The sequence below is a fragment of the Ptychodera flava genome, chromosome 9, assembly GCF_041260155.1.
Source record: "Ptychodera flava strain L36383 chromosome 9, AS_Pfla_20210202, whole genome shotgun sequence".
Lineage (NCBI taxonomy): Eukaryota > Metazoa > Hemichordata > Enteropneusta > Ptychoderidae > Ptychodera > Ptychodera flava.
The window spans coordinates 31964512-32097265 of NC_091936.1; the positions used below are offsets into that span (position 1 = coordinate 31964512).

The following is a 132754-nucleotide window of genomic DNA, read 5'->3' on the forward strand; positions in this document are numbered from 1 at the left end:
AATGATTGAAATATTCTTTGATGAAAGTTTGAGCAAAAGTTTAAGTCCTTCACTTTCTAGGCGCATACTACCTTCATGGTAAATTTTCTCGTTCATTGTCCTGAACCACATTGGAATGGTTTGAGGTTTTAGATAGCACTCTTTTATTGTTATGAGCAAGCGAACCAAGGGATTAACATTTTTTATGCAAGCGATGAGGGGAAGGTCTGTATTTTCAACGCAATGCATCTGAATGAAAAAAATAATAAACTTTACAAGCTGACCGTGTTTTCGAGCTGAATACAACTTTTGCGACATGTTTAATGAAGCATGGTTACCACAGTAGTGCAGATCAAGGTGAGAATTTGTATTGGGGAATTATGACAGGATAAAGACACTGTTAGTCTCTACTTATGTTGATTACAAAATAGTTATGATAATTCTGGAACCATAATTGTAACGGCAACAGCTGGAGGATTCTGGAGGAAGTCGTACTTTATTAACGAGGAGGTTGACAATTTAATGTGATCTGCTTTATTTAAAAAAATAACACGAGTTCGACAGTGCACATTTTGAAGTATCTGAGTAAACACATTAAAAATCCTTGTAAACCTGAGTAATGTCTTCTGATTTTTTACGATAGTTTGCTCATCGTGTTTTGAACGGAGTGTATTCATATAATTGCACATACTCGGTGTTGAAATACATTGTATTTCATCGATTTATCAAAGTTCCATTTTTCTGATAAAAAGACTGTTCAAGATGGGCAACCGTAGAAGGGGTTCATACAAATTGAAGTATTTTGTTTTGCTCTCGGTATAAACATATTGCAAGACAAAATTTGCTTTTTGATCTTTGGATTGCGATTGTAGACAAGGGAAGACCAGAAACTGATATCGTGATTTTTTGTGTTATCCACTCGAGAAGGTAGTTACCTGATTGCCGAAATACAGCAACAAAGTGCGTTCCAAGAGGATAAAAATGTTGGCTCCATCGTTTACGAAAACATCGTGATAGTAGTATAAATAACATTCACTGTCCTTGCAGAAATGCCTTCGTGTTCAATTACTTGACATACGCATCTATGTTACCCCATGTTTCACCAATGACTCGATGAATAATTAATCCGGCCGATCAACTTTGGAACGTGTGGACTTCAAGTGGGTTAATCCATGTTTATCTGACCAGAATGGCACTACCATCACAGTTTTGATAAACGACTGCTTCCTCTGATAAGATCCCTAGAGATATCGACGAGTCTACAACATCCTGTTTTGAGATGTAATATGTAAGATTAATGTCTTTGTGTACATATATAACTCCATTTGCAAACGAAAACATTACAAACAAACAAACAAACAAACAAACAAACAAATAAACAAACAAATAAAACGAGGCGGGTATCTTGCACGAAAATAAATGACATTTATAATTACTGAGTATTAATTATTTTCAGAGGATATGCTGGAACAATTACTAAACTATAATGGCGAAAACGTATTTTGTTTGTTTCTTGGAACTCCTAGTAAGTCTGATGAAACACTACTACTACTACTACTACTACTACTACTACTACTACTACTACTACAATATTGACAACCCTCGCTTGACTAATTATTTTGTACACATGTATTGCTTTACTTCGATTATTTAAGTAAACATCAACGGCAGGGTGAATAAATGAAAGAATGAATAGATTGATTGATGGATGGGTGAACGAAAGAGTGCATGAACGAATGAAAGAATGAATGAATGAATGAATGAATGAATGAATGAATGAATGAATGAATGAATGAATGAATAAATGAATGAATGAATGAATGAATGAATGAATATCGAGGGCAAGGACTTCGACCGAGTGTTACTGCACAAAAACTTACCAGTGAGGGCCATTGCTCGGCTCAACTCATCCCGTAGAATCTTCAAAACTTCTTTAACTCCTTCTTCTCCCTGTTAATCAAGAAATGGCATGACAGACCGAGAATGACCTAGTTGCATATAAAATAATTACCATTTCCACTGCACCCCCCTTTAGATAATGAACATGTTGATAGACAACTTTACTAACGCTCGCATTGTGCTAACAAGTTCTTTGCCTACCCCAGGAACATGTCTGCATGCGGCATGTTGGCTTCATACACAAGTTTTTCAATTCTCTATATCAAAGGCATTAGGCAGGCTTTTCCTCACAAGCTGTGGTGCCTCTAGTTGTAACGTTTCACAATTTTCGCATAATTTTTTATTGACTGTGTGACGATAGTTTCTTTCGTGAAAATAGTTGAGATTCACTGTATGCGTGTAATGTGCCGTGTTAACGTAATTATTAGTGTTGTTACACATATTCAACATAGCAGTGCTCATTGTAGACTGAAAGATCTGTTGCTCGAGGACCCTCCTACGCTCCCCTCCTCTCAGAGAGAGCGCCCTCCACCGACGGATCTTCCAGTCTATGCTCAACTCTGTGCACTAGTATTGATAATCTGCCGGACATTTTAACGTACTCTTTGGAACAGCACAAAAAAAAAATGGTTGAAACGCCGGGGACAGGGGATCCCATAGAAAGGTGCACGCATGGTATGTGCCTGAAAGATTAACTTTTTAAGGAAAAAGCCCTAAACATGGGTAGTAGATTTTTCATTTGAAAAAAAACCCTAAACATAGGTCGATTAAACTTAGAAAATGTCACCCTGCTTTCGTATAAAAGGCAGCTGATAGAGGACGATCTAGAAGTTCTGTCGTCGTCCTGGAAATTCAGACAGTGTTTTGTGAGATAGGCAGATGATAACGTGCAGGGTGGGGGATGCCCATGCTGTAAATGCAGAAATCGATGATGAGGAGTCCAGTATTGGACAGCAGATCGCAACTTACATGTATATTGTGTAACTTGAACATTTTCACAACAGATATATCGAAAAAAACAAACAAACTAGTAATTCAGAGTGGTATAACTTACGTTACAGGCTAATCCATAGAGGACCGGTCTTCCGATGAATACAGCCCTTGCACCCAATGCCAACGCTTTAAGCACATCAGTGCCAGTTCGTATACCGCCATCTACGTACACTTCCAGTTTGTCGCCGACTGCATCAACGATGTCTGACAGCAGGTCAATCTATCATTAAGACGACAAACAGGGAACGCTCCCTAAATGAGTCCGCTCGGGGGCACAATAAGTGGGTTGATTCAATGACACGACCAGAGTACCTTCCAGACCAAGGTCGTGACAGTTTTGTAGACGTGCAGAACAAAAGTATACAGATAAGCACAAGTCACTACTGTAGCATAGTCTGAGATTTAACCTGTCATCGTGGAGCTCTGAAACACCTAAAGATACCGGGTTGGGTTTTGCAGAGCCACAAAACGGCTAAATTTTGCTAGAGTTAAAATTATACTCGTTGGCTTAGTAAAGATATTTGCCCCCCCCCCCACAGGTGCGTGGAGTTGCCGTGACACGTACTTCTCTCAATGTATACTACACGACAACTCCACGCACGCACCTGTGCGTGGAAACTTGTGATAGCGTACAATTGCAAGTGTAGGGCCAAACAGCGATACGACTGCATGATGGTAGTGGCAAATGGAAAACATGTCCAGTAGCAATGCTATAAATGTTCAGATGTATAGCCACAACGCTGACAATTTCATTTCAAATCTTACCGATGCTGGCGTACCATCCAAGTTTCTGCCGCCGTGATTGGAAACGATAATGCCGTCTATCCTTCGTTTGGCCGCTAACACAGCATCCTCTACTGAAGTGATCCCCTTAAGGATGATTGGTAGTTTTGTTATGCTTCTAAGCCACGCAATGTCCTTCCAATCAACGCTGGGGTCCGTGTATTTCACATCATTTGGTATGCCTTCTAAAGAGCGCAATTTCTTGTCCTGGTGAAACATCACATGAATATTTTGAAAATGTTAAATAAGTATCATGATATGACGGGTCACCATATCAACTTCCAATTTGAAACATATCGAAATAGCTCATTTTTTCTGGTAAAAAAACACAGTTGTCCATAATTCAACAACTTATACCTAGATATATTAATTATATAATATTACTTTATCCGATATTTGGTATAAAAGTTAATTTTAGTGTAAACATTGTATCCCTGTTGAGTGCAGTATAAAATATTATAACCACATGCTATTATATTATATATTTATTATACCGCCACATGCTAATTCGGTGTTGCGATTTGCTGGATTACGTCACGTGACGAGAAAATAGATACGTCTAGGCACCCCCCCCCCTCTCCACTGACTCGACACAATTGACGTTTAAGGTTACTTGTCATTCCCTAGAGAAAAAGTCCTTGATCAAATTTGGAAAAGTGCCTGTCACGTGACCGTAGTGTCGTCTGCAGCTTTGAAACAATGGCGGGTGACTATAGAACGTGATTTGCGCCCGGGATGGTGCAACAATTTTTGAGATATGAGCTCCACAAACTTGACTACAGACGGATGGAGAGACTGACTGACACACACAGATTGGCAGAGTGATGACATTGGCCCCTAGTATGCCTCCGGCGCACGGGGGCCAAACGGAAAGTCGCCATCATACCTTGTGAACGAATTTCTCGAGATTTCCAACGCGGGAAATCGGAAGAATAGCATATCCACCGAGCCGCACCAACCGTCTCTTCACGCCTACAGCAGTACCATCCACTGTTACAACGATTGCTTTGAAGCCTGCCCTCTCAGTTCGCCCGACGAAATCTTCTACTGACTTACGATTTGGCCACAATGAAACAGACTGCCACTTGTTCGACAATGGCCGTTCGGCTTGGAGGTCTTCGAGTGAGTTATTCGACATATTACTCATAATCATGATCGTGTTCATCTCAGCGACAGCTGGAATGTTAAAAAGATCATGGGTGAAAGTGAGGTGGCACTTGATGAGTAGGGGACACACTCTCATTACTGTGAATGACAGATATGGACCACTTGCCTTTTGTAAAGTCAAGGTTCCAGCTTTTCTCTCCACATTTCGAAACTTTGAGCAAAGTTTTTTCTGTGTTGCATTTGGTGAGAGAGCCAGTAATTGTAAGTTTTGATTCATTTGCACTATTTTTTGTTTCAGTGTCAACTACGATTTCCTGTTCTACTCCCTCAACTGAGATACACAGTATTCAACTTGTCAATTCAGCCTGTACATGCATGGACTTAATTGTTATTGTTGACAACTGAATTCTGATCCAGACTAGAATGCACATTTAAGGCCTCCCTCAATACCCCCTTATGATCAAAACTTTTCAAATCCCCCCAAAACTATCAGAAGCCCGCATATTTGTAAAGGATGTACGCGCAGAAAAAATAAACACGTATTGCGCCGTTCCGCTCGCAGGTGTTCAACACTACCTGTTATTAGCAGTTTGTAAAGTAATATTCCTAAGGCAAGTTCTTAAATTGATTCATTTTTAAACGCATCGGTGAACTTTTTGGATTTATCGGTCTAAGCCAACTTGAGTTAATCCAACTCTGGCCAGGTTAATTGCTCCTGCCGAAGAGCACACAAAATGACGATCATGAGAGAGTAGGCAAATTGTGAATTCGGGCTAATTGCCATATTGTATAAACTGAGCATAGTGACCTACCAAAAATGTGTTTAAAAAGTACAAGACATATATGAATTAGATGCTACTCAAAATTGACAATACTGGAAGGTTAAAATATTCCATCAGATAAATGTTTTAATCTCTGAAATTTTGGGTGTAATAATGGCAACTTTAGTCACATATTTTTTCATTTAGTCTTCACTATTCAAAGTTTTACTTTTGTATTATTTTATGACAAGAATGTGAAAATTTAGAAATCAAGCATGTTGACCCCATCTTTTTTCTTTAACCCTTTCAGGCCTAAACCTCTATATATAGGGGTAGCTCTGGTATGTTACCAGAAAGTCAGGCCTGAAAGGGTTAATATTTGATTATTCTCATATGCCAGAATTCAAAAAGTCCTACTAGTTTTTCAAGTCTCCTTGTCTTCCATGCGTTACTCTCTGACCTGATCTTGTGTACAAGTATGTTTTTTTTTGTATTTAAGTTGTTTATTGGTAGCATTTTCTTTAGTTTTCTAATGAAAACTTTCACAACATGCTTTGTTATTCCCCCCAAGAGTATTCTGTACTTTTCACAATTTTTAACTGTAGATAAAGATGATTGGTGTCATATCTTTTCACTACCTTTCAAAGTTACAATAGAAACAAAATCACAAGAGTTCCAATGGAAGTTATATCAAAATATCCTGTTACAAACCGTATTTTGTTTCCAATGAATCCTCCCAGAGTTACCAGTAGCTTGTGTACTTTTTGTCAATAAGTTGACGAGACTATTCTTCATTTATTTGTAGAATGCGAATGTGTGCAATCTTTATGGAGAACCTTTTTTTCGCCTATGGGGCTCTGCACTTGATGCACTCCTACTCTTTCGATTGAACAAATTCTCTTAGGAGATACATCTTTTAACTCACTGTTGAATCACCTAATTCTTATCACTAAGAAGACTATTTACGACTGAAAGGTTAAAAATAGGCTCCCATCCTTTAATATTGTGAAAACAAATGTGCGAATCACGAAGAGAGTCGAAATGTATATTTCCAAAAGAAATAACTGTACTGAGAAATCGTTATTGAAGTGGTAAAATTTTGAAGCATAATGTTAATGATATCTGTAACTTGGAAAGTCTCTTCTCAAATTGTAATGCCATGACTTAGTTTTTTATTTCCAAACCTTTATTTATTTCCCTGTAAATGTATCAGCGTCCTTTTTTGATCGCTGTTTAAACATATTTCTCCCGAGATAAAAATTATAAAATGTAAAAAAAATTTTCTTTAGTAACAGTAACTTAGATTAAAATGAAGTACAGTGCTTAGTTATCTACAATTTTGTGTTAAAATTGAAATCCATTCGCTTCAATGTCTCTCTAATTTGTCTTTTTCCAGAGCTATCACTGTCATGAGCGTCATTTGACCCAAACTCTTTCTTCAACAACCTAGTACAGCAGAGTCAGAGCTATCTCTGTCACTGCTCAGGTATGCAGTGACAGTGACACTGCAGTAGCAGGGCGGTAGCTGATAGTGACACTTCCCGTAGGGATCACAGGGGTCTATTCTTCCTTGTTTGTGAGTGTCTGTGTTTGTTTGTGTGTAAGTGTTTGTGTTTGTTTTTATTTGTTATTTTTAATAAAATAACAGCGAGAAGCAGTTTGATTATATTTGTCAACAAAGAGCCGTTAATTATTTATTTATTTATTTGTTTGTTTGTTTATATTATTTCTGATGGTTAGGGTTAGGGTTAGGCTTAAGTTAGGGATAGGGTTAGGTTACGTTAGGGTTAGGGTTAGACTTAAGTCACTCCCTCTATATTACCAGACAGAGGGGTGATCCAAATGATCCAGCGATGACTGGTCCATATTCTATTAATTCAACCTATGGCCAGGTCCTATAGTCGCGTTGTTTGAACAAGACTATTTCAACATCTTCCGTACTTAGCAATGCCTGCATCTTAATAAATGTGTTTCCCTATACCCCCGACCCGGGAATAGGTGAGGCTAACCGGAAACATTAAACGATATTTTTACTAAATTTAGTATCACTTTATTATACTATACTCTGTTTTATTTAATTTTATCTGCTAATACCCAAAGAAAAGAAATGGCAGGATAACAAGAAATAAAAGTGTGTAGTGGTACTCGTGCAGGTTAGTTTTAAAAAGGCACCATTTAATTTTATTTGGCGAGAATTATTTATATATCGTTACAACCTAGAGAGGCTCGCCTGAGGTATAACCGATAGAAAATTTAGTATTTCAAATGAAATATACATTTTAGTGTTATGGTTTCATAGGCGCGTATACAGAGTCTGACCGACAGATATCTTTTCATGCGCTAGTTAAACCATTGTTCGGGCCTCCTTGAATATGTTAGGTACCGTTACGGTTGGTCGAGCTAATAAACCCATCGATGCAGACGATGGATTTTGAACCCCGTCAAGTGGTTTAATTTGAGAACGAACAAACCCTGAACAATCGCCTTAAGCATAGGCCTACGGTCAGTCCTTTCTCGTGTTTAAAGGGATATAGTCGTCGGAACTGCGCTCAAAGGTCGCATGGGACCCATATGACCAATGTAAACACTGTATCCAAGGTACGATGGTGATTGATATAAAGTTGAGACATGTCTGTCATGATCTACATCGTTGCAGCCATGATGATGTGGTGCATCTATACATCGTGCACGAAATACATTATTTGTAAACAAGAAACTTGCACAGGCGCAGTTCCCACAACTGTTTCCCTTTAAAATTGGGTTAAATCATCAAACACCGTAACTTTCTACCACACATAATATACTCTAAACAATAACGATGATAAAAGGGAATGTTTTCATAAAACTGCCCGATGCCTAGCAATTTAGCGTAAATCGGTTTCAACTTAGGCGAAATAAAATCGTTATACCGGAAGTATTCGTCGTGGCAGAACGATCATTCCGCTAATAGATCATGTGTGGAAAGGTTTGACCTTGCCTCCTCAGAAGATAAATCAAGTCATGATCTTGACCTTGTAAACAATATAGATGATGATACATCAGCAACACTCTGGGCATGTCACCCAACTGCATAAACGATGACTTTTCAATTCTGAGTAGAAGAAGACCATTAGAAATTTGACCTACAATATCAACTTGCACTCTGCTAGAATGGAGAAAACCTCGTCGTTCAAAATGGTCTAAATCTGGAAATTTCTAAATCGAGAGAGCATTGACCTCAAACGTCCGCTTATCTACCTTTGCAGGTTGCAATTTCGGCCTCGGGATGCGCCATGCCATGAAAGGCCGTCGGCGATATGCATATCGGCATAGTGATCCTCTCGCCGAGAACAGTAGTCGCAATATCTATGGCTGAAACATCTCTCAATACCCGCGGTTTTAACCAATATCTATAAAATATGAAAAGACCATATGATATTTTGTCACTTTACCAAGTATTTCGAACACTTTCAATACATATACTAAAGTAAGGAGATTGATTCAGGCTGTGATATAGCCGGTTTTGGCGGGAAAGTAAAAAGTGTCTTTGAATTTGATTGGTTAGAGATGAATCACGTCAGAAAGAATTGGAACTATGTGTAAACACAGGACGTTTGGAAGGAACTGTCTATCTTCATTGTCAAGGAATTAAGAAGTAGCGATTTCTGCTAAACGTTCCCAATAATATGATCAGAATTTTTCAAGCTTCCCCCCTATTATCATATAGCCGCATATTACAGGCTTTATCGACAAACTGAATATTGTGTGTTTCAGGTGCTGTTGGGAGACAGCAAAAACTGTATTTGATATATTGCTTAAAAATTTTGAAAAGAATTATTATCAGTTGCTGCTTCTGTCCCGTTACTTGGCCTATGTTTTTTTTTACGAAATGCCATACATGTTTAGAATTTTTCGAGATAAAATCATGAACTGTGACAAAATTGTTCTATATTTTGTGTAATTATTACAGTACTAACATTAGAACAATTGGATGACATTAAGATGTTACTCATTTTTCATTGAATTACCTACCAAACCTTGGAAATGTAAAAAGTAAAAGGGATTGCCCGGAACCAAAACAATTTCAGCCCTCCCCCATGGGTAGAGCAAAACTTTCAAGTCCCCCCTCTACTACCCCAAAATTTTCGATTCCTCGCTGAATTCCTCTAGCCTCTTCACATTTTGTGAACGCAGCCTTAGATGTATTTCATGCGTATGCCGTTTGGTTCTATAGTTAGAGAAGCTATAGCTATAGAGCAATGTGACGTGACCGGGGTTATGGTGATATTGTCGGTCACTTGGTAGCGTGTCGGGGCCGGCAAGGCTGATATTCCGATGTTGAAGGGGTGTAAGGAAGAAATACATCTAAGTCTAGACGAGGAAGCAGAGCACGAACACATTGTCCCAGGCTTCCAAATCTTTTGTGAGTTTCAAGGTTATTGGAATACTTCTTTTTAAAGAAAACAAGGCTTAATTATTAGCAATTTCGCAATGCATACAGTTCCTTGTTGGACCATCCCTACAAACTCTCTTATGGCCATCATCATCATCACGAGCGGTGACATGAGAAAGTGAAAGGGGTCAAACTTAAGGTCATTACACATGTCCTTGATTAACCCAAAACACAGTTTCCCCCGTCATGAGTGTCGGTGTCACGTTGTTGACCGCACGTAATGCCATAAAATTATTCACCTGTTATACTGGAAGACAGGAAACATGGGCCGGCTATGTTTGCTTGTTAAATATTTAAACATCTATGCCATTGCTATCCTTACTGATATAATTTCAGGTGACGACGAATCGACTTTCATGAGAATAAGCTTAGTACAGAACCTATTCAAACGTCATGACAGTTTTGCGTGGATTACCTGCGGTACGCTTTTCTGTTTTCTCTGAGCGTGATTTCTTCGTCAGCCCCTGAGCTGTAGTATGCCCACACTGGTAACGGCAGTATTTCCTTGGCCCGTGCCTCGAAATCATCGAGACAAACCAACCGCCTACTATCCGCCATATTGTCTCTATACGTCAGAGTGAACAGTTTAGGGGTGGACCACTTGGTTTCTGGGAGGGCTTGCGTGTACTTGTATTCTGTTTATTTGCAAGTCGTTTACAAATGCATTACTGCAAACTTTCTTAAACCTTAAAAAGCTAACTATACTTCAAGAGAGGGGGTCTTTTCCCTTTAAAAAACTCCGTTTAGCAATTTTCTATGAGGATTTTATAGAACAGCAAATTTCTTGGAATGCTTGATATCTGAAAACTAAAGTTGAAACATCAAGCAATCAGAAAAGAAAAGCATCTTCTGCAGAATATCTTTTTGATGTTCTTAAAAGCTATAAGCTATCCTAAAATCAAAACAGATAATTTTGTCACAACCTACAAGTTGAAGTATCTGAGTGTGAACATCTTTAGGAACCAGCAAAGTGAATTTCCAAAAAAGTATTTTACTGCTACCCATGAAAAATAAAGCTATAGAATTATAGGAAACTTAAAAGTGTCTCTGAATTCATCTCTGAGGGTTGTAACTTTGAAATAAAGTCAGTACGGTGATATGCATCTGCAAAGATGAACATAATGTAAATAATTACATGTTAAAGGCAAGTAACTCTAATGTTCACTGATTTGTTTCAATATTTTTGTTCGGTCTCACTACAGTTTGTTGTTTTACTCTCATTGTTGACATACCAAGAATTACAGTTATTGCATATATCCACTGAATTGTTATTGTGACGTGCATGATTGGATTTTAGTCCGAACTGAGATCCATTTGTACATGTTATTAATGCACTTTATATGTATACCTGTTGTGTTCACATGGCTGAATACCAGGCATTTCAGTAAACTCTGGAGAGTATATAGAACAAGAAATAGAAGCTGAACATTTCAATACTAAAAATAAACAGCATTAGTTTTAGATACTGTCACTTTTAAGAACATTGTATTTTACAAAAACGGTGGTTGAATGTTTTGTTTTTTATTGAAAAAAATGCATTGACTCTTTTGGACAAAAAAAATTGTTTCGACTGAACACGATTGGAACTAATTTTGGATGATTGGATGGTGAAGTATGTCGATCTTATCTACAAGTTTTATCGCATCTGCTTTTCTTTTTATGTTACACACTTGTTTTGATGAGTAATTTGCGATATTGCAACATTCAGCTATATGGCACCTAACACTTTTGAGTAATTTGCAAAATATGAAAATCCAATTATCCCAAATTAGTTCCAATCGTGTTCGAGGTAACCTTTAGAACACAAATTGCTTCAAGGATGGATGACAAAAATATTTCCATACCCATTTCCTCCAGCTCACCCCCTAAATCAAATGGTTCAACCCTTATGCGGTAAGGTCGAGGTCACTTGTCGGTCAAACCTATTGATACAACACAGTGTAGGATACCAGTCATGTAAACAACCGTTTACTCCCAAATGGAAGGCCATATCTATCTGATATCACTAATACATGCAATTTCGTTTGCACCTGGTTTGTCCGTAGGACAAACAGACTCTAATCTAATTACCGTTTTTAGCTCACGTGTTCACACGTGGGCTAATTTCATAGCGATGTCTGTCTATCTGTCTGTCCGTGTGTGTGTGTGTGTATGTATGTGTGTATGTTAGTGTGTGTTTCTGTGTGTCTGTCTGTCTGTTTACATGATAACTCAAAAACGCCTGAACAGATTCAAGTCAGATTTGGTACACACGTACCATATGCTACTTGCAAGAACTGATTAGATTTTTGGTAGTGTTGCTTGCATATTAATGAAGTTATGTAATATCATTTTTTTCCGTACAATGGTTTCTCTATGGAGACGGTAGTGACAGAATAGACATATATCAAGAAATACAGCACCAAATTGAGAACATTATAATGATACTGTGAGTGTCAATTATCTGCCCATTTGCATATTTAATGAACTTTTGTTATTAGTGACATAACTCTGAAATTACGGCACCGAAGTCAGTGTAATTTGGTACAGTTATTGATCTGATAAATATCTAATTGTACTGACAAGCATGACAAGTGTCAAGTTAAAAAATAGCTCATTTGCATATTTTATGAAGTTATGTAATTAGTCATATAACTCCGAAATAACTGCACCAAATGTGATGAAATCTGCTGCAGATACTGATCCGACAGATATCTCATTGTGGTATAAAGCATTAGATGTGTGGAGTTAATTAAGGGTTCATTTGCATATTTAATGAACTTTGTAATTAGTGATATTACTCAAAAATTACAGCATTACATTTGATAAAACTTGCTACAGATATTGATCTGATAAATATTTAATTGTACTGAGAAGCATTGGGCGTGTCAAGTTAATAATTAACTTATTTACATATTCAATAAAGTTTTGTAATTAGTGATTTAACTCTGAGAGTACTGTGCGAAAGTTGATGAAACCTGCTACATATAATGTTATAACAGATATCTGATTGTTCTTATTACCGCCTCACACGAGCGTCGATTATATTGGTATGAATTTGCTTTATTGACAGGAATATTGAAAAACATAATACAATAAATCCTCGTCAGAGATGCTTACTCTGGCAGTACACCGTATACACGGCTAGTCTTATCAGAAGTCTGTCTTCTACTCCGCTCTCAATTGAACTGCTGTCAGAATGTCTGTCTTTGTTCTTGTGTTTTGGTTAGTGATTATCCTGAGGTGTGCAAATGTTGCGTAACATCTTCTTGCTCGTTGTTTGTCAGTCACTTTAATATGAGACAGGTCAAAGGTACAATCGTTTTACACAACTTCATAACAGTCAAAGAGTATGTAGTAATTCATGTCATACTGTATTATTTCATGCGTCCAGTAGTTTCTGCTAAATGTCAATACATGTCGAGTCATCAGCAGTCAATTTAAATGCTTGATAACTAATTTTTTAATTTTGTCAAACTCAAAAGTCATTTCTTCCATTCAGGGGTCACATTAGTAGGTCAAGTTGTTCTGTTGAGTACTGTTGAGTCTGTTTACTGGATATCCAACATTCTGTGAAGCAAACTACTATTAATGAACCTGTCGTAAAACACGTGAGCACCTTCAGTTCATATCTGGTTGTTTAAGAACAATAATAATATATATATCTTTGTGAAATTAAATAACCATGAAAGAACTTCATATTATATTTTTCTCGTTGTTTGTTTTTAATCTCATAATTAACGTATGCAACATGATAGTAATTTGGGTCTTCTTATACCCTGCCTGATCGACATGTATGATACGTCAGACACTATTGGTAGGGCAGAGGCTTTTATAATGTAGCTGGTAATATCGTCCTCGTTCATGCATTTCCATGGCACTTTCTATTCTATACAATAAAGAGACAGTTCCTTACAGGTGCTGTCATTTATCGGCATTTGGTCCTGAAGTCGTGACGTGAATCGTCGGATGGTCTGACCCAGCGTCTGACGGGTAAAGTTTACATAACTACGCACACAGAGGTCTTATGCTTCGAGTGAATGATAATGTTGCGCTAGTAGTTTGGGGAATACGAGTATTTTGAGGTACTAGTCATGCGTCACCATTATGCTTTCAGTAACTGAAGCTAACGCACAAAGATGTTGGTTGTAAGTACCACTTTAGATCTTTATTACAAGATGGTAAACGTGACATTCCAAGTCTCGAATTCTCTCTTCGGTGTACATGCTTTACCAAATTATATACTGTTCTAAATTTACATAACTGAAAAATTATCATCATTATACTGTGGTCATCACATTGAAATTTCCGGCAGTCTTTGGCCTACCTTTGTGTAGTGTTTTATGTAGTTCAGGTGCCAAGTATGGGCTAGAGATAATGCTGGTGCATTTTGGATCTAATCAGAAACATGTTTGTCACGGGTGTGTAGTATCATTCTTGATATTCTAGGTATACCAAGTCCATGAACAAAACATTCGGAAACAATTAGAAAGTCGATAGCAATGTTGTTTTGGGGGATACCATGATTACATACAATATATTGTGTTTGATCAAACACGTTTCAACATCATGAACTCATCACTTTTAGCTACATTTACAGCCTTGTACCTACTGTTAGTAGCAAAGGTAAGATACAGTTGATATGACCTTTTTCTTTGAGCAGGTATACTCTGCAATTCTCACATTGCAATTCATAGATTCAAAAATGGAAGATGAAAAAAAGGACTCTCCATGCTACTTGCGTATTGAGAATCTGCCAGAAAAGTGACACAGAGAAGTTTAGATTACACTGGTGAGCGGTTCATCCATCGCCTTGAGACGGAATATCCTGGTTTTCATCATATGCAAGATATAAGCGGGTTGAATTCGAACAATCTTTGTTAATGAAAGTTGATGGAGTCAATCTTTTAGCGTGGTCTATCTTCTTCCAATTCTGTTCATGACATGAATGGTACACGGACAAACATCGACGGGCACAAATGGTCGCCCGGAACCTAAAAACTTCGTTCTCAAAGCAGTCTCCAAAAGCCTCGGAAAATACTCCATTTACAATCGGTCTATAGCTTCGACCATCGGTCCCGCTGACTTAGAAGATCTCTGGAGATATCACTGATTCTGCTACATCCTGAAAGAAGGAACAATGAGGGAATCTGCAATTTCGTGAAATGCACTCTATGCACAATGCTGATGTCTTCGATGAAATGATTGCTGAAGTGGAATCAAGAGTGCTTTCCTGACGTCATATCAGCTGATTCCACAATGTCCGACAATGGATGGCACTCCTTACGTCAGAGTTAGACGAATGACACATTTTGTATGTTCCGTGTGGTGTCAAGGCTCTGTCTGATCGCCGATCATAGTCTTTGTTTATCTAAATTTTATTTTTAACACACTCTCTCTCTCTCTCTCTCTCTCTCTCTCTCTCTCTCTCTCTCTCATGACGACAACGAAAGGGACGACATTTTTTTTCAAAATGCACAAACCTGTCAAAGCCATGGCTCTTCTCAATTCATCTCGCAGAATCTGAAGAACACTTTTCACTCCTTCTTCTCCCTGATAGTATTATCAAATTATAAAACAAAACTTTAAAAAATAAATTCGTTCTGTGTTTGAAGATCAATAGTAACATGATAATAACGACAAGCTCATTCGAAACGTTTGTGCAGTAAAACTCGCCTTTACCTTATCCTCCTTCGGCGAGACTGATCTTTTGAGTATAATGTTTGTACTTAGAACATACTTAGTCTAACAATAACAGACTTATATCACGGTCCCTCTATCAAAGGGACCGTGCTTATATGCTACCTGCCAATCTTTGTCAAACGATGTGACGATCCAAAGAGATCATCTTTCATAGTCTATTTACGGTAGAATGCACCGCGGGGAGAGATATCGATTTTCGTACTCTCCAATCCAACACTTTTCTGGTCTACCACTTGTGGAAGCATGAGATAAAGCTCTTGCATTGAGAAAAACGTTTCACGGTCTCACTTTGCGAAAATCATAAATGTTATTTTTCCCCAAGCGGGGCGGCTATTTTGAATTTCAAATACCCGTTAATGTTGGGCGCGTCAATGGTTTCATTTTTAGCGTAAAATTGGAAATACACTGAACATCCACTTACTTGTTCAATGAATAAAACATTGCCGAACATCGGAACATTTACAAAAAGTGCAAAATTATAGGCATCATTTTAAATTATCATGGCGGTTATAATAAAGAGACATCCATATCAAGACAAAGCTCTGGACGACGCGTATGTTACCTTGGCCTTTAGGGGCTACTCTGTAATATAAACGTGATCTGATACACTTTCTTGGGAAACTGTTTTAAGAGAGTGATGCAACGCATCAACAATTCTTTAGTTTGAGTTTCTGTGCAATTAATTGATCTAAACAAATAATATATTAAAACCTGGCACTAATTAAGCTTACAAGACGATCGCTCTAAATCGGGAGATTTAACGAAAATTGTAAAATAATGATGATAAATAAATGGGAGATAAACTAAACAAGGCACGGAACTATGGGATTGCAGCTCGCGTCCTTTGACATAAAATTGCCACTCCATACTGTGCGGTAGGCGATCATCAGAACCAAGCATTTTACTCTTTCGACTCTTCACAAAATTGTCATTCGCCCAGCAGACGAGCTTTCAAATATTGTGCTACCGGTCATCCCCACTGTATATAATAATGTATTCATTTGATGGGCGCTTTTTCAGTATATATGCCCCAAATGAAAGAGCATAAACAGAAAAACTTACATCACATGCTAGGCCATAGAGTACAGGTCTACCGATGAATACAGCCCTTGCACCCAGTGCCAAAGCTTTCAAAACGTCAGTACCAGTTCGTATACCGCCATCGACGTATACTTCCAGTTTGTCTCCGACTGCATCAACTATGTCCGATAACACATCAATCTGCAAAACACACGTCATCATAGGTAAGGAAGTGATTTGACATCTCTCCATGGACCCAAAACACTATGCATAGGGGAAGTGGACTACAATCTTAATTATTGTGTTTCAACAGGACCAGAAACGACTTGTATGGGTTGCATACCAGAAAGGGATGTGCGTACTATAAATGTGTAAATACATATTGTGCAGCATAAATATGTAGTGTGCAGCAAACTTCAAAGAAAAAAGGAACTTATAGCCATCATCACCGCACCGGTCAGACAAAACACAGTCTATCTGCTTAGGTGGGTAAAAATAAGGTTACAAACATGTACAGCTGTGTAAACACATTGCGTGACTTCCAATTGTATTTAACAACGCCAAAAATTCATTTTTTTTGCATAAAAGTGACAATTTGCAGAGACAGAAAGAGACAAAGAGACTAAGTTAATGTTGACTTTACCGTCGCTGGTACATCATCTAATTGCCTGCCACCGTGGTTGGATACTAATATTCCTTGAACATTGTGTTCTGCAGCCAGTAGAGCGTCCTCTACAGTTACGATACCCTTAAGGATGACCGGCAATGTTGTCATTGTTTTGATCCATGTAATGTCTTCCCATGTCGAGCCGGCGGAAGAAGTTATGAGCTCAGCTGGGAAGCCTTCTCCGATCTGCAAGTCCTGAAGGCAGAGGATACAACACTGAATTTGGCAAACTTTCTTGTCATTTTTGTTGAAGTTGTCAATGTTGTTATCCTTGCCATGGGCTTTGATGCTTTCCGTAATGTGTACATCATTTTAACACTGAACACTCATTTAACCCTTGAGCGCCGAGGTCAATTGTTTCATATTTTAACTAAAGTTTTGATAAAGTTTGGAGCCAATAAAATTTGATGTCAATTTTGTCCAAAATTATTAAAAGACTCAAAGAAAAATTCATAAAATTTGGTAAAATGTTGCACCGAAATTTTGGTGCGAAAAATTACAGCACTCAAAGGGTTAATACTTTTACTGACTACAGGTGTATAAAACTGATCAACAAAAAACGGTTATGTTTATTACATGCCTCGTATATGGAACGTCGCGCGCTCCATAGGATTCAATGGTAACTCGTCGATAACTTCGAGGGCTGCATTAGTTATCCTTTGACTGAAAGTGAAATTCAACTTGCCAAAATTTGGATTTAAAAATGTTCAAATGACAGGCGGTTTTCAGAAAAATATGCATGAAAAATCGATATGCTGCATAACAGTGATTGAAATATATTAATGCACAACTTAACGATAATTTTTTTAACGTAACGTATACTGAACTAAACTAACATGGTGAGGGGCATATGCATGTCATTTGCAAGTAAACCCAAAAACTTGTAGTGAAAACTATGAAAGAGAGGCATGTAAAAACATTAAAGCCCAAACAAGGGACTATTGCCCTCAATAGGGAGGAGACCGATTGCTCTCCTGACGTTTTGCGAATGATCACCTACTCTCGAACACAAAATCCCTTGTTTGGGCTATGATAAGTAATATCTAACTTGTAGGAGGAAGGCAGCACACAATTATTGAGTCCGTAGATCGGTAGATTTGGTGTAAGAGTCTGACTTAGTATTCTTTACGTTTCCTTTGGTAAAGTATGATAAAAAGATTAATTTTGGTCATGCATTATCGTAGGACTTGTCATATTAAAATTTGAACAAAAGCACTATATGAGCACAAAGTAATAGACATATATACACAATGATGACGCAATCTCCACTTGGATTGAACCCGTCGCTTCCAAGGGTACAGATGGATGAGTATTTTGTAGAACTTGACAACAAACATTTCGGTTCCGTTATACAAACTAACTGATGGTATCAGGCACTTCTTGACCGGGTGAATGAAATATTTGGTACTCTCCTCTAACACCATGAACTATAATTAGCTTCGATTGATTGACTATACATGGTTGAATATTTTGTATTGGCGAAAGAATGTACACGAAAATTTATGAAACTGCTTTAGTAGGTTCACATAAACATTCATGTACCAAATGACCTTGTCATAGGTTTCATTGACTTGAACCTATCAACGAAAGCACTGGAGGCTTTTATTTTGATGCATTTATAGATTTGTGTTCTAATCTCCGAAACTGCACTTAATTTCTATATCCCTTGCATCGCTGGTCTTTAGTATATTCGGCATACCTTTCCGATGTACTTATTAAGATTCCTAGACTTCTGTAGAGTACGAAAGAAGGTCTGTCTGTCATCTTTAATAAGCCGTCTCTTCATGCCTAACACAGGAAGGTCGACACTGAGAACAATCGCTTTGAAGCCTGCCCTTTCAGCTCGTCTTATCATGTCTTTTGTGACCTCACGATCACGCCAGGTATACACAAGCTGCCATTTGATGGACGTTTGTCGCAGGCAGCGATGTCCTCTATTGATTTACTGGAGGCAGCACTAATTATCATGGCAGTGTTCATTTCTGCTGCAGCTGTAAAAACAAGACACAAAAAGGAAAACTGCCAAAGGGATTGCGATCTTTATACAGTCTGGAATATTTTGTGTTAATGTTCACCTAACCCTGAACTGCAATAAGCTAGTCGTGCACTGGGTTCGAAAGCGACTGAAACGTCAACTCGCCCTAAGCTAGACAAAGAGTTCAAGGTCGTTTAAATTCGCTTCAATCTAAAACTCTTTAGGGAAGAAAGACTTTACCTTAAAAGCCCGTCTATTGGTGTCATTTACCTTTACATGTTGCAATTTCAGCCTCGGGATGTGCCAATATATGAAGGGCTGTCGGCGATATGCAAATTGGCATACCTATCCTCTGGCCAAGGATATCAGTCACCATATCTATGGTTGAAACGTCTCTCAATACCCGTGGTTTCAACCAAATTCTATAAAATATGAAGAAATGTCGTGCCATGTGTGACAAAAGTTGAAGTGATGTGTTTGCGATAATAAGAGGCAATAACGTGTGTATGAGAATATTGTGGTTTAAATCACGCATCATTTTCTCGCTTGCTGGTTTTCAACAAGGTCACAATTTAACATAGCTACATGGTATTGCAAGGAATGGGTGCAAATAAATGATCACTGTCAAATATATAGCTATAAGGAGAGAGATATGTGCCTGAAATATTCAATGGTGCTCCAAAGGTATAAATTTAAGACTGCATATTTCATTGTCCACCTTTGGTAATAAAAGAACATATGACAGTATGGCAAAGTATGCAGCCTACTTAGTGCAGAAATTGTTGTAGGTAATTAGGTTAGGTTCCAAATGAAGATGAAACATTAGACCAGTCGTTTCGGCGTTGGATACCCATGCTTGTTCGAAAAATCAAGGAAAAAGGGATCTCTTATACATCATTCCTAAGGCGTAGCTTTTCCTAAAGCCTTTCTGTGAAAGAATGAAAATGCCTTATCAGTTACTCCAACTCACAAAAGTTAAATAAGTCAAATATAGAGATCAGCGTTCCATCCTAGAATACGACCCCACCACCTCTATAGTATCCAAATCAAAGTGGTTTGTTCTGGCTGTTTAATCTAATAAGTACAACCGCCGGGACGTGCATACAGTAGATATCTATTTATAATTATTGAAATGGTATTCGGAGGGGTTAGGAAGGAATGTGATATTTAGGAAGGAATGTGATGATGTAAAGACCCCTTTGAAACCTAGTGAATAATTTTCTTAGATATACAGCCAAGCAAGTGCTAAATTGAAATTGTCTCCCTATCGCCCCAGATTTCTTAAATAAGAAGATGTGGTTTGCTCTAATGTTCACCCATATTAACAATATTATAAGGTGACCTTTTTGTCAGTGGAAAATGCTAGATAAAGGTCTTTCAAATTTTGTCGAACAGGAATGTGTACCTAGCTATCCTGTGAATGCTACTGGCAGGTCAGTCGTGCTTGAAAAATGACAGCATAGGGTGGCTGTTGCATCTACACCACTACTTTCACGACTGATATAATTCACGATAACGACGAGCGGGCCTCAAGGAGAATAGTAGGCCTATAGAGTAGCCCTGCATGTACTCCCCGTTTACTCTACTCGTACTGTACTTACGTGTAACTTGCACGCTTTCTGTGGTTGGATAAGTCATTTAAAAAAAACTTTCAGACTGACACTCGGGACAAATTAGATCAAATATGAGCAAGTATCTCTAAACCTCAGTTTCGCGAGTTTACGATATGCTTACAACAAGGAGGTACGATAGGTTAACAACGCGATGTTTCGGAAACCTACCTGCGGTATGCTTTTCTGTTTTCTCTGAGCGTGTTTTCTTCGTCAGCCCCTGTGCTGCAGTAGACCCACACTGGTGTCGGCAGTATTTCCCTGGCTCTTGCCTCGAAATCGTCGAGACACACTAAAGGCTTGCCGCCCGCCATTGTCAAAATGGTTCTATTCGTCACTCCAAGCGGTGACACGAGAAGGTAACTGCAAGGTCAAACAAGTATGTCACATGATGTTGGTACAATGTAGTACCGCTTACTGTAATGTATGGAACGCTAAATCTGTACGACAGCATTACGTGCGATAAATGTGGCCTTTTTTGATCAGATTTTACCCTACCGCCTGATGGCTCAGATGTAGGTGTTGTTTTTGCATAGAAAGAAGTACACGTTTAAGATGTAATATTTATTTTGCCGAGATTAAATATCTTGCAAAGCAGCATTCACAATTACCTGTGGAGGGACAATAAAATATCTGTAATTTTTTCAAATGCCTCCCCTAACAAACTCAAATCGCGTTTAAATTCCACCTCCACACTTGCTATAATTTTGAGATCCCCTCAAAATAAAACTGGCCTGACTGTGTAGTGGACAGATCTTTTACGTGTGTTTTTCGCTTCTTGGGAAGGACGGCCCTGTTTTGAAATATTTTCTCATCTCCTAAAAACAGAAAATACAGTGATTGCATTAAAAGGTTTTGGAACATGTTGACTTCGTCCATCTGACAGAAAAACTGTTGTAATTAGTGTAATTATATAAAAGGGACATTTGCTGTACATTTTGGCTAATCTATTAGCACGTTTTGTTCCGTGTATAAACAAACGGCAGTTTCTTGTTCTACTCCCTACAGTATGCTAAAATAACAAATATTCTGTTTACCAAATACTCTGTATATATGTAAGCCAGCCCTAATCATTGTTTTTGATAACAAATGAATTCTAATCCGGACTTGGATTCAATTTTCAATAACACTGCTGACTGTACACATGCATATGGCTGTGTTGATGTGCTAAAAGTTGGACCTGTCATCACGCTTCAGGGAGTAGAACAAGAAACTGTAGTATATACAAAAACAAGACCATCAAAAATTCGTCAAAAGTTACAGTGGCTATAAGGCTATAAATGGAGTGATGTCACTCTTGGGTCATGTAAATTACCTATTCTTGCCCTAAATTTGACTTGTTACCGAAAAAAACGCCAGTCAGTGTGTTTACACCGTTCCATTTGTGTCCTAATAAAAGTAACCAGTGTGACTTCCACTGTTCAGGTGCCAATGCGTGGAAGGAGAAGTTTTTCAGTATGGTTATCAAGAGCTGCCATTAAGTCTCATGACTTTTTGCTTTCCTGTCTCTACTAGAGAATACTGCAAAGTTGTGCATGGGCTGTTTCATAAATCCCAAATATTGTGAATCGGAGCAAGTGGTTCACTTTTATCTTCGAAATGATCTTTAAAGTCAAAATTAATGTTTCTGTTGACACATGGAACAAAGCAGCTGTAGAAGTTCTATGTGATCTAGGTTTGATGCCTTTGAGCGTGAGAAAGATGCAGTTCTTGAGAGATGCAATCACTTGTCGGGATAATTGGATAGTGAACAATGGCGGTTTAATCTGCATATGTAACTAATATGCTTTAAATAAGCAATGCACTTGATTTTTACGAGGAATTTACAATATTGCAACATTCAGCTATATGGCACCCAACACTGAAAAATAAAAAGATCCAATTTTCCCAAATGAGTTACAATCATGTTATTTGTAGTTGTTGTGCAATATTCAGATGGACTGAGCATCTCATGAGAATCACTTTGATCGCTATCCATGGGCGTTTACTTTGTCAGACACCCTCCCTCAAAACAAATATCTACTTCAAATAATTAGTTTTGAGCCATCGTTTTTCAGGGAATCAAGAGTTTTGAAGTATTTGGTCAAACATGTGGGCGCTCGTCAAGCTTCTATATTTCAACGTTTGTTTTATGTGATTGAATTTTCCAGGGTACAATTCAATGCTAAATTCGGGATCTTACCCAGCGTCTGACGGGTAAAGTTTACATAACTACGCACACCAGGTCTTATGGTAAGATTGCATGATAATATTGCGCTCGAAGTTTGGAGAATACGAGTACTTTGAGGTACCACTCTGGACTGTCATGCTTTCAGTCACTGAAGCTGACGCACCAAGATGTTGGTTGTAAGCACCACTTTAGATCTTTATTACAAGATGGCAAACGTGGTATTCCAAGTCTCGAATTCAGTCTTCGGTGTACATTCTTTACCAAGTTATATACTTTACATTACTGAAAAATTATCATCATTTTACTGTGGCCATCACATTGAAATTTCCGGCAGTCTTTGGCCTAGCTTTGTGTAGTGTGTTGTGTAGTTCAGGTGCGAAGCATGGGCTAGAGATAATGCTGGTGCATTTGGATCTAACAGAAATATGCTCGTCACTTGTGGGTAGCATCATTCTTGGTATTCTCGACGTACCAAGTCCATGAACAAACCAGTCGGAAACAATTATAGAAAGTCAATAGCAGTGTTGTTTTGGGGATACCATGATTACATTACAATAATTTGTGCTTTGTCAAACACTTTATATCACTTTAAGCTACATTTACTACCTTGTATCTACTGTTATGTAGGTTAGTAGAAAAGTATGATATAGTTGATATGACGTTTTTTGTTGAGCAGGTGTAGTTTGCAATCCTCACATTGCAATTCATGTCTACACATAGATTGAAAAATAGAAGATGAAAAAAAGACTCCATTCTACTTGCGTATTGAGGATCAGCCAGAAAAGTGATATTTAGAAGTTTAGATTACACTGGTGAGTGGTTCATCCACCGCCTTGAGAGGGAATATCCTGGTTTTCATCATATGCAGAGGGTTTCATTCAGCTATCATTGTTAATGAAAGTTAATTGAATCAATCGTTTGGCGTGTCGTTTATTCTTCCAAGTCGATCTGCTTATGACGTGAATTGTACACGGACAAACATCGACAGGTCGTTCTTAAACCAGTCTCCAAAGGCCTTGGGCAATACTCGACTTAGAAAGAATGGGTCTACAGCTTCGACCATCGGTCCCGCTGACTTAGAAGATCCCTTGAAATATCACTTATTCTGCTACATCCTGAAAGAAGGAACAATGAGGGAATCTGCAATTTCGTGAAATGCACTTTATGCAGGGCAATTCTTATATTTTGGTTAAGTGATTGCTGAAGTGGAATCAAGAGTGTTTGCCTGAGGTCACACTAGCTTACTCCACAATGTCCGATAATGGATTGCAGTGTAAGACGAATGACACAGTTTGTATGTTCCGTGTGGTGTCAAGGCTCCGCCTCATCGCCAATCATAGAGTATTTGTTTATCTAAAATAGTATCTTAAACACCTCTCTCTCTCTCTCCAACGACGACGAAAAAGACGACATTGTTTTTTGAAAAGCACAAACCTGTCAAAGCCATGGCTCTGCTTAATTCATCTCGTAGAATCTGAAGAACAGTTTTCACTCCTTCTTCTCCCTGATAGCAAGTTGTTAAATTATAAAACAAAAGTTTAAAAAGAAATTCGTTCACTAAAACATGGCAGTAATGACAATATGACAATCTCATTCGAAACGCTTGTCCCGTAAACCTTGCCTTTACCTTATCCTCCTTCGGCGATACTGATCTTTTGAGTATAATGTTTGTACTTAGAACATACTTACAATAACAGACTTATATAACAGTCCCTCTATCAAAGCGACCGTGCTGATATGCTACTTGCGAATCTTTGTCAAACGATGTGACGATCCAAAGAGATCATCTTTCATAGTCTATTTACGGTAGAATGCGCCGCGGCGAGAGATATCGATTTTCGTACTCTCAAATCCAACACTTTCTGGTCTACCACTTGTGGAAGCATGTAATAAAGCTCTTGGATTGAGATAAACGTTTCACCGTCTCATTTTTCCGAAATCAAAAATGTATTTGAATTTCAAACACCCGTTAATGTTGGGCGCGTCAATGGTTTCATTTTTAGACTAAAATTTGAAATATACTAAACATCCGCTCACCTGTTCAATGAAAAAACATTACCGAACATCGGAACATTCAGAAAAAGTGCAAACTTATAGGCATCACTTTAAATTATCATGGCGGTTACAATAAAGAGATATCCATAACAAGACAAAGCTCTGGACGACGCGTACATTACCCTGGCCTTTAGGAGCTACTCTGTAATGTAAACGTGATCTGACACACTTTCTCGGGAAACTCTTTTCAGAGAGTGATGCAACGCATCAACAATTCTTTAGTTTGAGTTTCTGTGCAGTTAATTTAACCAAACAAACGATAATATATTAAAACCTGGCAGAAATTAAGATTATAAGACCGATCGCTCTAAATCGGGAGATTTTAACGAAAATTGTAAAATAATAATGATAAAGAAATGGGAGATAAACCAAACAAGGCCCGGAATTATGTCACGGGAATGCAGTTCGTGTCCTTTGACATAACATTGCCATTCCATGCTGTGCGGTAGGCGATCATCCGAACCAAGCATTTTACCCTCTCGACTCTTCACAAAATTATCATTCGCCCAGCAGACGAGCTTTCAAATATTGTGCTACCGGTCATCCCCTTTGTATATAATAATGTATTCATTTGATGGGCGCTTTTTAAGTATATATGCCCCAAAATGAACGAGTTAAAACAGAAGACTTACATCACATGCCAGGCCATAGAATACAGGTCTACCGAGAATACAGCCCTTGCACCCAGAGCCAAAGCTTTCAAAACGTCAGTACCAGTTCGTATACCGCCATCGACGTATACTTCCAGTTTGTCTCCGACTGCGTCAACGATGTCTGATAACACATCAATCTGCAAAACACGTCATCATAGGTAAGGAAGTGATTTCAAATCTCTCCTTGGACCCAAAACACCATGCATAGGGAAAGTGGGCTACACTCTAAATAATTGGCTTTTAAAAGGGCCAAAACATGATTGGTATATAGGTTTCATACCCGAAAGGGATGTGCTTAGTATAAATGTGTAAATGTGTATTGTGCAACATAAATATGTATTTTGCAGCACTCTTCGATGACTCTGGGACTGTTAAGAGCCAAAGCTTTCAAAACGTCAGTACAAGTTCGTATACCGCCATCGACGTATACTTCCAGTTTGTCTCCGACTGCATCAACGATGTCTGATAACACATCAATCTGCAAAACACATCATCATAGGTAAGGAAGTGATTTCAAATCTCTCCTTGGACCCAAAACACCATGCATAGGGGAAGTGGGCTACACTCTAAATAATTGGCTTTTAAAAGGGCCAAAACATGATTGGTATATAGGTTTCATACCCGAAAGGGATGTGCTTAGTATAAATGTGTAAATGTGTATTGTGCAACATAAATATGTATTTTGCAGCACTCTTCGATGACTCCGGGACTGTTAAGAACCTTAAATGCCACCAACTTATAGCCATCATCACCTAAGCGGTTATACAAAACAGTCTATCTGTGTGTAAATAGCAAACATGTGCAGCTGTGTAAACATATTGCGAGACTTCCAGTTGTAACGCCCTTTCATCAAAGTGACTGAAAGAGACGAAGAGACTTGAAGTTAGGGTATTGTAGATTTTACCGTTGCTTGTACACCATCTAATTGTCTGCCACCGTGGTTCGATACAATTATTCCCTGTACGTTGTGTTCTGCGGCGAGCACAGCGTCCTCTACAGTCACTATGCCTTTTAGGATGACAGGCAATGTTGTCATTGTTTTGATCCATGTAATGTCTTCCCATGTCGAGCCGGCGGAAGAAGTCATGAGCTCAGCTGGGAAGCCTTCTCCGATCAGCAAGTCCTGTAGGCAGACGAAAAAAAACTGAATTTGGCAAACTTTCTTGTCATTTTTGTTGAAGTTGTCAATGTTGTTATCCTTGCCATGGGCTTTGATGCTTTCCGTAATCTGTGCATCCTTTTAACAACTGAACAATCATTTAACCTTTAGAGCGTGGAAGTCAATTTTTTTCACCTTTACAAATTTTACCCTAGTCAATTTTATTTTCAGATTTTTACTGAAATTTTGTGATAAGATTTGCAGCCAATAAAATATGATGTCCATTTTTTCTTAAATTATTAAAAGACTCACAGAAAAATTCATAAAAATTGGTAAAATGTTGCACTAAAATTTTGAGCGAAAAATTACAGCACTCGAAGGGTTAATGTATTTACACACTGGAAAATATTCAAGAAAACTGACAGGACTGGGATTTAAAAATGTTCAAATCACAGGCGGTTTGTAGAACATTATGCATGAAAAATCGATAAACTGCGCATAAAAGTGAATGAAATATATCAATACGCCATTCTACGATGAAATCGTTTTGTATTTTTCAATTTAACTTACACTGAACTAAAAATGGGAGAAAAGAATATGATAGTCATTTGCAAACAAACCAAAATATTTGTAGTGAAAACTATGTAAGGGAGGCATGTAACAAAAAGCGTTATACATGTATTCCAAACAAGGGACTATGTACCCTCGAGGCAGGAGACCAATTGCTCTCCCGATGTTGGGCAAATGGTCACATACCTTAGGGCACGCAGTTTCTTGTTTTAGCTATATGTCATATCTAACTTGTAGGAGTGAGACAGTGCAGAATAATTGAGTTATAATATTGTCTATTTGGCCGTAAAGGTCCGACTTCGTATTCTTTACGTTTCCTTTGGTAAAGTATAATAAAAAGGTTAATTTTGGTCATCTTTGTTGCATGCATTACCGTAGGACTTGTCACACTCTTAGGTCTCTTTCAAAGTTTGCACAAAAGCGTTATGTGAGCACAGATTAATGGACATATATAGACGATGGTGACACAATCTCCAATAGATTGACCCAGTCGCTTCCAAGGGTATAGTGAGGCACGTATTTTGTAGAACTTGACAACTGACGTTTTTGTTGATTATGTCAGACAAACTACCTTATTATATCATGCACTGCTTCGATGGGTGAATGAAAGATTAAGTACAGTATATAACTCTTCTATCACTTAACGAAAGATAATGAGCTTTGGTTGATGACTATACATCGTTGAATATTTTGAATTAGCGAAAGATGTACACGAACATTTATGGAAACTACTTTAACATTCGCGTGCCAACAGACCTTGCAATACGTTGGTGGCTTTCATATTATTGATGCAATTTTGTATTGTGTTCTTATCCCCGAAACTGCAGCTAATTTCTAAATCTCTTGCATGCCTTGTGTGTTATATATTGGAGATACCTTTCCGATGTACTTATAAAGATTCCTAGACTGCTGTAGAGTACGCAAGATGGTCTGTCTGCCATCTTTTAAAAGCCGTCTCTTCACACCTAGAACCGGAAGATCAACACTGAGAACAATCGCTTTGAAGCCCGCCTTCTCAGCTCGTCTTATCATATCTTTTGGACCCCACGATCACGCCAGGTATACACAAGCTGCCATTTGATGGACGTTTGTCGCAGGGCAGCGATGTCCTCTATTGATTTACTGGAGGCAGCACTCATTATCATGGCAGTGTTCATTTCTGCTGCAGCTGAAAAAAAAAAAACAAGCCACCAAAAGAAAACCGTCAAAGGGATTGTGATCTATATACAGCCTGGGATATTTTGTGTTAAATGTTCTCCTAACCCTGTAATATTTTTTGTTGAATGTTGTCCTAACCCTGAACTGCCCTCCGCTATCGTGCAACGAATTTCGAAAGAGACCGAAATGTCAACTCGCCCTAGGCTGGACAAAGAGTTCAAGGTCGTTTAAATTCGGCTAAATTTAAAACCCTTTCGGCAAGAAAGAATTTACCTTGAAAGCCCGCTATTGCAGCTATTTACCTTTACATGTTGCAATTTCGGCCTCGGGATGTGCCAAGTTATGGAGAGCTGTCGGTGATATGCAAATTGGCATACCTATCCTCTGGCCAAGGATATCAGTCACCATATCTATGGTTGAAACATCTCTCAATACCCGTGGTTTCAACCAAAGTCTATAAAATATGAAGAGACAACGTGCCAAGTGTGACAAACGTTGAAGTGATGTGTATGCCATAATAAGGGCCAATAACACGTGTATTAGAATATCATGATTTAAGTCACGTATCATTTTCTCTCTTCTTGGTTTTCAACAAGGTCACAATTTAACATAAGCTACATGGTATTGTAAGGAGCGACTGTAAATAAAAAATCATGGTCAAATATATAGCCATAGGTAGAGAAATATGTGCATAAAATATTCAATGGCAATGCTGCTCCAAAGTTCTAAATTTAAAACTGCATATTTCATTGTCTACCTTTGGTAATATCAGAACATGTCACAGTGTGGCAAAGTATGTAGCCTATTTAGTGTAGAAATTGTAGGTAATTAGATTAGGTTCCAGATGAAGATGAAACATTAGATCTGTCTTTTTGACGTTGGGTACCCATTGTTGTCCCAAAACCAAGGAAAATGGGATCTTTGTTCATCATTTTTGTCTGTAAAAACAAGCAAAAGGCGTAGTTTTTCCAAAGACTGTCCGTGAAAGAATTAAAATACTTATCAGTTACTTCAACCTCGCAAACCGAATACAGACCAGCCTTTCACCCTAGAATACGACCCTACCACCTGGTTGGTTCTGGCTGTTTAATCTGATGTGTACAACCCCTGGGACGTGCAGACAGTAGATACTGCAGTGGTTGGGGATAGGGTCAAGTTATAGAATGTCGGATAGGGGATCACATTTTAGACAGGTGGAGGGCGAGGGTCAATTGTACAGAATAGGTGTGCGTGGAAATCCCTGGTCTATCCCCAGTAATTACTGAAGGCTCCCTTATAACTATTTTCACGACTGATATAATTCACGATAACGACGAGCGGGCCTCAAGGAGAATAGTAGGACTATAGAGTAGCCCTGCATGTACTCCCATTTACTCTATTCGTACTGTACTTATGTGTAACGTTCCCCGGGGGCACTTACTATGAGAAGTGGCAGGGTTGTGCGGCCGCAAGTAAATATACCGGGGCCATTTTAGACGAAAAATCTCGTTATGTTAGGACCCCATTTTAGACCTTTATAAGCTCTGGCCAAGGTCAAAAGTCATAGTGTCAAAATTTGCAAAACGTGATCGGAGCCATTTTGGTATAATTCCAAAATCCAATTTCTGGCAAACACATCCATTTGTTACCACCCTAATCAAATCAAGTACATTGATATCAATAATCGAGAGTACAATAACACAGCTTTACCTATTTTTGTATTGGAAAACAATTATTCATACTTTCCTCATAGATTCCCATGTATACTGGATGAACATTTTCAGTGAAATACCATAATCAGATTTCTTGTACACATAATATGCACCTTTAACCATCATATTGTAATCAAGTACACTTATGTTTGTTATTGAACGTCTGTATATGCACAAGTATACCAAGTTTTTCATTGGAAAAAATTATTCACAATTTTATCATTGACACCCATGTATAGTGGATGAACATTTTTGGTTATATTCTAAGGTCAAACTTTTTGTCCGCATGCCAGTTGTAACAACCCTATTTCATTTGTACATTGATGTAAATTATCAAATATCTATAAATGCATAGATATAGTTTTGCATTGAAAAAGTACTACATAGATTTATGAATTTTATGAATAAAGATTTTATTTTAATTTATGAATATAGATTTTATGAATTTATATATGTATGAGAAAATATATGTATACCATGTATAGTGAATCAACATTATCAACAGCTCAATTTTAATTAAATCCAAATATCAAAATTTTGTACACACACGCTTGCGCAAAAATATTGCGATCCACCAGTATTTCTATCCAACCCCTTTGAGGGGTAATTTCAAAATTATAGCAAGTCAGAAGGGGAAATCTGAGCATTAACACCTTTTGAGTTTGTAGGGAAGGTCATTTGAAAAAAACCTAAGCTCTTTTGGGGGATTCTATCGCTCTATACCCCGAGGTGTTTGTGTGTGCAGTTTTACTCAAGCAATGTTGGGGGGGGGGGGTCATAAAATTTTTGTCATCTTGAAAGGGGGGGGTTTCATTAATTTTTTGGTACAATGGGTAGGGGGGTTCACTTATTTGACTGATGCGCAGGAAGAATTTGCCGGCCCACCCCCGGCCATAAAAACTCAACGCTGCCTTAGGTAAGTCATTTTACAACTTCCATACCGACACTCGGGGCAAAGTACAACATCAAATATGTCCAAAGAATTCTAAACCTAAGCTTCGTGAGTTTACGATATGTTAACATCAAGGGGTACGATAGGTTAACAACGCGATATTTGGTTAACCTACCTGCGGTAAGCTTTTCTGTTTTCTCTGAGCGTGTTTTCTTCTTCAGCTCCTGAGCTGCAGTATGTCCACACTGGTGTAGGCAGTATTTCCTTGGCTCTTGCCTCGAAATCATCGAGACACACTAACTGCTTAGCGCCCGCCATTGTGAAATGGTTCTATTCGTTACTCCAAGCGGTGACACGAGAAGGTAACTGGGTCAAACAAGTATGTCACGTTGGCACAATGTAGAACAGCCTAGTGTAATATGTGTGACTTCTTTTTCATAAAATATTTACCATACGGCCTGCAGGCTAAAACGTATATACGTTTAAGACGTAAGGCACCCGTTATTATTTACGGTCTAAGGTCGGAGGGGGAGGGGTCACTCAAAAAACCGAAAACTACAGGAGGGAGGTTGCTCAAAATATGGAGAGAAAGGGGGGTGTTACTAAATTTTTGGTGCAAAATAAATTGAAACACCTTAGATTGCACCATTGAACACATGAATTTTCCAAACTTTTCGATCCGAGAGGAGAGAAGGGGTTGCTCTCCCCTTTAGGTGTTCTAACAGTTTTACTTAGTAAAGAAACAAATTAAAACACCTCTCAGATTACACCACACTCCACCATTGCACACATCAAAGGGGACACCCCTTTTGACACTTCCACTCACCCTCTTTCGTGTCCCCCCGTACTTTCGAATTCTGCTCAGTCAGATATCCTTGTGAAAACCCTGTCATGATACTCATCCAAATTCAGCAATGCTATATTGTTGGACACTGGTTATAGCGTGAACTTTATATCTATATCTACATTTTGTTGTGACTTTGAATTTTATTTTGTTGGTTTCACCTTTTTCAACTGTTATGAGATAACAGATGATAATCTAGCATAGTAGGCCTACACCAGAATTTGAAAGGTCTTTATTATTGCTGTATTTTTGTAAATTTTTCAAATCACTGTATTGATACATAATTTTTATAAGTAGTGGGATCGGTCAAAATTTCTGTGTGAGAGAGGTGGTTTTTCAAATTCATCATGGTTGGTAGGGGGGGGGGGTTACTCGAAATTACGGAGTTTCCGATGAAATTCCTCCGACCGACCTCCAGGCGGTAAATGATGACGGCCGGCTCCCCAACATTGATTTTGCTGAAATTAGATATCTTGCAAGGCATCATTCTCAAACACCTTGGTAAGAATACAACAAAACCTAGATTTTTTCAAATGACTCTCCCAACAATCTTAATTCACGTTCATCAAATGCCCCCATCAGACTTGCTGTAATTTTGAAATCCCTTCAAAATAAAACTAACCTAGAAACAAATGTCAGAGATTACCTGTATGTAAATGAAGACATTGGGATTTCTTTTGTGTTTTTTTGCTAATTTGCATATCATTTTGTAAAAATACGGGGTTTATTTTATGTACAACATGGAATACGACAATACACATTTAATAAGATATATTTACAACGCGATGTTTCGGTAACCTATCTGCGGTACGCTTTTCTGTTCTCTCTGAGCGTGTTTTCTTCGTCGGCCCCTGAGCTGTAGTATGCCAACACTGGTGTTGACAGTATATCCTTGGCTCTTGCCTCGAAATCATCGAGACACACTAACTGCTTGCCGCCCGCCATGGTACAATGGTTCTATGCGTCACTCCAAGCGGTGACACGAGAAGGTATTAGCTGCATTCACAAACACCTCTGGAGGGGGCGGGAGATTTCAGATTTCCTCATAGACTACAATGTATAGTGAATAAACATTTCCAGTGAAATTCCAAAATCAAATTTCTTGCACAGACATGCATTTGCTACCACCTTAGTCTAATCAAGTTCATTAAATAAGTATAATACTTATGTATCGTCATTTGATAATAATTATCAAATGACGATACATACCCAGATTTAGCTAGTTTTGTATCGTAAAAAAATATTCACAGTTTCTTCATAGACTACATTGTATAGTGGATAAACATTTTCGACGAAACATATGCACATGTAACCACCCTCTTCTAATCAAGTACAATTATGCCAATTAATCAGGGTCCAAATATTGCAAGTTTTAAATTGGAAAAAAATATTCACAGTTTTGTTATAATAATAATAATAATAATAATAATAATAATAATAATATTTATTTCTTATAGAGCGCATTACATTTGAAAAATCTCAATGCGCTTTACACAACACTAAAAAAGAGGTAAATTATAAATAAAAATTAGGAGAAACACCAATAAAATGCAAGGAGATAAAATTTTAAAAAATGTCTAGGAATAAAATGAGCTAAAAAGATAAGTTTTTAAATGACTTCTAAAATTGTTATAAGAATTAGCAAGCCTTATCACAAATGGTAAAGCATTCCACAAATGGGGAGCACATACAGAAAAGGCTCTATTGCCATAAAAAGCCGTGTTGCAAACAGGCTGATGCAAAATGATCGCACACTAGACTGGGACCTAAGGACGGTGTACGGCGACCAGTACGACGTACTGTAAGCATTTCTGCTAGATAGTCAGGGGCTTGGCCTGTAAGATTTTTATAAGTGAAACAAAGAATTTTAAAATCAATTCGTTTCTGGACTGGAAGCCAATGTAAATTTTGCAGTACTGGTGTTATGTGGTCCCTTTTCTTCTTTCTGCTAACAAGCGAGCGGCCGAATTTTGATTGGTTATAGATTACCAATGTACAGTGGATCAACGTTTCCGGCGATATTCCAAAATTATGCATATGTAACTACCCTCTTCTAATGAAGTACAATTATGTTTATTATTCAGGGTCCATATGCTCCAATATTGGTAGCTTAAATTGAGAAATAATTATTTACAGTTTGTCATAGACTCCTGTGTATAATTCCAAATTAAATTTCTTGTCCGCATGTGCAGTTGTAAACACCCCATGCTAATCAAAAACAGTTGTATCAGTTATCAAACTTATATAGATGGAACAGATTAGTTAATTTTAGATTGGAAAATATTTAGCTAGTTTTGTATCGTAAAAAAATCATAGCTTCCTCATAGACTACAATGTATAGTGAATCAACATTATCGATGAAATCCACAAATCAATTTTTTGTACACACATGCACTTTTCACATTTACACGAGTACATTTACATGAATTATCACACACATATAAATGTAGAGATACAGCTTGCTTTTATGGGGAAAATGTAATTGGTTTGCCCAATAGAATCCCATGTGTTATGATTGATATTTTTGGACGAAGCACAATATTGGCCACATTTTGCCTTACTTGAGGGGGAGGGGACTTCAGATATATCAAGTCAGAAGAGGGACTTGGACACATTGCGAGTTTGTTAGGGGGTATTTGAAAAATCCGAGAACTTGTACTTTCCGAATCTTCCCCTCCAGAGATGTTTGTGAATGCAGCCTTACTGGATCAAACATGATACTGGGTCACCATGAGACTGGTTAAGGACGTTTGTAAAATATAGTACGGCTCAACAATGGCATTTATAATGGCCTACTTTAATATGTGGAATGCCAAATCCGCTTGATAGCATTGCGTGCAATAAATATCACTTCCTTTGCATCAGATTTTACCGTATGGCTTAAAGGCTGAGATGAAGGTGTTGGTTCGTGTGTCTAAGAAGTAATATTGATTTTTCTAAAATTAAATAACTTGCTAGGCGACATTCACAAGCATCTGGGGGAATACAGGTGGGGAATAAAGATGTATAAAGAGAGGGTCTTACAAGCTGTTTTCAGTACTCTTATCAACAGCTGTTATTTAGCCTCACAACTTTAAGCTCAAGCGTTTGGATTCCTGAATGCTGCAAACGTTGCAAATTGGCTTTTTCATAAATCCCCAGTATTGTGCATTGGAACAAGCGGTTAGCTCTAATCTGCGTACTGCTCTATGAAGTCAAAATTCATGTTTCTGTTGACAAAAAAGGCTGGAGGAGTTCCACGTGATCTGGATCGATATATCTATTTGACTGTGAAAAGTACTCGTTTTGTGACTTTTTAAAGAGGCAAACCAACAAATATTTCATATCAAACAGAGACAGTTTCGTTTCGAGTCCCTCTTTAATTTCCAGAATCTATTCACATGCTCCCCAACATTCCCTTGATATTTTCCAATCCTCAATGCTCCCTCCCTTCGAATGGTGTTTGTGAATGCAGACTAATGAACTTAAATGATTGTGTGGTCATTGTTTTCTGGTAATCATATACATTATATAACCTTAACTCAAAACGTTTACGATATCATCGTGATAAGGGGCTACCTACACACTTACATAGTGTGCGACATGTACTATACGTAGATATCTTGGTGAGGGGCTCATACAATTCCCCCAGCTGCGTTGTCCTTTAGAATTAATCTGTGCTGAATATTGTTCTTTATGTTGATCATTACAATTGACAAAAAGGCAATTACAATTGCTATATAAAGTGGTGATAAATTGACAGCAGTCAAAAAATGTATTTTTATTTAAAAAATTCAGTATTTTTATTCAGCTATTTACATACATATTTGTATACTTAATGACCTCTGGAATTAATCTGTGGTGAATATTGTTCATGCTGTTGATAATAACACTTTCAATGAAGTTGCAAACATGTGGCAAAGGTTCAAATTTACACATAATTGTAATATAATATAATGAAACACGTGAGCATTTTCACTTCTGTTCAGCAGCTGTTTTGCTCTCATTAAAGTAAATAGATTACACAATGCACAGTACGTAAAATGACAATGTTCAGCTGGCTGACTGAGAACCGACTTGAAACGTATTGTGTGAAGTTTAAACATAAACGGCAAGTCATGAACCGATTGTGCTGACACAGAAAAGTACTTTCGAGTTTTGCATTACAAGTATATTATGAACAGATTAAAATTGGACAATCATTGGCAATAAAAGAAAATTTGTTGGAGTTGGTGGCACAGTCAATCCTTTGGCGTGGTTGATACATCGATAATTCAGAGTGTGACATAAAGTATACGTCATGTACACAAACCGGTTTTCGTCTGACATGAATGCAAGTCTCCAAACAACAATAGTGAAATCACGATCATAGCTTCGACCATTGGTCCGCCTTACTAAGTAGATCCCTGGATATATCACTTATTCGGCTACATCCTGAAATAGGGAATATTGAGGAAACTTGCAGCTTCGTGAAATTCATTTTATAATGGGGAATGCCCTGTGTTTATCGATTCTTTGCAATTGAATTGAGTTTGTATGTGTCACAATACCGAACGATACAACTATTACTACTACTAAAACTACTACTACTACTACTACTACTACTACTACTACTACTACTACTATTACTACTACTACTACTACTACACTCTCTCTCCCCTCCCCTCCCCTCCCCTCCCCTCCCCGAGGATCCTTGAGGCTCTATTTGAGACTGTCGCTACACAAACCTGTCAAAGCCATGGCTCTGCTCAACTCATCTCCTAGGATTTGAAGAACAGTTTTCACACCTTCTTCTCCCTAAAATAACATTATAAAAATGAATCTGCAATTACTCATTTATTTCGCTCGACGTTTGAAGATCACTGCATGTAGAGTATGATAATTATGTAACACATTAAAGGTACGAAGACTAACCGTCATTTGATCACGGCAAATCTTTGACAAAAATATGGCGATTATCTTAGCTCCTTTTTCACAGTCTATCCAAAAAGGAAATACGTATCATTTGATATAATGCAGTAGAATGTTATTCATTTTAAGAGTGAAATGAAAAAAACGTTGAATAAATAGTATGTAGAAATATGCAGGTGGGAAACACGACAGAACATTTACGAACACTGCAAGACGATTGCTTCTGACAATATTTAGAGATATTTATCAGAAGTCTACAAAGGTTCAAAAGAATAATGTGGGATTTGAAACGGTTAAACCTGTTCCCTCTAAATATCAAACATCAGAGAATCAAGTTGTGGATGCAGTTACTAAGGAAACGAGAGTTGAAATGACCAAATGTATCAAAGGAAATCGTATCATCCCACAACTCTGAACAACATTACACTAGTCTTGGGAGGCTACTATGTGATGTTAATGTAATCTGAGTTACCCTCTCGGGGAAAAGTATTTCAAAGAATGGTGAAACCTCTCAACATCTTCTTAGGGAGCCGTCATTATTTATGGCCTGGGGGGGGTCGGAGGAATCTGAGGGGGGTTCACTCAAAAAATCGAAAGCTACAAGGGGGGGGGGGTTGCTCAAAAGTGGAGAACAAGAAAGGGGGGCTACTCAATTTTGTTGACATGTATTGAAACATTTAGTGGAGTTACGAATTAATACAACAATAATAGTAAAGATATGTATATTCATACCCGGTATTTGTGTGTACACACACACACACACACACACACACACACACACATAATATATATATATATATATATATATATATATATATATATATATATATATATATATATATATCATAATACAGGTGGTTTCAAGTAGAAACTAAAATCTCATTACACTATGTGTTTCACGTTATTGTGATCTTCAGACGAGAATGATCAGCTATTCGACGTGGCAAGCCTTATGTTAGAGGCTAGTACTGAGTACATTTTTCAGTATTTCCTGATTAAAGATTGATATACTTGCCTGATCATTAATGAGAAACGTCTGCTTTCTATATTCTACATTGTATAGGTTACCGATAGGGGAAAATGTGTAAAGCAAGCTTATTCTGATGCTATAAAGTTTAAAACCATTTGAATGCCTTGACAACAAACCCATCTTTTATTGCAGGAAAATAATAATAAATAATAAATGTTAAATAAATGTATGTCTGTCGCTATTTTCTCGGTTTCAAAAATTATAGTTGAAATCAGTGAACTGAAATATAAGTTTTGGAATACTGTCTCAGATTTATTTTCCTTTGAGTTTTTTATACGAAAAAAATACTCCCCAAGTGCCACCAAATAACACCATTTTAATCTCTATTTTTCAAAAGCTCCAATGGCAGGAGGGGGGACACCCCCCTCCTGACCTCCCCCGCGACCGCTTATGCGGTCTCTTGTGGTGCTTTCGCACCACATCTTCCCCCTCTTGAAAAAAAAATCCTACAGAATAACTGCATGTCACCAGAGCACTGGATACAGACCTGTACATCAGCCCCTGCCACAGTAATTGGAACCTCCTTCCGACAAAGACCTATACCACAGGGTTTAATCAGGGTCTGTACAGGGCCTGTCGTAGCAGCAATCCATTTTATTGTATAGATATTTAACTTTCCCAATTTTTTTTTGGGGGGAGAGGGGGGTCACTCAAATTTTCTGTAGCAGAGAGGGGGGTTACTCAAATACGTCATGGTTGGCAGGGGGGGGGTTACTGGAAATTTTGGAGTTTCGAAAGCAATTCCTCCGACCCCCCCCCCCCAGGCCGTAAATGATGACGGCTCCCTTAGTTTGAATTTCTGCGCAGTAAATTTATAAATGGAAATGATCGTTGATCCATCCGACACCAATCAAGGTCACTTGACAAACTTCTGTGTCACGAGACTCTGATATAAAATAATGAAAATACCCTAAAGAGACAAGATCTTAGGTAAGCCCAATGATTAAATAAGGGAGTTTTGGTGTCTCTTGACAGACTTTCATCCCCGCCGCCACCACCACTACACCACCACCACCACCAGCATGTTTAGATTTGCATATTTAATGAACTTTCCTAATTAGGGAGATATATCTGGATTAACTCGACCAAAGATGACAAAACTTGCTACATATTGTTATGAAATACTGCACACAAAATCGCCCTCGGAGCCCGTTGGTGCGGATGGGTCCCTACTTTGGATTTGCAGGTGGTTGAGAAAATAGGCAATATCCGTGATTTTCAGATAAAGCGTTCCCGCGTATGTCAGTCACCAAATTAGGGGAAGGGTTTTAGTCACATGTCCATGGTAACTATAGGCAACCCATCCCCCGGCTGGGCCACACTCTTCAGGTAGCCGTCCTGCAGTGAGCAGTGCATCTCTGTACTCTCCTGATCTAACCTCATGGCTACCGCTATTTTCTCCTATTTTGCGTTAAATCCTATATCTTGCTATTCTTAGTAGGCCTCCGTGAGGCTGAGGTGCCAGATTTACAGGTACTGGTACACTAAGTTAGTTTTCCTGGTTATCTTTGTGGTTGGTTTCGTCTGAGTCGAGGCGTGTGTTCAGTAGCCTCTGTAGACCCGGTTTCCTACGTGCTTGTTCTGTTCATGCACAAGTCGAACACCTCGGTGACGGACGTCATTCAGAGGCCCGTTCACTTTATCACACTACATATTTCTGAGAGAATTGTCCTCACGTGTTTTAGCAGGTTTTGACTTTCATGGTATTTCTGGTAATTCAGAGTTTCGTTACAATATATTGAAGATTGAAGATGCTATGATACATCATTCTTGAATGACATTAAGCATTTTTACTTCAGTAAGTCCCTAAATTGCATGTTTAGTGAACTTTCTTAATAAGGGATATCTACCTGGATTTACTCGATCAAAGCTGACAAAGCATGCTATATACATTGATGACATCAAGTTAAAACAATATTGAACGTCATTTCGCATTTTAATTTCAGCTAATTTATAATTTGCATATCTAATGAGCTTTCACAGTTTGGAATATATAGCTTGAAGGACTCGACGAAAGGCAATGACACTTGCTATACATAGTGAAGATACAATGACAGAAGTCAAAGTGATTTAGTATCTTTATTTCATTTCAGCTAATTACATATTTGTTTACTTAATGACTTTTAGAATTAATGTGTGGTGACTATTAATCATGATGTTGATCATAATACTTTCTATGAAGTTGCAATCATGTGGCCAAAGTTTGATTTTACACACAACTGCAACATATCATGAAACACGTGAGCATTTTCACTTTTTATCTGGTTTTCTAAAGGGAATTCAGGCCTTTGTTTTTCTTGAGACTGTGACTTCAACCAAAATTAATGATTTAGGAGAGATCAGCGAATTTGATTGAATAAGCTGACTTCAAACATGATGTGCTTGCATTTTGATGATATCTACGATAACAAGCAAGTAAATACAGCGTTGATTAAATAACCTCCATAATGAAATTTTAATTCAACCATGCAGGTGATATAGCGAGCAGAAGGCTACAAATATTATGGTACCGTCATCCCGTTGAATATATTTAGACGTTATTTTGAAACTCATGTTCTAAGAACTTAAACCCCAATATGAATTAATGTAGAACAGGAAGACTTACATTGCTTGTCAGTCCATAGACTACAGGCCTACCGATGAATACAGCCCTTGCACCAAGTGCCAATGCTTTCAAAACGTCAGTACCAGTTCGTATACCACCGTCTACGTATACTTCCAGTCTGTCCCCGACTGCATCAACGATGTCCGATAACACATCAATCTGCAAAATTTATCACTCTCGTCGCGTTCCGGCTCTCTTGACTCTAAAACCCATGCAAAGGGGTAACTTCGCTAGCAAAAGGCGTTTCTTTGGGCAAAGACCCTCCCTCGAATTGTCGACATTTTAAACAAAGCCGTGCGGCCCGGACGGTGGAAAGGGGAAGGGGAGTTCAACCACAGGGTATCGCGAGCAATATTCGTCTAGAACTTATGAATACGATCAATAAATTTCATGAATTCAAGTAAACTTTTTTCATTATACAAGCCTTACCAGTGTCTAGTGTGTGCCTAGTACTTTACCCTAGCTATCTCTGTGTAGTATTTCAAAGGAAACAGCCCATATTTGTTAATTGCCCTCCCTTATCCCCTTCATTAACTTGTTCTGCTGATCAACAACGTAGGGGCTTATCGCCCTGACAAAATAACTCGTTAGCAGCTCATAATGTAGTAGACGGACTACCTTATGAGCAGCTAACCAGTTATTTGGTGAGGACGATAAGCCCCCACGTTGGCAATTCACAGATGTGAACTGTTTTTTTGAAATACTATACGGAGATAGCTAGGGTAAAGTAATTGGCACACACTAGACACAGGTAAGGGCATACATGACATTTATTGATCATATTCATAACTTCTAGACGAATATTGATGGAGATACCCTGAGGTTCAACTGTATTTTTAGATTTCTACAGAGCCGGAAAACGACTTCCATGTTCGAGCTAGACAAGAAATAAAGGTGCTCGATATAATTGTGCATGTAAATGGGTATAGTATGACATAGTTCAAAAGAACTACAAAGACGATTTAAGACCTGAGATTTAACTACTTACAGCAACCATTAACGGACCGGTTCAACAGAGTGCCTCCTGTTTACTCATGTTTGGGAGCCGTCATTATTGATGGCCTTGGGGGTCACTCAAAAAATTGAAAGCTACAAGGGGTTGCTCAAAATATGGAGAGAAAGAAGGGGGGGTTACTCAATTTTTGGTGCAAAATGAATTTAAACACCTCTCAGATTGCACCATTTCACATGTCAATTTCTCAAAATTTGCGATGCGAGAGGGGGGACATCCCCCTCTCGCACTATATCCCCCCTTGGGGTGTTCTAACAGTTTTACTTTTAAAGAGACAAATTGAAAAACACCTCACATATTGCACCATTGTACTCATCAATTTCTCAATTTTTTCCATGCAAGAGAGGGTACAACTTGTCTTCCGCGTGTTCTCTTTGCTCAGGCTGTACTGCCCTGTCAGATATCTTAGTGAAAACCCTGCCTTATTACCCATTCAAAGTAAACAATACATTAAAATATTGGCCGACGAGCGGGAGATAAAAAACTTGTTAAAAGGCAGAGGATAAAAACTGCAACACGTTAAAACAAACACAGTAAAATACTGATCGACCAGCGGGAAATAAAACACTTGCAAATCGCAGAGACTATAAAACTGTGTTTTTAGTCTCAAAACTAAAAGAATAATGTTTCAGTTTACACATACATACATACATACATACAGAGAGAGAGAGAGAGAGAGAGAGAGAGAGAGAGAGAGAGAGAGAGAGAGAGAGGTAATTTTGCTTTTTCTTAGTGAAATTCGAGCAATGTTGATTTTACCGACGCTGGTACACCATCTAATTGTCTGCCACCGTGGTTCGATACGACTATTCCTTGAACCTTGTGTTCTGCGGCCAGTAGTGCGTCCTCTACAGTCATGATACCCTTTAGGATGACCGGCAATCTTGTCATTGTTTTGACCCATGCTATGTATTTCCAGGTCGAAGCAAGGCAAGAGGTTTCAAGTTCAGGCGGAAAGTGTTCTCCGATCCTCAGGTCCTTTTGGTAGAGGAAACAAAACTGATTATGTGTGTCTGGTCGTGACTGTCGAGAGTTTCAATATATTTTTAGCTTGGCAATATGTGCTTTGGTACGTTTCGTAATGTCTATATTTAACACTGAACTATCATTCAATAAATGTACACAGTGAAAAGACAAATATGTAAAATATTAAAAGTGACATTCCTACATTATTGTTACATGTAATTGATGAACATAGTCTTGTAGTTATGCAATCTTGTTCCATGGAGAACACAGGCCAGCATATTTCAGTTTAAGGATTGTAGGTATATTCCCGCCTATCTATTTGTTCTTGAAGTTTTCTATGGTAATGCTTAGGCAAAAAAGGTAATAATATATATATATATATATATATATATATATATATATATATATATATATATATATATAAACAGATTACTTCAAGTACAAAGTAATGTAATATATTACTTCAGTTTCATGCATCCTGCAATATATATATATATATATTATATATATATATATATATATATATATATATATATATATATATATATATATATATATATATATATATATATATATATATATATATAAACATTACTTCAAGTACAAAGTAATGAAATATATTACTTCAGTTTCATGCATCCTGCAAAATATATATATATATATATATTATATATATATATATATATATATATATATATATATATATATATATATATATATATATATATATATATAGAAATTAACTTTTTTCCATGTAGTCCCGGCCCATTGGGCTACCGTAGCCCAGTGACAATGGCTGGTAGCCCATGCATATTTTAGTTGAGGGATTTTTTTCATTAACCAGACAAGAAAATGTTATTTTTCAAGATTTTGCCAATGAAGTGAATGTGTTAGTCATTTGATGTAAATACCTGCACACCCTCAATACCCAAAGGAAACTGGTATAATTGACAACAGTGACACTCAAAAGTTTGGTGACCTATCATTGTATTGACAACCCGTCAATACAATGAGTTGTACGCAAATTTGAGGAATAAATAGGAATAAATATTTATTGCTTCAATAACATAGGCCACCAGCCTTTCGTTACACAAACTATAAAAGGAAATACATAAGTCTTTTGAAGGGGCAAAGATTAAAACACTATCAGTAACAATTACAAATCTACCGAAAAAGAAAACTACAAAAAGACAGACACACTCGCCGTACAATACTTATATCACTTACACTTGTGGTCTCTCTGACAACTTTCTCTTGTGTATACCATGGTGAATATATTTGGCAAGGCCAAAAATCACATGCTTATCCCTATTTTTCATGAGTTCAATAAATTTTACAAAGGATACATTCTCAGTGTAATATACAGGCAGATAATGTTGTCTTAATGCTTGAGTAAAGTCACATATCAACAAAAATGATATTCATCATCTACAGATCTCTTCTTGCAAAATCTACATAATCTCAACTGTCTTTCTATTTTTAGTTCTTCCTCTTACAATTTCTAGTTTGCTTTCTACTGCACATCTGATTCTGGCGACTGCTGATATGAGGTGTCTTTCTGGTAAAATGTCAATATACCTTTCTGGTTCTAACAAATGTTTAAAAGTAATATAATTATAAAGTGAAGTTTCCTTATGAATGTTTGTATGCCACGTTTGCATCGAAACTTCAGCGACTCTTGATACAAATAAAGACAAAAAATAATCAGGATTTCCAACTTCCTGAGCCAACCACGCATAATGAAAACCAAAGTTTTGCAGTAGAATGCGTACTTGACTTGCCCAAGAAATTTTCCCACTATCATCTAAATGTTTAAGCATTTTATAGGCTCTGAAAGGGAGTCTGTAGTTTTCCATTTGAATCAGTTTTAACCAATACTTGATACACTTCTTAACACTTATAACAAATACCGGTAGTCTGCCACATTCTCCTAAAACTGCATTTCTGGATGTATTTAATCGTACGCAAAGAATATTTTTACAAGCTTTTTGTTGAACTCTTTCAACATTGTCATAAAGCTTATAACCCCAAATTTCAGCTCCATACGTCAAAATAGGAGTAACCATAGCGTCAAATAATTTGAAATACAATGATAACGGCAGCTTTTTGATTTTATAATAAAACCTTTGTAGTACGGCTAGATTTTTACTCGCTTGTTGGGCCAAGGTCTTTATTGCCTTACCCCAACTACCCCTACAAGAAAATAACAAACCAAGATATTTGTAAAAGCTTACAGCAGAGATCCGCTTTCCGTTAAAATACCATCTCTCTTTTCTAGCAAGTTTTCCACCTCGTTTAAAAACAACAATCTTTGTTTTGTCTAGGTTCACCTTTAGTTTCCACTTCTCACAATAATTTGAAAGCACATTGATAAGATTTTGTAAACCGTTTACCGTATTTGAAAACAAAATAATGTCGTCCGCAAACAAAAGTAAAAAAAGATCATACAAATAATCTATTTGCACCTCTGTATACCCTGCATTCATTATACACGACTGTAATTCACTAATAAATAAAACAAATAATAAGGGGCTAAGCATGCATCCTTGTCTGACGCCAATATTACAATTGAAAAAATCTGAATACTGGTTTTGAACTCTTACACAAGATTGTACATCCTTGTAAATGCTCTTAATCATGTTTAACATTTTACCACCAACTCCAGACATAGACAGTTTTTCAAATAATTTCTTGTGCTCTACACTGTCAAACGCCTTTTGAAAATCAACAAAAAGACAATAAAAAGGCAATTTCTTCCTGGACAAGTGTTTTTGAATGAGTGCGTTTAAAACAAACATGTTATCTATTGTACTGTATTTCTTACGAAAACCAGCTGTTCTTCTGGGATCTTATTGGTTGCTTCTGCCCAACAATAAAGCCTCTTATTTAAAATACCCGTAAAAATTTTACTGAAGACACTAAGCAATGTAATACCTCTATAATTTTCTGGATTTCCCGTATCTCCTTTCTGTAAAGTGGCAAAATAATTCCTTTCCCCAGCCTGAAGGGAAAAACACCAGTATCATAAATTCTATTGAAAAGCTTATTTAAAATGGGTAACAATATATCTTGAGCTGATTTGAAAAATTCTCCAATAAGATAGTCTTCCCCAGCTGCTTTATTTTTCTTCAAATTTGAATGCTTTCTAGGATTTCAGTATCTGTAATTGGTGCATTTAAAGTGTCCTCTTCAATGTAAACCTGTCCTAAATCTGCCGAATAAATTTCCTGAACATTTGCCTCCTCGTGATTTACGTTTAACAGGGAAGAAAAGTACATACCCCAGGATTGAATGTCAATGGCATTTGCAGGATTCCCTTTGTATTTTAACCCACTAAGAATTTTCCACATTTCATTTACATTTTTTGTCGAGTGCAGTCTATTATTTTGCAAATTGGTGAAATGTGTCGACTTTTCTCTGCACATTTTTGTGTATTCGTTTCTGACCTTTGAATATTCATCGTAGTCAGCTGGATCACCAGATATTCTAAATCTGTTCAAGCACTGGAATTTCAGATGTCTTTTCTGCCTGCATTCTTGATCAAACCATGTTGCTTGTGTGCGCTGTGCAATACCATTTTCTGCTTTGAAAGGCATGAACATATGTGCATTTTTGCCCGCTTCTTCAAGCAGAGCAGATAAATTTTTCACCACTACATTTACATCAGAATCAACCAACATAAGCAAATCATGTAGCTTATCTTTCACGTATTGCGTTGATAAAAAATCACGATATAAACTTTTTGATTCTTCTTTCCATTGTGTAAGTACCTCTAGCAATACGTGCATTCTCAAAAGGTGAAGCAGGATCACCCGATGTGTTACACTTTAAAATACATGTCAGTGGGAAATGATCAGATCCATCCATTGTTGGTATTTCAAAATGTGAAATATGGCGATACAAGTCAGTAGATACACATACATAATCAACAGTACTTCTGCCTCTATTGGCTATACACGTAAAATCCCCTTCCTCGTCACCAGTTACTCTTCCATTTAGAAAATGTAAACTTAAAGAACAACACATGGAGATCAAAGACATTCCGAAATTATTTACCACTGGATCTTTAGAATTTCTCGGTGTTGAAATGATCGTTTGGGTAGCTGTCCGCCAACTCTCCAATTACAGTATTTTCATCCTCAATGATAAAATCTTCTAAATTTCCACATCGAGCATTGAAATCTCCCATAACCATCAAATTACATCCTTCACGGTCTGCTTGAATTTGAATCAATTTGTCTTCTAGATTTTCAATACCGTTACTATAATTTACGGAATTATAAAAGGATGACCCCTCTGGCGCAATATAGTGACACAAAGTAAAATGTCTCTTTCAACACCCCAAAACTCTTTTTTCATTTTAAGAACTATACAATTTTCTATATCCTTATTGATTCTTTTGACTCCCATTTTATATTTCGATTTCACAAATAATAACACACCACCGCTAAAGCGTCCTCTCTGAGTTGACCTTCTTGCACCACAACTAAACGCAATATAACCAGGAAAAATATTACTAAATTCCAACTCATCTTTAGCCCAAGTTTCCAATAACCCAAAAATGTCAAACTTACTACAGATTCATGGAAATGAGGTTGTCCTATTTTTGATTTTAGCCCGTGGATGTTCCAACATGAAATTTTTATAGGAGAAACACATAATATTTTCTGGCCTCGGCCACACCTCTATACTCGTCTTTGGTCGCCAACTACCTGGTTTAATTTCTCATCAACTGTGTACGCAAGAGAGTGACCATTTCTGTAAACAATCAGTCTGTCAAATCTCACAAAAGCTTTACTTGACTCATCTTCTTCCATTATTTCTCTGCGTTTCGCGAAAAGTTTTTTCCTGATGTTTCTTATCCTTGGAGAGAAATCTTCATCAACCGTTATATTTGTCCCTTTCAACTTCTTTCCGTTTTTCAGGATAAGGTTTTTATCTTTCCACGATTGAAAACTGACGATTATAGGTTTTGATCCTTTGGTGGTTGGAGCATTTGAAATTCTATGCGCTCTTTCAATTTTTACATCCTTTTCTATTCCCATCGTGTCTTTGATAATGTCTTTCACTTTACTTTCCGTTGTATCCCAGTTTTCTTTATTTTCTTGATTTACACCATAGAAACAACAAGTTATTTCTCCGTGAACGGTTTTCTAGGTCGTCTTTCTCTCTTTTCATCTCTTGGACCTCATTTTCAAACTGCTGCACTTTATGATGCAAGACATTTAACTCTTTTTGCAAATCCTCGTTTTCCTTTTCCAGACGCTCGTTTCTTTGTTTCAAACTGCTTACCTCCGAATGAAGCGCATTCAGTTCGCAATTTAAAGCACTAAATTGGTCATCCATTGACGTAGTCAGCTCACCAATGGTTTTGTCAACCCCTTCCAGCTTATTGTTCATTTCTTTCCTCATTTCTTGAAGCTGGTTGAGTATCTCATTTCCAACACTCATTTCTAAATGTGTTCCAGGAACACATACGCAATTTTGATAGCCGTCATTGCAACGACCACGATCCTCTCAGCACGACTGTAGCTGGGCTAAAAACCGACCATGGGCTTTCTGTAGTTGGGAGGAGGCATAGTTTCCGTGTGACCGCATTTAGCTCATCCCAAAGAGTTGGTCAAGACATGGCATGCCTAGTACTGACTGAATTTTATGTCCCAGGCTTTGGTACTATGGTAGTCCGTGTGGGCTACCATTTCATAGACTTTGTTAGTCCAGTGAAAAGTTGGTAGTCTGTGTGTATTTCTGTGTTATAAACCTTCACAACAACAACTTCGGGTCAGCTCACTGATGATCTGTGCTTTGTCAGATAAATGTTTTGCTACTGTTTATCAGATTATGATAGACAATTAGCACTGGAGAATTTGTTAAGGCGAAAGATGGCCATACCAAAATTTATGGAGCTCATGAGGCAGCATGACTCACATATTCTTGCATACAGGCACGTGTTTATAGACCTTGCAATAGATTTCTTCGACGAAAGCACTCAGTGCATTTTTATAATTGAAGCACTTTTGCATTTTGTTTCCAAAGTTCTGAATTGCTGCTAATGAATACGTCATTGACACAACTGATCCGAGCATTGTCGATACTTTTCCGATATACTTATAAAACGATTGGAACTAATTTGGGATAATTGGATGGTGAAGTAATGTCTATTTAACCTACAAATGTTATCTCATTTGCTTTTCTTTTCATATTACACACTTGTTTTTCTGAGTAATTTGCAATATTGAAACATTCAGCTACATGGTACCTAACACTTTTGAGAAATTTGCAAAATATGAAAATCCAATTATCCCAAATTAGTTCCAATGGTGTTTTATATACGATATACCTGGCATACAGGCAAGTGCAATAAATTTCTTTGACGTTGATCGATCGACGAAAGCACTAAGTACGTTTCTAAGATTGAAGCACTTTTGCATTTTTTTTAAAGTTCTAAATTGCTACTGATAACTACGTCATTTACACAACTGATCTCAGCAGTGTCGATACCTTTCCGATATACTTATCAAGATTTCCAAAGCTCTGTAGAGTAATGATCATGGCCAGTCCACCAAGTTTTGTAAGCCGTCTCTTAATACCAAAGACGGGAACGTCAACACTGATAACAATTGCTTTGAAGCCTGCCCTCTCAGCTCGTGCTATCATATCCTTTGTGACCTCACGATCACTCCAGGTGTAAACGTTCTGCCATTTGATTGACTTTGGTCGAAGTGTAGCGATTTCCTCTAAAGATTTACTGGAGAAAGCACTCATTATCATGGCAGTGCCCATTTCTGCTGCAGCTGTAAAAAACAACACCAAAAGAAAACTCTAAAATGGATTGCGATCTTATAGCCTTGAATATTTTGTGTTTATGTTCTCCGCTCCTAACCAGCAACTACCATTGTATCCGAAGGATTCCGAAGGTAAGTGAAAAGTCAAGTCGCCCCAGCTGTACTTAAATACAGCTAGGGCCTTTGAAATTTGATTCATTCTAAAGCTCGTTAGGCAAGAAAGAGTTTACCTTAAAAGTCCGTCCATATATTGATGTTATTTACCTTTACAGGTTGCAATTTCGGCCTCGGGATGCGCCAAGCCATGAAGGGCCGTCGGCGAGATGCAAATCGGCATAGCTATCCTCTCACCGAGGACATTAGTCGCCATATCGATGACTGAAACATCTCTCAATACCCGTGGTTTCAACCAATATCTGTAATATATGAAGAAGCGACGACGACGTGCTAAGTGTTACACAAGTTGAAGTGATATGTATGCCTGTATCAGGTTAATGATGTGTATGGGAATATGGTGGTTTAATTCACGCATTTTCTCGCGTCTTAATTTTCAATGTGCAGTCACATACTAACGCAACCACATATGTGTTGCAAGGAGTGGGTACATAAATGATCTCGATCAAATGCATCACCATAGATAGAAAAATATGTGCATTTAATATTCAATGGCCATAAAGCTCTAAAGTGATAATCTACAGGTACCTTATATTTCATGGTCTACCGTTGGTAATAAAGTGGATGTGATAGCGTGGCAAAGTATGTAGCCCATTTCGTGCAGAAATGACAGGGAATTTGGTTAGATTAGGATCCAGATGAAGATACAACATTAGATCTGTCATTCCGGCGTTGAATACCCATGCTTTTTCCCAAAATCAAGGACAGGGGGATTATGTTCACCATTGTTGTCCGTGGAAACGAGAAACGGGGGAATTTTTTCAAAAGCTTGTCCGTTAAAGGATGGAAATACCATTCAGTTACTCCAAACTCAAAAAAAAAATCAACTGACCGAATTACAGATCAGTGTTTCACTCTAGAGTACGACCCTTCAGCCCCTAAATATCGTATAGTCAAATTGGTTTGTTCTGGCTGTTTAATCTGCTGTGTACAACCACAGGGACGTGCAAGTTGTGGACTCCAATTTATAATTACGGAAATGGTATGCTGAGAGGGCTGAGATAGACTGACGACAGTCGTTTGCGCCAGTTTCGTCACCACAGCGTCACTGGATGTGGTCGAGTCAAGGACTATGTCTGGGCGTAGGTTGTGCTTGAAAAAGACAGAATAGGCCGGCTGTTTACACATTAAGTATGTAATAAACATCATACCACTGTTATCATGACACATTATTCAAGATAACGAGTGGCATGCACTCACGGTCATTGCATAGGGAACAGTTGTCATGTCCGTTGCAAGGGTTGGGTAGGTGTGCCTTGATCTCAGTGCAGGTTTCTTTTTGCTATCTTTTTTATTTTTATAAGTACCGGGAAATACTGGTCACGACATTCAAATGAAAATTATTGGGGTTTTTTGCCGTTTCAAAAATTTATTCCAAAATTGATGAATTAGCCAGAAACCACATAAATACAATAGCGGCTTAACAGAATTGGGCTCCAATATACAAAATTTCTAATTGCATTGCAATGTACATATGTAAATTACGATTTAAACTATGATTCATTTATTAATTTAGCAAATGAACTGGATATAAATATATATCTGACATCATCCTGTATTATAGAAAATAATATTTCTCAAGTTACAACGTATAGGGAGAAATAAATGTTTTGTTGTTTCGGGAGGGCGCTGTTTATATATATAGACGTGTATTAAAGTGATGTACAGGAAGTGATAGGCTCAGTTTACGCGCTTCCACCAGACACGCAGGACACATTTCACTTTCCTCAAAAGTCCACTTTTGGATTTGTTCGCTTCGCTTCATATTTTGATTTGTTCGCGGCAGAAAATGGACACAGCCGACCATTCATCACGAGGTAACGATGCAGCGTTGGATATTCAGAGAATTATCCAAGCAAATAACAACCAGCTTTTAGTGTCCATAAATCAGCTCGTGACTGACAAAATGTCCGCGATGAAACAAGACCTCCAGTCTTCACAAGATGTGGCGAGCCGGGAGCAAATGGCAGAGATAAAGAAAATCAAGTTCGTAGAGGTCCCACACTTCAAGAGAAGAGCTAATGAAGACCAGTATATTATTATTATTATTATAAACTTTATTTCGGACTCATTGTCCATATAACAACAAAAGAAAATCTGGTGATAATTATACACAGCTTGGTTAAGTTATACAAAAAGAAGCTTATTCCATAACTTTATCATTTCAGAGTTTAAATATAATGAGTCATACACACATCGTACAATATCATTACTGCTTCTTAGAAGTCTTTGCTTTAAACCATAAATTTGCCTTCGCAGCAAGGCATCAAAGTTATTGATTCTGTTAGATATAAACATAGAGCTTGCACTACTACGTTTATCATAACCCAATAAAAGACGAGCAGCATTATATAAGCAACTTTCAATTTCCTCATAATATAACAGAATATTTCATCCAAATTGGACCGCCATACAATTGATAACAATATGTTTTGAAAAGAACACTCTTGACTTCAAAGGTACATCGAGAAAATTTTCTCATAAGCATATTAGCTGATATATAAAAGCATCTCATCTGTCGCTCGATATCGTCATCATCACGAAAGTGATCGTTGAGAACAAAACCCAAATGTGTCTTCTTTGTGACAAATACTAATTTAACTCCATTGAGATACACAGAAGGAATGTGACGAATCATAGAAGAATCGCATCTCACACACATACATTTGGTCTTTTTGCTATTAAATAAAATATCATGAGTATCACCATAGTCACTACAAATATTGACTAACTTCTGAGTTCCCTTGACAGAAGGACTAATCAGACAAATATCATCAGCATACATTAAATGATTGACGAAAAGTCCTCCAATGTTACAACCTGTTTTGGAATTAGACAGCATAAAGCTCAAATGATCAATATAGATATTAAAAAGCTTCGGTGACAAGATCCCACCTTGCTTTACACCATTGGAGACAGTAAAACCACTGGAGGTACATGCACCCCAGCGAATAAAAGTCTGTTGAGTTCGATACCATCTCAGGAGAAATCTGACAAAATACACTGGTACTTTGCGATCAATCAACTTTTTGAAGAGAACCCAATGGTTGACTCTGTCAAATGCCTTGGAGGCGTCCATGAAAGTGACAATGACATTACTACCATGCTTTCTATAGTAGTTGATTACTTCTTTAAGTACAAAGACACACATATCGGTCGAGTGACCAGATTTGAAACCAAACTGGTAATGTGACGTTTCAAGAGAACATTCAATATTTCTAAGTAAAATTAATTCCATAAGCTTAGAAGCAACAGTCGAAACTGCAATCGGACGATAGTTACTTTTGTCATTGATATTGTGTTTTTTGTCCTTTAAAGTATAAGCACAACTGCAAGGTATTGGACACCTTAGGCGACTTTAAGACAAGTTTCGAGCTAAAGAACTTCGAGGACGCCAAAGTGAAACTTGCTAAAGGTATAGACATCATCAACCATAGACAAAAACTGATTCCGTTAGCTGACAGTTCAGTTGGTTGGGGGAACTGCAATCAAATACCAGTCACATGAGTTAGCCGAAGACAGTGAAGACGAGAAAAGAATCTGGAAGGCAGAAATTAGAGCAAGCCGAAAACTGAAAGATAAGAAAAACAAGAAAGCCCGCTTCGCTCAGAAAGCAGACAATTCCAGCCAGCAGATGGACACATCCAGTACGAAACGTGCCGCAGCATCCGGGGCAAGTCCGACAAGGCCTGGGGCAAATTATTTCAATGAGGTCGGGAATAGGCAATATTACAATGCTTATGACTAGGCATCTGTACTTTGTGATCTGTCGCAAGGGGTCATGGGACAGTTAGGTCACACCACAGAGTAACATCATAGACAGTCTATGGTACTCTGTGGTCACACTAACACAGGCTGCCAGGGACGAGTTAATATTTTGGCAGTCTAACATAGGTAAGTTAAACGGCATGCCACTGTGGAACTGTTCCAAAGCAGAATCTGTGATATACTCTGATGCCTCCCAGAATGCATATGGGGGTTATATTGTTGAAAATGACATCATACCACATGGCAATTCCTTGGGATAAACAGGAATCAGAACAGAGTTCGACTTGGAGAGAGTTAGAAGCAATGTATAAAGTGTTACTATCTACAGCCAAATTTGTACATGGTAAATCTGTCAAGTGATTCACAGACAACCAGAATGTCGTCAGCATTGCGACTAAAGGAAGCATGAAACCTGAGTTACAGACGATACCACTAGCAACATTTACAATTTGCATTCAATTTGCAATATCAATAAAACCAGAGTGGATCCTCAATCGGTCAATGAGCGAGCAGATCATATAAGTAAGCTTGTGGACACTGATGATTGGTCCATAAATGTGCATTACTTTAAACAATTGAGTAAGCAATGGGGTCCATTCAGCGTGGATAGATTTGCATCGTCTTATAATGCCAGGTGCATGACATTTAATTCACGTTTTTGGTGCCCGAATTCAACTGCTACGGATGCTTTTACCCACGATTGGGGTTCAGTGGTTAACTGGTTGTTACCACCTACGTATCTGATAGGGAGAACCATTAGACACATGCAATTCTGTGCAGCCAAAGGAGCACTGGTACTCCCTTTGTGGAGATTTGCCTATTTCTGGCCCTTGATTTCTCCAGATGAGGTTCACCAAGCAACGTTTATACATGATTGGTTAGATTTGCCTAACAAGGATGCGCTGCTTTTCTTGCCGGGTAAGGGCAGAAATTCAGTTTTTGGTGGCAGACCACTAAATGTTGGAGTCTTGGCATTATGGATAGACTTTAGTATTCCACCTCGTAGGTCCAATGAGGACTTCAGCACAGCGTACATATCTAGACGCTTGAATTATACCCTATAGTGGCAGGCTCTAGTGACCAAGTATGAGAAATGATGGTCCATAGAAGCCTAGAATAAGATTTTCTGTCTTGCCATGTGGTTTGGCTTAGTAGTATATCAACAATTTTAAGAAACATTAATCATTAGCGTTCATTGCAGATGCTGAAATGTTCGAGGTCGAAATCTGAAAAGAGCTTGGTAATTTCAAAGATCCGGAGCTTCAACAACTGGTGAAACATCTTCACTTTGTTGTGAGACTCTGCATTGTTTCAAGTCGAATGTGTAAACGACGCGACATTCGAATGGACATTGTCCACTGCATTAATTCCTTCGTCGGGAAAGGTTACCGATTCTGAATGTAGGACGTCCATTACCCCAATTATTTAATGACAGGACTACATGGAAAGCAACGGAATACTGGATATCGCCGATGAATTTGATGTCTGTTACCAAGGTCCTTTGTGGAGTGACAGTGCTGTTCCCGATCTCGACAATGATGTCAGCAACTGTGATCGTAGCGTGAACATGACTAAGGCTATGAGTCCTTGAATCTTTCAGGGACCAATTGAGGTGTCCTTGAATCTTTCGAGGACTATCCTAATGTGACCGTGAAGTTTCAAAGACCGCCAAGACGAGTCCTTGAAACATTCAGGGACCACCCTGATATGTCCCTGGATCTTTTAGAGACCACTCTGATGTGACCTTGAAACTTTCAGGGACCACCCGGATGAGTCCTTGAAACTTTCAGGGACCAACCTGAGGTGTCCCTGAATCTTTCAAGGACTATCCTAATGTGACCTTGAAACTTTCAGGGACCACCCACATGAGTCCTTGAAACTTTCGGGGCCACCCTGATGTGTCCCTTAATCTTTTTAAGGGACCACTTAGATATGACCCCTAAACATTGTTTTAAGGACTGGCCTAGAGAGGCACTTTGAAATAGTAAAGAACCAATCAGATATGATCCCGAAACCTTCAAATGCATCCAGGTCCTCTAAACAATACAGCAATCATCAAGTTTTGACATTTAATCTTGACATTTTCAAGAATGTGTATCAATGAGATGAAATATCCTTATAAAATTGTCAAAAAGGATAAATTTACAATTTTTGAAAAGCAGATGGCTTTAAATACTACAATTTTTTTTGATACTACTTTAATATTTAATTCGATAATTACAGTTTTGATAATTTCACTAGAAAAATTGATAATAACTAAATGCTTTTAGTAAACCCTCTCTTAGAGAGCATATTCTGTGACTTTTACTGTTCATCTTATAATCACAAAATAGTCCCAATTGTGTTTAACGTAGTCAACACTGGAATTTAATGTGAAACTCTGAGAAATATCATCCGATTTCGCTAACTTAACTGTCGCCGAATGGGGAGACGTTCGAATCTTGCACTGGCTTTGTTTAAAAATGGAATGTTTGCTCAAGCAACGCGCATAGTGTGCCTTGGCGTAATACGGCAACTTATTAAACAAATGTGAGAGCTTCTTTTCCCATAGCGTTACACAGAACGTGGCTCGAGGTATGCGATCAGTATAAATATTTCCTTGCCATTTCAAAGTTGCTACAGTGTTCCACATCCTCTGATGTCACGTTTACATGTTGATATACCACATGATTTTAAAATGCTTAGTTGATCACTTTGAATTATGTTAAACGAACATAAGACTACAGTGTCGCCCCTTTAATGGAGTCATTTTTTAGCTTCATCATCGGTGTCAAGAGATGGAAATGATACTTTCCCTTAGCCTTTGTCGCCTTTACAAAATGTACCGCAGTAAACATTTTCAGAGTTTTGCTAAAATTGTGATAAGAAACAGTAGCCAATGAAATTTTACGTCCATTTGGTCCAAAATTACCAAAATATTACAGACAAATTCATAAAAAATTGGTAAAATGCAGCACTCAAATTTTGGTGGCAAAAATGACAGCACCCAAAGGGCGTTCAGTTATTATGGCCGGGGTGGGCCGGCAAATTCTTCCTGCGCATCAGTCAAAATAAGTGAACCCCCCATCCATTGCACCAAAAATTAATGAACCCCCCTTTTAAGATGACAAAAATTTCATGATCCCCCACATTGCCTGAGTAAAGCTGCACACACATACACATCTGGAGGGGGGGGGCGATACAATCCGAAAAAAAGATTCTCAGATTTTTTCAAATGAGTCTATGAGAAAACTATGAATAATTTTTTCAAATATAACAATAGGTAAATCTGTGTATTTATGTACTCTCTATTATTAATATTAATGTACTTGATTAGACTAGGGTGGTTACAAATGGATATGTGTGCAAGAAATTGGATTTTAGAATTTCACCGAAACATTGAATCACCAGACAATTAGTAGTCTATGAGGAAACTATGAATAAATTTTTCCAATTCAAAACTATCTAAATCTGTGTATTTATGGACGTTTGATAATTCATTTTAAAGTACTTAGTTAGATTAGGATGGTTAAAGGTTGATATGTGTGCAAGAAATTGGATTTTGGAATTTCACCAAAATGTTGATTCACTATACATGGGAGTCTATGAGAAAACTATTTTACAATGCTATACTAAATTAATTTGTGCTTTTATAGGTTTTTGATAATTGATACAAATGTACTTGATTCAAATGGGGTATTTGAAAGTTCAGAATGATGTTGACCACAACTATGATAATGGAATTTCACCTAAAAGTATAATTTCACTTTTCATGGACTAGTAGTCTACAGGTAACTGGTAAATAATTTCCCTAACAAAACTTGCTATAGCCGTAATATGTAAGTAATATGAATTGTCCATTGCCCTCAGTGAGCTCGATTTACAATAAGACAAGCTTCAGCGTTGCCTAGTAAAAGGCGGAGCCTCCTTTTAAAAGGCGCGAAGCTATGGCGGCGTTCATTGTATAAGTATAATAGACACCAAACAGGCAACACATAGGCACACGCTCCAGAAAATGCCACATTTTAGTTTTTTCCGGCCGCAAAAACGCAGACAGACTGCCAAGCGAACGAGCTCTGGGGTTATATTCGAATTCTAACGCGACTGGCAGAGAGATTTTTTTAGGAAATTCGAGCATTGGTGGTGGGGGATCAATGACTGTTGGTGATTTGAACCGACTGTCAATCAAACGCTTGTATAAACTCTGTTTGCAGGATTAGCAAAATGTGACAAAAGGTTGAGATGAGTTTGTGTAATTTATGTTATAGAAATCAAACATTGTACTGGCCATGTGTTTGACTGGGAGGAGAACTCCACTAATGCGAAAAACTGGGACTGAAAATTGCGGCTTTAATTAAGATGTTCATGTGACAGATAATTATACTTTTGTTCGGATTTACAGTTAAATGACTTCAGAGAATGAAAGCATGCAGCAACTCATTTTCACCTCTCAGAATATTTCTGATCACTGAAAATGCTTTTAAACGGGACGGATATTTATGGACCGTCGATAATAAAAGCTGACACACGACAAACGTAATTTTTTCGTTTAGGGGGAGGGGGTAAAAGCTCATTTCGTTTTGTGTGCGTCAAAATCGCATAAGGATTTTCTATCGTTTTCGAGGTGCGACTTTGCAGCGAGAACGCAAACTCCCTTCGCGTTCATCGAGAACAGAATGACCACAAAATACCACAGTCCCCTGGTCTATTCCTCTCTGCGTCTTTGCGCCCCATAGACGTGTGTACATATGCCTGAGAAAAACCGGTTTTTCTCAGGCATGTACACACGTCCATGGGGCGCATAGACGCAGAGCGGAATAGACCACAGCGGACTGTGCAAAATACGGAGACAGAAAAGACAATGAAAAGACATGAATGTGAAATATAAACTTGTATGCTTTTTCAACTTGAAGCATGTATGTGAAACATTTACTACGTGGGAAATACATTAAAATGTTCTGTCTTAAAAAGTGAAACGCGTAAAGTTGAGGTTATTAATTAATGTGCCCTTCCGGTATTTTTTCATGGGCGAGCAGATCGGAGAGGTGCGTGTGGGTTTGTCATAAACGGCATCATAATACGAAATATATTTCGCATAAGAACTTCGTTTTGAGGGGGGAGGGAGGGTGTTTCAAGTAAAACGAAGGAATTACGTTTCTTGTGCGTCAGCTTTTATTATCGACGGCCCCTTATGAAAATTAAGTGACACCCCCCCCCCCCTCTGAGCTGTTTGAAAAATACATGATCCCCCCTTTGCAGTTTTCAAATCTCAGGTGACACCCCCCTGGATTTTGCCGGCCTAGCCTACCCCGGCCGTAATAAGTGAACGCTCCCTAACGTTTATATTTAGGTTGTGCGCGTCCAAAACTCGTGTTACCGCTGATTTAAAATCTCCCGTCATACTTGGTCCGTACATCTAGGTCAATGACCGTTGATGCATCATTGACCTCGCCTGACTGATTACAATAGAATGGCATTGCTATAATAGGCATGCTCCTCTGTTATGCAAAGTCACTAGTTGCAGTGCAACGGAAGTGCGTGCGACGCCACTGTTTGGAGTGTGCGCTGCGATATCACAGCTATGTCTTTTAGGCATACGCGACAGCGCGGTTTAGGGGATGTATGGTTCTTACCAAGGAATATGCTTTTGTTGAGCAAAGACGGCGAGTTAGATATTCAGATAGAAGGTGATAATTTAATGCTCCAAATCCCCCTTATGTGTAACAGATAATTTTTACCCTAGCTGTAATATCGCCTGTATCGCAGTGGTACTCAATTGTGACGAGCGTAAAGTTGGCGTCATCCTCATCCCCAGCCTCAGGTGACCTTTCTAGCGTCCCCTCTAGCTTAAGCTGAAAATGACGCTACTCAGCGTCAGCTTCAGCGTCGTATCTGAAGATTGCCGAAGTTACGCTGCCTGATGACGGATAAATGATAAAATTCGCCCAAAACATTAAAAAATAACAACACCATTCTTTCACAACTTTCTTATGAATCGTTATATTTTACCGGAAAATTATCTCATAAAGACTAGTTTTTTTGGTAGTGTTCATAATTTCAGTCCATGATCCGTGGGTGTGTTTGTTGGTTGGTGTCCTGTCAACTCTTGCAATTAAAAGCAGCAGAAAACTGATGCAAAAAGGACATCCATGATCCAAAATCAGTAAAAATGGACACCATCAGATGCAGTATTAAAGCCCTAATTATTTAGAGAATATATAAAGTAATGAACTTGTATAACTATGACTTAAGGCCTGAAAATTAGACGTATCCATATAGCATTCGAACTTAGGACTAGGAATGTTGTGTTGTAACTACATCGTGAGAAACTGATATTAAGAGGAAAGGTTGCTAAATATTATGAATTACAAACGCCACGGTGTTTTGATTAATATTGAAAGTGATATTAAACTTGGAGCACATTTTTTCAGTTGTTTTTACACTTATCATTCCACCACACACAGTCGGGAATGATCGAATCTGATGCCGGTAAAGCTGACGCTGTAGTGTCATCCTCATCCTCATTAGTCGCGTGAACCTGAGGCTGAGGGTGAGGATGACGCCAACTTTGCATTGCGGACGCACATAGGCGATTTTTCTGTTGTTGCTAGGGCGTGTCTATTCCAGATTCTGTCGTCGCTAAGGCGAGACGACGGGCGCCACCGAGCAAAAGCTGATCGACAGGGCGACACATCAGGTAAGCTGAGCTCTCTAAATTTCATGACCGTTAAATTAGATAAATATGTTTTAAGTACGTTGGCTCCAGTAGCTTGATGTCCGACAGTTGTTTTGATGGCTTTTCCCCAAACATTTGACATTTTTTTCGAAATCGGCAAAACTTTCAATGTCAATTGTGGGTGGGTTGTGACATATCCGGCAGAAACTTGCGAAATTAAAACCGTCGTTTGAGAAGTTAACATTTCCGTCTCATGGGTTTAATTTGTAAAGTTTTAGTAAATCTATTATCCTAATACTCATTATTTAATGTGCTGGAGCAAATTCGGACTTGGGAAGATCAGATGGCATTCTGAGAGCGATTTATTTTCAGCTATGTACAAACCGGAAGTGAAAACAAAGCAGTCAAGGAGGCCGTACAACATGTCTGGTAATCGATTGCAATAGACATCAAATCAGGTCCAATCATCAATATCATTCAAGGTAACTATGAAATTTACCAGGTCCAAGGAATATATAGAAAATGACAAAGGCAATGGGGTCTCTTGAACCACAAAATAGTGGTGGTACTAGGTGTCCGGAATGGGTAAGCGTACCCTGCCAGCTAGCTGCACCCGTCAAGATTGGCCCAAAGCGACAAATCCGTTGCTATTTGGTGAATTCAACAAATTACTTTTGTGAGTCGAAGTTTAGTATGCTGTCACTCATCATTTGACTAAGTTAACAGACAGGTCATATTTGATACAACATCTCCGTATCTACCGTAGAAGTTCTTAAGGTAGCGGTAAAGGCTAGAGCATCAGTTATAAACTTCAATAAAACTATTAAAACATAAAAGTAGTCAACATTCTCTGTGGAATAAAAAAAACTAGACATTTGGGGTCATAGGCATTGCAGAGTTATAGCCCGTTGAAACTTGTGAAAAACTGACCAAATAAGAGGAAGTTGGGGAGTCCTTAGTGTATTAAACTATGGTGGAGGTCCCCTAGCTTTAAAAAAATGTTTGAAAAGGGAAAGTCATTTTTTACTGTTTTTCAGGAAAGTTTGACAAGGCAGTGCTTGCATTCAGAATGCGTGACTGCTATTGTAAATGCATTTTTAGCTTCTTTTAGTGTCAAAGAGGTGTTAAAAGTGAGATTAACCAAAAAGACTGCTCTGTGACTTCAAAAGAGGGGTGCAAATATGGCTTGTTTTCAACATTTTTGACAGAATAACAGTTTTCCTACATAATTTTATACCAATTTAATCCAACCTTTGAAATGAGATATGGACATGGAATTTTAACAGCCTATTAACAAGGTTACACATAAGATTTGTATGGCACAATTTTCCTGTATTTGAAGTACTTTTTGAAAAATCACATTTTGAAATTTGAAAGAATTTTTAATAATTTTTTGATATGTAAACCCATGTAAAATCATAAAAACAAATTTTATTTACAAATCCTGCCGTACAAATCTTACAATTAATAGTGTCAACATATTTATAACTAATTTGGTAATATTAATACTATCCAATTATTATTATGTAAAAAAAATATGAAAAATTAAATTTTAATATTGATTGGTGTCATATTTCAAAATCATGGCTACAAATATACAATTTTTATATTCTTTGGAGAAAGTATTAACTAAGGGAGTTATCCTGAAAATTTGAACTAAATATCTTGATTCTAACACTTGAAACTTGACATTAACTCTGAGAAAAGAATTGGTGCAAAAATAGCCTTTACCGCTACCTTAATTAATTTTACTAATCTACTTTCTGAGAATCCTTGCCTCACTAACTTTTGAGCTAATAGGCTGTGTCTAACTCGAAAGTCTTCATATGAATTGCATGCTCTACTGTATCTCAGGAGTTGTGAAATATACACACCATAAGCTGGAGATGATGGTACATTGCTTGACAAAAAGGGAAAGTTTATGATTTCAAAATTGAAATCGTCTCTTTTGTCATACAGCTTAGTATATAGTGTATTTTGTCTAATTTCAAAAAATACGTCTAGGTATGATGCCGAGTCCACACTTTCAGTTGTTTCTTTTATTTCTAAATCATCTGGCTAGATGTGGTGTAGATAATTGGATATACCAGGATTGTTTAAACTAATGAGATCATCAATATATCTGTGGGTGTTGTTAAATCGCTTGGCAACTAAAATAATATTGCAGGGTTTAACGGAACGGTTATTTTGCAGAACATCTCTTTCGGATGAGCGGAAAATCTTCTTCCGTATATGACAGTTTCTTTAGTTTCCGTTGCAACATTCTGTGTAGAGAAATAATATTTCTTCCCTTTTCACAAAAAAAATACACAGATCTGATGGTCCTTTGTACAAGCTCTCTGTTTGATATGCTAAAAGCTGCATTCTAAAATATAAAAGCATCTGTTTATGTGTAGGATAAAAATACTTGTGTCAATAATATGTACATACATAAAACTCGTAAGCCTCAAGCCACCGGAGTAAATGACTAGGTGTTGGAACAGCTGATGGTGTGAGAGCTCTATGTGATCTATGCAGTGACAGTTAGACATGTATCTTATGACTAAATAACGGTAGGCTAGTAGACCTGACTGTATTGTGCTCAGGGATATTAGCTGTGAAAAGTCTAGTACAACCGGCAGTATAACCACTAAGTAGACAGTAGACCTGACTGTATTGTGCTCAGGGAAAGTTGCTGAGAAAAGTCTAGTACACCCGGCAGGATAACCACTAAGTAGGCAGATGACCTAGCTGGCTAACAGTATAGTGTATCTTGGCCTTGAATACAGGAATACTGCTAGGTAGTATGAGAAGTGACTTAAACAGATGCATGGATGTTGTATATTATTGATACACATTAGAAAGAGAAAGTAGAGCAGTAGATAACGAACAATATCATTATATTAGGAAATCACTAAATAGCAGTGAGTACTATGACAGAACCCCATGGCAAATACCGCCAGTACGGAGCGCTTGCACTCACAGGCCATGGGGTTCTGTTATTATTAGTAACATATGTTCTATCTTTTATTTGCATCATTTATCGAGAGAATAGACGATTAGTCTTGCGTACTACTTGTCTGTCAAACGCTTCAGAGCGACCCTGCGGAGTTATATAACATTGATATAACTGTAATGAGGCATCGAATCAGATTTCACTTTTCATTGGTCAACGCCGCCACACCCTCCATTTTGATTGGCTAAACTATTGTTTACTTGTTTATCAAGGATGACGTAAGATGAACGTCGTCGGAGGGCTTGAACTCTGCTTGCGTTCTACTCACACATACGTAGCAACATGCCATAGATAACCAAACGAAGAGAACTTTGAACGTGGAATGCTTTTGATTTTTTCACATTTTGAGCGTGAAATTCTTCTAAATGATCGATACAGTTCGGAGATTTTTACGGAAAATTAAGAGTAAGACACGGCAAACGTCTCTTGTCGAACGATCAAATTTCAGTGTTCACCGTGGCACACAAGCGCTCACTCAGTATCTGTTATCAAAAGCGTGTAGGACACACAAGCACAGAATAAACTGCATGCAAAAGTGACTTTCTATTGTAAACAGGGAATGTCCGGTGAGAAAACTACTGGCAAAAACGTCTCTGAAAGTGTTAACTGTTTAATTGGCTCCGCTATGCCCACAGTTATGTGTGTTTCGATGTATAATGGCCGCCGTGGTACGGCACTGTGTATCCATGGATGATGAAAAGGACGTCGCCCGTTGTCAATGGTTTTGCTTCGCCGACAAACAAACTGCTCTTACGGATACTAAAATCATCCTCACACTATAATAAGTACACGCAATTTACTTTGTCGTAGTTTTTAATTTCTGATGTCATGCATTTTACTATAACGAGCATCGAACAAAAGTGAAATGAAATCTTGTTGATGGCATTTTTTGTGTTACAAACAAAAATAGTTCCGGTTCAAAATTGGTAAATACTCATTAACATAAAGGAATGGCATAATGTTTTTGGTATTGCACTGCAGTGCGAATACCGGTATTACGCGCGCGCTTCGATGCAAGTAAACTGTGGTACATATGTAACAATAACAAGTACCTATGAAGTGGATAGGGTATTTAGGGGAAGGTATGCTCATTTACATAGTTATATTACATGTATAGCAAGAAAATAATTGATTCAGTTGATACTAATGTAATTTACCACGTTAATATGCATGTACATGTACATTAAGAAGACCCAAGGTGTTTTGTTTTAATTGGATATATACTTAAAAATGTTATTCATACTTCCCATTTAATGTATTGCCATTACATTTGTTTTCTACTTTCAGATCACGGAACATCTATATAGTGAAAGAACTGACACAGCAAGTGCAAGAAGAATGTTTTGCTTTTTTAAATTTAATTTTGCAATAAAATGTTAACCTTAACAGTATTCCTGACTGTCCTGCAATTTTATTTAGTTGTGGCAATATGGAAGCTTGGAATAAGTGTTGTATTTGTTTCAAAAATTGTCTTGGTGTGGTACCCTTAGATAAATCACAAAATGCATGACACAGAAATATTTTATTCTATCTGAAATGAATACCAAGATGACTAAACCAAAGTCTCAGCAGTCCTGCAATCATTTTTGAAGGCGATATATGTCTGAATGTATGCTTAGACATAAAAGCAAATAATACCTGAAATATACAGTAAAGCCCCATTAGCTGTATATTTTCTACACATGCACTTTGCAATGCTCACCAAAATATATTATCTGATTTTCAAAGATAGCTTTTGCATTCCCTGTCATTACTTGAATCCATATTAGGAAGCCAAAAATTATTGCATTGTTAAAAATCTAAGTTGTACCTTCTTCACCAAATTTGAAAACTTTTTTATCACATTTAGGGAAGAACTTTGGCTTTAGTTACTTTTGATTGTAAATCATATGTAAAAATAATCCTCAAATACAGCTAATGTGCCTTAAAACAAAACACCTTTTTCCTAAAAAACGTATGTCGGTTGTGTTTTACAATGACGTAGGCTTACTTTGTTAAAGAATGGAAAGAATCATTTATAACAAGTTACAAAATGGATACGCAGCATGATTTCTGAACAAAAAGGCAATGATGATGAAAAATGAAATTAAAAAAAACGACAGAGATGGCAAAGGTCATCGGTAGAGGGCAGCTTTGTTTACTCGCTAGGTCATTGTTGATGGTGTTGTGGGCACATTTTAAGTTAACATTTCCGTCTCACGGCTTTAATACAAAAACCGAACACGTAGTCTGAAAGCTTAGTATCTGCGTTATCGATCACTGGCCAAATCTAACTTGGGGACGACAAGGTGACCGAGTAAAACGCTAAAATTTAGGGCGGTGTGAGTAATTTTGGGGGTAGGAACGCACGCGACGACTTTGTTTTTCACCATATTTTTTCACAAAATTATGGAAGACCGGTCACGACATGCGACATGCGAGTTTTTTTAACTTTGAACTGCGACCTGGGAGTTCTTAAACTTCGACATGCGAGTTCTTAAACTGCGACATGCGAGTTGCAAAACTAATATGGCGTTTGCATACATGTCATTTCGTTCTCCTCCTAACGATGGATTACAGAGGTAGAGACGAACTTATTTCTGCATACTTCTACAATGAATACACCGTGGGAGAAATAGCGGCCACGTTAGGACTCAGACATGTATGGAAGACCGGTCACGACCTGCGACATACGACCAGCGTCTTTAAACTGTGATCTGCGACCTAACCCTAACCCTAACCCTACCCTAACCCTAACCCCTAACGCTAACTAACCCTAAGTTAAGCCGTTACAATTTTCCCCTCTCTTGGCCTAACCTCCAGGGTTGAGAGCGAAGTAAGGCTTTTTACCAGAAAAAAACCTAACCTCTAACCCTAACCTTAACCCCTACCCTAACCCTAACCCCTAACCCTAACCCTAACAGCAGATCGCAGTTTTAAAAACTCGCATGTCGCATGTCGTGACCGGTCTTCCATACAAAATTGACAATTTTGTGTCAAAAGTCTGTACCGCCCTATAGGTTGCGTTGATATCTTCCATAGTATTTAGTTTTTACGGCACACGGAACACGGGTAGACAGACCCTAAGCGAAAAATCTCCATGGTTTCAATTGCAAAATGCGGCGATATAAATTTGAATTTTTGTTCGTTCCATACCACAGTCGCTCGAGAGCTATTCAGCACTGGGACTATTCGCCCCATAGACGAGTATACAGAAGCGAGAAATACCCCAAGTCAGGAAATGAAAGGCTATTTCGTATAGGGATTGTGCCACCATGTCCACCTTCGACGTTCGATTTTACCGTAAAAAGTAGCAAGTTCATCTATCATGTAACCGTCGACCGTTCCCTATCATTCTCAAAATTCATACCTGGTACTTGATTTGCTTCACAAACGCTCGTTTCGTGTGATTTTCGGCCGAATTCGACGGACACGTCGCTAAAACATAAGCGTGAGCAACATTCCGGTCACCTTACAGTGGACGTTGGGCACCTCCACTTTACTGACGTTAGCGCCGCGTACCCATGAGGGGTGACTGGAAGGTTGTTCATGCCTTATGTTTTGGCGACGTGTCTTCTGAACTGGGCCGAAAATCACACGAAAATTCATACCTGATTCTTCATCTGCTTACAAAATGCTCATTTCCTCTGATTTTCGGCCGAGTTCGAGAGACACCTGGCCAAAACATAAGCGTGAGCAACATTCCAGTCATCCCTTATGGGTAGGCGGCGCCAAAGTCAGTAAAGTGGAGGTACCCAAGAGGTGACCGGAATGTTGCTCACCCCCAGGTTTTGGCAAGGTGTCCGTCGAATTCGACCGAAAATCACACGAAACAAGCGTTTTCGAATCAGATAAAGTATCAGGTATGAACTTTTAGAATGATAGGGAGCGATCGACGGTTGCATGATAGATGAACTTGCTAATTTTCACAGTGAAATCGGACACGGAATGTTACATGGCGCGGTTTTTATAGCCATTCTGTTTCCTGACTTGGGGTATTTCTCGCTTCTGTATACTCGTCTATGGGGCGAATAGTCCCAGAGCTGAATAATCGATCAATCTTTATTATACTCAACTCACACTAGCAGAGAGTGTGGTATGGTACATTCCAAAATTGGACAAAGTACAAAACTGAACACTTTCGAGAGGACAACAAAGTATCCAAGTTGTACAATAAGCAAACTGTTTAACAGTGGGAAGGCTACTGGAGGGTCAGCACAAATCAGTGTTCTTCAAGAATATAGCAAGATCTAGAAAATTATACTCCATAACCCTTTTAAGGGCCGTTTCTTTTTGTGTGACACCGAAAAAGTGGAGCAATCTATTCCACTTTCCTGTAACAATAAAACTCGTTCAGTGATAAACTTTTTACATGAGAATAATAATGAAACTCATCATCTATTTCGTTGCTATCACATCTAAGACAAAGTCTATCTTTCAAAGGCAATTTTGGCTTACTTTTCCTACCCAATTCAATATTTAAACTATGATCACTCAATCTAAATTTCGATAAAGCTCTGCGAAGAGTAAAATTTGACAATTATTTAAGTATTTTTCAAAATAAAATCCGGTCTTGAAAGTTCTATATGTACGCAATTTATTACCACCTCCATTTTTTCTTGTATCGTTTGACATATTCTCTCTCCAAGAATTCAAATACTCGCTGATATCTTCCTTTTTAATTTCTTGTTTAACTGGGCATATGATGTCACTCTTAAGGAGTTGAAGACATTCATATGATTGTAACTTCCCAAATTACAAAGAATAAAATTTGCCCAAGGGGAATTTATATCTATGTTTTCTTGAAGTGCCTGTTTCAGAATATGATTTCCTGGTAAACTATTTAACCTACACCAATATTTAATGACAGACATATAAAGATTGATCTTTAATGGAAATCTGCCTAATTCTGCTCTTATCCCTTCAAGTGGAGTACGTTTACTCACTCCCAAGATAAATCTGTAATAAGACATACACAGACCTTCAAGGCAATTATCAGTACTTGTAATTTCTGTTGCCCAGATTTCTGAAGCATAAGATAAAATTGGGACAATTAACGTATCAAAAATTTTCAAACAAAGCTTTGGGCTCAACATCTTTTCACTTAAAATTGACTTTTTGATACTGAATAAAGCTTTCATTGCTTTATTTTTAAGAGTAAACTGATTTTGCTTGAATTTTCCATTTGGTGTAAAAACTATACCTACATATGTATACTGATTTACAGCTTCAATTACATTTTTCTCATAATAAAATGACTTCTTTATTAAACGGTTGCCTTTTGAAAACCATTGTTTTTGTTTTTTTAGTGTTTACTGAAAGACCCCAACTTTTACTAAAAGAATGTAACTTATTCAAACAATTCTGTAAACCTTCTGCAGATTTGACATTAAAACGAAATCGTCAGCATATAAAATACAATTTAATTTAAGATCACCCATATCAACAGGAAAGTCAGAAATGTCACCAAATATATCTGGAAGATCGTTAAGAAATATATTGAACAATGTAGGTGAAAGATTACAACCTTGTTTCACCCCCGTGAAGAAAGAAACCCATCCGAAATTTTGCTTGACGTTTTCACTTTATACTGAGTATTATCATACATGGACTTAACAACATTATAGAAATTACCCGTTATTCCTAATCTCTGCATTTTTAAAAATAAACCCTTTCTCCAAACAGAATCAAAGGCCTTTTTGAAATCAACAAATGCCACATAAAGATGATTTGATGAATTTTTAGTCCCTTTTTGCATGTTTTATTGATTGCAGTCTTTAATAGAAACACACAATCAGAAGTACGTCTGTTCTTTCTAAAACCAAACTGGCAAGGTGAGAAAAGATTTTTATCTTCAAGATAGTTGATGAGACGCTTATTCAAAATTGATGTGAACAACTTTGATAGACAACTAGAAAGAGCTATCGCTCTGTAATTACTTGGGTCAAACTTATCCCCAGATTTGTGAAGCGGAACCAATAATGTAGATTTCCAGATTTCTGGAAAATGACCAGTATCTAAAATGTGATTAAACAACTTCAGTAAGCTACTAATGCAAAGACCATCACTAGCTTTAATCATTTCATTAGTATAGAATCCTCACCTGGTGCTTTTTATTTTTCAGACATTTAATAGCTACTATTAACTCTGATTGTTTAATTGGGATATTAAGAAATATATTCAATCTCCTTATTTTTTCATGTCTGTTAATTCTTTAGATACTAATTTTTCTACTTCAGCTGACAAGGCATTATCCTCTGCACTATATAATGACTTAAATAAGTGACCCAATCTTTACACTGAATGGACTCATCAATAGAGGTACCTGGTTTCTTCCTGAGATTTTTTAGAATATCCCAATACTCATTTGAATTATTCTTGTGTGTAAGTTCTAGTTTGTCAATTAATGATTTTGCATACATTTTTTTGCTAAGTTTCAATTGCTTTCTATATTTTTTCCTTAAACTGAAATAATTGTATCTAGCAATAGCTAGATACAATAGCTAGAATAGATAGAATAGCTCTCGAGCGACTGTGTTCCATACCCCCCACGTAGAGAAGTTCGATTTGGTGCGTACCGACTATGTGCGTCGCCACCGTTACACTCGTGTACTTGTGGCGTATATGGAATGCCGCTCACACGAACGTTCGATATACGCCAGAAGTACCGCTGCGATATCACAGCTGGTTTACCCCTGTCCATCATTTACATGAGAATAGATTCAAAAACTCCCACCTAGTGTGTGCGATTGACAACACGATGTTTCGGGAACCTACCTGCGGTACGCTTTTCTGTTTTCTCTGAGCGTGTTTTCTTCGTCAGCTCCTGAGCTGTAGTATTCCCACACTGGTGTTGGCAGCGTGTCCTTGGCTCTTGCCATGAAATCATCGAGACACACTAACTGTTTGCCGTCCGCCATGGTAAAATGGTTCTATTCGTCACTCCAAGTGGTGACACGAGAAGGTATTACTGGGTCAAACAAGTATTGTCAAAGTGTTTTTAGAGAACATAGGATCATGTTCATCATAAAAGAAGTGCGAAGTTTGGGATTTTACGATCTACAAGAGGGCCGAAAATAGCCGATAGTGAATCATGCAATGCTGGCGAACTGATGTTCTTGGCGAACCTGCAGTGACTGCAATGGTTCTACTCCGGAATAAAAAGGACGCGATGCGTTCTGCACACTCAGTACGCCCAAATAAGGCCAAAGTAATTAAATTCTTTGTTTTGCGTCCCCACCCGCTTAGGTTTTTAAGGTTTTCATGAAAAACACACACAGTATATTTGAATAGGAAATTTTAGGACATGACCGCTTAGTTTTTCTGAACTAAAATTTTGTGACAATTTTTTGTCTGCTGCAATCAAATTACATTGTGTTAATTTTCTTGTGTGTGTTTTTCAGCCGCTTAGACGCGTACCTTTTCCCTTTAAGAGTGGACGCAAAACAAAGAATTTAATTACTTTGGCCTAATCACGTGATGCCGGTACAAACAAGCCCACACGTGTACTAACGCGTATGGAAATACACGTACGTCTAAGCGCGTTTGCGCACATGGCTTTGTTTGTACCGTGGTCGATTCGAATTCCGGGTTTGGCCTATTAATCTTATCGATGACGTTCTCCGATCGGTGATTGGCTAATCGTGGAAATAATATTATGGTATAGCGTCACTAATTTTGGTAATGACGGGGAATGAATATACTACGGCTCAAAAGTAACATTCATAATCGCTTAATATATGGAACGCCAAATCCGCCTGATAGCATTGCGTGTGTGACTTCCTTTGCATAAGATTTTACCATACAGCTCACAGGCTGAGATGTAGGAGTTGTTTTTGTGTATAAATAAGTGCACTTTTAAGACGTAATATTGATTTTGCCAAAATTAAATATCTTGCACGGCAGCATTCACAAACAACCCTAGGGGAATTAAAAAGTTCTCCGATTTTATCAAATTCCTTCCCTAACAATCTCAACTCGCGTTCAAGTGCCTCTTCTGACTTACTGTAATTTTGATATCCTACCTCAAAATAATACAGTGGCCTGATTTGGAATGGGCAGATTTTTTCGCTATGTGTGAAGGAGAGGGCTGTTTTGTCATACTCTCTCATAGGAAAACTTCATCTTGTAAAACCAAAAAAGCGGTCTCATAAAAAAATTGGAAACAGGATGACTTCCCTCATCTGCCAGGAAAAGTGAACATAATTAATAACATAATGTATAAATGGGACATAAGCTAAACCTTTTGGTCAATTTTTAGCAAGTTCGGTTCTTTGTGTCAACTGCAGTTTCTTTTTCTACTCCCCACCGTGACAGCATACCGGATTAACAAATATTCTGTTTGGCAAAATACCCTGTTTATGTGTAAGGACCACTATCACTGTTATTGTAACAAATGAATTCTAGTCCTGACCTGAATTAAATGTCAAATAATAACAATGCTGATTGTACACATATGGCTGTGTTGAAAAGCAAAAAACATGACTTTTAATGACGCTTCAGGGAGAAGAACAAGAAACTGCAGTAGTTACTAAAAACAAAACCATCAAAATATTGGTCAAAATTTGCCCCGGGCCTAGGTATGGAGTCAGGTCACTATTGGGTAATGTAAATAGAGTAAAGTTACTCTGTGATCATGTCAATTCTCACCAAAAAATCATGGAAATCTGACTTTTTACTGAAAGGCCAGTCAGAGTATGTAGGCCTATACCGTTCCATTTGTATTCTATTTAAAGTGACCCAGTGTGACTTTCACTGTTTCAGTGCCAATGTATAAAGAGGGGGTCTTACAAGTTTTTTTCAGTACGGTTATCAACAGCTGCTAGTTAGTCTCACAACTTTAAAGCGCAGTGGTCGTCGCGCTGCGCGTGCGTGACTTTTTTGTTGATAAACATAAATTTTTGTAATGATAAGTCTTGTCAACTTCAATAGGAGTGAGATTGGAGCAGTCCCCCACTTTGTTAAGGCCATTGTAAGACTCAACATCATGCAATAGTAAAATATTAAGATCGGAAACGAACTTCAGTGGTGTATTTCTATCTATAAACTCGTGTAGAGCTACGAACATTGGGACACTACACTCAGCACATTATGTCGCTGAGTTTACTACAGGCAGACACAGTGAACAAAAAGGTTTGATCGCGCGCGATCACGCTGGTTGTACACAATGCTATGTACAGTACAGTGAAAATACATAACTAAAATGATCATATATATGTAGACTAGCAACAAGCACAACGCCTACTACAAAAATTACACTCAAGACCATGATCGGCAAGCCAGAGCAGGACACGGGAGATGTTGTTGGGAGACGGTCACCGCGTTGACGTACACGGATATAGTAGAGAGAATCCGGTCCCACAACGTACCGGCCCGCGACGACTTGGCCCACAACCAACTGTTGATCACCATGTCTTACTTCTCCTAGTATTACGTGGCAAGAAATAGTAAAATGACAGGAAACAATAGACAAAACGAGCGGGTTACCGCGGCATTTGCGAGGAAAATTGCACGGCTACACCGTGCATCTACGTATCGAGAGATCCTGTGCCACGGTCCTGTGCCCGGTCATGGCAGTGATCCAACCGCCAGCTTGTGCAGGCCTACCGGTGCTGGGCAAACTTCGTTGTTGTACCTCCTGATTGCCGGGTAGGTCTGAATCCTCTTTCAAGAGAGATAACCCCCACATAACAAGAAGACCTATGAAAGGTCCTTCGCTTGACTTGATACCTGTACTCGGAATTCTCGTTTGCACCCCAAAACGGGGTAAACTTTGTAGTTGAGTTGGTTCTCCAGCCGAGTGTAGCGCGCCATATACCCGGTTTGACACGGACGTTCATACAGACCACGGAACGGAACAGATGCAGAGATGCTTCTTGCTGCAGCGGGCATTGCTCTGCGAGCTGTAGATTTCTGTAGTTTGGGTTGTTGTCTTTGTACTCCTGTCGGGCCTCTTGAAATGAAAGCTCTCGTCCTTGCTAGCGATGTCGAAAACTAGAGCCCGGTCGTTGATAGTCTGTTGGCGTATACATGCGTACATGGGTACGTCTAGCTCTATGGCTCGAGCGATAACAGTAGCCGAGCCCCATTCAACTGATTTAAGAAAATCATGAGCAAATGTGATCTCAATCCAGCGTGCAATTATTGTTCAATATTTAGCAGATATTTAATTTATATTAATTGACCTTTTATAGCGTGTTACATTTGGTTAGTTGGTATGCTTGAGACAGATCAGCCGCCATTTTAACAAGCGGCAATATCGCAAACATTACAGTCAACCCGTAACATGTGCGGCGTTCTTGGATTTGTTTACAACAGAGGGGGACCCCCTCAGGAGGATGCGCACGCGCGACGACCACTGCGCTTTAAGCTAACACGTTTGGTTTCCTGTCTCTCCGTGCTAGAAAATATTGCAAAATTGAATTGGCTTTTTCATAAATCCCAAGTATTGTGAATTGCAACAAGCGGCTCAATGTAATCTTCGTACTGTTCTATGAAGCCAAAATTAATGTTTCTGCTGACACATAGAACAAAGAGGCTGGAGCAGTTCCATGTGATCCGGGTCGATATCTGTGGGTGTGAGAAAGTAATTGTCTGTTTGTGAATGTGCTCTTAACAATAAATACACAGCAGAGAATTTTTTTCCAAACAAGTTATTTTTTGTGACTTTTTAAAGAGACAAACCAACAAATACTTAATATCAAATAAAATCCCTTCAAATGCTCCCTCAACATAACCTTGACATTTTTAAATTATCCCGTCAATTCTCCCTTCCCTCAAGAGGTGTTTGTGAATGCAGTCTAATGAACTTAAAATTATAATGTGGTCGTTATATTTTGGTAATCGTATGCATCATAACCTTACAAACTCAAAACATTTACGATCTCATCTAGATGACGGGGCTTCTTACACACGTACACACGTAGACATCTTGGTGAGGGGTTCATACAATCCCTCTAGCTGCATTGTCTCCACTCTTGCACGGTCATTTCACTTTCACTGATACAGATGGAGTTCCTCAGCGATGCCATCACTTGTCGGCATGTGGTCTTGTAGTAGTAATGCAATATTCAGATGGACCAAGTGTCTCACGGGAATCACTTTGTTCGCTGAGGGCGTTTACTCGGTCAGAGACCTTGGGGTTCTCTCAAAACAAATATCTACTCCAAATTACCTATTGTTATCTATCATTTTAGGAAATTAAGAGTTTTGTCATAAGTATTTGGTCGAACAAGTGGGGTTTTGGCAAGTTCCTGTATTTCAAAGAATATCGTAAGAAGAGTTTGTCTGTGGTACACTTTAATATGCTTAATCATGGACCAGTGCCCTTCCACCTGGACTTCTCACACTGACATACACACACTGGAACATAAGCCATATTAACAAACGAAAGGTATACTTTGATTTCATGATGCATTGTTTTAATTGAAGTTATATGAAAAAGACTGAAATTTCTACTTGTCCGAACGTTTTTTGAATGGACAATGTCACTCTCTTTTCAAATTATTTCGATATAACCCAGCTTTGTATTTTGAATTATGAATTGTTTGTATTTAGTATAAGTTAGATTCTTTTTTATTTTACGCGGAAACTTGCTTGTCATGTAGTGCATTATAAGACATATGTACAGTTGACATATTAAGCCTGTTACACAATTACGTAGTCATAAATAGCTGTGTGTACTGGGAAGCACATTTACTATACATGGTGGTTTGTCAAACACTTTACATCTTCAAACTTTTGTCTCTTTTAAGTTGTCAATGTCTTTTCAGAATTGAATAGTTCACAACTACTTGTTTTGTTGTGTCTATAGGACAGGTACTGTTATAAGGGTTTTTTCTGTTTAGCAGGTGTATTGCTCTCATGGTCGATACGAAAATGATGATTTTCAGCTGGCTGGCTGACTTAGAACCCACTGGAAATGTGTTGTGCGAAGTTTAAATATAACTGGTGAGTGATGCATCGATTGTGCCGAGATGAAAAAAGTACATTTGACTTTGCATTATAATTATGATATGAACAGATTAACATTGGGCAATTATTGGTAATGAAAATATATGTTGGCGCTGATGACACAGTCAATCCTTTGCCGTGGCTGATACACCGATAAATGAGTACGACACGAAGTACACGGCAGGTACACACATCGGTTGGCACAAATATTCGTCTGAGATGATGAAAGTCCCGAATCAGCGATAGTCAAATCACGATCATAACTTCGACAATTGGTCTCTCTTACTCAGAAGATCCCTGGATATATCACTTATTCGGCTACATCCTGAAATAGGGAATAATGAGGGAATCCACAGCTTCTTGAAATTCGTTTTATGAAGGACAATTCGGATGACCTGTATTTATCGATTCTTTGCAGTTGAATTGAGTTTGTATGTATGCGTCATACTACCTGCAGACGACTCAATTGCATCTCCTTATGGTTGGCCCTCTTGTGGTAAGGGTAACACGAATGATAAGTTTAAGTATTTTATTTGTTTGTTCGTCTCCATTCTTTGCCTCATTGCCGACCATGCTGTTTAACTGACATTTCAATACGTCAAAGACCCTTGTGTACACACACACACACTCACTCTCTCTCTCTCTCTCTCTCTCTCTCTCTCTCTCTCTCTCTCTCTCTCTCTCTCTCTCTCTCTCTCGCACACACGCTCTCCGAGGCTCTCTCTGTGAGAAGCACAAACCTGTCAAAGCCATGGCTCTGCTCAACTCATCTCGTAGGATTTGAAGAACAGCTTTCACGCCTTCTTCTCCCTGATGACATTACAAAAAATAAATCTAGAATTACTCATTTATTTCGCTTGGTGCTTGAAGATCACTAAGTGTACAATATGATGGTTATGTCATGGGTTAAAAATACTAGGAGTAATATACTTATTTAATTACTGCAAATCTTTGACAAAAAAAGATATGTCAATTGATGTAGCCCCTTTTATCTAAAAAGGAAATATGTATCATTTTAGATAATCCAGTAGAACATTACTCATTTTGATGACAATGAAAAACATGTTAAATAAGTAGAAATCGGCAGGTGCAAAAACAGGACAGAACATTCACGAACAGGGCAAAAGATGTTATTTTAAATGATCGAGACCATTGCTTCCGACGATATAAAGAGATATTTTTAAAAAGCCGAAAAACGTTCAATAGAATTTAGTCACATTTTAAAGTATTTAATCTGTTGCCTCTGCTTAATATAAGAGAATCAAGTCATGGGTGCAGTTACTAAGGAAATGAGGGTTGACTCAATTAAAGACAATCTAATCATCCTACAACTCTGCACTACTTTACCCACATCTTTGGAGCCTACTATGTAATGAAATGTAATCTGAGTTACCATCTCATGGAAAACTTTTTACAGAGTGATGAAACCTCTCAACAACTTCTTAGTTTGGGTTTCTGCGCAGTACATTTACAAATGCAAATGATCACTGATAGAAATCTGACACCGATTAAGGTCACTTGACCAGCTCCTCTATGTCGTGAGGTTGTTATATAAAATAATGAAAATACCCTAAAGATACAAGATCTTAGATAAACCAAAGGTGAACTGGAACTATGTAAAGGAATGGTTCTACTCCGGAATAAAAAGGACGCGATGAAAATGTGTTCTGCAGACTCAATACGTCCAAGAGGTAACGTGGTGACGGTACAAACCAACCCACATGTGTGCAATCACGTATGAAAATACACGCACTTCTATGCGCGTTTGCGCATGTGGGTTTGTTGTACCGTGATCCATTCGAATTCCAGGTTTAACCTATTACGCTGTCTTGTGATAAAAGGGACCTGAACGCCCCTAACACCACCGTCACTAACACGCATGCTTTTCTTAACGGACTGAAGGACTGTGTTTTTCGCAGGACTATGACTGCTACGATTAAGGAGAGATCGGTGACTTCGGATTGAATTAGTCGACTTCAAACATGCTGTGCTTGAATTTGGATTATAAATAAGATAAGAAAGAATTATTTACAGTGTTTGAACAATTTTTCTCCATAATGAATTTTTAGCCTATCATACAGGAGATATGTCGAGCACAATACTAGTATTCAAATATTATGGTACTGTCAACCATTGAATATATTAAGCTATTATTTTAAGCTACTTTTTAAAGCTACCCCTAAATGATTTAGTTTAGAATAGAAATACTTACATTACATGCCAGGCCATAGAGAACAGGTCTACCGATGAAAACAGCCCTTGCACCCAGTGCCAAAGCTTTCAAAACGTCAGTACCAGTTCTTATACCACTGTCTACGTATACTTCCAGTTTGTCTCCGACTGCATCAACGATGTCTGATAACACATCAATCTGCAAAATTTATCATCTTAGGGAAGCGAGTAGCATATAATCTCGTCGATTTCCGGCTCCCTTGATTCAAAAAGCAATGCAAAGGGGCAACTTCGCTAGACAAGGGCGTTTCATAGGGCAGAGACCCCCTCGAAACGTTGACATGACCAAGCAGTGTGGACCGGACGATGGAATAGCGGAAGGAGTCCCACTGTAATTCGGGGTTTCTACAGAGCTGGAAAACGACTTCCACGTTCTAGCTCGACCAGAAAGAAAGATGCGGGATATAATGGTGTTTCTAACTTGGTTTGTATAGAATAGTTCAAAGGAAATAAAAAGACGATTTAGATTTGCAACCTCCATCAACGGAACTGCAGTTCGAAGAACGCCTCATGTCTATTCAGAGGAGAAGAATGCATGATACAAACACGTAGAACAGGATAACCATAAAAACACTCCCAATTGTGTCGTGATGACGTTCGCAACTCAATTTTCAATAGCTGTTTGATTGTGAAGTTCACGTTATATTGATTTTACCGACGCCGGTACACCATCTAATTGTCTGCCACCGTGGTTGGATACGACTATTCCTTGAACCTTGTGTTCTGCAGCCAGTAGAGCGTCCTCTACAGTCATGATACCCTTTAGGATGACCGGCAATCTTGTCACAGTCTGACCCATGCTATGTCTTTCCAGGTCGAGGTAAGGCAAGGCGTTGCAAGTTCAGGCGGAACGTCTTCTCCGATGCCCAGGTCCTTTTGACAGAGGAAACAAAACTGATATGGGACACAGTGTCTGGTCGTGACCGTCGAAGGTTTCAATATATTTTTAGCTTGGCAATATGTGCTTTGGTACTTTCCGTAATGTATATATTTAACACTGAACTATCATTCAATAAATGTACACAGTGAAAAAGCCAAACCTGTAAATATTAGAAAGTGACATTCGTACAGTACTGTTACATGAATTTTACATGTTACATGTTACATAACACCTACACATTATAGTGAGAACACCACTACTTGATTGATCCTGCGCTGTTTCAAACTAGGCATATCTATCTATCTATCTATCTATCTATCTATCTATCTATCTATCTATCTATCTATCTATCTATCTATCTATCTATCTATCTATCTATCTATCTATCTATCTATCTATCTATCTATCTATCTATCTATCTATCTATCTATCTATCTATCTATCTATCTATCTATCTATCTATCTAATTATATATGTCATAGACCTTCGCAACAACCATTTTTGTTCGGTTTGACTGGCTCAGTGATATTCTGTGCATTGCCAGGTAAAATAAAACATTTTGAGCAACTGTTTTTCAACTATGATAATAAATGAGCATTATTGGAATAACAATTAATTACTTGAGAATTTGTATCAGCAAAAGATGGCCATACCAAAATTTGTGGAACTGCTGTGGCAGCACAAATTCTAGCAGACAGAAACGTGTTCAAAGACCTTGCAATAGATTTGTTTGACGTAGATCTATCGACGAAAGCATTAAGTGCATTTTCATGAGTGATTCACTTTTGCATTTTTTCCTGCAGTTCTAAATTGATGCTGATAACTAAGTCATTTACACGACTGATCTGAGCATTGTCGATACCTTTCCGATATACTTATCAAGATTTCCAAATTTCTGTAGAGTACGCATCATGGCCTGTCCGCCAAGTTTTGTAGGCCTTCTCTTCATACCCAGGACAGGAACGTCAACACTGATAACAATCGCTTTGAAGCCTGCCCTCTCAGCTCGTGCTATCATATCCTTTGTGACCTCACGATCACGCCAGGTGTAAACGTTCTGCCATTTGATTGACTTTGGTCGAACGGCGGCGATTTCCTCTAAAGATTTACCGGAGAAAGCACCCATTATCATGGCAGTGCTCATTTCTGCTGCAGCTGTAAAAAAGCGACACCGAAGGAGAACTGTCAATTAAGCAGCCGCCTGAAACAGCTTGGAATATTTTGTGTTCGTGCTCTGCCAAACCGAAACTTTCTTCTGGTATCGTGCACCAGACTTCGACCTGTGGTGGACATTTTAAAATTGCAAAGAAAACTTGCGATGCCATCGAGATTCGTTTATAGTTGTAAGTATTCAGTGAAGGGGCTCATAAGTGTTAAAAATTATAAAATACCCAAGGTAACAGAAAAACCTGTCGACTTACCGCTCCCGCTGGCACTGCTTACCTTTACACGTAGCAATCTCTGCATCAGGATGTGCTGTTCCGTGGAGAATTGACGGTGATAGGCAAATTGGTGCATCTATTTTCTCCCCAAGGACAGTTGTTGACATGTCTCGTACGGAAACATCTCTCAGTACCCGTGGTTTGAGCCAGTATCTGTGAATCATACAGATTATACAATATACAAACAAAGGAACAAAAACACACAAACAAAGAAAACAAACAATAAATAAACACACAATCAAACATGAACTCACAATGTATTTATTTATCTTTTAGAATCATAATTAATTCTCTTTGGATTTGGGTGGTGTTGTCATTAATAACTCTCAAATCCTCAGTAGTAAATGAGACGTCTCTGTTTCAGCAACAGTTGTCTGCCTTGGCAACGTAACATCGCTATCCATTTTTGAACGGTTTCAAGGGACCCATTGGACGAGTGCCAGAATACGCCTCGCGTCCTCTACATGTAGTGCCACAGACTATCCAGAAGCGCTTCGACGTCCAAGATAGCATTCTACACTAAACTTGTGGTATAAATCGGAAGAAAAACCGTTGACATTGTACAACAACGGTCGGTACTTGGCCATTTGATGCCCCAGTCACGAATGTAAGATGTATAATAATAAAGATCACGAGAATACTGAAATGAATGCATTCAGAATAACCTTATGATATTAAAGGTATACTGTCACCTGTTCCAATTTTGCTACAGTTACCATGGAAAGAGAAAATCTAACCAATCACATATTTAAGCGGGTGGCCGCTTTTTAAAAATAGCGCCCTCACATGGGCATTTTGATATCAAGGAACGCCCCTTTGACCATATATGGGCATATTTAGATTACAGGTGACTGTATACCTTTAAATGTATGCATTCAGATGCATGCATTTACGTATGTAAATATGTATATCTGTGTACGTGCATGTATGTCAGGTAAATTTATAGTTTACTATCTGCCATCGGGATGTAGTCAGCGAGAGGTCGCAAGGTTGAGATATTGGTGACATGTCAAAATGAATGACCTTAAGTTTGTAACATGTGTTAGTTTTAGTTTTTCTCAGTGTTAACTTTTCTCGACATAGAATCATATTGAAGTGGTTTGGCAAAACAACTGGAAGTTTCCACCATGTCAACAGGAGTGTTTCAATATTTTACCCGATATGAGAGAGCTGATCTGATAAAAGGGACCTTTCCTCAAAGTTCCCGGTCCTCCTTCCCATTGTTTATGAACACAACCGTTAAATGGTGGGATGAAGGTGAAGTGGTTTATTTTTTTGGTTTTTCATACTGCAAGGGGGTGGGGGACTGGACCCATACAACATTTCAAACTTTTACCTCGGATATCCTATTTTCTTGACCTCGATTTTGTCATTGACCCTTTAAAGTAACCCTTTTGTGCCCCCTGACCTTCGATTCTCAGTGCGACCACTCAACAGACTTTCATGCATGTACGTTTCAAAAGCAGCATTCCATAAGTGCTAGACTCCTACCTTTGAAAAGCTCTCCTATTCTCGTTCACTGTGACTTCATCGTCAGCTCCAGCACTGATCAACACCCAGGCCCGAAGAGGCAATAGCTCCCTCGCCTGTGCTTCGTAATCGTCAAGACAAAGTAACTTCCCAGCTGTCGCCATTTTCTATTTTAGGGGAACGAGCAAAAGTTATGGTGGGTGTGAGGGGTCAGGGCTTTTAAGGACATTTTTGGATTATTGGTTATTGGATATTCTGCAACCACCTCACCTTTAAAGATTGCAGGACCCCTGTTGTTTCAGAGAAAAGTCATTAAGGCTGTTCGCTGATTATTTAACCAGGATTTTGATGACCTATTCTCCTTAGGACAAGTATAAATATATACTGTTTACAAGAAACAACAAATAAATAAATAAATAAATAAAATCAATACATAAATAAATAAATAAATAAGCAATCCCTTCATATAGTCGGCCGAGCAATATGCCTTGATTTTAAAGTACCGGTAAGTAATTTATGCAAGTCAATTCGGATTGTTCAGCGTCTCTGCTGCACCTTTATAAAATGCACCTTTATGAAATGCAGTGACGGCATGAACACAGCTTTCTAAAAGGCGATCAAAGTTATGCCGCATATTAAATGTTGTTTTCTATAAGTGAAGCAGTTTCATTCAAATTGTATGGACGTCCATTCTAGATCAGGGAAACTGTTCCAAGCTTCTGCCACAACTTCACAACCTAGTCTTTTCATGCTCGGCGCGTTCTTTCTCATCAAGACCACCCCCCGGCTGTGAACTCTGCCCGCTCGCTTTTGGTTAACGTGGTCATGTGGCCACTGTTTATTGTCGATACAGTCAAATCGTTTCAAATCACCATATATGCGTCAAGAAGAACCAGATAACAATACACACTGAAGGTCTTTTAATTGGTTATTTTAACGAAAAGCAGTCAACTTGCTGTATCTTTTGAAGAGTTAAGCACTCAAATGCTTAGCACATGGCATCCCGCCTAACCCTTGTAGTGCTACCGGTAATAACGCATGGGTGTATGCGAGGGTCTACAAGATGTCCTTACTTCGGTACGTGCGTTTTTACACTCCCGAAACTCAAACGTACCTAATGAATTTTCAAGCGACTTTGTGACGGTGACACAAGGTCGCTATGACATTCAAGAGCACTCGCCAGCTGTGCATTTACGTCAGATGTTTATCTCTATCTATATAGCTTTAATATATGATTGATTGTCAGCATATCAACAACGATGAAAACTTGATAACGAAATGTGGCAGGGGCATATTTGTATGAGAATGCGTTTTGTGTATTTTTACATAAATAGTACTATTGCCAAGGTATCGTGCAGGGTAGGTATGTAACTAGTCGCCATGCATATACCTGATATAAGCAAATGTGGGACCAGCGTGACCCTGATAACCACGGCTAAAATGGATCAAAACTTCAAAGTGCATATCAAATTTTTCTTTATTAACTTGATGTCGAGTTTTGTGAACTAACCCATTTTCGATAACACTGTTGCCATATGGTAGCCCCATGATGACGTACATGTCATAAGAGGAGAACGTACAGTTAAGGAACTTTGAGTTAGTACGCTGGCGTAGGCCGGGGGAATCAGGGGTGTTCTACCATGTAAAACATGACTCCCCCATTCCAAGTCTGAAAGCTTTAATTACATGTATGACCTACAAGAACCTCTTCATCCCATAGCCTTCAATGTTCACCCCATGTTTATACCCCTTTGTTTGTACCACTATCTCCTGCTGTTCCTTGGCAATTTGACCCTGTTCTTCATGTTTACGACTAAATAGGTCTTACTGTTACCCTATGTACTGCTCTTTATAATTAAGGCTGCGTTCACAAATAATAGTGAGGGGGGCTGGAGGAATCGCGATTGAAATCTTATTTTTTCAGATCCCCTCAATACACTCAAACAAATTCGAATCGCCCCATCAATATGATCAAAATTTATCAAGTCCCCCAGTGATGTTCGATACTTCCTTGTTTCGGCGTAAACAAAAATATGTTATAGAAATGTTTTCGACACTCTGTAGAGTCATATTCCTAAACAAGTTCTTAAACTGATTAATTTGTAAATGCATCAGTGGATCTTTTGGATTTATCAGTGTTTGCCAACTTGAGTTAATCAAAACCTGGTCGGGTCAATTGAACCCACTGAAGAGCACCCAAAATGACGATCATGAGAGGGTATGCAAAATGTGAACTCCTGGCTACATTATGCCAAATAATCAAAAAACTGAGCATGATGACCTGTCAAAGAAATATTTTAAACAAGTACAAGACATAGGGCCTATATTTCCTAGGTGCTACTTGTAAAACTTTTACAAAAAGTCATCGTTGACAATATAAGACTGAAATATTCCATCAAATAAAATTTTAATCGCTGAAATGTTGGGTGTAAGAATGAAAAATTTAGTGAAATAAAAAATTTCATTTATTCACAAATGTTTTTTATTTACATTAGAATCTTTACTGTTCAAACATTTGGTGTTAATTGTACAATGAGAATGTGATAATTTGAACTTGAAATGAATGGTTTTATACAAGCTTATTGATTTCAAGTGATTTTCGTGAAAAACAGTGACCTTCATCATACGTTTGGAGAAATCAAGCATGGTGACGCAATCTTTTTTTCTCTAATATTTGATTATTCTAATATACCAGAAATCAAAAATTCATAATGCAAAAGTCTAACATAAGCTACATTTCCTTGATCATACAAACAATATTACAGACATGAAATTTCGACTTTTCAGTATTTTTGATGTTTGTAATAACTCCTATATCTTGTTTTACATCTTATCATGTTGAAATATTCAGTTTTCAGCCTATTAACATAATCAACATGTGTGTTACGTACTGCACTTATTTTGCTGTCAGTTACCTTTCATATACATTGAAGTGTCAATATACCATAAGATGGCTGCATATTAATACTCAGGCTGTGTAAAGAAGTTAAAGCATTGCTACATGATTTAAAAAATGAACTACAAAAAATGATGTTGATACACAATACAATGTTGAAAAAATCAAGATCGTTATTATACCTACTGATTACTCACGTCTTTGCTGCACTCTATAGAATGTATTCATTGTAAACTCACAGATAGACATGTCGGAATAGAATTAAACTGTACCATTACATTCAAGGAGATGCACTGTTTTTGTGTACCATAGTCAACACTATTTTGTGAACAGTGATACACTATTGCCCCTTTTGGCCATTGTGTATTGGTAACTGTAAGTCGCCTGGACTTCCAGGTGTTGCTCTCTGGCCTGATCTTGTGTACAAGTATGTTTCACTGTCATGAGCGTCGTATGACCCAAACCTTTCTTCAACTACAAAACTAGAGCTATCTCAGTCACTGCTTGTATGCATTGACAATGACACTGTCCGTAGGCAGTAGCTGTAATCACTGTGATAATTTAGACAAATTGAATATTTTTGTTAGGTTTATACAACTGCGTTCTTGAGCTTGCCATCAAATCCTGCGTATGTGTACTGTGCATTAATCATATTGACGAATGACTTTCACTTTGAACTCTAATTCAATTATCGCTAATAGTGTTTACATTTACAGGCCTTTTTTGGACAAACTAAATATTGTGTGTTTAAACATGCTGTAAGTAAACAGCAAGAAACTCTTTTTGATACATTGCATAGAAATATTGAAAAAAAATATAAATAAATCCAACGTCTGCCTAACAAGGCCTTCTTGTTGTTTTTGTAATACGAAAAATCAAGGCATTTATACACTTTTAAATGTTTTGAATTAAAGTTATGACACGCGACGAAATAGGTCTAAATTTTGTTTAATTATTAATAACATTAAAATCATGGGATGACATTAATTTTTCATTGAATTATATGCCTTAATATGGAATCTGAACAAGAAAAAAATAGGAAACAAAAATATTTTCAAGTCCCCTGCTTACACGCAGAGCAAAAGTTTCAAGTCCACCTCCATTACACACAGAATTTTTAAATCCCCCCCCCCCCGAATTCCTCGAGCCACCTAACCAGTATTTGTGAATGCTACCTAGCCCATGTAGGGCACACACTCTGTATAAATATATGTATACCCCTTGCACTCAAATGTGTTGTGGAAGTGACATTTTGGGGTGAAATTCCAGTGACATATCTGCTGTACATGCATCAACTTCTAACCACCCATATGTAGCCGAGTATATTCATATTTAAGCAAGCGTATACAAATGCAGAGATATTGTATTGGAAAATACATTTTTATTAGCTTTCTCCATAGACGGCCATACATAGTGAACTAACAAAATTTCAATATATACAGATATACACATACAATGCATGTATTTGTTACTGTGCCATTTTCATTGAACATATCTATATATTAGAGCTACGAGATGTAATTTATGTACTTTGGGACGACTATTACAATTGCCTGCATACGATCATTTACATTCAGTGGAAAACAAATTGAAAATTTGCATTAATTGGAACTTTGTTAAATATAAGGTGTGTCTCTGCCGTAAGTTTGCAAATATGATCCTCCCCAAAGGGCAGGTTTGCAAACAATGACTGTCAAGGTATTGCTCCCGGCACACCCAACATAATAACCGAAAGCACTATTGTTTATTAACCTCTTATATACTGATCCTGTATCACATTACTTGTAGAAGGAGATAACTTCGTGATCTGACTTCAAATTTCATAGCTTCGATAGTAGATCACTCCTGCTGACTAAAAGAGACCTGGAGATATCACTCAGTCGGCTACAACCTGCAATTAAACGACAAAAACACGATAGGTAAGCTAAAAGGTAACGCACGGCTGCTCACAATCTGTGCATAACGTTCTTATTATCTCAGGATTTGGTGTGTATTGTGCCATAACGGCGTTCCCATAACCAGTTTGCAGTGACTAGGTTTCTTAACCTGTAAAGCTATAATGTTGTCTGTGCGGTATAGCGGCCATCCTGTATATCGACGGTTGGTTCAACTGTTTCAGTCAAACCTCATTGTGATAGCTCTGTCATAAGAACACAACACTGCTAATTGTGGCTACTCTGCTGACATACACGCGAACATGAAACAAGGATACTCGAGTCAAATTCGAAACTTGGACGAAATGTGCATCCCTTTAATACTGACTTGCAGAATAATTGGATAGTTACACGAGGGTACATACTTCAACAAACAAACTGTACATGATATTGTTATGAACAACATATTAAATGTGGTAACTTTGCTCAATGTCGAGAAGCAGTCTACGAGCATTAAAACTATAAATTGATAAAATACACCGTGTTGCATCCCCGTTGTGAGGCAATTTAAAAGATTGGATACCATGTGTACCTTTAAACCAGTATACACCGCCTTTCTGAAATGTCTAATTCACATTGAATAGGAGTGATAATCATTATAGGTAGCCCTTATTTGAAAGCATTAATTTATTTAATTAATTAATTATCGACTTTCACTTTTAACGAGCGCCCGAGTTACTCAAGGAGTCATTTTCATCCGAGCTCGATACATTAAAATCAGCCACTTCGTCACATGTGAGGCAACAATAATTACATAGGAATAAACCAACCCGATAACAGGCGTGTGTTTTGTCTGATAAATTCTTTATAGTATTCAAGGCATATATCAAACCATTTGGCAATGAATTTTAGAGTTAGTTACACGGTTACGAAAACCCAGCTGGCCCATACTCACAGCTGACTTTGGAATATACAAATCTTACCGGGGAACAGAGCGCATTTGATAGCAATGGACGTTACTTTGAAAAACGAACAACATTGACAGATTGAGCAATGGTGCTTTGTCCTTTTTTTTTTACGATAGCTAATGCACTTCACATACCCGTTAATGCCATTGCTCGGATAAACTCTTCTCGCAGAATTCGGAGTACAGCTTTTACACCCTCTTCTCCCTGTGGATGAGAAAAGAAATCTTATATATTTTAAAGCTGCTGTAAGACTGCCAAGGTAGTATGACCTTTAACAGTGAGTTCCATCCTGGAATGGGTGTGGCGCGCCATTAGTGCAATTAATTTTCTGACACAGGGCCCCCAAAAGGAGTGTTTTGTGATCTGATCTCATCGAAATACTTATTCTGTGGAACTCCCAACTACGGATTGAGACACAAATCTTTTGAGTTTGCCCTGCTGTCTGCAGAGGTTATACTGGACTAGTAATGCCCGTTCTTAATTCATTGTAAAAGTTATCAGACGATTGTCACACTGTGGGACAACACTTGTGTTCGCAATTCAGCACTACAAAAGCCTTACGCATACGTATAACGCCAATTTCGCCGGACCCTGATTTTCTGTAATGACACTTTGCTTCGAGTGTCTTCTTTAGTTTCGGTCTTTCTATAAACACCGGCTTTGCCTTAAGTGGCTTAGAGAGCGTTTCAATAGCGAAAACGACCGCCAAAAATGTTACACATATCTCTACTGAATACTATCCTTTTTCGCAAAGAAAAAATTAGCTGGCCTTATGAAAAAATGTGTGTAAAAGTGTCGTCCTCTTCTATTTACAATGATACGTTACTGATTTTGTTCGCTGCATAAATCATAAACTTATTCGCAGTCAATCTATTCAGCACTATACTGGATTTTAAGGGACATTTATTTAGCGACCAAAGCGCCCAGCCTTTGGTCCCTAGTGTTACTAGCCGTTTCTTTCGTAAATTCTTTGTTAAGCTAGATATGAGAAAACCGTAGCATATAAGCTTATCAAACTTGCAAGGGTGATCTCTGACTATGAGAAGTAGTGCACCTGACAGAGCAAATTTTGATTGGTCATATAACCTGTTTTAAACTGTAATAATTCCTTAAAGCCTCCGTTGAGGTGAAATGATTTTCGAGTTGAGCTCTATAGGTGTACAATATGCTTGGAAACTTAAGAGGGGAAATAAATTATAACAAATAATTCCTTAACTTTCAACGCTACATGCGAATAAAAGTGATTGTACACAAACGACAGGTTCAATTCCGTTACATTCTTTGGACTGCTGTCTTGAATGTCGTAATAAATTACATTGAGAGAACCGAAAGTTTGATATTTAACAATTCCCGTCGACTTTATAAGCAGCCATGAAAAGGGCGTTTCGTTAATTTGAGAGTAGTCTCTCCATTTAAACCCTTTCGTATCCTCACCGCCAAAGTTACGAAAGAAATGTCTTATGTGACTGCTTAGTATATGCCCAGTATGAGATATGATAGACTTACCGGAAGATATACATGGTTGTAATGTCTAAAGACGCGAATATTATTATATAAAGCCACATTCATTTCGAGTAAGACATAACATGCTCAACTGTGAATTAGATGTTTATCATTACTCTTATTTATTCATTAAATTTTACAAATTATTTATCCTTATTTCGTGAAAATGTGAAGTGAATACAATACGGACAATTATACTTTACAGTGATACAGCTTAGAAAACAACATGTGAAAATTCTTTTCATTCAAATTATAGGGCAAATTACGAATAATCGAGGCAGAACAGGATTAAATACCTTCATGGCATTTTTGCTTTGTTCGGAGCACTCTTACTGATATATGTTCGGAATCATCTAGAAAACTGCTGTTGGCAGAAAATGCGCTGGTATGGAAATTCAGAACCTCGTTCATGACAATAGTCATCGCTGTTCTAAAATTGATAGAATTCCTCTTTTGATCTTACATTTTTGCTATTCGGTAACCTTCTCTGAAACTTTTTCAGGGTGGCTAGTCCTCTTTTGCTCAAGTTAACTCTTTCATGTCGAGTTTGTCTTAGATACTATGAAACTGTGAAATTTTGGGTTATCCTACATAGGCTCTGTAAAACGAGTTTCAAAATGATCATTGATCATCGAATTATTGTGATATCAAAGTGGCGTTAGACGTACGAGACTTGATGCCATTTTTCTGAAAAAAACCCAGAATTTGCATTTTGAAGTCACAGTTATACAATTTGTGAATATAAACATGAACACATCAATGTGAGAACGCCTTCTGTACGATGATGGCCTCAAAGCTGTCATTAAATAAGACACGGTCATCAATTATTTCAGAACATTGCTTGCTCTTCAAGACATACATCATGTTGTCCTGAATATGCCGGGGAACTGATTTACGGAAATGAAAACAGTGAGTCAAAAAGTCTAGGATGCGATTTCCAATGTCTGAGTTTTCGTCGAACACTTCCGAAATATCGACTCTGCTACCGTTAGGTTCTGGAACGGTAGAAAAAGGGATACCCTTCTTCTTAAACGCGTCTTCGACATCGGCTGAAGTGATTAAGTTCATTCGGTGGTCGCCCAGGATATCGCCGTGCTGTTTCCAAAGATTGTGGTATCCTCCATTGTTGGCGGCAACGATAAAAAGCAGTAACCCACCAGGTGCCAAACTGTCGTACATCTCTTCGAGGGCGCCCTCGTGGTTAGACAGGTAGTATACAGCCTCCACTGCCTCGATGAAGTTAAACTGTTTTATCTTTCCGTTGATATCTTCTATCCTACTCTGTATGAATGCTTCAAACCATTCGAACTGAACGTCTTTGAACTCATTCTTGTTTTCAACAACGTACTTTTGGTATTTCCGGATCTCGTTGACGCACGGCTCGACCACGGTACAGCGAATGCGAGGAAATGTTTCCTTCAGGTGACCAATCATCATCCGTTTATTTCTCCAGTGCCGATGCTTAAAACACAAAACGGAGAAGCATCTTCTGGAGAACTGAGAGCAGCCCCACTGCATTTTTTCGAGGTCATCATGGCATCCAGAAACAATGGGAAAACACAGGCACCACCAACGGGGCATGCGGTCGGACACCCATTTCACGCGGAGCAGAAACTTCCGTCTACAGGCAACGTAGTGGTCGACATCGCTGAACACGTAGTGGTCGACATCGCTGAACAAACTACGGACGCCGGGCAGTGATGATGAAGACATGTTGCTGACCACGAACAGCAGCAGCTGTGCAAACCGGGCCAACAATAACAGTTGAATCTTCTGCTCGTCGCTACAACCACATGAACGACGTTGCTGATTGGAATCACACACAATATGAATCACGTTTCTCGTACTTACCAACATTAACCTAAAGGTCAACTAATAAGATTATTTTTTATCACAAAAAACTACTTAATCACAACCGAAATTTAAGTGTACGTTTAATGGGCCATCACACGTAGTTTCTGCCTACATAGCCCTCAAGGTCGACAAAAATGATGTTTTTCACCACAAACAACTTTGTCACAACGAAACACTGAGTCTCTCAAAAATAAACATGAACGGAAAAATTGTTTCATATTTTATTTCCAATTTCTTGTTACCATGGTTCTCAGAGGTACATTTTATGGGACATTGTATACACATGGTTACAACTACATTTAGTTTGCACAACCATGTATAAATCAATATGGACCGTTTCACTGAAACATTGTTGTCAGAGCCATTTTACAGACAATTACATGTGGTTCGTGCCTACAGTGACCTAAAGGTCGAGTAAAAGAATGATTTTCATCACAAACAACTAGTTTGTTACAACAGTAAACAAATCAATATGAACGGTTTCACTGAAATATTGTCTTATATTTTTATTTCCAATATATGGCTACCATGGTTTTAAGGGATCAATTTTATTGGCCATTACGCATGGTTCTTGTCTACATTGACCTAAAGGTTGACAAAATGATGGATTCCATCACAAACAACTAGTTTGTTACCATACCATATACCATATACAAATCAATATGAACCGTTTCAATGAAACATTGTTTTATATTTCTATTTCCAATGTCTGGCTGCCATGGTGCTTATGTACAGGCTTTAGCCAACGGCTTTATAATCTCACATCTGCAAGCTCGTCCAGAGGTACATTTTATTCGCCATTTCATGTGGCTCTTGTCTACATTGACCTCAAGGTCGACTAAAATGTTGATTTTCAGCACAGACGAATACTTGGCCAAAACAAGACACAAATCAATATAAACCGTTTCACTGAAATATTATTTTGTATTTTTTATTTTATAATTTCGGGTTACCTAGGTTCTAAGAGGTCCATTTTATAGGCCCTTTTTAAGTTCTTGCCTACATTGGCCGCAAGATTGACAAAATGATGGTTTTGCATCACAAACAACTATTTTATCACATCCATACACAAATCAATATGAGTCGTTTCACGGAAACATTGGTTCTTTTATTTGCGATTTCAGGGTTCCTGATCTTAGGGTCGAGAAAAGGATGGACTTTTGTCAGAAGCAACCTATCTCCACCTTACACAATAATCAACATAAACCTTTTTACTTAAATGGTTTTAAATTTTCATTTCACTTTCAGGGTATCATGGTTCTCAATTGTCCATTTTCTGAACAATTGTATGTGGTCCTTGCTCACATTGACCATAAGATAAACGAAACATATGACTTTGCATTATGTCACTTCTTAATATTGTGAATGTTATAAATTCATTTTATCTTAATTTTAAAGCAGTTAAAATGTTTATTTCAAATGTTATTATGTCGTTGCTTTCCTTTTACCATTGTTTCGATGATAGAACCTGATGCCTGCTTACAATTCCATTGAGATCAAAATATCATCTCATAAACCACTTAATTATAATTGAATTCGCCCGCATACCTCCTTGAAATGTTTCATCTGATAATATACTAACTTGTGTGCATTCTTCCTTGTTGCATGGACTAGTTGATGTATTGCAGTCAAATATGGTGAAAATGAAAAGAAATGTCAATTCATTTATTCCAAGATATATATTAAAGGAATCAGAAGAGACCTACCATCTAACTCAGGGGACGCAAAATGCATGCACGTTTTTGGTTTACAGGAATATTTGCCAAAATCGCCAAAACTTATCATGAACAGGGGCCGCAGAAAAAGGCAAGCTCACATGGTTAATATTAAACATACTAATAAACATTAATGTTTTATTGTTATTATTTCATTGTAAAACCCCAGTACGAATATGTAATAATAACTCAACACTCTACGTTCCCATTTTATAAGTTAAGAAAAGTACAGCAATCATGTGTTTCAAATTAATCTGTGTGTCCATCTACATTTACGCAGAATATATATCAATTATTAAATTATTTTTATTTAGATCAACCATCATTCATAGATGTTGACAATATGTTGATCTGCAATGTTACTTTCTACAGGAGACCATATAGTTACCAGTATTCACATGCAGAAATTAAATGTCACCGTGAAATTTTGTTACCTTATTAGGTTACAATTTACAAGCTTTTGATCATCCTGCATGTCTTCCTATCACTTATTCATTTCAAGAAATGCTATCGAAACTAAAATCAAAACCAAAAAGGCAAAATTGAAGCTACAAGCTGCGTTAATGGGGCCAAAGAACCTGTCATTTTTGCTATAATAGTATCAGCAACATCAGACAAGATGTCATTTTAGTCAGACCTGTTGCCCTTTTCGTTCCTGAGACATGTGATGTAGGTCAAATGTTATCAAGATCACCCTCGTATCCTTGAAAAAGAATTTTTGTACACTGGTCAACTTAGGACACTAAACTCGTAGCTCTTGTAGTTGCTGTGGTACAAGAAAGTTGGTCAAAAGCCATTTAAGCTCATTCCAAATCTTGGAGAAAAGAATTTTGCTCAACTTGTAAATATCCGAGAAAAATCAAACTTGTAGCTCGTGTAGTTTTTGAGATATGTAAAAGTAGGACAAAGTCATTAAAGGTAATCTAAAAAAATTGGCAAAAGGTTTGATACCTTCTCTTCAGCTGAAATGGCTTGTTGTTTCTGATGAAGATGATTTTTAATATTATAATAATTAGTTATTTCTGGCTATTTTACGTTTCTTCTTTAATGGCAATATGGCTACCAAACCATGTCACTCACTAGCACACCTTTCGCAAACTTATCCTATGTGCAAACACTGAGCTCAAATTGTTTGTTGGTCCTGAGTTAGAAGAATTCTGAATATTATCTCATGGTTATTGTACGTTTTTTGAAAAACCACTATAACCGTCTAACCACGCTATCGATCGTTATGCATTTTCCAATCTAGAAAGTACACATAATATGAACGATTTGAGTATGTTTTGAAATTCAAATGGTGCCATCGGTTTTGATAAGAAGAGGTTTGAATGTAATTCTATGGTTATCATAGGTTTTTTGCACAAACCAATATGGCTGCCAAACCACATCACTGATCCATTAAGCGCGCTTCACAAATTTAAATGTACACGTACTAATAATGATATGAGTAAAATTTCGTTTCAAATGGTGCGTTGGTTTTAGAGAAGAAGATTTTCAGATAATATTCCTTGGTAATCATAGGTTTGCGCAAAAAACCAATGTGGCCACCTAAGTACGTGACTGATCCAAATGAGCTTTGCAGACTTACATGTCAGCATAACAATGATGATATGAGTAATATTTTAGTTAAGTGTTGCATTCGTTTAGGAGGAGAATTATTTTGAACATTCTTATCATGGATATCATAGGTTTGCGGCATATGACCGCCAAACCACGTGACTGATCCTTTATGACTTTCACAAAGGTGAAAGTACTCACATTTCTTCACACTTCGTATTATCTTCATGTCTTGGCAAGTTTATACAAGCTTGTCTCACAACTACTTTTACCAAAAGAGTGGAAATGGCAGGTTGTTTGCATACTGTGGCTCATGTTAGATGCAAGCTATGAGAGCATGTACCTTACACATGGACCCATAAAAAAAAACAAAACAAAAACAACTACATAATTATATGATACTTGACACAACCTGAGTTATTGTTATTCCATGATGGATCTGTTACGTAAGAAAAAACCCGGTGAAGTCAGCGAATTTATTTTAATTACAATTTAATACAGAAAATAAAACTAATCACTAAGTCAAGGGATAGAGTACAAACTGAAAACATTTACAGGCTACGTATCTCAGCTGGGACGGCACAAAGCTCTAGAGTTGAGTCAGACACTGAGACAGAGTGAGCAGTCCTTTTGCTTGTAGGCTTGAAGTTGCACAAAGTCCACAGTATAAATCCAGCGTGGCAGTGAAGGTCTCGAAAAATCTTCAAATTGATACTGCTGGAGTTTCCAAAGTCTTGAAGTAACACGTCTGTGACACCATCCAAAATGTCTGACTGAAAACTGTGCTTCCCCGGTATTTATACTAAAGTGGTTATATAAAAGAACAATCTAGAACCTGTATTGATATGCTAATTACTGCACTAAAAATATCTCAACTTGTAGTAAACACACGACTAATTGAATTGCCAGAAGGTTCCAAACAAGAATAATTGAATTCAAGGCCTTTGAGGACATTGACCTCAAGAATATTCTAGATTAATTAAACTCAGGTCATGAGTTGGGTAAAAAGACCTACATAACAGATCTTAATGGAAGAAAAAACTTTAGGATAACACACTTATTGCGTTATATTTAATCGAACTTTCAATTTTAATAGCGCTCAAATAATAAAGTGTTTACCGATGAGACGAGGCTTAGCCTATGAATGACACATTGGATGGCCACATGCCCTAAAATATAGGGTATTTGATAGAGATTATATTTACTACACGATGAATCTGTATCCAAGTAAGGTTTATTCAGGATTATTCATTTATTACACTATGTTTAACTGTATTCATTATCAACAGACTTCTTATGAAATTTTAGGACATGTTAACCCATGAGACATAGCTTATAAGGCTATACTTTGTACATTGACAATGCCATCGGCGGCCATGTGATACAAATGTATGATACCAGACAGTTTATATTTACTTAATAATGCATCTATATCAAGGTCACATCTATGAAGGATAATACATTTGTTGCACTATATTTATATAAAAACTCAATCTCAATGGCCGTCAATCAAAAATCTGCAAATTGTTCACCTATGAAACATGGCTTCATCTATACCTCATACATCGAGGGCCCATGATTGAAAATATGCATATACTTGACGCACATTATATTTCAAAAGCCTTCAATTAAATTTTTTGGAAGTGTTCACCAATGACACACAACTTAGCCTTTACCTTATACATTGGAGGCTTAGTATGACACAAAACATTGGATAGTTTATATACATTATACCACTCCAGGTCATGTGACCTATTGTTCTTGCCATCCATTTATCCCTGAAAACACGACTGACACCTATTGTTCTTATGCAAAATAAGTAATCAGTCATACTTTTATTCATATGTAAATAAGTAATCACCACACTTTAATGAAAGAAAATCATTATCATATCAATAAAAGTGTAGTGATTACTTATTTAAATATGAAAAAAACTATGACTGATTACTAATTTGCAAGAGAACAATAGGTCAAGTCGAGATGTCTAAAGCATTCACACACATTCAATAACAAAATGAAGACAATTTGTTCAACTGATATGTTATAGCATCACATTTTATAATTCAATTTTAACTTTCTTTGAACCATGCTCAATGTAAGCAACATGATTTGTTGATGAAGGCTGTCCATCTTTAGATTCGGCGTCTTCTTGGGTTGGACCAATCTTGTCTGTTTTGTTACATTGTTTTGTCGTAACTTGAGAAACTGGTTTACTTACAGATTCCTCTGATTTAACACTAGATGGAGGTGGTAGTAATATATTCGACACATGCTTTTGTTGTGCAGTAGACATACATTTGAGGCGCGTAAACCGTCATCTGATCTGTGACCTGTTTGTTCTTTGATAAGCTGCTCATCGAATCCCTGATGGTACAGAGATGTTGCCGCATTCACCTGAAATTATCAAACACAAGACATATGTGACAAATATCATGGAAACAAGTACAGCCTTTTTGTAACGTTTGTGGAATAGTCGAAAGAAATTCTGTGATACTGCCGCACACACAACAAATTGTTTTGGTCAATGAATTTAATTTTATAACTTTACAGAATTCGTTTTGTGTATAAATATTTTAGTAAAAGAATAAATTACCTTGCCAGAATATCCAGTGTGCTGGCAGTCTGGCCAAGCCATCTTGCACATTTGCTTTGTGTAAAGACGTATATTTTCTGGCAGGAGAACTTGATTATCCCTTGGCAAGGGTCATCGATAGTACAATCCCGTCCGGTGTTATCATCGCCAAGTACTTTTTTATAAGTTGAAGAACACATCGTGGATTTCATGCGCTCCGTAGTAGCGGCTGCTCTTATAGGGCAGTTTGCCCGTGTAAAATCCACTTTGGTTGTTTTTACATGGCCGTCCATGGAACTCTAGATAGTCTCTTGGGTCATCAGATCAGACAAGTTGACAAGGTCCATCTTGACCAGTCGAAAACACGAAAATGGTATTGAAAGCCTGATGCATCCACGAGGCAATCACATGCATCAACAGATTGAATTCCTTCTCGCTAGCCAATAGCCAACAAGATAGAGTAAGGCAAACAATTTTATCTAACCAATCAGACTAAAACAGTTTCCTTCTACACAGGTGCATTATACCACTCTGTAGCCCTTATTCAAATGCAGATTTGCAGTTGACCAGAGCCCTTGTCCTACTTGTCTGGGATAGGTCATTCTCCCAAACTCACATGCCAGGTGCATAATGACCTCTGTGAACCTTTCGACGTACAATGGCTCACTCCATTCCATTGTGGATATTCAAATCAAAAGTAGACGATTTATTGACGGTAATTTTCAAATTTTAGAGAAGATTGGCCTGTTTTTCGTGGTATAAGTCGTTAATCGCACCTCGTAGGTGAGCTGTTACAGTTGTAATCACCACACTTATGGTCAGGAACTTGTAAACATCACTCGGCCTTCGGCCTCGTGATGTTTACAAGTTCCTGACCATAAGTGTGGTGATTACAACTGTAACAGCACACCTACTCGTGCAATTAACTATACTTATACATTTACTCCATGATGGATGTATATTAAAATAAGATTTAGTTAGGATAATATACACTATCTTTAATTGAACTTTCAAAGTTAACAGCTTTCTAATAAGTGTTTTTGGAAGTGGTTATATGGGACATTGCTTAGCCTGCACAAAACATACGGCAAGTGACTGAAACCATTTTACTACATTGTGGCCATTTACTAAAATATTTTCAAAGATTCAAAGATTTCAGCAATGGTGGGGCGGTGGGGGAGATCACCACTTTTAATATTTTTGAGTGAGTAGCAGGGCTTCTGTTATTTTGACAGATGTGCAGGAAGAATTTGCTGGCCAACCCCTGAAAGATACCTATTGGTGATGCTTGGGTCCCGGTAATGTTGTTTGCAGCTTTAAGGGTTTTGTTGCAGAATAGCTGACGAAAGATGGTATTGATTTCAGTCCAATCCAAAAACATCCAATTCCCGTCGAAGAGGGTCCTTAAATTCCACTGCAGTTCTTTTTCATGGTGTGATATGTTGAATCACGAGACTGAAGATTTTCACTGAAATCACCTATGTAATAACGACTGAATTGTCGTCAAACCTTTATAAACTGGTAGCTGTCTTTTCTTCTACAGTTAATTTGAGGTTGAAACGGTATAACTTACATTACAGGCTAACCCATAGAGAACCGGTCTGCCGATGAATACGGCCCTTGCACCCAATGCCAACGCTTTCAGCACATCACTACCACTTCGTATACCGCCATCTACGTAAACTTCCAGTTTGTCTCCAACTGCATCAGTGATATCTGATAGAACATCGATCTTTCGCACCAATAGGAAGAATGAAATAGACAATCAATAGAAAATATGGCACAGCTAGCTCTTGTCCACAGCCAAATGTTTGATACTATGAGCCCCAGAGAACTAATCTGATTGTGAGCTAGACGGACGACAACTTATTTGCTTTTACATGGTAAATGTTGAGTGGTCTGTTCCCTTTCTTATTGTACAAAGTTGCCGTACAGAAGTTACAGTTGGTGACAAGTGGTAACTTTGAGGGAGGTTCGTGAGGACTCAAAAACAAGCATGACTTGTTGTCTCTCAAACCAATTTGAAAATACAAAATCAAATCAAAGATTTTCTTGTCCATTAAATTTAAGGTACCGTACTGCAAGCCTTGAATTTTTGTTAAAACTTTCGCCAATGAAACTTAAAACCATTTCCTTTCTTAATCAAGATAAAAATCAGGTGTTACCATGCTAAATTCGGCATCAGAGAAATAAATTACATCATGTACAAAATGGCCGCGATACCCTGTCAACTCTATAGGGAATTTGAAGGAATAAGACGATAAAAACTTGACTAACTCCCCGAGCATCAAAACGAACCCCTGCAAACAAGAGACTAAGATAATACTGTAAAATTTGAGTCCGAATGTCTGTCCCAGAGGCGTATTCTGCCTTAAATATATACTGGGAAATGTCCCTTTGGTTAAACAGAGTCCCACTGAATGATCAAATTATGCAATTGACACGCAGTCAACACAATAGATAAATGAGCAATGATTTCCCACCACCTAAACGGGTAAAGCAAGTACTCTTCAACACAATACTTCAAACAGTTTTTCTCAATAGAAATGTGGAAGCTTACCGTTGCTTGCGAACAATCCAATTGCCGGCCTCCATGATTGGATATCAGTATTCCCTCCACGCCATGTTCGGCAGCTAGTACAGCGTCCTCTACTGTCATTATACCTTTCAGGACGATAGGTAACTTTGTGATCGTTTTGAGCCATCGTACATACTCCCATGAAATTCTGGCATCTGCTTTTGAAAGGTCAACAACTTCATCTAGGGTTCTTTCGGGCGAACAGCCGGTACCCTTGTTGATAGAATGAATGGCAAAGTTACTGATCAAAAAATAAGTAATTTGTAAGGCTGTATTGATATGAATGACAGCCTGAGGTTAAGGAGAAAAGGATAATATAAATAAATGAGTACAGCTCCTTTTATTAACAAGAAAATATTTTGTGGCGCCTAAAGATAGACTGCGTCTCCGGGACAGATGTTCGGACTCTCAAATGTTTGCATTACTTTTTTTTGTTTCTCGCACCTATGTGGGTTCAATTTTAAATCTCTCAGAGTAAACCAAATTATCACTATCCCACTTTTGCGAATCGAAAATTAATTTTTCCCATGAAGTTAACACCAAGACGGCGACCATATTGAATTTCGGGTGTCAGAAAATAGTGCCCATGGGTAATTTGCTTCTCTACTTCTAAATGTTTAACGTTGATGCCCAATTGTTTTTCTTGATTATGAAAGAGAATGGTTTAAAGTTTCCTTTTGGTAAGTTTAGCAACGTTGACGTCTTTCACCATCAAGGAGCGTACTACCTAAACAATGACAGTAAAAGATGATTTTCTCTCGAAGACAGGGGATCCCTAGCTCTGTCTTGAAAGTGCAGATACTTTGGACTAAGCATGTATCTGCTGGTAGTTGATTCAATAGAATTACTGAATATAGTGTAAGTAAGAAAAGCATTGAAGTGAGGCCTGTCAGAGTAGCTATTCATTCAACCGTATTCATTTTGAAATGTCTCACCTAACAAATGTATTCTATGCCGAATTTTGATTTAGGACAATACAATGCCTTATGGTGTTAACTTGTACGTCAATTTATTACAGAGGACCAAGAATTCAGCTGCCCGTCTTGGCACGCAAACGAATTAAAAGACATCACATCACCCCGGTGATGAAGAAACTGCACTGGTTCAGTGTGTTCCACAGAATTCAGTTCAAAAAAACGAAGACGTTTGATCTGTCCAAGGGATATGCTATAAAGATAGTATAGACATAATAAGGGAAGCACGAAGACAGGCGAACATCACAACTGCAAATTTCATCTTCATGTGTTTTGTTCCATATTGTGTGCTTGTTACATGTTACATTAATCCGAATGTATCTGTAACAACAAAAGCACACCATTTTCATAATTCTGGACACGAAAGCGTAGTTTTGATCACGTATGAATAAGCACTTTTGTGGATAATACACTGAATTACTCACACATCAGGGTCGAAACAAAAAGTGAACTCGGAAAAATACCTTGCTCAGGTATCTATCTATCGAGCGTCCCAAAATGCTCGCCCGGAAACATGGTTTGTCCGTTCACCCTCACAGCCCTCCTCTTGAAACCGCCTATTGAAATGTCAGCCGATACGATAACGGCCTTAAATCCTGCCCTCTCTGCCCGCCTTACAACATCTGACATGACGTCACGACGACGCCAAGGATACACGTTCTGCCATTTTGGCCCACTTGGTCGTGCAGCAGCGACTTCCTCCAGTGACTTATTTGATAATACACACAGTGCTATGAGTGTGTTCATGTCCGAAGCAGCTATCATATGAGGAAGAGAAAGGAAAAAAAACAAAAAAAGACGGAAATAAGCTCGCTGCAAACTTTGCGGCACACACATACACACACACACACACATACCCACACATACATATATATCATATATATATATATATATATATATATATATATATATATATATATATATATATATATATATATATATATATATTAACTTTTACATTTTATTTACAAAATTCTTTCACTTGCAATAAGAATGAAGGGGTCAAAAGGGTTATACAGAGATGTTAATCTAAAAGGCATACCTTGGCCATATCTGATTGGATCAATTGCTTACTATTACCACACATATAAACACGTAAACAATACAGATAGTATCAATTGTATTGAGCCAATATCGTCTGTTCACATGTTTTTGATACCCTCTTAAATTTCATATCTGTGATATTACCAAATTGAGCATGAATTTCATACTTTAATATTAAAATAAACGTATTTCGTAGAAGACGGTGACATTTACATATTGAGCTAAATGACGTATGTTCTGACTTTTTAATTTCAGGGATTCAAGTCTCAAAGTCCTACTAATCCTGTTCTCTTTTGTCACCTTGCAAATCTGAGCCGATTATCCCGCCCCTTTTGTGATATATTTGATATTGACATTTCCATTGACAACGCATGCATGCACGGGCTCTTAAAGAAAGGAAATCAACTTCATTTTAATCATCCGCATTTGCTGGCAGTTTCAAAGTGATAGAAGCGTTCATTATTCGAAGTTGTAAGTAAGGTTATCATACTTAATCGTGCGAACGAATAAAATGCACACTAAAGATAGTCAAGCTACACTCTTTGAAGTAAATTTATTCATTATTGATGGTGCACGAGCACTGTACTCTCAAGCTGATTAGCTATTGGCATTATACTGTCTCAATCGTAGACTTACAAGCTACAATTTACAAGCTCACACAAATTACCTTTGACGGTTGCAATTTCTCCGTCCGGATGCGCCATGCAATGGAAGGCAGTTGGTGATATGCAAATTGGCGCATCTACTTTCTCTCCGAGGACACTGGTCGATATGTCTATGACTGATACATCTCTGAGTATCCGGGGTTTCAACCAATACCTATGAAATTGGAAATATAACGTGCATTTTGAGCACATTAAGACTATATCTTGCGGTGTTTTGATAATGAGGAACATTTTTGTGGTTTGTAATAATGTCAACAATACAGCCGCACCGTTTTAGAAAAGTAGGTAGAAAATTAATCCATCGCTTCTCAAAAATGTGATATTTCGCAAGGCACCGTAATGCAAAGAATTTTGCATTTCACTTACGGATTCCACACCTCAGACCGACTACAGACGAAATTTACTTGTGTACAAGGTTAAACCATAGTTTGGCTCGAAGACTACTGAATGAGCCTGGTCGATGCATCTTGTCAGAAATTCTGTTCAATTTAAACAAAAAACCGCGAGTACCATATATGCTATTTCATCTGAATTGACATTGATAAAAAACCTGCCTAAGACCTGATGACCAGCCCTCAAGCATGCAAATAGTGTACTACCCAAAACCGGGATGCATGGACCCCGGCCTTGACCTGAATGCTTGAGAAAACATTGCTGACCTAATCCTTACAATAGCTATCCATTCTTATACTCCCGCAGAAAGGAAATTAGCATGCTCTAACCACAGTCCCTCTACCCACTAACCAATCGTTTACAAGCAAGCGATCCTCCACACCAGAAGTATGCCTCCCCTATCTGTAAATTCGCTAAGGCTTTAACCTAACAGTAAAAGAAAATTCACTCGAAATCACAAACCCATTGTTATGGCATGTCAGCGAAAGTTAACAACTTTGAACTAAAAATTTGTTGCAATATTAGAAAAGTGACCACTTTTCTGCAATAATGTTTCGTTGCTGTCATCTTGAGATACATGCTGATTTTTAAAACAAAACAGAGTTTCACCATTTATCCATTTCAATACAGGGTAAAACATCACCAGAGTTATGAAGACAAGATGGTGCAAAGGATGTTGTCGCGTGCAGTCATCTTAAGGTAGAACGCGCCTCGGGGACAGACATTCGGACTCTCAAACTTTTTACAATTCTTTACTGATATACCACTTGTGGGGGTTCATTTTAAATTTCTTGTTGTAAGGAAACTTTTCACCCCCTTAGTTTTTCTCCATAGAGCTAACACAGTGATGGCGGCCATTTTGAATTACAAATATCGGTAAATCTTGGGTTATTTGTTTCTCTCTGAGTACCAAAATTAGCATGGTGACTCCCGATTTTTATTCTTTATTTAGTAAGAGAATTGCTGAAAGTTTCGTTAAGGAAAGTTTGAGCAAAAATTTAAGTCTTTCACTTTCGAGGTGCATACTACCTTAATACTGAACTGTCATGTCTTCTCTATTCAAGGGTGAAAGTGGACTAGTCGAGACAGCTATGAAGGCACAATGGTGTTCATCTAACAGTGATGTAACCATCGCGCAGAACGCGGTGTTGTGTTTAGATATAAATTGCAGCTCGTCACGGTCAAGTCGGAAAACATAGTGCCACTAATTTAAAAGACTCACTCACCTGTTGAACACATTCAGAAGACCTACAGCGAAACAGAGGAAACGATCTAATCACAGACAATTTTGTGACAGTTTTGGGCACTGTCATGGGAAAGGTATTTATGTGTACGCCGGCTTTCACCCTTCTTTTGCACGTCTCATGTAGATTTTATACCGACTTAGAGGAATTGTTCAAAAATGTATACTTTTTAACTTAAGCTTTTAACCGTAGCACAACTGTTGATCCTAAATGGCTATTGTTGACATATGTCTTTTTGTTAGAAATGTTGACTTTTGACATAGGTATTCGGCAACATATGTGAACCTTTGATCGACCCTCCAACACCTCTCCAAGCTTAACGGAAAATCGTTGTTTGTGCTTTGTAGTTTAACCGTCTAGGGTACATCTATATCCAATGCGGGACCAAATGCGTTTCCCGTGAGGTTGGAGTTAAAATATGGGTAGGATAAACCACAGTCCTTCATCTTGAAGGAGGAATGGTGGGAAAACCTAACGCAGTTTTCAGTTTAAAGTTGTCACACAGGTCTGTGCCTTGTGACCTGTGCCAATTTGTTATAGTTGCACTTCGGGGGTCAGGGAGTGACCGATCGGGGTCATTAAGCTTTCAGTAACTGAAGCAAATAATCTATGTTGTCGGTTATTAATTGCACCATTCAAAAGTTTTTATTGAAAGATGACAGTTAGGGGTGGACCATTTGATATCCTGAGGAAGGGGTCTGGAAGATTGATGAGGTAGCATTATTTTTTTACCTAACCCATTGTACATTATTTTTTCCACTCTCTGATTTCTAGCAACTTTTTTGCAGTCATTTTAATAGGTTTTTCCCCCAACAACAAATCAACAGAGTCCTTTACTGGGCTTGGATTTCAATATCGTACATAAGATAATCATACTCTGTTTAGGACATAATACTTGTACATATGTTCAAATGTTTACGCCTCGGGAACTGAGTGTAATTCTATCGATAAAATAAATGCACATGATCTGAGGAAAGATGACATATCTGCATCCAAGGTATATCGTACCTATTGCACATCTCAAAACAACCATTCCAAAAATGATCAGCTGAATTTACCATAGAATAATTCCAAAAACATTCTCTTTAAAAGCCATCTTTGATCTTGCCTTTTGGTGGCCTATTTATACAATACACATAAAAATTCAAAGTAGTATTAAATATTGAAATTTAAGTTCTATTTACGTTTTCTCTTTATTATGAATTACGTGGTGCTAAAATAATGTATGAAAATGAAAATTTAATCTGTGAAGCAATATAGCCTGTTCTCTCTTTTCCATGAGCTGTAAACGTTGAAACACTTTTGAAGTGGTGCTAAAATAATGTCTGTTGACCAACGGTTGACCTCGATCACAGATGTGATAAGCTTATCTTATCTTATGTTGACATCCCAAATTACTTTGCGATGCCAAACTTCAGTTGGAAGAAACCAGCCAACAAACTGTAAAAGTTATAGAAAGCAAAAAGTTACTACATTTACCTGCCACGATTATGCTCTTCGGATCCAGCTATAAGAGGGACACATTATACTCAAATATAATCTCTCCCCGGCCCATTTGGCCAAAGAACCATAGTATATCTGATACAGCCTAAAATTTGCGCCGAATGGTGTCCTGAAAATTAAAATGTGTTCCACAAAGTAACTTTAATGGACTTTTCCTGTCACCTTAGTGCGTCATTTTTTGTAAAGTCATCTTTGGCTGATTTTTTCATTGCCCGGAATTTTTTTTCAAAAATCTTTCACACTCCCCCAGGATCTCAAATGGTCCACCCCTTAGTCCAAGATTGTTCCTATTCTCTTTCTCGGACCTGCACCCAGACCTGAATTAATACCATGTATGCATTCTAACTCGTCATTTTGTGATGATAACCTTAAGGGTCATGATCATTAGGTGAATGCTATGGCTTGGTGTTACGTTATGTCAGTCATACCATATACAACGAGGATCGCAATACAAGCCGTCATATTTCTTACTACCTGCGATAAGCTTCTCTGTTCTCTCTGAGGGTTTCTTCATTATCAGCCCCTGAACTGTAATATGACAACACACTTATCGGTAATATCTTCTGGGCCTGTTCTTCGAAATCGTCCAGACATAACAACTGGTTGTTATCCATTGGTTTGCCCTCGTTTATAGCTTTGAAAAGCGTTTACAGTGGTGGGCTATAAACGACCCGGAGGTAGGGGTCACGTATGTATACGTCACAGATTTATAGTTATTTTGACAGGTTTCCTCGAGTTAAAATTCATGACGTGTACAAGAGCAATCAACAAACTATTCTTGCAAAGAGCATTTCATGCGTTGTTTCTCGACGGGCGGGCGATCGTGCGACGTCTTGAGTATCAGTGGAACGAGTGCGTGGGAATTTTAATGGCGGGTAGCGGATTGTCAGTCAATATTTCCCCGTATGCTAGTACATATGCTTGCTAAGGGATGGACCATTAGACCTTGGGAGGGGGGGGTGGTCACAATGAAATTGTGAAAATTTTTTTTTTACTATTGTAAATTTCTGAAATTTTTTTTTTCCAATTGAGATTAGCTGTGCAAATTTTTTTTTTCAGAGTAAATTTTCAGATTTATAATTTTTTTTTAGTTCGTCGCTGTCTGAAGATAAAGAGGGCAAAGATGTGGTGCCAAGCACCACAAGCGGCCACGCAAGCGGTCACGGGGGGGGGGTCAGGAGAGGGGTGTCCCCCTGCTGCTGTTGGAGCTTTTGAAAAATAGAGATTACAATGGTGTTATTTGGTGGCACTTGGGGAGTATTTTTGACGGGGGAGGTCAGGAGGGGGTGTCCCCCTCCTGCCGTTGGAGCTTTTGAAAAATAGAGATTAAAATGGTGTTATTTGGTGGCACTTGGGGAGTATTTTTGCAGGGGGGGGGAGGTCAGGAGGGGGTGTCCCCCTCCTGCCGTTGGAGCTTTTGAAAAATAGAGATTAAAATGGTGTTATTTGGTGGCACTTGGGGAGTATTTTTGCGGGGGGAGGTCAGGAGGGGGTGTCCCCCTGCTGCTGTTGGAGCTTTTGAAAAATAGAGATTACAATGGTGTTATTTGGTGGCACTTGGGGAGTATTTTTGCGGGGGGAGGTCAAGAGGGGGTGTCCCCCCTCCTGCCGTTGGAGCTTTTGAAAAATAGAGATTAAAATGGTGTTATTTGGTGGCACTTGGGGAGTATTTTTGCGGGGGGAGGTCAGGAGGGGGTGTCCCCCTCCTGCCGTTGGAGCTTTTGAAAATAGAGATTAAAATGGTGTTATTTGGTGGCACTTGGGGAGTATTTTTGCGGGGGGAGGTCAGGAGGGGGGTGTCCCCCCTCCTGCTGTTGGAGCTTTTGAAAAATAGAGATAAAAATGGTGTTATTTGGTGGCACTTTGGGAGCATTTTTTTCGGATTACACATCTTCCTCTGAAACATGGTCTTCTTGCTCCTCAGTAGCTTCCTATAGTTTTGAAAATTGACTATTTTGGTTTCCTGGCTTCCCTTTCTACTGCGTGCACGTGGTGAAATGGCTACATTCACACCAAACATCATGCATATCTCATGATTACAATTGATTTTGACAAGCTGAGAAGCTAAAATAAGCTAAATAATATAGTTAAATTTGCATATTGTGTTTTTAGGGCAATTGTTGCCCTTTTTTGATCAAAACATCTATTTCTCTGTAGCAGCGTGTCCAAATTGATTGGATGTGTTATAGATGTGTTGAAATTTCAATATTTGTCTTTTTAGGGCAATTTATGCCATTCATGGTCAAAAAATCTGTATTCTCTGAAAGGGCTTGTCCAATTTCTTTGAAATTTGCTACACAAAAACGATTATTCATGCAGATTTATTCAGTATTTGCTATCGAGAAACTTTCAAAGTTCAACCCCTTCTGTGTGTTTTTGTGTTGGGATTTGTTGGATAGATGGCATTCTACCTAGTGTATTGTTGAATGTTAAAACATGTGTTGCTGTTGTTTTTGAGGCTGTTTTTGAGAAATTTGAATTGAAAATGCCTTTTTAAAAGCAAAATAATACATAATGACTTGATATGTTGTTTTATCATTATTGACGTGTTTCTACTTGTTCATTGCAATAAAATGCTGTGAAAAAATGAAACTGATGTGGCCTGCATCTGTTTACCTTGATCTTAAAAGGCAAATACAACTTTCTGTCTTGACAACCATACCATAGTTTCAATGTTTTACCTAGTGTCCCTGCTTGGTTTGTACGCAGGAAACAAGTAGAAAACAGGTTCTATAATTTCATAATTTTCAAGTGATCAGAATACAAAAGTCCTGAAAAGATAAGATAATCACAACTTCCAGTACAAGGGATACAGTCACTCTAAATGTATAAATTAAAATTAAAATGTGCCGGGAGGATGTACTAAAAAATACAGAAAGTTGCTTTCTGTCGGTAAAATCTAAAAAAAATTCAAAATTTTAAAGACTTTTGCAGATTTTTTTTTACGCCTTTGTCTTCTTATTTTTTTTTTTTATTTTGCAAACTAGTTTGAAGATTTTTTTTTTCCTAACTTTCTGCTCTGAAAATTTTTTTTTTTCTGTTTTTGACCACCCCCCTCCCAAGATCTAATGGTCCGTCCCTAAAGGGATTTTTCTGATGAACGGAAAGAGAAATTTCATTCTACTGCTCGACAGGTATCTCGAAAAGGCCAAATAATTGTTTTTGGAAGCCTTTGTAATGTGGAAAAGCTCATCGTATTCGTGCAAGATATGTGATTTGATGAACACAACACATATATAAACTGCGGCTGTAGGCTAATATGCCGTTGAACTCCAACTCTAATGAACCTTTGGGGATTATAAATTAAAAAATTATGGTAACGAGTTCAGAGGTAGAATGTGTCCTGCTGGCACCTTGTCCACTGCAGAAGCGAGACCCACAGTCAAAGCTAAATGTCGAAATTCACTCGACCCCATCGGAGTCAAGTTCAATTATTGCATGAATGAGGCACGATTCATTTATGCAAATGAGATTTTGGGTAGCGAAGGGTAGCGGAGGTAGCGGACCATAATTTCAAAGTTTCATCTATTTTTATCTAGCAACCTAGCAACCAAACTAGCAACCTTTAACGTGTCAATCAAGCGCAACACGGCACGCACTATATTCTGAGCTCGGATGGTTATGTCTGCCATGTGTGAGTAACTAGTGCAAACAACTTCAGCCAGCGGGATCGACTGTACAGCCACGGTCCCGGAGAGACGTGGTACATCTACCGAACACTAACTACGTTCCTGGTTTTCGTTCAAGTTAGAGGAGGATATAGTGGTAAGTGCCCACTGCTTTGTATTCCTATATGACACTATGCGGCTGTTATGAAGCTATAACCTTTCCCCATTTTTGTCGCGGGTAACTTGTGAGCTGCAGCGGCTTCTACAAGTCACTCGACCCTAGGCCCCTGACCGCCTCGATCACTTCGGAACGGTGACTTCGGTATGAATGAAACTTGTATCATTATCATCTCGAAATTATGTCCTCAGAGTTTTCGATGCTAATAGCACTTTGAAAGACTTTAGTTGAATCTTGTAACGTCTGGAACGCACCTGAATGGGCTCGACAGATACATTGTATGCGGTGGGACGCCGTATAACGCCGGGAACACACAGCACGTTATTCAGGGCACAGTGTGTGGTTAACACAGCGGCCGCAGTTGTGCATACCACGGCGGCCGCTATGTAATTCTGAGGCAGGGCCAGGCCGGGCCGAATAAAAAAGAGGTCGACCAGTTGCGAGTTCGGCCAGTATGAGTATGGTTATATGATGAGACTACAGTGTTCTTCTATTTTCTAGGTCTCGCTAAAATTATAATGTGAAAGCGATGTCAATGTCATTCAAGAGCGCGATGTTTGCAAACTTCCTTCCCCATGGAGGTTACTCGCTTCAACGCTAACTACACGATGAAATCGGCTGCGCAGTGTATGTGGTACATCGTGTTTTGCTTTCCATTAAAAAAACTTAAAACCTACGATTTACTACCATAAAAACCATAGCATAAAACGTTATTCATCCAACGATCAACGATTAAGTCATTGTTACTGCTTGCTGCGAAAACGAGCCCTGCCAGTCCTTGGCATGTTCTTTTTGGGAATGACCAAGCATGGATGTAAAAAATAGATCCATGGACCAAGCTACCCGAGTGGCAAAGGCTACGGATTCGCAGCAATGTTTAATACTGCCAATTTGTACCTTTCGATCGTACGCCCTACCCGCGATCTGCTGAAAGGCTGAGGGACCTTAGGGCGACCAATGTGTTTTTCAGAGTGGAACGTCTTTTCATTGTTTACTGAATGTTCAACAAATAGCATCATAACATCACTATTGAATGTGAAGAGAAAATGTACGCAATCATATATAAAATGTAAGTGGCCGACCTCTCCCACTGGCCGAGTTTGTCGGCGCGGGCACTGCATGGCCGAGCTCGCAACTGGCAGACGGCCGGTCGCAGTCCTAGCCCAGCGTACGACGCCGTTTGTTCCCGGCCTTATACGGCCTCCCCGGTCCGTATAAGTCTGGGGACACACAGCATTGTACACCAGGGCTAGGGCCGGGTCTATCAAAGTCACCAAAAACTACGAACAGCTGTCTGCGCGCTGCGCTTGGTCGTAAAGGTAAGGAGTGTCTGAGCTCTGCATTTGTGTATCGAAACAGCTAAATTGTTTGTTCAGAAGCCACTTTTCCCAGGAAAGATGCACGATATATTCAGTAAAACGTCATGAAACAAGAAAGATATGACAAGGTAGAGGTGAGCACAATTAGCGACAAGAGAGTGTTGGGGTCGAAACGGACAGGTGTCAAGGTGACTTACTCCGAGCCCGGGACTCAGTCCTACTGCAGCTAACATTATGAGCTCTAGCTGTCTCCAAAAATCTCTAATCTTTCAGTGGAAGCGCAAACCGTGCGCGTCTGGACCATGTCAAACATGTGCTTCCACAGGAAATCTGGAGATATTTTGAGACAGAGCTCACTCTTCTTTGTTCAGTTGTCCCACAGTCCAGGGACTGTGGTTGTCCCTTGGTCCTTCGCTTCCCAGTGAATGTAAGCCTTTACCATTGGCGTCACATTGCCTTTGACTGTGCATTCAAATCCAGCTTAGAATACCTGGGTCAGTCCAAACATTCAATAATTGTTGTGTAAGGAATGCTCTTTCCCCTATATATTTCCTCTTTGTCTACATATATTTGAAGTTTTTCTATGGGCGTGGGTGAAAGAGATTTTATTATATTACAATGTATATCATCAAGTGAAGTAAGAATACTTAGATTAGGTGTTAATATTATAGTATTCTTGGGAGTTTGAAACTAAATCTTGGCTTATAAATATAAAGTTCACGAGCATATCCTTTGGGAAAAAATTAATCAGAAAGTCAGCCATGCTGAAGGGGTAAGCCTAATTTATGTTTCACATTCCATAATCATGTACCAAGTTCCATTTCTTATGGTTTGCAATTCACTCAGAATTTAATTCAGATGCGTGTCTGACTTTGCTGAGAATAAATCAACATGGAAGCATAAACAATCTTTATTTCCTGGCATGCTGTACTATCAATACATTTTCAAGATTTCAGTGTGTTAACGCTCATGGCATGTTTCAATTCCCAATAACAATCAAAAGCTATGTTTCTTGTACCAAACTAAACTAAGGGAGACGTCAGTAATTATGAGCAATGGGTCGGGGGTTGTTGGTATGCATGAGATTCAAGGAGACACTCCGATCCTTTTTTTTCTCAAATTCTGCCCTCCCCAAAGCTTGTATTCACAAATCAAATGAAACCGTCCACTTCTTAACATCAAGATGGCAAATTCTCTGACATATTGGGAATAGCAATTCTGTTTACATAGTAATATAATAATCTTGCAAATTGCAACATCAATGGTCTCCACGATTGGATTGAAAAATTGTGCTGCCTCATTTCCATATTTTAGCATAACATTAGCATACTATTTGCATAAAATTTAAGTACCTGTCACAACTTTCCTCAATATGTCACTCTACACAGTAGACATGATGATCACATGATAAATACACTCTCAAAAAGCAATCGAGAATAACAACTTTGTAACTACATGGAACTTCACTGTGTATCAAGTGAAGTTACATGTAGCATAAAGCCGGTCAGTTTTCTAGAAAAAAATGTGCTTTGAAGTTGAAACACTTCGTAAGAGTATTGACAATGATAAATACTGAAAGGTTTAATCCTTCAAAAACTACCACAAAAATACAGAGTTGAAAGAAGAGTCACATCCCAAAGTGGCCTTACATGTCTTATACAGTATTTTGTTACATGTTTTGTAAGTGGGTAATTCCAGCACTCTGCCACATTTAATGGGCCTGTGGAGAACTGTGATTATAAAATACAATTTTATACTCTTTTAATGGGGTCCAGTAGCTAAATTAGTGACAGAAGTTGCAGTTTAGGGCTTCATCAACTTGATTGATTTTGAATCATGGGGGAAAAAGTGCCAAGGTTGTAGAAGTGGTGATAAAGACTTAGAGTCACAAGCTTTCATTTTGAACTCACTTCGGTGTGTATGTGATTTGTTCTTTTAAAGCTATAGGAGTTGGGTGAAGATGTTGTCATGGATACATGTCCTAGGACACTACCATGGATCCCAGTCCTGAGGCGCTGTCATGAATTTCTGTCCCAAGGATGTTGATCATAAAAGTGATAATTGTAAGTTATGAATAATTTTCCTAATGCAGTATAAATATATGCCAGATAGACTTAGATGGTATCATGCACCTAGAAGTCATGTTATCATGGTACAAATACTGGGCAACAGTATGTGTGTACATATAGGAATAAATATGACCATTTTATGCATTTGTTGTTGTTACTTCCTTGTTTTGTCGTAGTTGAGCAAAGGCACTTCTGCAGTTGTGGACTCAAATAACCAATGGCTCATTTGCATATCAACCAATCCGATCACTTCAAAGAAAGATAAACAAGATGTCATCAAAATCAAACACTCACATGATGAACTACATGTATACTATACATAAATTTCATTCCAAAGTATCACTTTGTTTGCTTTTCAATCTTTTAGGCCAAAAATGAAGTTGGTTTCTCATCATCAAACTTATTAATATAGACCAACTGCATCAACCTCCCTCCTAAAATATCAGGGGCTGTACGTGCCATATACATGTACCTGAAACTATCAATTGCCAAGAAAAATTGCAAACATGATAGCGTGTGCATGTTTGGTAAATAAACTTTTTCCCGGTGCCTTGGGATTCATCAACTGTCTCAGAATGCTCTTGTTCTTGCATCTTGCAAATTTCTTGGGGGCATGGTGCTCACAGAACATGAAATTGATAGACTGGAAGATCAGGCTTCATTAAAGTCTAGAGTGTTTTAACTGAAGGATATTTGGCATTGTAAGTAGATCAAGTCTCCCGTTCAGTCATTTGAAAATATGAGAATGAAAGTTACTTTGTTTTTAAAAGCTTCTCATTTTTAGCCTTCTTTTTCCACTATCATGATTTGGGAATATTCTCCTTGTTAATTGCTTTTTTACCTAAAAGGTAGTAAAACTTGTTAAGCAAAACATGTCCCATACATTGCATTTTAACATAGACTTGAAGATTTGAAGGTCCCTGAAGACAGAGATACTGTACACATGATTTTCAGACTAAAGCTGTTACAACATATAAAGCCAAGTAGTTGAAAATACATATAGTTATGGCTCAATACTGCTTTTTACTGACTCTGCAGGTGGGAAAGTGATACTGTCTGGCAGGTGTTCCCAAATCATGATTAAGTAGTGCTCATAAGTTATCTCTTCTGCAGTGTCAAATACAGACATTCTGCATTTCTAAGATGAATATTCAGTTACATGACTGCAGGTAAAAATATTTAGTTTTGCTAAATGATTTATACATGATGTATGCTTTGTTTTTGCTTAGCTTCAAGGGAAAAGATGCAAAGGAAAAGAAAGCGCCATGTTCTTCTGAAAATGAGAAAGAGAAGCCAAAACTGGTCAGTGAATAAATTATTGTTAATGATATACTGACGCCTTGCCAGCGTACTGAGTGGTTGAAAGGACAACACAGTACATGTACATGTGTTTGCCTGTTAAGTTGTGAGTTACCTGAAATTAAATAATTTCCTTTAATTCTTAAGTTAAGGGGAAATTATTTTAGTAACTTGCAGTCATTAGGGCCTACAGCCAGTCAGTATGTTTCTAGATATAGACCTCATTTATGCACACTAGAGGGACACAGTACAATAAATTACCCACAATACTCTTTGATTTGTATCCTTGAGGGTAACTTTTCTAAAACTTTTTCAGTTCTGCATGTAAGCACTAGTGTGCAGCATCAGAATAATTTTTAAATTATATCTAGTAAAAGTATGTTTAGATATTTCAGTGAAATTTTGAAAATAACCACTAAACAACCATAAAAGTCACATTCTTCTGCGGTTACTACAAATGCCATACTTTTTAGGCAGCAAGTTATGACAAACTGAAGGGGTCATTCTCTCAGAAATCTTAGCATGCAAACTTCTTTTGTCATTTCCATTGCAAAAAATCAATATCCTTTTGTTTCATAAACAGGTGCAACTAGTCTCCTACTTCCATCACATTATTCTGTATGGCTGAGGACAATCTCTGGCAAATTTCACAATAATGCTATCTCCTCTCTCAATTATGCATAATTTTCCAAATTATTTAAAATGAGAATTGAGAAGAATGGTGTGCATAAAAGTACGTTTCAAAATTTTGATAGATAGTCTGTGAATTTGTCTACACATGGGAGACATAGTAGACTTCACTCAAGTATTTCCGAGGATACAAATCGCAATAAATTATGGGAAATCTACAGTACTGTACGTGAGGGATGAATAATCATCGATAGGGTTTCTTTGTTCCTCTCACTCATGGCAGCTTGGATGTGGCACTGACGTGAAGTAATGATGATATTAAACTCTGGAATTTTATTCTCCTTCCCAAGTTTTCTGCAGTAATACCTCTTCTTGACCTTTATCCTGTCCTTTCTTCCCTTTTAAGTGAGGTATAAACTGCTTTTGTGAAAAGATCTCCACCATCTCTGAGTCTGATCCTGTCACATCCGAGTTCCATTAGATATGTGTATAAATACATGTAGGTTGCATATATTCATATCATCAAAACCAGATTCTGTGGTATCCAGGGAAATTCAGTGAAACCATTTTTATATTGACCATTTTTCAAAACAAACTATACAATCCTAGTTGACTGCAACCTATCTATTCAGAACAACTCTCAGACACTGTGTTTGATGTTCCCTCAGAACAGTAGCTGTAAGTTTGATGATTTTATTATTAATTTTATTCTCAATTGTACCAACTGCACTGTCTTCTTCTGTTGCGAAAAGCACGTTGCATGTCCAGTGTTCAACTTGTGAAGACAGCATATATCATATATTAATTTGTGATTGTTAGCAAATTAATTTTAGTCCACACCAAAATTCACAGTGCACTTTGATTAGGTGAAAACTTGACATTTCAAGGGAGAAGAAAAGATAGTTAAGTTGGTACAAAACAAAATATTTTTTTTAAATCAGAAAAGTAACAGGTGTACTGTACTGTTTTAAACTTAAATTAGACTGTCTAATGATGTGTGTTTTTGTGATGTCTATACAAATGTGTAGTTTATGTATTACAGCTAATCAAACCAGTCTCAAAGTGGCCTTTCAGTTAGGATGTAGTGGATGCTAAATGTAGTTTTTATCTATACTGTATTATATTATTCAAGTTAAATTCCATAGAAACTATGTCAGTTAAGCAAGTGATCTCCCTCCATTCAACCCCAGTGCTTCAAAATCTGAGACAGTACCACAGACTGCTTCGCTTTAACAAGGTATATCTGTGTGATTGTTTGCTTTGAATGGGATCTTTAAAACTGGTTCCTTTGTAAGAGTCATGCCATGGATTTTACTTGGGAGGGCTTAGGAAGGAATTATCATGGGGTAGATAGAATATTAGACAATGTGAGGGGCTAATACTCAAGTGTAGGCTATCATTGAACAACAATAATTTTGATGCATTGCAGTATCTTGAATCCATCATCTTTCTACCAGGCTCCATAGACAAACCATAGAAATAAATACCACATGGAGAAAGAGGATTAAACAAACTGACATCCTGAGCATGTAATAAAGAGTTTAAAACAATGATCAAAGTTCAGTGTCCTCATGTCTCTAATTTTTAAATGTTCAATTTCTCATTTCTTACCTTTCCATAGGAAGGAAGCATGCTACATTCATGGATGAAAAGTACCACTGACTGAGCCTGAGGAAGAAGCCATTGACAGGCACTCTGTACAGTAACAAAGTCTGAAGTTGAAAATACCTAGTGCAGGGAAAAGTTTTGTACAACAGGGACTGGAAATAACTGAAATGGCATGTTAAAAGCTGAGCCATAGCATTAGGAAAGCAAACATTCACAGGAGACTACAATTTCACATAGACTACTCCTAGGCAATGCAAATGCAGGATCATATTAATTATCACACTGGTATGATTAGTCCGACCCCCATGTGGATTGCATCTTCATGTAAATGATACATACATGTACAAAGGAGTAAAATTGATAGGATGATGTAATTCTGACAAACTTAAATAGCTTTTTAATCCCTAGACACAAGGACAATGTATTTGAGCATATGCAATGTTACTTTCTTTCTGATATTATCAAAATTTGCCAGCCATTATTATTTTTATGTCTGGAAATATTACTTTGGCAGGTGTGAACTGGAGGAAAGTGCACCATGACCCACATATGTCCAGTAATTTTCTTCAAATGTGATAAGATCTGAAATGTCAATGTGATGGCCTGCTATCTGTTTAATTTATTATCATGCAAAGGGCAATACAGAAAAACAGCAATACTTTGTTAGTAATTTTGTGTATTCTCACTGAATTGCAAGCACAAACATTGTGAATTTCAAATAAGATTTCATTCAAACATATTTCTTTTTATCACATGCAAGAGGTCTCTATATATTTCAATTAAAGCACCTATTTACCAATTGAACTGTATCATCTTTCTTGAGTTCTTTTTCAGGGGGTGTCAAAATGTTAGTTGCATTATGGGTAAACAAGTTCAACATCACCTTAGAGTTTGACGATGTTGAGTATTGTGACTTTTGATGGAAAAATGCCTTTACAGATATTTTCTTTGCATGTGTGTTTCATCTTTCATGTAGTGAGAATTGAGAATCAGTGCTATACAATATCTTCCTTTCACACTAATTTTGCTCCTACAGCACAACACTTCTTACAGACTGCTTCATAAGTGAGATTTTAGCCTGCTGTCAATGACACAGAGCTTTATTCAGATAAGTGGATTGTCCTCAGTCCTCCATCCTCTGTGTTCCATCAACATTCATCTTCTTTTCAGGAACTGCTAGTTCAGTTGCAGGTTCTTAAGGATAACTGAAGTTCAATTTTTGGATATTTGTATTTTCCAGCAATTTGTTGGTTTTTTGTCAAAAAATCTTCGACTCTGAAATCGTTTGTCCTATTGGTCTGAAATTTGGTATGTGGTTTGCTAGAGGTAACAAGTTTGTTCGAACAATTGTGGAATTTGTAAGTCTGGGACAATTCCCATTTTTGGTCAAAAAATCTCTAAAAAGAGTTTGATGCACAAGTTTGAAATTTGATGTGCAGGTTGCTGGGGGTGACATGTCAGGTTTGTCAAATTGCAGTGATTTTGCATATTTTTATTTTGGGTCAGTTTTTCCTGTTTTGGTCAAAATATCTTCGCTGACTACCAACTTTGAGCCAAAGGGATTTTGAGTGACAAAATATTATAAATCTGTTTCAAGCCAAATGATATTCGAGAGTATGCAGCTCCAAGATTTCTTTTTTTCTGGAAATTTTGTTCTGTTTATCACCTACTCTGTTGGCTAAAGTATGTCAAAATGTCTGTATTCATCTATTAAACACAGCCTGTATGTATATTGTCAACACTGTTACTGTGAAAAAGTGAATTTCAGTTCAGGCTATCCAGACTGTTTAGAAAGCTGAAAGCACTTCAGCATAATTAGTAGCAAGCAGGTGCAGTTGACTCTCACCACACTATAAATATCAAAATTATCATGAGTGAGCAATTATACCTCTACTAATCTTCCTGTAAATCTTCTTATGTCCGTCACATTCTTATTTCAATAATGAAATACTTTTCATTGAAATTATACCCTGTAGGTGCAAATTAAGGTTTTTATTTTTGTTGTTAAAAATAATTTGCTTGATTGTTTGCTAATGAGAGACAGATGTCTACAAATACACCATATATACAGCTTAGTTATCTATGTGAGTTAAGCAAACTATGTTGACATCACTGACAAACATCTAGACTCCTGTCGTTATTACAAGTAAATCAGTTGCATAGAAAGATGGTATTTGCACATTTTCCATTGCAGTGTATGGCTGCGTTCACAAAAATGAGGGGGAGTCGAATATTTTTAGGGTAGTAGAGGGGGGACTTGAAAATTTTGCTCTGCCTGAAGGGGGATATGAAAATATTTGCTTCCCTTTTTACAATTCCAAGGTTTGGTGGTAATTCAATGAAAATTGAATAACATTTTAATGTCATCCAATTGTTCTAATGTTAGCAATAATTAAACAAGATCTGGAAGCATTTTGTCGCATTTCACTATTTTTGTCTTGAAAAGATTTACGCTGTACATGTATGTATTTTCATAAAAAACAAACAAGTAGGCCAATTAGTATCGGAGCACTGCTGCACCTGTTAGCACCTGTTGATAATTTTTTCTATGTAATATATCAAATACAGTTCTTGCTGTCTCCCTACAGCATGCTGAAACACACAATATTCAGTTTGTCATCAAAAGCCTGCATATGTGAATATTTGGTGGTAATTGAATTATAGACTCCAGAGTAAAGTCATTTGTCTGTGATACAAATGCAGGATACATATTCACAGACTGTGTTCGCAAGCTGAATACTGGACAGTTCGAATTGCAATATCTGTAGTAAAAAGAGCAAGAATGCAGTTGTATAAACTGAACAAAATTATTGTCAGAATTATCGAAGTTAATACTGCTCCTGCCCTGCTGCTGCTGCCTATGGACAGTGTTACTGTCACTGCATACCAGCAGTGACAGAGATAGCTCCGACTATGAAATAGCTGAAGGAGAGTTTGGGTCATGTGACGCTCATGGCAGGGAAACATACTTGTACATAAGATCAGGCCAGAAAGCAGCACATGGAAGAGTAGGAGACTTGAAAGTTATCAGGGAGTTTTGAGTTCTTGTATGAGAATAATCAAATATTAAAGAAAAAAGATGGGGTTACCATGCTAAATTTTCTAAATTTTCACATTCTCATAGTTAAATAATAAACACAAATTAAAGTAAACTTTGTTCATTAAAGACTAATTTAAATGAAAAATGTGACTAATTGGTTTGATTTTACCAAATTTACAATTGTTACACCAAATGTTTCAGAGATTTAAATGTTTATTGATAGAATATTTTTACCTACAGTATTGTCAATTTGGTAAAATGTTTAAGCATATAATGTATGCAGAATTCACAATTTGCATGCTCTCATGATTGTCATTTTGTATGTTCTTCAGCAGGTGCCATTGGCATTGCCAGAGTTGGATTTAGCTAAAGTTGACTTGGACTGATAAATCAAAAAAGTCCACTGATGTGGTTAAATATTAGAGAACTTGCCTTAGGAATATGGCTCTACAAATTGCTAATAACAAGCAGTGTTGTACATCTTTGAGCAGAACTGCCAAATACATGTTTTTTTTTCTTTGAGTGCATACCTAATAAATATGTGGCTCTACGAAAAATTTTTTTTTTGGGGGGGGGGGGGGGGGGGGGGGGTGGATCAGAAAAAATAAAATTTCAATCGCGATTCCTCCAGCCCCCACTAACCGTTATATGTGAACCCAGCCTAAGGATAGTCAAATTTAAATGCATCATTTTAGCTCATGTGTTAATACATGAGCTTATGTCGCAGCGATGTCTGTGTGTCTATTTATCCATCTGTTGGCTGTTGTATATCTCAAAAACGGCTCATTAGATTAGAATCAAATCTGGTACATAGATTTAGTTAGAAAATGGCAAGACTGATTAGTTTTTGGTGGGTGTTGGCTTCATACTTTTTGCTAATTTGCATAATTAATGATTAAAATAACTGATATACATTGAGAATGACTGTACACAATTTGATTAGATTTGCTACAAATGTTGATCACACAAGGATATATCAGCTGTGAAAGATAGTAAGGGGTTACATGAAAGATTATAGCCAATTTGCATATTTAATGAATTGTCCTAATTAGGTATATATAGTTATATGGATTGACTCTACAAAAGTTAACAAAACTTGCAATGTATATAGAAGATACTATATAACATTATTGAAAGTTATCAAGCATTTTTACTTCATGGTAATTCCTAATTGCATATTTAATCAACTTTTTAGCTCCGCTGTCAGTCACGCTGAGCTTGTCAAATAGGTTGATTTTCTGTCATTGTCCGTCGTTGTCCGTCAACAATTGCCTCCTCCTCTGAAACTGGGAGTCCAATTGCTTTTAAATTTTATATGCAGTTTATTTTGGGTGACCTCACTTAAGTTTCTTCAAATCGTGGTGAAATTTGCATATTTGTATTTTTGGGGCTTTTTTTGGTGTTTTTGGTAAAAACATCTTCTTCTCTGAAACCACCTGTCCGATTGCTTTGAAATTTGATATACAGTTTACTTAGGGTAACTTCAGTCAGATTTCTTCAAATCGTGGTGAATATATGCATATTTGTATTTTTAAGGCAATTTTTGTCATTTTTGGTAAAGAAAATCTTTAAAAATCTCCTTCTACAAAACTACCAGTCAGATAGCTTTGATATTTGGTACATATGTCCCTTGAGATGATCTCTTTCAGATTTGTTCAAATTCTGCAGAAATATGCAAATTTGCATTTTTAAAGCAATTTTTAGCTCCCATAGCCACATGTATATATGGCAATGGAAGCTATTCTTATAGGCTAGGGAAATGTCTGTATGTATGTTTGTCTGTATGTCTGTATGTCTGTATGTCTGTCCGTCAACATCAAAAACTCCAAAACCGCTGTACATTCATCTTGATATTTGGTGTGTACATGGATGATGGGCTGTAGATGAGATTTTGTTCAAATGAAGTTGTCATTGCCAAAATATGCAAATTAAGTGAAAAAATGTAAAAACAGTCAAAATTGAAAAAACTCAATAACCACTGAGCAGATTACATGAAAAATTAGCATGTATGTACTTTGGGCTGACATGAAATGATTGTGCACATCTTGGGTCAGTATCCTGGACTTGCTATTTTTCATGAATTTTTTTGTAATTTTCTCCCATTTTTGGTCAAAAAATCTTCTTCTCTGAAACCACAAGTCCGATTGATTTGAAACTTGGTATGGAAATGCATAGGAGTGACCTTTCCCAAATTTGGGCAAATCGTGGTGAAATTTGCATATTTTTAGTTTACACGTCCATAGACTCCCATGTATAAGGCAGATCTCCATAGACTCCCATGTATAAGGCCAAGAAAAATAAAAATTTAGTTTCTCATCGTATTCATATTGCAAAAAGGATGCAGTGACACAATTTTTAGTCCCCACGGATGAAGTTCAGTGGGCTTATAGATTGGGTCATGTCCGTCTGTTCGTCCATCCGTGAGTCCATCCGTTCATGCAAATATCTCGGATATTTTGACAAAATGTCACGTGACCTTGGTAACCTTTGACTGATAATATACATATTTGTCCATTACTCAGTAACCACAAGTGGTACACCCTTCATATATGGTATGATGGGACCTTATGACGCCACATATTATACCTCATTAATTATGCACATATCTAATTTTGAGTGAGCCAACAGAGCTAGAGGTCTGATTTTTGGTATATAGGGATAACTTAGCAATACAATTTTTTGACAAAATTTCATGTGACCTCGGTGACCTTTGACCTCAAATATACATATTTGTCCATAACTCAGTAACCACAAGTGCTACACCCTTCATATTTGGTATGATGGGAGACCTTATGACACCACATACTGTACTTCAATAATTATGCACATATCTCATTCTGAGCAAGCCAATAGAGCTGGATGTCTGATTTTTGGTATATAGGGATAACTATAGGAGAGAAATTTTTTTGACCAAATGTCATGTGACCTCGATGACCTTTTACCTAAAATATATGTTTATGTCAATAAATAAGTAACCAAAAGTGCTATGTCCTTTGTATTTTAAGTAGGATGGGAGACCTTATGACAATACGCGCTTTACCTCATTATTATGTACACATCTAATTCTGGGCAAGCGAATAGAGCTAGAGATCTGATTTTTTGACATATAGGGATTAGTTAGCAATATAATTTTTTTTTTTCAAAATGTCATGTGACCTCGATGACCTTTGACCTTGATTATACATATATATGCATATCTCAGTAACCACAAGTTCTATACCCTCCAATTTTGATAGGATATTAGACCTTAAGATGTCACATCTTGTACCTCATTTATAATGCGCATATGTATTTCTTGGCTGGCCAATACTGCTAGAGGTCTGATCTCTTTTCCCGATTTAGAACCATAACGTAGACATGCCTCATGTGTTTCAAATTGGGAACAACGACATAGACCTATGTTCCCATAGATCTCAACATATACACTCCAGTGATACTTCTTAATGACCACATTTTCCTGCCCCATCAAGACTAATACTCCTATTACAAGTGGGGACTATGTCATTGTAAATGACTTGTTGAGTTAATGGTTGTATCACAGTATTCGATATATCTAATTCTGTATTTTTTCCATTTTATATTCTGAATAAATACATTAAACATATTTCACTGTCTCCAGTACATTACATTTAAGTATTTTCACTTCATGCACTTTATCCCTTTCACACATGTTCAAATATCTGACCAGAGAACAAACACTAAATAGTCCAGGATGGGAGCTACAGTGTCATTGACGCTATTTTTGCCATTTTTGGTCAAAAAATGTATTTCTCAAAAAGTACTGGTCTGATAGTTTTGAAATTTGGTATACAGGTTTCTATAGATGAACTAAGTAATACGTATTGAATTTCTGATGAAATCTGAAATTTGTATTTTTGGGCAATTTTTGCCATTTTTGGTCAAAAAATGTGTATTTCCAAACTACTCATCTGATAGCTGTGAAATTTGGTATACAGGTTCCTATAGATGAACTCAATGATATTTGTTGAAATTATGATGAAATCTGCAATCTTTCTTTTTGGGGGCAATTGTTGCCATTTTTGGTCAGAAAATTTTATTCTCAAAAAACTACTCATATCAGATAGCTTTGGTTGTTATGTTCCTAGGGATGATCTGATGTGATATATTCAAAGTATGATTAAATTTCAATTGTGTATTTTAGCAGCTATTTTATCCACTTTTTTCTGGCCACTGAAATGAGCTATCAAAGATTTCCACCTTCTTCATCAACATGTGTCAAAAATAGTTATTCTCTACATAAATACAGCGGAGCTATATCGGCCACTAGGTCGCTTGTCTAATTAGGGATATATATCTTGATTGACTTGACCAAAGTTGATGAAACTTACTACATACGCTGAAAACACTATGATTCAACAATATTCAAAGTCATTAAGCATTTTTACTTCAGGCAATACCTAATTTGCATGTTTAATGAACTTTCCAAATTAGGGATATTTATCTGAATGACCCCGAAGTTTACAAAACTTGCTATCTACATTAAAGATACTGTGATACAACATTATTGCAAGTTGTTAAACATTTTTAAATCAGCCAATTCCTAATTTGTATCTTTAATGAACTTTCCTAATTAAGGATCTATATCTTTATTGACTCAACCAAAGTTGATAAACTTGCTATGTACATTGAAGATACTATGATAAAATAATATTAAAAGTCGTTTAGCAATTTTACTTCAACCAATTCCTAATTTGCACACTTAATGAACTTTCCTAATTATGGATAGTTACCAGGATTACTTGATCAAAGTAGGTGAAACTGCTATGTACATTGATAATACCCGGTTTAAAACAATATTGAAAGTCATTTCGCATTATTATGTCATCTAATTTGCATATCTAATGAGCTTTCACAGTTTGGCATACGGAACATAAAGGACTTGACCAAAGGCAATTACACTTGCCATATAAAGTGATGATACAATGAGAGAAGTCCAAGACAGTATATTTATTTCAGCTAATTATACATTTGTATACTTAATGACCTTTAGAATTAATATGTGGTGAATATTATCCATGATGTTGATCATGAAAAACTTTCAATGAAGTTACAAACATGTGGCAAAAGATTAAATTTACGCAAAACTGCAATATGTAATGAAACATGTGATCAGTTCATATATGGTCTGCTGTGACATAAAGATGCATTAGCACTTGTCTCATTAGCGGTGCTTGTTGATTATTTGGTCATTTGAATATCCGTTCTTTGGGCTATATGTCCAGAATTGTTTCACCTTTTTTATCAGTCTATCATCCAACGGGCGTTAGCCCAATTACAGGATGAGCACAACACTGTGTTATAGTCTTGAACTCACCGTTCTCCAACAGTGAGTCATTTACTCTGGACCTACCCGCTCTTAACCGGGTCTCGAACTCACCATCCTCAGATAGTGAGTTCATTACCCTATCCACTTGTCAAAGGTGTCTCCAACATCGAGGTAACCTTGCATTTCACATGTACTCTCATCATACTGTAGTAAATAGTACTATACGTACAGTTTTGAGTGCTTAGCTTGCTATGTAACTGTCCATTTGTATCTTTAATGGATTATCATTTTTTCCGCCAAAATCAATAATTACCCAAATTAAAATATTCACCGTATACTAATAGTATTAAAGTACTAAGTATGGTTTGTGGAGCACAATATGCCATATTTCAGGATTTGCTCAACAAGATGTCATGTGCATGACTTTTCAGATCACAATCATACCTTTCAAGATGTGCACCACACCATATCTTTCAAATGCATGCCCATTGAACATAGTGACCACATAAGTCTCACTTTGATTCATCAATTGAGTGTCTGTTTTTCCTCATTCAGCAAATCGTGTAAACAGCATGGTTAATTCTGTTAGTTTTGGATTTTTTTCAAGTAAACCAAATGTATTTAACAACTTGTTCATCTGTACGTGTAATTTCTTAAATAAAAAACCCTGATATCATGAACTTTGGACTATTTTTAGCATTTTTATTCCTTGTAACAAATACAGTCACTGTGTCTTTTTCAATTCCCTCAAGATAATGAAATCCGGAGAATTTGTCTTCACGACACAGTGTGTACAATCAGCACTGGTATCACTACAAATTGAATTGAAATATGGACTTGAATTTGACAACAATAAAAAAAGGTTATTACTAATATGGTCGCTGTGTTGAGATACTAAAGAATAGGTTTTTCATAGTGCAGTAGGAAATAGAAATCCAAACTTGAAACACTGAACAAAATTACTGAAAATCATGGCCAACAATCACAATTAATACTGAATTCACTTTAGAGGGGATGGTTGAATTTAGCACTGGTTCTTATTGTGCAAGCAATCGATGCTGCACTCAACAATTGAAAAGTACTCAACATGATACTTTGTGAACGTAGGAAATTTCCCCTGAAATATCAGCAGTGCTTACCCTTTATTCGTCAGCACAAGAGCGAGCTGAGTAAGAAGAGCAAGTTTGAAAAAATTCTACTTGTATGCACTTATCTCAGAGTAGTGCTTTCTTCAATCAATTGCAGAGTGTAAATCCTCTTGAAGTATCTCTTTTTTCCTTTAGTCCTTAGTTAAATACAACTTTTCTTGCAAGGTCTTACTTTGAACTATATTACTCTCAGTATACGACTAGTCTCTCTTTTCACTCAGAACATACTCTCACTTACTCCACCTAGTAATTGTAACTTTAATTTTGTGACTGGCTCAAACAATGTTGACAGAATGTAGATCTTTTTGAAGTTTTTAGCTCACATTTCGGTATGTATATATATACCTAAGAGAGCTTATATGGTGAGTTGGTGCGTCTGTATGTCAGACCTATAAGTATGTATGTATGTATGTATGTATGTATGTATGTATGTATGTATGTATGTATGTATTATAGTATGTATTATAGTATGTATTATAGTATGTGCGGATGTGTGTCCATCTACATCAAAAACTCCCAAACCACAGCACCTACCATCTTATTACTTGGTGTACAGGTGCACGCGAGGGTGGAGATGAATTTGTTGACATGTACATGTCAGTATCAAATATATGCAAATGAGGTAGAAAAAGGGAAATCCTGCGACTTGTGGTTTGTAGTAGTATTCTACCTACCTCATCGTACTTTCACTGGGTAAAATATACTCGATATACGTTCTGTATATATACATATATGAAAGTATACGGAACACCACATTAGACTTTAACGACTCATTAGCTGTAACTTTGGTCATTTTTTAAATTTTGTTTGTTCTGTGTATCATCTGCAGTTTCTGGTTTGAATCCCTAAACCATGGGGAAATTCCTAATATTTAGCTCATAAATATACCCTATATGAGTATAATCGATATCTGCATTGTTATTGTTTAAATTTTGTATTCAGCTAGATCCGGACTACAATACATTTATCAACAATAGCAATGGTCATTTCACATATACAAGCCGTGTTGGCAACCAGGACACCGAGTATTGGTCATGATGATCGGATTATAGTAAAATTCTGTAGTTGATACATTGAAACAGAGTAGTGAAAAATAGTCAAAGTTACAGCTAATGTCCCTTTAAGGTAAATTTTGTAATTTTTTTTTTTCACCAAAATCACTTGTCTGACAGCTTTTGTATTTGGTATACAGGTTCAAAGGGATGGGCAAAATGTGAGATATTCAAATTATAACGTAATCTACAATTTTAGAGTTTTGGGGCACTTTTTGTCATTTTTGGTCAAAAAATGTTTCCTAAAAAGTACTTGTCTGATAGTTTTGATATTTGGTGTACAATTTTTTACCGGGAATATTGTTGCATTGTCACAAAGGATTTTTAAAGTTATTTAAATTTTCTGTAACATGATACTTGAGTAAGCACTTGATACAACATAAGCGCAGTTGGTTGGTTAATATCTAAGCTTTCGAATATTAAATGGTTCATATGCGTTTCTAGATAATTATTTATCAGAGATTCTTAGTGTGAAAGGGGGCCGGTTCTCTCAGCGACCCTGAAACACTGAAATACCTCATTGCCCATGTACTTGTCTCTTCTTGTCATGTGTTACAGCTCGCTTTTTTACCGTGGCATGATTTTTAAGTTTAGAACTGCGTCTTAAAATTCAACGCTTGGTGTTTTTCGTCCTTAATCGTGGACTACAATTTGTTTCGTCGGGGCGTCATCTGTGGTGATTTTTTATGCCTGTGTAATAACGTGATCCGTTATATCACTGTAGCAGTGATTTCGTCAGTCACAGTCGCAATCTCATTTTGTCAGTCTGTCCTCTCGGTCATGGTGACTTCGATGACGTCAGTGTATTTGGCTTGACCAGTCTGCAGATCTCATTCGCGGCTTACAGATCCACCTTGGCATATTACAAAGGGTTTTGGTTATACTCGAGGTTTATTCGAATGGCATAAGAATGGGGACAGATCTTTGATGTATAACTTTTGCACCGTGTTACACGAGGCACAACTCTGGTTGCGTGAAAATAGTTAGACCTTTCCCAATCTTTTGCATGAAAAATAGTGGCCTTGCCCTAAATTAATGACCCCTACCGTCTCGATTTTAATGCCGGTAATATACAAATAAAGTGTTAATTATGATTTTCTGACAATTATTATTAATTCAATACTGCCCCCCCCCCCTCCGTCCCGGGCCATAGTGAAGGAAAGAAACTGCACAAATAATGTATGATATGAAGCCGATTAAATTATTGTCCTGGAGGGGTACCATTTATAGTTTTGACAGAAATGTCCGACAGCTATATCGATTAAATCCCGTCTTGGCCTATGCCTATCAGTCGGTAAATCACAAATAATGACATAGTAACATGCACAGAGTGATTTTTTAAATAATTACAAAGTAACTTGGACATTTTGGGTTTGCCAAAGTTGTTATGAACACGTGACCCGAAGTGACTAACGTGTAAATGACAACATACTTTATTTAGGTGAAACACTTTACTCAGTTAACCAAGCGTACAATAAACTATAGAAACAATAGAAATTGCAGCGACGAGTCAGTGTAGGTACAGCGACACTGGAGATTAGTATAAATTCATCAATCCAAAGCACGCGTGCTGGGAATCGCCCCGGAAAATATAAGTGTTTTATAAGCATCTCTGTGTATTCGAAAAATTTGCCTGTTTACGAAATTCAAGAGGGGGCGGGGCAGCTGTCCCCCTGCGAGATAAGAAAGAAGGCCGGAATATTATTTAAATTAAGACACGCTGTACCACAAAGTATTCTCTTTTGCACTATATATCATTATTCAACCCATGTAACATATGGCTTAGAAGTATTGGGGAATACATTTTCATCGTATCTAAATCCAATTCATATCGCATAGAAATGTGTATGCGCAGTATAATATTCTCTGAATTTAGAGAGCCATCTTCATCTTTGTTCTAAAATCTACGTATTCAGGATGTTCATAAGCTCTGCAAGTTGCTAAAACTTTTATGTTTGATTTGCTCCATCAAAATGTTCCTTACTACTTATCATATTATTTTCATATTATCAAGAGTGTTCGCGTTTACATGCACAAAAAATGCGTATTCACGCATTGGAATTGACTCTCTCTCTCTCTACGCATTTCTTTCATTGTTATGCGTTTTCTATTCGCATAGGAAAACAGTAAAATGTTTCCGAAAGCACTGCCCGTGACTGAGCTCTTGTGAGAACCAGAGGATATTAGTGCCCGCTTGTCATTAAATTTGTTGCAACGTTTCTGTCAATCACTCATTTGTGTGGAAAATTTCGGATTCTCTGGGCATTGTCTGAAACATTGGCATCGTAGTTAAAAGGCACGATCTCATATCAACTGTGTCTATGAACTACGTATACGTTGATAATTTCAGGCTAGCAAGTACACTCAGTGTGACAGTTTTCGGACAGAGTAGTGAATTTCGCCCAAAGTCGTTTCGTTATACGAAAGCAATACGAAATCTTATTGCCATACCTTTCGAAACTTTATTGTGGTTATCCTCAAACTCGGTTGACACGACGGGAGTGGCATTTCGGGGTCAAAGTTGCCAAAGTTTTGACCCCACGTTGAGGGCGTAGTAATCGGACTGCAATCCCAGAAATCGGACGTCGTGTTTGGAATGTGATTAGGAGCTAAGTATTGATAATTTGAAACTTCAAACTACGGATTTAATTTCGATGTGTTTAGAAAACTGTATATAAGAATGGTGATAATTAGTTATGTTTAATCCATGGACGACTCAACTATATTTCGACGTGTGCTATAGCGCTTAGATATCGGACACGGGCTGTCTCTGTGTGTGTTGCTTTCGGCATCTTGTATCTTACGTGTGGCTAACTTCGCTAAGTTTGTTCAGTGAGTATTACTTATAATTGTTTCCATTGCATATTTGTATGTACTAGAATCGCACAGGCATTATTTAATAAAAATAGCGAGTATATTTCATCGTATGGAATTATTTACCTGTCAAGTTTTTACGCGGTAAGTCACTTACTACGTTTACTTCGTTATGCTAAATATTGTCTGTCCGAAAACTTGTACACTTCTTACGTTCATTAAATGTACTTTTTTTCTCGAAACAACTGCGCAGTTTTCGTTAAAACTACTTGCAATCGTAGCGAACAATGGAAAGAATATTTTCAACATCATTATTCGCCCCTACACTCAAAATTCAATGAAATCAGGACTTTAGTGAAAATTTTAGTTACTTTGACCTGACGGCAGTATGTTGATAGTATCACCGACGCGGTGTCAGACGACAATTTGTGACCACCGCTCGTAGCGAACTCAATAGATTCTACCAAAAAAACTATCGAAAACGGGACAACAGTGTCACCTGACTCAATATGAGGTCACATGACCTGTAAAACGCTATCGATACGGAGCGAAGTGGTGAAACTAACAGCATGTCACTAAATGTCCGAAAACTGAGGTCGTCCGAAAACTGTCACACTGAGTGTAGTTTCTGAAACTTATGACGCAAGTGAGTGACTGAAAAAATGTTTCAACAAATTAAATGCCAACCGTTCACGATGATCGCATCTCGCTGTCCCCAAATTTGATCAAAGAGTCCGTGAAAAAATGATTCAGAGGATCAATCGAAAGACACGTCTGGGCAACCAACATGAAGAACACGAGAGAGCGCAGTGAAATTGAACCCATGTCGGAATCCACGACGTATTGTCCTCTTGTCGCCGATACAACAACAGGGGATCAGCGCCAAAGTGAAGCCGTGAGCCGTGATGATATGCACCGGTTCCAAAAAATTCCATCCACAACCACAACCCAGGCTACCAGAGCAGTGCAAGACTGAATATCCATAGTTACGTTTGATGTATAAATATAAATGTTTAAGCAATAACCCCCGCCGCAGGAGGGTATACACGAGATTTTGGTACAATGCGCGACATATAGCACGAGCCGATAGGCGAGTGCTATATGGAGCGAATTGTACCAAATCGAGTGTATACCCGACTGCGAAGGGGGTTATTGCTATTATATTATATCAACTTGCGTGTATTTGTTGTCTTACTTGGGTATTTTCATCACTCTAAGCGCCAAATGCAGAAAACGGACGTCTGAGAGATCGAACGTCGGAAATTCTGCGCCCGAGACCGAGCATTTTTATAAGTTGGGATTCCGTACAGGCACACAGTATCCTACGATAAATACGCATTACGTCCATATCGACATTGCATTTTATTCGCATGCAACACGAACGATACTTTAAAAAACTACCTGCTGCACTCACACAGAAAATGGGTCAAGAGTTCAAATCAAAAGAAAAAAGTAACAATTTTTTCGTAAATTTACATAAGAACAATAGTCCTGGCTTTTTTGGCTACTAAAAATAGATTTGTCTCATTCTGTACCGCTCATACGTATAGCCGACCGTCGCGACATTCAGAGGTGGCACAGTGAAGTTACAGGATCTATTTTTGATGGATAATTTGGACGTTAATTGTACCAGAAAACAAGCAGTTTAAAATAATCCAGACGTGCGATGACTGCAACTGTGATGAACAGTTGTGCAGATTCTGAGTGTGTTGCGATGCAGGGAGAGCTGGACGCTGACACTGCTCGTTGCATTTGATGTCAAATATCGTCGCAGTCGCCAGGAGTCATCCCATTGTTATTTTGAACTTCTTGGTCTACATCGTTAGGACATCCCGATCTGTTATAGCCAAACTTTGTAAATAATATCTGACATACCGTTACTGTGAGGAAGTGTCAATTTATTTGTGTATGAACGAATACTATCTTCATTTTAGGTACCGTCAGTTTTTACGGCCGGGGGGCCGGCAAAATCCAGGGGGGGGGGTCATCATAATTTGGAATCCGCGAAGGGGGGGGGGGGGTCATCGCTTTTTCACTGGTAGGAAAGGGGGGGTCACCACATTTTCAAAAACATAATACCAACAATAAAGTTCACTTTATGCCATGGCCATGATCGACCCTCTTTACGGCGGGCCGCCTTCGGCGGCCCACTACAATAAATATACATTATGTATTACCCATGACCCTCTTAACAGGCAGACGCCTTTGGCAGCCCACTTCAATTAGGTTTACTTCATGCAATGGCCATGATTGACCCTCTTTACCGGCGGGCCGCCTTCGCGGCCCACTACAATAATATACATTATGTATTACCCATGACCCTCTTAACGGGCAGACGCCTTTGGCGGCCCACTCCAATTGGGTTTACTTCATGCAATGCCATGATTGACCCTCTTTACCGGAGGGCCGCCTGCGGCGGCCCACTACAATAAATTGACTTTATGTAATACCCCACAGCAATCTTACCGTAAAATCCCAATTGAAGCCGCGGCTTGTATTAGAAACATTTTTGAGGGACCCCTGGGATCACGCACTGAATAATGGTAATGGCCGCGCGCCTTCAGCGGCCCTGTCCAGTAAAGTCTACTTTATGCAATAGCCATGATCGACCCTCTTTACCGGCGTGCCACCTTTGGTGGCCACTAGAATAAAGTTGACTTTACAGTAATGGCCCATGACCCTCTTAACCGGAGGGCTGCCTTTGGCGAACCACTCCAATAAAGTTTACTTTATACAATGTCCATGGACATGAGTTGTCTATGGAAATGAAGTTAAAAATTGCCTTACAGTCGTCCTAATAAACAGACGTTTCAATGGATGTGGCTGAGAAGTTTGTGCACTGGCATCGAATAAAGTGCGCCGCGTACCGGAGTTCAAATCCAAACCATGCGGGTAAATTTGACATATGGGTTTTGGTTATTTTTCAGGGGGGGGGTCGGGTCATATTTTTTCGTCTGACAAAGGGGGGGGGTTCATCTTTTTTTCACAAAAAATGCAGGGGGGCAGTGTTCCCTCTAAGGTTTTGAGAGGGGTGCGCAACAGTGTTCTCCCAGGATTTTTGAGAAGGGCGAAGACGTGGTGCGAGCACACCACAAGCGACCGCGTCAGCGGTCGCGGGGGGAGGTCAGGAGGGGGGTGTCCCCCCTCCTGCCGTTGGAGCTTTTGAAAAACAGCGATTAAAATGGTGTCATTTGGTGGCACTTGGGGAGTATTTTTTCAGATTTTTTTCGTATAAAAAACTCAAGGAAAGGAGATCTGAGACAGTGTACCATAACTTTTATTACAGTTCACTGATTTCAATTATGAAGATTTCATTTTTTGAAAACGAAAACGTAGCGAGAGACATACATTTATTCATCGATGTCAAAATTATCACCATAACACTCAGGTTTGGGGAGCATCATTCAGATTTTTTCGTACAAAAAACTCAAAGGAAAAGAGATCTGAAACAGTGTTCCATAACTTTTATTACAAACGAAAACATAGCGAGTCTAGAGACATACATTTATTCATCGATGGCAAAATTATCACCATAACACTCACGTGTTCTCATCCTGATACAAGTCCGACCGAGCCTAAAATTAGGTTGTTTTGCTTTTGGAAGGAATACACAAACGAAATTCTAACCTCCTATAAAAACTTCAGTGTACTCTGCTGTCCTTGGTTACCCTCAAGCTCCTTGCCATGTTTACTCAGCTAAGTCGGTTACCTAATGCACGGTCCCTATGGAGGGACCGTGGCTAACGTAACGTTACGGACTGAGCCATGCAAATATGGCTGCCTTCGATGAGTTGCACATGGCTTATGATCTCGGATGACATCACAAACTCGCGAGATTTGCAAGATCGATGAGAATTACGTTTGCAGTCTGCAGGATCGACGCTCACGCTCGCATTTTGCTTGTAAATCACTGTCAACTTTTTTTCCCGTACATTTTATTGTTTTATTTTTCAAAAAATAAATCTTTTAGGGGGCGCTCGGAATTTACAAGAGGGCGCCACGCCCCTGTTACCTTATTCAGGGAGAACACTGCCGCAACTTGAGATACGCCTGATCAGGTAGGTCCATTCATTTATATGCTAATTTATTGAGGCACGTCACACCGTACAATGAACGTTGGTGGCAACTGCGCCGCAAATGGGCGCTAAACTCGAAACACGGAAGTAAAATCTACGCTGAGATCGCACATTTCGCCCCGAGTTATCGTTTCCAAAACTAATACCGATCGAAATGACTGAGACTAATGTTGCGCAAAACATGAAATTTCACTGCGAGAGCAGTCGGAGACACTGCGCAAGTAGCGCGCAAATAGCCTTAGCGGGAACACTGAGGGGGGTTCTATATTTTTTTGAACACCGGCGACAAGATTTTGCCGGCCCCCCCCCAGGCCGTAAAAACTGAACGCTCCCTTAAAGAGCGGTACTGGGATATATCGCGTCTCGACTCCCGCAAAGTGCACGGTGCGCTGTCGCCCTAATATTTGTGTG

The 132754-nt window shown here is 37.9% G+C and overlaps 7 protein-coding genes and 3 long non-coding RNA genes across 15 annotated transcripts; 1 reads left to right on the top strand and 9 right to left on the bottom strand.

Moving 5' to 3' along the window:
• Nucleotides 1–497: 497 nt before the first annotated feature.
• On the bottom strand, nucleotides 498–10533 carry LOC139140703 (2-Hydroxyacid oxidase 2-like). 2 transcript variants are annotated; one of them, XM_070710088.1, is made up of 7 exons: nucleotides 10370–10527; nucleotides 8760–8911; nucleotides 4541–4830; nucleotides 3637–3861; nucleotides 2933–3091; nucleotides 1860–1929; nucleotides 498–1248 (listed from the first exon to the last, which is right to left on the bottom strand). In XM_070710088.1, the coding sequence occupies exons 1-7, from the start codon at nucleotides 10510–10512 to the stop codon at nucleotides 1181–1183; spliced, it is 1107 nt and encodes a 368-aa protein (XP_070566189.1). In that variant the 5' UTR covers nucleotides 10513–10527; the 3' UTR covers nucleotides 498–1180. The 2 variants fall into 2 exon arrangements, with proteins under 2 accessions (XP_070566189.1, XP_070566190.1); XM_070710089.1 differs by lacking the exon at nucleotides 8760–8911 and having other exon boundaries at nucleotides 10370–10533.
• A 3542-nt stretch (nucleotides 10534–14075) lies between these two features.
• On the bottom strand, nucleotides 14076–21261 carry LOC139140685 (2-Hydroxyacid oxidase 2-like). Of its 2 annotated transcripts, XM_070710068.1 has the most exons (8): nucleotides 21080–21240; nucleotides 20017–20226; nucleotides 19569–19720; nucleotides 19023–19314; nucleotides 17300–17518; nucleotides 16699–16857; nucleotides 15417–15486; nucleotides 14076–15058 (listed from the first exon to the last, which is right to left on the bottom strand). In XM_070710068.1, the coding sequence occupies exons 4-8, from the start codon at nucleotides 19176–19178 to the stop codon at nucleotides 14991–14993; spliced, it is 672 nt and encodes a 223-aa protein (XP_070566169.1). In that variant the 5' UTR covers nucleotides 19179–19314; nucleotides 19569–19720; nucleotides 20017–20226; nucleotides 21080–21240; the 3' UTR covers nucleotides 14076–14990. The 2 variants fall into 2 exon arrangements, with proteins under 2 accessions (XP_070566169.1, XP_070566168.1); XM_070710067.1 differs by lacking the exon at nucleotides 20017–20226 and having other exon boundaries at nucleotides 21080–21261.
• A 1999-nt stretch (nucleotides 21262–23260) lies between these two features.
• On the bottom strand, nucleotides 23261–32577 carry LOC139140707 (2-Hydroxyacid oxidase 2-like). 3 transcript variants are annotated; one of them, XM_070710095.1, is made up of 7 exons: nucleotides 31372–32577; nucleotides 28916–29067; nucleotides 28332–28623; nucleotides 26691–26909; nucleotides 25766–26264; nucleotides 24513–24582; nucleotides 23261–24193 (listed from the first exon to the last, which is right to left on the bottom strand). In XM_070710095.1, exons 3-5 carry the CDS (start codon nucleotides 28485–28487, stop codon nucleotides 26082–26084), a joined length of 558 nt encoding a protein of 185 aa, XP_070566196.1. In that variant the 5' UTR covers nucleotides 28488–28623; nucleotides 28916–29067; nucleotides 31372–32577; the 3' UTR covers nucleotides 23261–24193; nucleotides 24513–24582; nucleotides 25766–26081. The 3 variants fall into 2 exon arrangements, with proteins under 3 accessions (XP_070566197.1, XP_070566196.1, XP_070566198.1); XM_070710096.1 differs by having other exon boundaries at nucleotides 25766–25923.
• Nucleotides 32578–35795: 3218 nt separating this feature from the next.
• LOC139140704 (2-Hydroxyacid oxidase 2-like) lies at nucleotides 35796–70094 on the bottom strand. Of its 2 annotated transcripts, XM_070710090.1 has the most exons (7): nucleotides 69677–70094; nucleotides 49593–49744; nucleotides 49045–49337; nucleotides 42337–42555; nucleotides 40566–40724; nucleotides 36747–36816; nucleotides 35796–36453 (listed from the first exon to the last, which is right to left on the bottom strand). In XM_070710090.1, the coding sequence occupies exons 1-7, from the start codon at nucleotides 69817–69819 to the stop codon at nucleotides 36386–36388; spliced, it is 1104 nt and encodes a 367-aa protein (XP_070566191.1). In that variant the 5' UTR covers nucleotides 69820–70094; the 3' UTR covers nucleotides 35796–36385. The 2 variants fall into 2 exon arrangements, with proteins under 2 accessions (XP_070566191.1, XP_070566192.1); XM_070710091.1 differs by lacking the exon at nucleotides 40566–40724.
• A 4200-nt stretch (nucleotides 70095–74294) lies between these two features.
• LOC139140710 (uncharacterized) lies at nucleotides 74295–77557 on the bottom strand. Its single transcript, XR_011554050.1, has 3 exons — nucleotides 77064–77557; nucleotides 75592–75661; nucleotides 74295–75176 (listed from the first exon to the last, which is right to left on the bottom strand). It is a non-coding gene; the product is annotated as an uncharacterized lncRNA (long non-coding RNA).
• Nucleotides 77558–77743: 186 nt separating this feature from the next.
• On the bottom strand, nucleotides 77744–81039 carry LOC139141276 (2-Hydroxyacid oxidase 1-like). Its single transcript, XM_070710902.1, has 4 exons — nucleotides 80897–81039; nucleotides 79407–79558; nucleotides 78826–79118; nucleotides 77744–77956 (listed from the first exon to the last, which is right to left on the bottom strand). The coding sequence occupies exons 1-4, from the start codon at nucleotides 81037–81039 to the stop codon at nucleotides 77867–77869; spliced, it is 678 nt and encodes a 225-aa protein (XP_070567003.1). The 3' UTR covers nucleotides 77744–77866.
• Nucleotides 81040–85201: 4162 nt separating this feature from the next.
• Nucleotides 85202–99847, bottom strand: LOC139140708 (2-Hydroxyacid oxidase 2-like). Its single transcript, XM_070710098.1, has 5 exons — nucleotides 99831–99847; nucleotides 98375–98605; nucleotides 97388–97546; nucleotides 86748–86817; nucleotides 85202–85662 (listed from the first exon to the last, which is right to left on the bottom strand). The coding sequence occupies exons 2-5, from the start codon at nucleotides 98471–98473 to the stop codon at nucleotides 85592–85594; spliced, it is 399 nt and encodes a 132-aa protein (XP_070566199.1). The 5' UTR covers nucleotides 98474–98605; nucleotides 99831–99847; the 3' UTR covers nucleotides 85202–85591.
• Nucleotides 95280–96584, bottom strand: LOC139140709 (uncharacterized). The gene is made up of 2 exons (XR_011554049.1): nucleotides 95836–96584; nucleotides 95280–95636 (listed from the first exon to the last, which is right to left on the bottom strand). It is a non-coding gene; the product is annotated as an uncharacterized lncRNA (long non-coding RNA).
• A 2-nt stretch (nucleotides 99848–99849) lies between the features above and the next one.
• LOC139140706 (2-Hydroxyacid oxidase 1-like) lies at nucleotides 99850–104880 on the bottom strand (the record flags this gene model as incomplete). The annotated part of the gene is made up of 3 exons (XM_070710094.1): nucleotides 104690–104880; nucleotides 101078–101229; nucleotides 99850–100124 (listed from the first exon to the last, which is right to left on the bottom strand). Coding segments are annotated over exons 1-3 (567 nt in total), but the record flags the coding sequence as incomplete, so codon positions are not given.
• Nucleotides 104881–107456: 2576 nt separating this feature from the next.
• Nucleotides 107457–115725, top strand: LOC139140686 (uncharacterized). Its single transcript, XR_011554041.1, has 4 exons — nucleotides 107457–107980; nucleotides 111262–111383; nucleotides 112619–112691; nucleotides 114940–115725. It is a non-coding gene; the product is annotated as an uncharacterized lncRNA (long non-coding RNA).
• The last annotated feature ends 17029 nt before the right edge of the window (nucleotides 115726–132754 follow it).

Bases quoted from the DNA above. Each gene is read 5' to 3' on its own strand.
- LOC139140704 (XM_070710090.1), bottom strand. From the start codon at position 69,819: ATGGCGGACGGCAAACAGTTAGTGTGTCTCGATGATTTCATGGCAAGA. The intron at 40,725-42,336 runs GTAAAATCAACA...TAAATTTTGCAG, and splicing joins TAGATGGTGTACCAGCGTCG to ATTGATGTGTTATCGGACAT. The intron at 36,817-40,565 runs GTAAGTCTTCCT...ATGTTATTTTAG, and splicing joins TCTATGGACTGACAAGCAAT to GGAGAAGAAGGTGTGAAAAC.
- LOC139140703 (XM_070710088.1), bottom strand. From the start codon at position 10,512: ATGGCGGATAGTAGGCGGTTGGTTTGTCTCGATGATTTCGAGGCACGG. The intron at 8,912-10,369 runs GTAATCCACGCA...CATATTTTATAG, and splicing joins AACAGAAAAGCGTACCGCAG to ATATTGGTTAAAACCGCGGG. The intron at 1,249-1,859 runs GTAAGTTTTTGT...ATCTCAAAACAG, and splicing joins CCGAGCAATGGCCCTCACTG to GATGTTGTAGACTCGTCGAT.
- LOC139140685 (XM_070710067.1), bottom strand. From the start codon at position 19,178: ATGATAAGACGAGCTGAAAGGGCAGGCTTCAAAGCGATTGTTCTCAGT. The intron at 17,519-19,022 runs GTATGCCGAATA...CTCTGCCTTCAG, and splicing joins TTAATAAGTACATCGGAAAG to GACTTGCAGATCGGAGAAGG. The intron at 15,059-15,416 runs GTTTGTGCATTT...TCCTTCTTTCAG, and splicing joins AAGAGCCATGGCTTTGACAG to GATGTAGCAGAATCAGTGAT.
- LOC139141276 (XM_070710902.1), bottom strand. From the start codon at position 81,039: ATGGCGACAGCTGGGAAGTTACTTTGTCTTGACGATTACGAAGCACAG. The intron at 79,559-80,896 runs GTAGGAGTCTAG...TATGATTCACAG, and splicing joins AATAGGAGAGCTTTTCAAAG to ATACTGGCTCAAACCACGGG. The intron at 77,957-78,825 runs GTATCGACAATG...CTCTGTCAAAAG, and splicing joins TTGATAAGTATATCGGAAAG to GACCTGGGCATCGGAGAAGA.
- LOC139140707 (XM_070710095.1), bottom strand. From the start codon at position 28,487: ATGATAAGACGAGCTGAGAAGGCGGGCTTCAAAGCGATTGTTCTCAGT. The intron at 26,910-28,331 runs GTATCTCCAATA...GTCTGCCTACAG, and splicing joins TTTATAAGTACATCGGAAAG to GACTTGCTGATCGGAGAAGG. The intron at 26,265-26,690 runs GTAAAATCTACA...TGTGTTTTGCAG, and splicing joins TAGATGGTGTACAAGCAACG to ATTGATGTGTTATCAGACAT.
- LOC139140708 (XM_070710098.1), bottom strand. From the start codon at position 98,473: ATGACAGTAGAGGACGCTGTACTAGCTGCCGAACATGGCGTGGAGGGA. The intron at 97,547-98,374 runs GTAAGCTTCCAC...TTGGTGCGAAAG, and splicing joins TGGATTGTTCGCAAGCAACG to ATCGATGTTCTATCAGATAT. The intron at 85,663-86,747 runs GTATGTGAAGTG...GTTTAATTGCAG, and splicing joins CCGAGCAATGGCATTAACGG to GTTGTAGCCGACTGAGTGAT.